The 144,179-nt window shown below is 38.5% G+C and overlaps 7 protein-coding genes, 1 long non-coding RNA gene and 1 pseudogene across 16 annotated transcripts; 3 read left to right on the top strand and 6 right to left on the bottom strand.

The window, feature by feature from the left end:
* The first annotated feature begins 6,196 nt into the window (after positions 1 to 6,196).
* On the top strand, positions 6,197 to 16,890 carry LOC146460372 (uncharacterized). Its single transcript, XM_085088345.1, has 6 exons — positions 6,197 to 6,543; positions 7,944 to 8,270; positions 9,134 to 9,475; positions 9,800 to 9,850; positions 11,734 to 11,856; positions 15,069 to 16,890. Exons 2-6 carry the CDS (start codon positions 7,985 to 7,987, stop codon positions 15,506 to 15,508), a joined length of 1,242 nt encoding a protein of 413 aa, XP_084944471.1. The 5' UTR covers positions 6,197 to 6,543; positions 7,944 to 7,984; the 3' UTR covers positions 15,509 to 16,890.
* A 4,090-nt stretch (positions 16,891 to 20,980) lies between these two features.
* LOC146460371 (uncharacterized) lies at positions 20,981 to 28,515 on the bottom strand. 3 transcript variants are annotated; one of them, XM_085088338.1, is made up of 7 exons: positions 28,374 to 28,515; positions 27,376 to 27,618; positions 25,680 to 26,003; positions 24,782 to 25,123; positions 24,172 to 24,213; positions 22,023 to 22,145; positions 20,981 to 21,689 (listed from the first exon to the last, which is right to left on the bottom strand). In XM_085088338.1, exons 1-7 carry the CDS (start codon positions 28,462 to 28,464, stop codon positions 21,241 to 21,243), a joined length of 1,614 nt encoding a protein of 537 aa, XP_084944464.1. In that variant the 5' UTR covers positions 28,465 to 28,515; the 3' UTR covers positions 20,981 to 21,240. The 3 variants fall into 3 exon arrangements, with proteins under 3 accessions (XP_084944464.1, XP_084944463.1, XP_084944462.1); XM_085088337.1 differs by having other exon boundaries at positions 24,172 to 24,219; positions 25,680 to 26,000; XM_085088336.1 differs by having other exon boundaries at positions 20,982 to 21,689; positions 24,172 to 24,219.
* Positions 28,516 to 31,495: 2,980 nt separating this feature from the next.
* Positions 31,496 to 34,136, top strand: LOC146460370 (uncharacterized; annotated as a pseudogene). Its single transcript, XR_014857672.1, has 5 exons — positions 31,496 to 31,621; positions 32,186 to 32,506; positions 33,345 to 33,497; positions 33,568 to 33,575; positions 33,855 to 34,136. The product of XR_014857672.1 is annotated as an uncharacterized LOC146460370 (transcript).
* A 951-nt stretch (positions 34,137 to 35,087) lies between these two features.
* Positions 35,088 to 36,792, bottom strand: LOC146460369 (uncharacterized). Its single transcript, XM_085088283.1, has one exon. It carries the CDS (start codon positions 36,501 to 36,503, stop codon positions 35,730 to 35,732), a length of 774 nt encoding a protein of 257 aa, XP_084944409.1. The 5' UTR covers positions 36,504 to 36,792; the 3' UTR covers positions 35,088 to 35,729.
* Positions 36,657 to 38,723, bottom strand: LOC146460368 (uncharacterized). Its single transcript, XM_085088284.1, has one exon. The coding sequence runs from the start codon at positions 37,466 to 37,468 to the stop codon at positions 36,857 to 36,859; it is 612 nt and encodes a 203-aa protein (XP_084944410.1). The 5' UTR covers positions 37,469 to 38,723; the 3' UTR covers positions 36,657 to 36,856.
* Positions 38,724 to 77,251: 38,528 nt separating this feature from the next.
* LOC146460367 (uncharacterized) lies at positions 77,252 to 84,870 on the bottom strand. Of its 3 annotated transcripts, none has more exons than XM_085088340.1 (7): positions 84,582 to 84,870; positions 83,581 to 83,823; positions 81,746 to 82,063; positions 80,816 to 81,157; positions 80,153 to 80,200; positions 78,337 to 78,459; positions 77,252 to 78,010 (listed from the first exon to the last, which is right to left on the bottom strand). In XM_085088340.1, the coding sequence occupies exons 1-7, from the start codon at positions 84,670 to 84,672 to the stop codon at positions 77,562 to 77,564; spliced, it is 1,614 nt and encodes a 537-aa protein (XP_084944466.1). In that variant the 5' UTR covers positions 84,673 to 84,870; the 3' UTR covers positions 77,252 to 77,561. The 3 variants fall into 3 exon arrangements, with proteins under 3 accessions (XP_084944466.1, XP_084944468.1, XP_084944465.1); XM_085088342.1 differs by having other exon boundaries at positions 80,153 to 80,194; positions 81,746 to 82,066; positions 84,582 to 84,867; XM_085088339.1 differs by having other exon boundaries at positions 77,253 to 78,010; positions 81,746 to 82,066; positions 84,582 to 84,867.
* An 8,926-nt stretch (positions 84,871 to 93,796) lies between these two features.
* LOC146460365 (uncharacterized) lies at positions 93,797 to 127,710 on the top strand. Of its 3 annotated transcripts, XM_085088261.1 has the most exons (6): positions 93,797 to 93,907; positions 98,490 to 98,583; positions 113,759 to 114,010; positions 115,622 to 115,936; positions 124,758 to 125,099; positions 127,100 to 127,710. In XM_085088261.1, the coding sequence occupies exons 1-6, from the start codon at positions 93,812 to 93,814 to the stop codon at positions 127,519 to 127,521; spliced, it is 1,521 nt and encodes a 506-aa protein (XP_084944387.1). In that variant the 5' UTR covers positions 93,797 to 93,811; the 3' UTR covers positions 127,522 to 127,710. The 3 variants fall into 3 exon arrangements, with proteins under 3 accessions (XP_084944387.1, XP_084944389.1, XP_084944388.1); XM_085088263.1 differs by lacking the exons at positions 93,797 to 93,907; positions 98,490 to 98,583 and adding an exon at positions 104,367 to 104,513; XM_085088262.1 differs by lacking the exons at positions 93,797 to 93,907; positions 98,490 to 98,583 and adding an exon at positions 109,444 to 109,583.
* LOC146460366 (uncharacterized) lies at positions 119,146 to 120,310 on the bottom strand. Its single transcript, XM_085088264.1, has one exon. It carries the CDS (start codon positions 120,294 to 120,296, stop codon positions 119,442 to 119,444), a length of 855 nt encoding a protein of 284 aa, XP_084944390.1. The 5' UTR covers positions 120,297 to 120,310; the 3' UTR covers positions 119,146 to 119,441.
* Positions 127,711 to 134,024: 6,314 nt separating the features above from the next.
* Positions 134,025 to 138,839, bottom strand: LOC146460364 (uncharacterized). 2 transcript variants are annotated; one of them, XR_014857669.1, is made up of 4 exons: positions 138,541 to 138,839; positions 136,671 to 136,780; positions 135,240 to 135,349; positions 134,025 to 134,240 (listed from the first exon to the last, which is right to left on the bottom strand). It is a non-coding gene; the product is annotated as an uncharacterized LOC146460364 (long non-coding RNA). The 2 variants fall into 2 exon arrangements; XR_014857668.1 differs by lacking the exon at positions 136,671 to 136,780 and having other exon boundaries at positions 138,541 to 138,805.
* Positions 138,840 to 144,179: the final 5,340 nt, after the last annotated feature.

Raw genomic sequence — 144,179 nt, 5'->3', positions numbered from 1 at the left:
CCTGGCGCATGCGAATGGTAATTAGGTTAGGTCAATGACGAATGTTGTAGTTATTTTTGTTGTACTTAGAGTATTTCAGTTTCAAATTACAGTTTACAAACTATCAGACAATCAGCTTTTTAACTGTAGCCACGGGTGTGATGCAGCAACGGACGTTTCAATAATAGATTCTGCATGATCATCAATAACGACGATTTGTCGCTGCAATAAATCATCATTCTTCATCAGTAATATCATTGTTTCATGTCCAAAGCTTATGCATCAACATTCATTTTTATTCCGAAGTTGGCTCACTGTAACATTGATTATTGCATATTGTGTCACTCAAAATTTTATCATAACATTTTGTATACCGGAATAAGCATGGTCTGGCCGGCTGAAATATTTTTAAAAAGAAAACAATATATGTTGTTTCAGCTGCGTAGAATTGGACTAAACGTTCCGCCTCAGAATTGGGCTGTAGGAATAGAGGGTAAGGAGGGAAGCTAGGTTTTAGCTCTTAGTCGAGTGTTAGCCTGCTCGGGGTGCACATATTCCATCAAAAAAGCCATATTTCTTTATCGGAGAGATGTCTTTGAAATGACGCTGGCAAATGCTTAAATTAACGTTAAAACCTTCTGATTCTGTGCTTCTTTCTGTTGTTGGATGGGGATACCAGCTTACACTTTAATTTTTTATTCAAACTGTTCGAAGTTGAAAGATCAGGTGCCAAGAGATCGCATACTGTTTTACCAAGTGTGTCGTAGACAAAGAAACGGTGACGGCGCCAACGAAAACGGAACTTAAAATAAAATTACTTTCGCATTTTCTGAATAAATTACTACTAGCTAATTTCTTATAATATGAGGTGGCTTAAGTATCCAGGAGATAACGCCGTAGCCGGGGGCGACTTAAAGTTCAGAGAGAGAAATTAAAATTGATAATCATGCATTCACGTTCTCCATAAAACCTTGAATGTGGTCATTTCACGGTGTTGTTTTGCAGAGGACGGCAAGAAATGTCCAAAAGCGTATAACGCACCTGCAGAGCCAGTGTTTTGAAAATAAAACTATTGTTTTCTGACTCTGCCGTTGTCGTCGTCGCTGCTTAAGGTGCACTACTTTCAGATCGTCCTCATTCGTTTAACTTGCTTGTGCAATTTAGCCACCTATCCAGTAACAGAACAGGTGGAAACGGCGTTCAAGTTGAAACAAAGTATCAAAAATTTATTCGCCGTCATCGCGCTCACGTTCCTCACAAAACCTTGAATTTGGTCAATTCACGTTGTTGTTCGACTGAATGCGGCGAAGAAATGTACCAAAAAATTATAACGCACGTACAAGGCATTTTTTTTTACTCAGTTATAAATGCCATTATTTTGGACGTTCTCGTTGCCGTTGCTATAGTAATTTCTTAAACTCCCATTCTTTGCCAACCTAAATGCTCTTAACTCTCACGTGACCAAGCAAACAGGTCGTAAGAATAAAAAGAAAAATCACCAAAGATGGCAGCGTCGATTTGAAAAGTGATTCACCCAGCTATGTCTCTTGATATTTAGGTTTAAAGGTTTCATAAGAGTTAATTCGTTTATCTCCTTCCTTATATGGTAATGATGCTAAGAGGAAAAATAATAAAGAAACCACGCGCCAAACTTAAGCCTTGATAACTTCAAATTGTTGATTATCATGAGCATTTGTTCAAAATAACATTCCCCAAATGAGCTATTCTTTTCTTCCCCCGTTCGCACACCAGCGCGAGAGTACGGTCGTGAATGGCTCATGCGTACCCAAGCCGGTCGTGTGTTATTTACATTAGCATAAAAGAAGAAAAGGAAAGAGAAATAAGAAAAGGGTTATACGAATTCACTCTATTCTCCACGTTAGGCGGAAGATAACATGACACCCACACAAATTGCTGTTATGACAAGTTTCGAGTTGGCCGACATCAGTGGGTTCGATTATGCTTCATTCTGTCTGTCTGGCGTCAAGAAAGAAATACAAAAGATTTTACCATAAAATGAAAGTAATTATAAAATGCACGACAACAGTTCTATTTTAGTTCTATTTTACACTATTTATTAGTAACCTAGTTTAGGGATCTCAGAACAAAACAATTAAGTGTAATCGATGGAAACAATATTGCCAACATATGTTTCCTGTTGAAGAGACGTGATTGGACCAACTGGGGTCGGAAAATTTTACGTAGGCGAAGTTACAAGGAAAATATATACATAAAAAGGATGGCTTAAAGATATTAAGAAAGGTGGTGGAATCACTAAAGATCGACTTCAATCGATAACACTAGATCATAGACATGAAGAAAGATCATCTACAGAAAGACTTCATACTCTGCGTCATGAAATTCTTTTTGCTTTGTGTTTCAGGGTCAAGCCTGATGGTCAAAGGTATGTGAAATGAGTGACTCTGTGTCCTTCATGTGAGGTATTTGTCGGTTGTCTAAAGGACGGTTTATGAATTTTCCGGTGTTGAGGCACCCTCAGGATTATCTATTAGCAGTATGCAAATTAATACCAATGGAAATTTCAAAGACATCACACGCAACTTCGCACATGTAAAATCATGACCCAGTTCTGGAACCACAGTTCCTTCCACAGTGACTCACTGAAACGATTTCACTGTCAGTATCAGTCTCCGCGGATCGTTCCACTTGTACGGCTTCTCTTTATGCTTTCCATGATTAACTTACCAACCGTCAACGAGTGAGGAGACACTTCAGATTTAACAAAATTATACAGAGTAGCAGTCTCTGCAAGATAATTAGTAAAAGATTATCAGCTTTCGGTAGCCTCTCTGCTACCTTTGACGAATAACAATGATGTGTAAAAAGTGAAACATTACGAAATTTATTATAGTGAATAGTAGGCAAAATTAACAACTGAAAAACGTGTTAAAGGAATGGCATGAGGTTTTACCCTCCACGATCGTTTTGTCTGTGTGCCAAGATTCAAGAGTCTTCGTTATACAGATAGTTCCTTTATCGATAATTATGAATCCTGGTTAAGGTTTTTCTATTTTATAAAGCTTGGGATTTGTTTTCGTGGTTCCGTTTTTACGCATCATCTTTTACCAACCAGGAAAAATTAACACTAGAAATTTACTAAATTGTTGGTAAATAAGTTTGCTTCTTTACCACTAACACCTTTAGAAAGCTACAAGTCAGAGCTAATTTTTTTTCGCTAATTTTATTTGCTCCTCAGTTTCCAGACCTAAAGCGCTAAAAGAAACGTGTCCGCGTTTCGCCATATTTAACGCAGTGAAAAGTTACAGAACATCTTCAAAATGGGATCAAAATATGTGGAGTGATCGTACATAAAATCGCTCTCGGCGAAAAAATATTTTGAAAAATTCGCAGATATGTTTTTGTTGTTTATATGTTAAACTAGCTACTGTCCAAATTTGAAGGCAAACGAACAAATTCTCTTTGAGTTTTGGCTCCTTAAAGTGTCCCCTTCAAGTGAAAAAATTGATTAGAGAAAAAAGAACTAAAAATTCGATAATTCATTTTATTCGAAATTCTTGGTATAGTTTGATAGCCAGTTCTAAAAACATTAATTTGATGTAGGAGTTTAGGTATCTACAGTTTAAACTGGACGCTCTGCATCGCTTGGACGCGAGACACTCGAGTTAAGGTATACGGTAACCTTAATTCTAGCATTTTATGTAACCAGAAATACGAGTCGTGTTTCAAACAACAATTCGCAAATTTTACTCTGGAACTGAGGACTTATAATTATTATTTTTATTCTAAAGGGTCTTGATAGTAGCAGGCAAGTCAAAAGTTTAAAGAAGACGACAAAACCTTTAAGTTTACAAGACATGTTTCGACAGGGACTTCTGCCATCTTCTAATAAGTAGACAAAAATGTTAATTATGATAAACAGAACATGAAGTTGAAACGTGACTTTGTGAGAATTTTAAGGATAATTACACCATATAAATCTTAAATTGTTGTTATAATTCTCACATTGTCACGTTTCATGTTCATTTTGTTGTCACCGTTTATCATTATTAGCATATGCCTACTTATTATAAATTCAACTTCCAACGCTTTGTACATTAACTGACTGAAGACGACAGAAGTCTCTGTCGAAACATGTTTTGTAAACTTAAAGGTTTTATCGTTTTTTTAAACTATTTTTATTCTAAATGAAACGGGATTCGAACCCATGACTTCTGCGATACCAGTGTAGGGCCCTGCCAATTGAGCTATCAAGCCAATTGGGAGCTGGTCATATTCAATTTGTGAATTAGTGATATAACCGTAGAATCGGTATCGCAGAGATCATGGGTTCGAATCATGTTCAAGCCTGAATTTTTTTCAGGCTTTCTTTTGACAACTTCTTAAGTTGCGTCAATAACTGTGACGATCATTCATTTATACATTCTTTCTTCCGCAGTTCATATGAATCGATTTTCATATATTCACTTAACTGAAATGATCATTCACTTGTTCAACCTTTCTCCCGCAGTTCATATGAATCGATTTTCATATATTCACTTAACTGAAATGATCATTCACTTGTTCAACCTTTCTCCCGCAGTTCATATGAATCGATTTTCAGATATTCACTTAACTGAAATGATCATTCACTTGTTCAACCTTTCTCCCGCAGTTCATATCAATGGATTTTCAGATATTCACTTAACTGAAATGATCATTCACTTGTTCAATCTTTCTTCCGCAGTTCATATGAATGGATTTTCAGATATTCATTTAACTGAAATGATCATTCACTTGTTCAACCTTTCTCCCGCAGTTCATATGAATGGATTTTCAGATATTCACTTAACTGAAATGATCATTCACTTATTCATTCTTTCTTCCGCAGTTCATATGAATCGATTTTCATATATTCACTTAACTGAAATGATCATTCACTTATTCATTCTTCCTTCCGCAGTTCATATGAATGGATTTTCATATATTCACTTTCATCTCATCATCTCTACGGGTATATCACGTATTCACAAAATGACCAGCTCCCAGTTGGCTTGATAGCTCAGTTGGTAGAGCACTGCACCGGTATTGCAGAGGTCATGGGTTCGAATGCCGTTCAAGCCCGAATTTTTTTTCAGGCTTTCTTTTCGCAACTGCTTAAGTTGCGTATGTAACTGCGATGATCATTCCGTTATTCAAAATTTGGTTTGCAAGGAAAACAACTAAAGAACTTGTAACGAAAGACCTGCAAAGATAAATACAGTCGAACCTCCACTAACGGCCACCTCTCCACAACGGCCACCTCTCTACAACGGCCACTTTTTTTTGTCCCGGCGGACAGTCCATACATTACCTCTTGTTTAAACCTCTCTACAACGGCAACGGCCACTAAAGTGCGTCCCCGACTGCCAAAATAACCTCTTGACAACGGCTAGTACAGCTCTTTTTTGTAAAAACAAAACCTTTTTTTAATAAGTTGTGTAGTAATCGACATTTGTCTCCGGAACATTACGTTTCTGTATCCATTTTAATGATATACGTATTTTGATTGTGTTCCATTTATATGCTGCAGTAAGCATAAATTGTCTACAATAATACAGCAAATGTTGCGAACCTTGCTTGTTTTGTCTTGTTAACATTTTGATTCAAAACATACACCTTATGCAAAAATGGCTGACATTTTAATATTCTTTAGTCTGTATTCAAATTAGCCTCACAAGCCTCGTTCAAGGTAAAATATTCTTTTGATTTTTGAACTCAAGAACGAGGTTAGTAAGGCACATTTGAATGCAAACAAAAGAATAATAAAATGTCAGCATTTTTGCGTAGGGTCTATTATTAACGTTTTATTGTGTATTTCATCTGTATATATTATTTAAGATTGGATTGCCATTATAGGCCACAGTAAGCATGAACTTGGCAAAATAAACATGTTGTACTTCCCGAAAAAAGGTATCATATTACACCCCTACCTCCCCATAACGGCCACCTCTCCACAACGGCCACTTTCTTCTGTCCCCAAGGTGGCCGTTGTGGAGTCAGGTTCAACTGCAGACATACTCGCAAATGTTGCTCTGAAAGTGAGGTCTTTTCTGCTTCTTCTGCTTCTTCTTCATTTGTTTTCCCAATAAAAAAATTCAACGTGTAAGTGACGTGAGAAGGCGGCTACAAGTTTTTGTATCGCCAATATTGGCCAATACGGGTCACCAGCTACTTTCTGTCCGGCTAGTTTGCTTGCAACAAGCAAAACTCAGAATTTGTCACAACTTTTGTAGACAAAATAATTTTAGCGGACTGTTACTATTGGAATCTTTATCTTTAGTTTTAAATTTGAAACAATTTTTTCCCTTCTTTTGATCGCAGATGCCTCATCCGCGGGAAGCCTGGGCTGTGAAATAAGAGCGGCTGCCAGTTGTTCCTTCGCACGTGATGGTCAATATGCCAATCAGACGGTAATACCAGATTCCTACGTGACTCTCAACTGCTCGATCAGAAATAATGGAACAACAACTGGCAAGACATGGGAACAAGTGAACAAAACGATTAACCCCAAATATGGTCTGATTTTAAAGCAAGGGAATTCAACAACCCGTATACACTTCACACGTAAGTTAATCTACTCTCTAGTTTCCCTCAATATAAGAACACATGAAATTATAAATCCCTTAAGTAACAGGTATGGCAAGACTTATGTTTAGCCCAAATTGCATTAATAAGGGTGGAGGCGCAAAGTTGTAGTGGTTAGCGCGCCGGAGTTTTGATCGGACGGTCGGGAGATCCGAGGGTCGTTGTGCCATTGCTGTGTTGTTTCCTTAGACAAGAAACTTTGCTCCACACTCTCTTCACCCAGGTGTGTAAATGGGTACCAGTGACAAACTGCTGGGGGTAACCCTGCGATGGACTAGCATCCCATCCAGGGGAGAATAGCAATATTCCTAGTTGCTTAACGCAACATAAACTAGGCTAAGCTCCGGGCGTGAGGGCCACTTAGGCGTGTAGTGCGACTTAATTACTTTACCCTACCATGCATTAACAATACGTTCTTCTTCTTCCATACTGCATCTCATAAAGAGAACAGCAGTCATGAATAAGAACATGAAGAACTTAAGTCAGATAATTAAACAAATGCATAATAACCAGCCAGATAGGCACTGGATTTATAGTTATTTGGCACGTTCACGTTTAAACGAGTCCTGTACTCATCCGTGTAATGTGGATAAGTAAAATACCTACCTATACTTAAGAATTGGTTCATGCTTAGCGTGCGTATATCGAGTTATGGATGCACGCGGGAAGTTTGGAGAGCACGAAAGAAGCGTACGCCGAGAGCAACTCTAACTTCTTGAGTGCTCTCCAAACTTTCCAAGTGCATCCACAACTCGATATACGCACAGCTAAAGGCATGAGCCAATTATTTTTATAACATAGTGAAAATAAAGTAAATCATTCTTGGAAAACAGGTTTTGTTCCAGATTAATTACCAAATTCTCTAAGCGTGCTGTACAAAAACACAAAGGTGAAAGTGGTTCTCCCAAGTATCGGTTTAATCTTAGCGTTTCATTAAACTTCGACAAGCCCTTATAAATATACATTTCTTTATGGTGTTGTCTCTCTGTAAAAAGCTTTTTATAACATAGCGCGCGCATGCTTCTCCATCTGACTTGCACACGTCATCGGATGGACGTACGTGCACGACCGTGCGTATGTTGACTGAGAAATGTACCATGATGAAGCCAATAGGAATTAGATTAGGAAGCTCGCGCGCTATGTCATAACTACCTATTGTAGATGAGGACATCTTGCCACAACTATTTGTTGGAGAAATGTGACAATAACCTTACGGAAACGACGATATGTTTGTTTTACTGGTTGACTTCCGATTAATTTAGTATCTCCTGAGCAGACTGAGGGCATTAATTAGCAAGCGCTTTCAAAGGCGACCAGGTCGGCTTGTAACACTGGAAAATGGTCAATCGACTACACCTATAATCTGCTTCTTCTCGTAGATACACTACAACGAACTTTCACATCGACTTCCCCAAGGATTATGTCGACAAACAGTCACGACTTCTTGTTGAAGTGCTCTTTCAAGGGATGGCCTCCCCCTCGTGTATTTTGGTTCAAGGATGGCAAACAAATGATCAATGGCTCTCAAGGTTTTTACCACATAGAAAAGAGCCTGTCTCAATGTGATCACGCTACGTTAGAAACTACCCTTCATTTTCCACCAGCCCGCGAGGAATACGAAGGATATTACACCTGTAATGCTGAAAATAGCTTCAATGGATGGTCGAGTAACCGGCACTCCGACCGGTTACAGGTGATATATGAATGTAAGTAACCTGGTTTATTTTTTCCTCTGTACATAAAATCTGAAGTAAGTAGTTAAACTCGTGCAAAGGAATGCCATTCTGGAGTCCAGGATTTGTTTTAGTGTCGTCAACAGGACGCATTACTCATAAAGAGTCTCAAAATTAACATAACATTTGCATATTAAGACTTTTTTCGTGAACGCATATTCGAAAGCCTATGCACGCCTTTAAAGTTCTAGGACCCTGGTGTCAGATCCAAGAAGACCGCCTAAGTTAACATGTATCCTACTTTTCTTCACAAGTATCTATTGTTGGACTTACAACAGCCTATTATAAAGGGGGAGGTTCATGGGGTTTTAAACTCTTTTGTTAAAAAATGTTGAAATAAGACCTTCACTTCGCTACTTAATAATTCTAGACCAACGAGGGGAAAGTAATCAACTCAATTTTTGAAAGGAACAACTCGTGATCTGTTCCAACATATTCTCGAAACAAAAGTGCGAGAACTTGCAAAAGCGCAAATCGATAGTTTTATTCGCACGGAAGGTAACAATTTATAACAAAACTAGACAATTTCTGTTGACAAACAAACATTATTGGGTTTCGAAATGTCATCAAATTCGCGTGATAGTCCCCTAGGAGGGCTTCGGGAATCTGGTGTTTGACCTCGTAGAAGTTAGCCTCGTAGATTGTTGGATAGGGCGTGATTATTTAAATCGAAACAGGACAACAATGATTGACCTACTTATATTTTATATAAAGGGATCAATTAAATGTTTAAATTATTGTAGTGGTACAGCATTTATTTTTATTGTTTTTGTGTTTATTTAACGAATGCTTTTCTCAAACTCAAAACAGTAATAATTGAAATTATGTAATTACAGGCCCACTGGATTACAGCCCAACTACTGGTCATGAGTCTTCAAAGATTCACGCCACAGTCTTTACCAACACCACCCTAAAGTGCTTTGTTGACTCACAATGCAATCTAAGATGGTATTTCAACAACAAATCACTGCCATTAAAATCCGCTGGGAAGTATGAAGAAAGGGAATTAAAAAGTCACAGCAAATGTAAGATAGCTTTCAGCCTCACCATTCTGAACGTTACGGATTATGACGAGGGGACCTACAGCTGTCACATGTTCGGCTGTAAAGAGAAAGGAGAATGGAAAATCACTTCAGCGTCTATTGAGTTACATGTGTATCCTCGAGCTCGGCAAAATGGTGAGAAACTCTTTTTCAGTTCCATTTTAGGCAACAGTGAGTTGTTTCAGTCGGTCGCTCGGTTGCGTGGCTGAATGATTGACTGACCGGCGGAAACACTGACTGACTCACTCTGTCAAGACTGTCACCAAATGTCTTTAACTCAATGGCAAGTATACATTTAATGAGCCTGTGCACTGTAACTTCAAGAAGCGCCTGATATATCAGTTCAAAACTGTCCAGCTTGAAGTATAAAGCAATTCAAAAGTAATTTTCATACGTGGGACGATAAAAAATGTACTTCTAATTCGAATTACTTTCTAACGTACAACTTTTACTTTTCAGTAACTTCAGAGGTTCCAACAACAGCTCCGCCAAATCATTCGGCAAACTCAGGTCAGTGCTTTAACCCTGCCGTGGAGCTACTCCTCGCTAGTTTTAATGTGGTTGGTGTCTCTCGTTCAGTTCTTTACTTCAGACGGATAGACCTTATCTTTCATCCCTCGTTTTCAAACCTGGCTTTTTAAATCCATGCTATTTCAGACGTAAAAGAATGACGTTTGCGTATCCAAAGGCCGGTAAAACAGGCTTTTAACATATGTCACGTGATATTTCTTGGAATTATTTTATTTTTAATTTGAAGGTGAAGACCGAAAGCCTTCATCTATGTTCCTTTACATAATGTAACAACTATTTCCAATATCAGAGCAAAACGGATGAAAACCCAGAACTTTTGGGGCGGTAACATAACAACAGAGAATTTGAAGATTATAAAATCGACTCTGTTAAGGACGGTGCCTACTATTGTTACTGCGCATACGTTCTGCGCATCTCGAGATACACGGGTTTCCTATGGGTGGTGCCTGCTAATACAGGAATATTTTTGCGCGGTTTAAAACTATGCGGAGAAAGCAGAACTTGGCAAACGCTTTTGGTATCTCGAAAGAAAATTGGGGGTAGCCATGCATTTTTCAGAGATAATTAAGCTTCAATCTAGGAAAAACTCCCATACATTGCCTTATATTTTGGCGCTTTTTGGAGATATTATTGCTTAATTATCTCTGAAAAATGGGTGGCTTCCCCCAATTTTCGTTTTGGATTCCAATAGCCCTTGCTAAGATCTGCTTTTCCCGCATAGTCATAAACCGCACAAAAATACTTCGATATTACTAGGCACCGTCCTTAAGAGAGTTTTAACTAACTCTCTTAACAGCGTCGATTTTGTAATCTTTAAATTCCCATTAATTAACTACGCTGCGCAGTATTTCAAACTTTATAACATAACAACAGAGTTTGGACCTTCGTTTCACAGGAACAAAGTTCTGCAACAAAAAATCCATAACCATTGCAACTTAGTAGCTTTACGCTTCCAATAATACTAAATAGATTTTCAGATTCAAACCATAAAAATGGACGTTGAAGAACACGAAATTAATGGAAAAAGTGTCATTGCAAAAGTGTATTTTGACCCCAAAAACAAGAATTGTAACCAGTAGAAGACAACGCCGTTTTAGCCCGTGATTCCCATTTAAAATTTGAGTTTAGGTTTTACTGTTTTTAAATGAAATTCTGTTTAAAATACTACAGAAAATAACTCTAATTTCTTATATATTACTTTCACGAAATAGACTGGGAATCGTAATACTATAGGCCATTTCGGAGCCTTGTAAGCAAGGCTCGGTACAGACCTTTTTATATGAAAATCCGTTTTCAGTTTCACATGTATAAAAGCTTATTTTCACAATAAAAAATATACACGAAGCCTCGCTTTCATAATGAGGTACAAAGCCACTCGAAAATGGCACATTTCGCAAGCCTTCATCGTTTTGATTTCAGGGAAAAATCGGGAAAATATAAAGGGACATTGGAAGTTAATTCTATGCGGAAACGACAAAGACAACAAGAATAAAATAATCTAAGGAATATATATTTTTAAGTTGTTTCCTACATTCGTCAATCGCTCTTCGGGCAGTCTATATTTTCGTCGCCAACAAAGACCCGTAAGTTTCAAACCAAAATATCGGCTAAAAAAATTGATATAGTTTCCTAATTACTTTAATTCCTTCCCTCTGACTTTTCGCCGGTGTACGAATCTGTTTGTCGCGTTGTATTACATTTGTTCAAGATCTTTTTCTCAGTGGTTTGTACATGTGGTGTTTACGCGAAACCAAAGCCTATATGTTTTATCCATTATCTAAAAAATCGCGGGAATAAGTCAGAATAAAGAACCCTATTATCACAGGATGAGAAATCTCAAGATTTTTCTTAATTTTCCGCAGGAGCCAGACTAAGAAGGTGGATCTCGCCCGTTACTATTCTGTCAGCAGGGGGTGTCTTTATTCTGATCATGTTAGTCGTGCTTCGCTGCGTCAAGAAAAGGTGGACATACAGGAAGTTTAAACGTAAGTAAAAACGTTTCGTTCAAAGATGTGCGAGTAAGAGGGTCGCAATTCCAGATTCTAGAGAGTGATTCACAACGGTGGCCACCAGCTGGCGACTACTCGCTAACTTAAACCACCTAAGCCCTAGCCTCCTGTTGAGCTGACGCCGTGTTCAAGTTTACCAGAGACTGGCCAGATCTTTTAATTAACCATGGTTAGAAGATGACGAATTTTGGTAGTCTTCGCACATTCTGCGAAACTTTTAGAGGTTTTCTTACTTAATGAGACCCTTTGATTCACTTTCAATAAATGTTAAAGTGCCTATGAAGTAAAAATTTTTTTGCGTTTTTTTTTTTTTTAAGTTTACTATGTCTTAATTACGAAATTATAAACGAAATGCACTAGAAAAAACAATAAGGTGCTTTTTTAGTCGTACAAAGTAGCCCAAAATGGCAAAAATAGTGTCCCGGGGACTATGAACTAGTTTAGCGTTTGATGACGTAGGAAATGCCTCAGAGATTTGTTTACAACACATCTCGCCTTGTTGTTACACGGAATCACCCAATATTTTTATCGCGAAAATTTCGTGTTCAAGGTTTATCCCCCAAATATCGGATATCTGAAAGAGTCAAGCGATTCAGGCAAAATGGAAGTTGCTGCAATCGTTCGACCCGATGCGGATCATACTGGTGTCGAACAGCTCAAGAATAAGACGAGGACGAAGATCAAGATGGCCTTACTGCTACCGTTCTGCGTGCTCGATTCGAAGGCGACGTTTCGATGAATGATTGTTTAGTACTTGGATATATTTTGCCGAAATGAAAAGGCGAAGAATTACGTAGTTTGCTGGAAATTGTCTCTCCAAACTCGATTTTGTTCGATTTGAGAATGCGATAGAGCACAGATGCTACAAATGGAAATTGCAAAGGCCGGTCAAAAACTCACTTTTGATCGAAGTAATAGTAAAAACGTCAGATAAGGCGCTTTAACTCACAAAGCATGATGAATTTTCTGCGATGACCATTAGGATGGTCCTTACGCAAGATCTTGACGACCCGGCTAAGCGACTCCCGCTGTGTGTCTGTTGTGTTGACAAACACCTTTGTAGTTTTGCTTTCTTGTATAAAAGATTCTTCCCTTTTGATCAAAATGACTGTGGTGTGGCCGCTCGTGATCGTGATTGGAAATGCTCAAATATACTGAATGAAGTTTTCTTACTGTTCGTTAGGATTAGTTTTCGATATGCATGACAATGTGTATGCCACAATTCCCGGGTACAATTGTAGCTCTGTGGCATTTGTTTAGTTTTATCGGCTCGAATAAAGCAAGATTTCTGGGAGCGGTAAATTAATGTTATCTGCCAAGACTGAGGATCCGTGGATTTCTCTACCCGTGATTTTATGCTTATGCTATTTAACTACAGTAAGATTGCAGGATGTTTGTCTATCACATATATGAGAATGTAATGTATCCACACACAGCTGATCATCGTTGTCTTTCGCTTTCGAGAGCTATGGCTTGAATCTTTCCTGTGAATAGGCTCTTTTACAGTTGTGTGCTTAGTGACCTGGTCTTATATTGGAAGCGAGGCTGAGGGTGACCCTGTTTTGATACAGACCTCACTGCTTTTGATGTGTAAATGCAAACTAGTTAGCATAAGAACAGCATGATCTACATATGAAAAGCAGTGAGGTTTGTATCAAAACAAGGTCGCTTACAATCCAAGGCCAGGTCACTTAGTACAGAACTGTAAAATGGCCTATTCGGGCAAACCGAATTTATTTCTGCCGTAAAGTTTCTTCTCTCGGGAAGTAATGTATGCTTCTTCTCGGCATGCCAGTTTTTTTTTCGCGCAGTTTGTCATATTGGAGTCATCAGCCGCATAGTAAGTCGCCGAGATCGAGGAAACTCCCTTCGCCGCCATGACACTTGTGTGTTCCAAAGTATTTTCTAGTCACAACCTTGTAATACGATCGTTTTGGCCGCGCGCAACATGGAGACACTTTCCGGCGCTAAATTCGAACCTTTCAGGGATCATAATTGCGGATTGAGAAGGTTTTGTTCAGTAAAACCAACATATTCAGACCGAGAAATTCGTAAACTAACAAACCGTGACAAAAAATTTTAAATTCATAGACACTTTAACCTTGCTATAGTGGAAGACTTAGTAAAACTAAGTCGCCGCTAACCCTTCTGATGAATAAACTAGTATTTGAAATTTACACTGATTTTTATACGGCCAAAAAATTAGCTCCTAGTTGCCCTAAAGAGAGATATACTACAGGCTGTTATATTAGAGCAAGCAAAGAAAAACTGAAAATACTGATTATTATGGAAAATATGGGTTGCAGAGAAGGCAGAGCGTGCCGGAGGAGCGGTGTCTCTAAGGGGAACCTGTGTTGGAGTATAATATAGGGTGGACCAGAAGAGGGGTGCCCTTAAGGAAGGACAATAGATGGTACCATCTTCGAGAGGTACCATTTCCAATGGTTACCATAGAACGTATTGTGGGGCAAAGTACAGTTGAGGTTGCACTTCACTGCCTCAAAAAAATAATAATTAATTAATTAATTATTATTGACCCAGCACACATTTAATAATTAAAGGTAACATATAGCGAACTAACCAGGATTTAAAACAACGAAGGACAAGAGTAAATATCAAAATAACAAACGAACTAAGTATTTCATATTTCCATACAGGATGAAAATATTTGTACCATGGCATGTGAAAGATAAGATATGACACATATGACAAAATTGTGGGGAACAACCCTTGTAAAAGAGTATACGGGTTCATAACCAATGGGTTTAAGAGGGGATTGAGAAAAAGTTAGGGAGGGAAAACGAACGCTAAGGTCATGTGTTAGCAGGGGTGGAAAATCTCTGCGAACTTTGTCATAACACTTAACAATACAAATAGGATTACTACACACAAGACAGACGATTGAACGATAGTAAGACTATTGCACAATACTTCTTATGACGACAGACACAGCCAGACCATGACTTAAAAGTGAATTAGAAGGCTCGTTAAACCCAGTTTAACTATTTAAAAAAAAAAGCTTTCCATTAGTTTTTTAAGGGAGATGTTCAAAATCTACATAAACGTTACAATACAGCACGAACAATTTATTAACGTGGAGATTGCTATGCACAGAAGAATTAAACAGGCTTCAGTAGTAATAACTGAATTCATTATTTATTAATTTGGTGTTTTGTTTATCCTTGCAGGTTTGCAAGAAGAGGAAATTACAAACAACAAACTGTTTATCAGTTACAGCTCAAAAGACTTTACGTGGGTCAGTGAAAATATGATCTCTCTCCTCGACGAACACTCGATACCATATAGCATTCACATCCGGGACTTTGAGCTGGGAAAGCCAATCGTCCAAAACATGGCGGACAGCGTGTACGGCAGCCGCCAAGTGCTGATTGTTATGTCTGACAACTACCTGGCCAGCAACTTCTGTCGGGAAGAGCTGCATATGGCCATCCAGAGGGGGGTAGACAGGGGAGATTCGTCACTGATTCTTGTGTTGATCAACAAGTTCAACAAAAGGCGATTGCCTGGCGCTTTAAGAAATCATATTTTGCTGGATTTTGAGAAACAAGCAAGGAAGCAAAACTGGGAGGAGAAATTGCTGTGCGCAGTGAAGGGTGAAAAGCTGTAGGTCCGCGTATTTGACAGAGTCCCGTTGTACCTTGCAGTTATTAGTTATTGTCATTAACCCATTTTCAAACCGTGATTCCACTCATTTTACGGACTCTGCCCAACCATCAGGGTGGTATCGCACTTATATAGGAAAACAACAATATTTGGGCAGAGAACCAATCAAAAGCTGATAACGTGATCACCTGGGACCAACACAAACAAAAAAAAAACCGTCATACTGTAATTAATTTACAAAACATTGTCAAGTTTTAAATTTGAATAATAAATAATAATGAAACTAAAGCAATAACTTAAGTAGTATGCTAAAATAGCGAAATAAGATGTAGCAATTACTGCGCATATTTTGCATATTTGTCAAGTTTCTTGTGCAGTTGGATGCTAAACTAAAAGGAGAATAATCGAAGGCCGCTCGGAGAGGAGTATTTAGAGATAAATAGGAATACTAGCAAAGTATTTGATCACTTTTAAACTCGCGCTGGAGGAAGTCATTGTACTCTTTATGAAAGTACTTCTAAATAACCGAAAACAGGGTGCAAGTTCTATTTCCCAGCTTTGTGCTCCATTGCCACTAATTAAAGCGGAACCCCGCACTCCATTTTTAGTTGAAGTTTTGAGCGGCATCAAATAGATGGTTCTACACTGGTTTGTTCTTTTAGCATTTGTACACAAATTTCCACAAAGTCCACACAGGTAGCAAATTCCGCTTTCTTTGGCAACAGACGATGGACAATTATGGGCGCGTTAGTTTATTAAACTTATTGTTCTGTTTTAGTATCATCGCTCAGAAAATTTGCGCAAAATTTTAACAGTTAACCCGAGCAAAAGTTACATTTGCGAGAAGCAAGAAAGGTTATTCTTCTGGGAAAATATTTAACAGCGTTTTTAATGCCTCCTCGCTTGTTATACAACTGCAGAAGTCAGTTCATCATCAACAACAATATTGATAAACATGTAATTAAAAAAATAATCGGTTGTCTGACGATGAATTAAGTCAGATAAGTTGTGGATCGCGACGTTTCCACCGCTTACCACTAATCTTCACCATACAAGCACAAATTAAGGACAAATCCACTAAACCACTTACCTTGCTCAATACTAATGATACATTCCTTGTTCAATATGATTCATTATCCCTATTATTTTCGTTCTTATTTTATATTCCTTTCGTTTCGTTTTTCTATTTCTTCTATATTTCTGTTCTTTTTAATTTTAACTAAATAGTTCGTTTATTAGCCTATTAGGGGCACAGTATTTGTTTTTACTCTGAGGTGCTCCCCTACTCTCTTCCTCATTACGTCTTTTTTTTTAAAGCTAATTGTAATTTATTTAATATTAATTTTTGGTAACTATTTAATGCTTGTGTGCTAGTTATAAGGAGTGGAGAAACAAATAAATGAAAAATACAAGCACTTGACAACTGATTGTAACATTAGCTTCTTTGGTCTTGGACTAGTGAAAGCGTCCTCCACGAAGCGCTTCCAGACCTATGGCCTGTGCAATGCGGTTGCTATTGCCTGTTCTTCAATCATCTCCATGTAGAGGTTAGCAATAACAGCCGAAACCGGGGTTATGGTGATTGTGTGGGGGTTGTACTCCTCGAATTTTTGGTAGTGGTGTGCGCTCTGTTCTGCAAACCTTCACCCTATAATTTTGGACTAAAAGATTTCATTTTCCGGCACCCCTTTCCAGACATGGCCTCTCTATATATATATAGCTGTTTCGACAAAGGTTGTCCAAAAAAAGCGCAAAAGCGTACGCGACAATGCCGAAAGGTAGTCTGAGAAATACCCAATAAATTTCATGATAAAAGCTCAGAATCCATAATGCCTTGACTGATTGCGAAGACTTGAGATGGTGGGCAATATGTGTCAGTCAGCTTTTATTGAAATTTATTGAGTATTTCCTGGTCTACCTTTCGGCATTGTCGCGTACGCTTTTACGCTCTTTTAAAACAACCTTTGTCCAAACAGCTGTATATAGCTCAGTAATGCGTAAACCCGATCTCATTACTTGACCAAAGTGTATTGTTAAAGCGGCTTCGATCTCACTGATCTGAATGCTTGGTTCTAATAAACTTTACTTTGGAAACAAAATCTTTACCAAGTACCCGTAAGCTAGACCATGCAACCGGGATGAAAAAAAAAAAAAGAAATAAAAAAGAAATTAAAGTAAACACGCGGTAGCTTAGGAGAGAGCGGAAACATATTACAAAGATCTTATTAACGGGGGGCTGGTTTTTAGGCAAAAAAAGACCCTCAACAATTGATGACACGAAACCTAAGCGCGCTACGTCTTTGTTAATCAGCCACACAGGATAATGACAGAAGAGGATTAGAAAGATGAACTTATTCATCGTGTGTTTGCCAAGTGAAAAACAACAATAACAAAAAAAAAAAAGGGAAAAAAAAAGGACCGAACTTTGGTCGGATGATTCGAAGGATACATAAAGATACGGGAATACGACAGTTTTTAACTGTGACAACGTAAAGTAATTACAACCTCATTTGGGGGACTAAATGATGATTCATTTTTACGAATTTTTATGAATTGTGTACGAATTGGGATAACTGAGTGGCGAGGCTGGAAAGAATGACCATCAATTTGAAAAGAAGCAAAACAAAAAGCAAAAAACAACAACAACAACAACAACAACAAAGGCCTGTAGTTGTGTTTGAAATCAACGCAGTTCTCAGCATTCCCTTTCTGTTAAGTAAATGTTTGCAGCCTAATAAAACTAGCTTTTGGTGCCACCGGTCTTTATAGCGCCAAGGTATCTGAATTTTTGAGCAATGGGTAAACTTTATTTATAAGGATCGAGACATGAAACCTGAAATGTATCCAATGCCTGCCTATTTTTGTAAACGACTTTATTGCCTGAAATACAAACATTATGTACATACAAATGTATACTATTGAAACACAAATGATACATATTTATTTAATTGCACCAATAATGTGCTTGTTACAAATACGTACCATCAAGCTATCAAGGCCTTAGGTTTTCTAATCCTTTGAAAGCTGATATACTTGGCACATGTATTTATTTTTTTTAAAAAGTTAAGTGTTTTTAGTTTTCTCTTTTTATGCGTCGCTTTACGTATGTATACTTTTAAAAAGTAAGAAGGCTAACAAACTCATAATCCCTGTGGTTTCCTGTAAGCCTACTCGCCACCATTTTAATGTATGATGTAATCATATGTCTCACTAACTAACTAACTAACTAACTAACTAACTAACTAGCAACTAGCTAACTAACCAACGAACTAACTAACTAAATAACTAATTAATATAACAAACTAACTAACTAACTGATCCTTGGGCAAGGACTGCTTTGCGTAATTTACAAGTTCCAAAGACTTAAGTAATAACAAATCTATACGAAGTAGTTATAATAATACTGCTACTAATGATGATGATGATGACTAGTAATATTGCAACTGATGACAAACATAAGTAATGTCAACTGCCCGTATGGCTGAAAAACTCCTGACAAATATTACTCAAAATCTAGATTTTACTAAAGGAGTCTGCAGTACGAAAATCCGGGACACCTTACGCTTGATGAAAGGATTGGGAGAAGAGACTAACTAGTAAGAAGCTAAATAACCAACTAGCCACTAGTTGCTTACTTACTCAATAAATAATGCTTAGAACGACTCGATGTGTGGGTTAAAAATGGCTAATATTCTCCCTTTGGGCGCTATTGCGCAAAGGGTTTAATTGTATACGTCACACGACACACCTTTTGTCTATTCTTTGCTGCTTACAGTAATAGGTTTCAGTTTTGTTAGAGCTCTCTTAGCGCCACCAGTGTTTTGAGTCAAGTGGTGTTGTTTTTGCTTCCAATGGGTCGACCCAAACGTTGTTCCGGTTGTAACCTTCCGCAAGCGGAGCACACGTTCGGAAAATTTAGTAAAAAGTGTTCCGGGCGGGTGCAAGATGAAGTTGTCGAGTTATCAGTTGAGGGTGACATCGCCCGCCAAGAACAGGACGCTTCTTCGACCGATTCAAACATTCAAGCTACTTTGAATTCTTTGCTCGGCGCGGTCAAAAAGTTAAATGCTGGTTTAGATGAAGTTAAAACAGATAACAAGAACCTCCGAGCCTTGGTAGAAAAGAAAAAGGCGGCCGATGGAACCAGCGTGTCCGCGCCCACGCTTTTTGCTGATGGCGATGATGTTGCTCAGGTCTCAAAGCCTGTTTCTGCCGTAACTTTGCTTGAATTACGGGCTATGGCCCATCTCTCCCGGAAAGCTGATCGTCACGTTGCCCAGCTGGGTTTGGCTGACTCCAGCGCGTCCAGTAGTAATTCCGATGGTGAAGACAGCGAGATACAAAGTCCACTTCGTAGGATGGACAAGATGTCACACGCGCACGCGGGTTAGTCTCTCAAGTCCGAGAAAGAAGCTAAGATAACAAGCACTGTCCTGTATCCTCAGTCATGGCCACATTATTATCTCAGCATTACTCACGGTCGCCGCGACGTCAAATATCAAGAGCTTTCGCTCGCAGAATTCGTTGCCGTTTATTGGCCAGATCCTCTTATCCCCAAATTTATCGGAGGTGGAACGTTCCTCACATCTCAAACATCTGGTTTCATTAATGTATTTTTCCCAGCTTTACGACTGACAGGCTGTGTTAAGTTTCCACGGCGCGGTTTTGTTAGAGATCGAACGTGGATTACTCAAATGGAAGGATTCGTTTCTACATTTAGAAAGTCGTACTTTGTATGGTCATCTTAAGGCAACCAAGCCGCCCATGCACGTGAGCGCTTCTTCTTCCGCTACTGTTTCCGTTCTGTTTTCTCGAGATTATCAGAGAAGCACGTGCTCTTTTCAACAAGATCCTTACGCTTGATGAAAGGATTGGGAGAAGAGACTAACTAGTAAGAAGCTAAATAGCTAACTAACCACTAATTGCTAACTTACTCAATAAATAAAGCTTAGAACGACTCGACGTGTGGGTTAAAAATGGCTAATAAATAACTTATGTAGCTGCGAAAAGAAAGCCTGAAAAAATTTCAGGCTTGAACGGGATTCGAACCCATGACCTCTGCTATGCCGGTGCAGTGCTCTAACAACTGAGCTATCAAGCCAACCGGGATTTGGTCATTTTGTGAATTTGTGTCATACCCATCGACGTGAAGTGATGGAAGTGGAATGTATGAAGTAAATATATTTGCGGGTGAAATAATGAATAAGTGAGAGACGATTTCAGTTATGTACGCAACTTAGGTCGTTGCGGAAAGAAAGCCTGAAAAACATATAGCCTTGAACGGTATTAGAAATCAAATTACGTTCATCAATTTCAAATTTCGTTCAAGCCTGAATTTTTTCAAGCTTTCTTTTCGCAGCCCCGCGTACATTACTGCGATGGTCATTCACTTATTCATTCTTTCATCCACAGATCAATATAATTATGTATTTTATATATTCCAGTTTCAGTTCCAGAACTTTTTCATACTTTTTTTTCCAAAAAAAGGTAAAGGTGGCACATAATACAACATTTTCATGTTTAGAATGAATGAACAAAATCTGATGTAAAATTATTTCCGTAAACGTTTCTCGTTCATTATGAAATAAATTTTCACCTGTGATTTCAGTTTTTCCCATAAAATACTGAATTAAGCAGTCGGTGTTGGGGCACCTAGAAAAGGGTCAGGGGGAGGGGTTGGGGGAATTTCTACTCTCTCGAATCACCTGGCCTGGAGCCGTTTCACCGTTCATAACTCTACACGCTAACAGTCATGTCTCCAGATACAGCGTGCAACAATTTCTTCTCCCAGTTTTGCTTTTGTTTGTATTTCTCAAAATCCAGTAAAATTTGCTTTCTCAAAGCGACAGGCAATCTTCTTTTCTTGAACTTGTCGATCATCACAAGAATCAGAGACGAATCTCCCGTGTCCACTCCTCTCTGGTAGGCCATGTGCAGCTCTTCCCGACAGAAGTTGCTTGCCAGGTAGTTGTCAGACAAAACAATAAGCACTTGACGGCTGCCGTACACGCTGTCCGCCATGTTTTGGACGATTGGCTTTCCCAGCTCAAAGTCCCGGCTGTGAATACTGTATGGTATCGCGTGTTTGTCGAGGAGAGAGATCAGATTTTCAATGACCCATGCAAAGTCCTTTGAGCTGTAACTGATAAACAGTTTGTCGTTTGCAACTTCGTCTTCTTGAAAACCTGTAGTGAGAAACAAATCACATATTGACTTACGAACTAAGTTAAGAAAGGACACCTTTATTTATACTCAAATGTTTTGTGCCAAAGCCCATGCCCTTTTCTCACCAACCCTCAAGTGACTAAGTGGTTAATTAAGACTGGGTTAAATTGTGGCCCAGGTAACTGTCCGCTGCTTAATGCTTGTTTCTTTTTCCAGAACTCTGCATGCTGCTCTTTCAGCAGATGACCCGCTAGGAAGAGTCGACAAATTCTTGTCACAAATAAGTGAAATTAGTATCGTTTTTTTCCTCTTTACTCCTTGATATTTGAGTTAAATGTTTCAGTGTAACTTACTCTTAATGTTCTTCGAGGACCACTTTTTCTTGACGTAGCGAAGAGTGACTAACGTGGTCATAACGAAGGCACCCCCTGCTGACAAAATAATAATTGGCAAGATCCACTGCCTTCCGCTGCCTCCTGTGGAAAATTAATAAAATCGTGGAACATGAAAGTGAGTGAATTGTAACTTCGTCTGTCCCGTTCCGTCATCCGTATCAATCTCATCCCGAACCCTTTTTGGCATGATGCGAGTCAGTTTCTGTCGTAATATTTTCTGTATTTCTTTCTGATAGGCTAGTACATCCTGCCTCCCTCAATTGTACTTTTAGCCCAAATTGCATCTTATCGCAACTTCCTATAAAACTTGCATTGGATGGCCAAACAGACTCGGACGAAAACGCAATTTAGACTAAAACAATTAACAAACGGTCTTACACATGCACCCAATATGCGCCAAAGTAAGACAATTTGCATCTAGCTGCGTTCCAATAGCTACATCAACTTTCGTGCAAGTTTCACCAGCGCTAGATCAAACTGAACGCATGTCGGAAAGCTATTGCAATTAGACGCAGTTCAAAGTGCAAATTGTCGCAAGCTTCAAATGCGGAATTACCGAATTCAACCTGCACCAATCATTCTCTCCTATTTGACGTTTGATTGACACATTTTGTAGTTGTGTTCATTTGTTACGGATGTGGTTTTGAAATTGGTAAGAGGCCCTCGCGTCTTGTAAATTGCTCTGTAGTTATTATCATTATTACACAATTCGCATTCCCACGGATCATTCGAATGATTGCAGACCGGAGAGGGCTCCACTCAGCTTTGCTACTATTATTGGCTAAGTTAAATTACTTTGGTTATGGTTTCATTACTGCAAGAGTTTGTTTGTGGAAGTAGCTGGTGTCCGTCCCTTAGCAACTAAAAACCTGGTGGGTGCAGTGGCACTCCCTTAAAAAGCTATGTAGATGTGTGTTCCCCCCCCCCCCCCCCCCCAAATGGTGTGCGTTTTGAGCTGTTTTAGCCTCATATTGGTGTAGGTGTTAAGAGCGGTTGTCAGTAACTTTGGAGAATCCGGCGACAGAAGGGAAAATTCAAATTTCTTTTTATTTTCCCCCAAAAGACCCTTTTGGTGAACTATTTTCAAAAATTATATTCAAAAGTTCCAGCGAATTTTATTTTGACAAAAATTGGGAAAGTTCGAAATCGGCCAAAACGTGGCCGATGGCCCGATTGAAATTATGCAAACTAGTACATTTTCAAAACTCTCGCTCAAGACAAGGCAGCGTTTTCTCGAGTTGACACTTTCACAATCGTTTTTACATCCCTTGTGCTTGCTTCCAAACTATATTTTATCTCCACCTGAACATTCTTTCATTTAAAGTTGCCCACGTAAAGAATACAATGTTTGCTATTCCTTAGATAGAGTGATTTTTGCCACATTTCAGATGACCATATCATCAAGGGTATACAAACATACTGGTAATGAAATAACTAAACTAACTAAACTAACGGGCAATTTTTCTTATTTATCTAGTTAAAATGTTTAGTTTGGCCCGTGAAAAGCAAGCGCGCTAGGTCGAGATGTGTAGAATGCACTTTGACACAATTCGCCATTTCAGTACTTCATGTTCCTCCTGTTACTTTGCACTTATCAATACACTTCACGGAAGCTTTTAGATAAAAACCAAGGTCAACTCGAGAAAACGCTGCCTTGTCTTGAGCGAGAGTTTGAAAATGTACTAATTTGCATAATTTCAATTGGGCCATCGGCCACGTTTTGGCCGATTTCGAACTCTCCCAATTTTTGTCAAAATAAAAATTCGCTGGAACTTTTGAATATTATTTTTGAAAAAAGTTCACCAAAAGGGTCTTTTGGGGCAAATAAAAAGAAATTCTAATTTTCCCTTCTGTCGCCGGATTCTCGAAAGTTACTGACAATGGCTCTTAAAGTAAGCACAATAACATATATGGGCAAATTTATCTCTCCATCTTCAAATTAAATCGGCGATATTTTAAAACTTAACATTCGACGTAATAAAGCCTGAATTGCCACTTTAGATATGCAAACGCAATTCCTCTTGGTCTGAAAAAGAATATAGATTTAAGAATCCAGGTCTGAAAACAGGTATGGATTAAGAAAGCACAAGAGGGTTAAAGGACTGACCTGAGTTTGATGAATGGCTTGTCCGGGGTGTAGTTGGAAACGCTGTTGCTTAAAAGCAAAATTTGTACGTTAGAAAATAATTTGAATTGGAAGCGCATATGAACATTACTATTGAATTAGCTTGGACTGTCTTGTACTTTATGTGAAACAGTTTTGAACTTATATCTCCTCCTTCAGGCAATCCTTCAAGCAAGTGGCTTATTTTTCGTGTAATTCCAATTGAGTACCACATTTGATGACAGTCACTGGGTGAGCCACTTTGTGTTTCCGCCGGTCAACTAATATATTTGGTGAACCAACGGAATGAACGACCTACCATGCAATCGACTGACCGACCGACCCAACCAACCAACCAACCGACCAACCAACGAATCAACAAACAACAACCGACCAACTAAATGACTGACCGACCAATCAACCAACTAACCAACCAATCAATCAATCAACTAACCAACCAACCAGCCAACCAATCAACCAACCGACCAACCAACTGACCAATCAACCAACCAACTAACCAACCACCAACCAACAAACCAACAAACCGACCAACCGATTGAACAATCAACTAACCATCTATTGCCTAAAATGGATCTGAAAAGTACTTTCTTACCAATTTGTGGTTCGTACACCTTTAACTCAATGGACGCTGAAGTGTTTTCCCATTCGTCCCATTCACAGAACATTTGACAACTATACGTCCCCTTGTCATTATCTGTGACATTCATAATGGTCAGGATGAAAGCTTCTTTGCATTTGGTGCTTGTTTCCTTTAAGTCCACTGTATACTTCTCACTGGATTTCAATGGTACCGACTTGTTATTGAAATGCCATTCAAGATAGCAGTCATAATCATAATCTAATTGTCCGTCAACCAAGCAGATAAGGGTGCTGTTGGTAAAGGTTGTCGTGTGAATCGTTGAAGACTCAGTAGCTGGAAAGTAATTCTTTGGGCCTGTGGGTAAAAAACATTTGAAAGATTGCTGAAAGAGGTTGTAATTTAGTAATAGAAAAGCGTACCATAAAGCTATGTAAGCTACAAAACAGTTGAAAACGGAGAAGTTTACTTTACTTCGATATAAACTTTTTTAAAAGCTAAGTTAGCTAATTTTAAAGTGGCAGTTATATTACTCAATATATATAGCACATCGAGAAAATAAAATTAAAAGAAGGGGTAGCCAAACTTGTTTCACACTGCAGAGCTACTACGAGCAGTCATAAAATGACGTAAACCTGAAAGAGAGACATCCATTACTGTCAAAATAGAAAGGTATTTCTACCAGTGAAAAAAAAATGGGGAGTAACGATGCTCTTTTAGAAGGAAACTACCAATAATTTCTCCGATGAAAGGTTCTATACGTCCGTGCACGTTGATAATGCAAAAAGTTAGGAGCTTATTTGACCAGTATCGACAGTAATTTCTCGTTTGCTTTGGTTTTGCTTTATAATGGTCTGTCTGTCTGTCTGTCTGTCTGTCTGTCTGACCGCAAGAAACAAACCAAATTACTTACATTTATATGTCACCCGAATTGTGGAGGACTGATTACTCGACCAGCCGGGAATGTTATTCTCTGCAATGCAGGTATATAATCCTTCGAATTCTTCACGGCCCGATGGAATATGAAGAGTACTTTGTAAAGTAACCAGATCAAGATTCGAAAGCTTCTTCTTCTCTGAGTGGTAAAAACCTTCAGATCCATTTATGATTGGTTTGCGGTCCTTGTACCAAATTACACGAGGAAGAGGCCAGCCCCTGAAGATGCATTTCAAATCTCTTGTTCCGCTCCTGCGAATGCGCCTTGGCGAGGTCGTGCTGAAAATTAACTGTAGCTCTCCTAGAAAAAGAAGCAGACTTTAAGTTATAATTATGAACGCATGTAACTTAATCTTAGTATTTTGTCCCTTGAAAATACATTGCAAAAGGCTCGTTTTATCTTTCTCTATTATCCGGAGAGTTTCTGAAAAAAAAACTGTAGTGCACCTAAGAGAAGAAACATTAAAGTGCATAAAATTGTGCAATAAGGAAATCTCGATCAGTTCATAAACGTTGCGTGGAAAAAATCACTCCAAGAACCAATGGACCATGCCCCTGCCTGCGCAGGTCTTGGCTAATCATTGCTGTTAACGTTTAAGAATTTCCGGCCTGTACTAGGTGGGTAGTGTAATAGTTAGAGCGTTGGGTGTCATATCTTAAGGTCTGTGCTCGAGACCTAGCCTCTGCTGTCATATTGTTTAGACAAGGAACCTCCCTCACATTGTCTGCCTACACCCAGGGAGGCTTCTGGCAAGATACTACTGGGGGCAACCTCGTGAGTGAACTGCCATCCCATCCATTGCAGATAATTTACTCATAGTTGCTTCAGGCAACAAAAACTGGTGGTGCTTACCATTTACACAAACCACCCGAATGGAAATTTTCGGCATAAATACGAAATGATTTAGCTTGTCTCAACAGAAGATGGATGACATGCATAATGTATGAACATCAGCTTTAAATCCCAAAAGGAGTAATAAAAATGCATCACTTTGACCAGAAGCCCAAAATTTCAGAAGTACTCCAAATGGAATGATGGGTGCCAACTGGAACTTCCGGGTTTTCCATGTAAATGAAGATGATAAGTCTATCCCATCGTCCCGCCCAGGTTTTCTACAGGCACCCATCGTATCGCATCTGGTCGAATCATTTTAATATTAAATATTAGGCAATGCCGTCAGTTTCCTCAGGGCAAATTAATTGACAGGAGCTCAGTTGTTCAAAAGCCGCTTGACCTTAATGCACGATTAATATTTCAACTTTCTGGTCCTTTTTTTCTTTCAAAGCTAAAGCAATGAAATGTCTAAGTCAAAATTGGAGTCAAGCCTCTTTTGAAAAGCTCTGTATTTATTCCTATTTAGACTTGAATCAAAGTATAAAGTAGCCCTGGGTAAGCCTCATCGTGATTTTATAAATTGGCCCAAAAGTCGACGAGTAAAAACATGCAGCCATGCATTCTTGGGTTTTGGAACTATTTGGAAACATTTCGGTAACAAGTAGCTACGGGAAGCCTTCTTCTCACTACCTCTGTTCTCAATTATATATAACTTTATTCATGATAACTCTTTGGTATCAAAGCGGTAAGACGCATAATTAATATATGGACTGCTTAAAAAAATCTCACGTCTTTCATGGTTACATTTATACTGGCAAACAAGAGAGGATATACTTACGCGCGAAGTATATACGAGTTGTTGAATTCCCCTGCTGTAAGACCAGGAGGGCGTTTGAGGTTGGCATTTCATTCACTTGTTTCCATGTCTTTCCCAGTGTTGTCCCTCCATTTTTGATCGAGCAGTTGAGAGTTATGTTGGAGTCTGGGTTAACTGTCATCTGATTGGTGTATAGACAGACACCTGACTGCGAGCAAGGTGCAACTCTAATTGCACACCCCAGGCTTCCGGCAAATGTGAAACCTGTGAAGTCCGAAAGAAGAAAAAGATGTGAATTGTCTGAAGGATTTTCTTAATATCTTTCAATTCCGCTATTAAATGGCGCTGTAAAAAGGATATTTAGGCGGAAGTTATTGTGGATAAATTGTCATAATAATTTGTTTGAATGTAGGTGAGCCGGCCAGAACGCAGGCAGCTGATGTTCGTATAATGGCATTGTAGCTATATGGTCACAGACTCACATGTCATATTATAACTCCTGTTGAGTACTGGAGGATGCAAACGCGTTTAAATAAAAGGCGAATTACAATAACAACAAAGACCTCGCGGTTTCAATTTAAAGCTTTTGTCTTAAACACGACTTGACAGTGTAGACACAACAAACGAACTGCAGCCAGGTGCTCAAATTACTTGGATTAAAGCAAGAAAAATGGGGAAATATAAATTATGAAAACTCAGTTTTAGAGTAAGATTAATAGTTTGTAAATTACCCTGCGAAGCATAAACTAAGAGAACATGTAGGTGTTGAACGGTCAGAAATGCTGACCGAGTATTCGTTGAGAAACGGTAGTTTAGCTTCACACTTGCGATTTAACGTACGCTGATGACCCGCAAAATTAAAATTATACAATAATATTGTTGTGCTTACTTCTAATAGGAAAAAACTGCTCTTTAACCATACGAGACGGATAATTTTATTGAATAGAGGTAGCTAAATGCTAGAATTTTATAAATTGCCACTAAAATTTCCATAGCCATGGCCATTGGCATTGACAAACCTGTGAGACTGCTCAGACTTGACAAAGAACAAAGTAAAAAGAATTTCATGACCCAGAATTTGAAGTCTTTTTGCAGGTGATCCGTCTTCATGCCTGTGTTCACGGTTTCATGTTGATCATTCGTGATCCCATCAACTTTCTCAATATTTGTAAGCCATCAGCTTCATGTATTTTTCATAAGTCGTCCTACGTTATCGTTTTCCAATTCCAATTGGTCCAATTTATCACAGAAACTGCCAACGCGGTTTTTACTTCACAAAATTAAATGGATTAGAGTTTTGTTATGATAATGGTTAGTGGCTCCGTAAACGAGGCTGACGCATGGACACTTCACGCTTTGTTTAAAATTCATACTTGCTTTTAATTTATTGAAAACGAAAATGGCATAAAAAAAACCCGCGCACAAAGCTGGTCAACTCGAAATTTCTGATAATAAGAATGAGGGCGTCATGAATTGTCCTTTGCTCAACGTCGAGCAAGCAAAAAGGTGGTTTCCTATTTTGGTTTATTAAGAATATTTGTGGCACAAATAACTCCTTATGACGCAGGTTAGGAGACAGTTTACCTTTCTTGGCAAGAATAACTCGGCTGGGTACTTATCCTTCAACTTCGAATGTCAATAGAAATTAAAGTTTTTTTTTAAAGTATACTGTTCGTATTCAAATCGAGACAACGAACACAACAACATATTAAGCTTCAACAACAACTTCCAAAGCTGCTCAGCACGAGAGCAAGTTTTCACGTCAGAAAATAAGCCCAGTCAAGGAGATCTGCTGTTTATTGTTTTTGTTGTTTATTGTTTATTCACAGGAGTAAGTTTGTCTATGTACAGTTTTTTTTTTTTTTTTACAGCCGGACTTCCTTATTCAACAACTGTTTTTCAGATTTCAGGCAAGAATAATTGTGACCTCTCACGCGAAAACGTACATTAACGGCTTGCCGTTTTCGAACGGATAACCGTTCGCAAGCCGTTTCTCATCCGTTCAGAAAGAATTTGCATCCGTTCGAACGGCTTGGGCGATCCGTTCAAAACGGAAGTCAAGCCGTTCGAACGGCTGCGTCATCCGTTCACAAAAATTGCCCAACCGTTCGAACGGCTAGTGTACCCGTTCAGAAAAATTTGCATCCGTTCGAGCGGTTTGGTCATCCGTTCACAGAAATCGTCCATCCGTTCGAACGGTTTGCGCCATCCGTTCAGAAAAATTGTCTATCCGTTCAAACGGCTGTGGCACCCGTTCAGAAAAATTTGAATCCGTTCAAACGACTTGGTCATCCGTTCAAAAAAATTATCCACCCGTTCAAAACTTCAGTTAGTTGCACCGTTCATTCAAACGCCTTGGCTGTTTAAATGGCCTTATGCAATGCCTTGTGGCCGGTCGTTTGCGAAACGAAGACACAAAATGGTAGTTTGCGAAATCTTGCTCTAGCCGTGCTTCGTTGCTTTCTTGCCGTAACGTGTCACCAAGCGCGAAATTCAGAACCCACTGAAAAACGTCTCACAGAGCGACGCGACAATACTGTCTTGTGTAAACAACTGTTTCACTCGCTTGCCGCAATTGTTGAGTCGAAAACGTGTTCCTCTGATCCCAGGTAAACTACTAAGAAACAATTGATGGAAGTGGCGATTCAACTCGTTTAATGACCCGTTGCCAAAATCACGGGGAACAGTCTACCAAACGAAGCGAAAAGGGTTTTACCAGTAACGCTTTCTGATCTTTCGGTTACCGATGCGAATGAAATTTGAGTCACTTGCAAACTCGTTGCCTAGCACGTGACCAACATCTACTCGGTCAAGCATCTGATGATTTATTTTTCGTGAACCAAAACTCTCGTCATTTTTTAAAAGGCCTTAGATTTTTTTGCAAAGAACAGTGTAGAACCATGGCATAGTTCTATGAAGCGACGGTTTGTTGCTAGTTGGCCAGCACGGGTGAGAATCACGAGAAGCGTGACATCTCGAGCGACGTGACGCTACACAATTAATTAGTTTCAAAACGGTCTGCTATGATGCAAGCTTTACTTCCATTCATAATTCGATATTCAAAAATACTTACCGCTGCCGATTTATTCATCTTGATTTGAGCTTTTTAACATTGTTTCTATTCACGTTCTTCATTTGTGATGACCATAGCAAGTTTTTATTTAAAAGCATCAAAGCGTTCAATCGCTCTTTTTTTGTTGTTTGTCTAGAGCAAGTTTGTTTATATTCTGCGTAGCGAAAAAAACTCACCCGTTCATGACCTGTTAAAACAACCATAATAAAATTATTGTAGAATTTCTGCAACTTGTTCGAACGCCTGTCACCAATCTAAGGCCCTGCCAAAGGTAATCCTCCGGCAAAGTGTCTAAATGACCGGCATTCGATATTCGATAACAATTATTTTGTCAATGCAGACCGACGCCTGTTAGTAACGTTTTTGAATCAGATCGACTGACACCTGTAAATAAAAATTTGTCCTGTTGTTTTTTTCGTTTCAATGAGCACTTTCATATTAATTTTTATGGAATAATAGTTAATGACGCTGCTAGGAAAAAATCACAAGTTCACACTTGAAGGGCCATTGATATTGTAATTTATGACTTGCGACCTGGTAGTTAACACCTTCGTAGGCTGTTGATATGCTAAGCTTAAAAACAATTACTCTCCATTTATCCAATGAAGATACTAGAATTTGGATCCGCTCGCCTTGGTGTTAGATATAAAAGAGATCTTTTACCAAAAGTTGTCACATTTGTGCTAGCTACCGTCAGTAACAGATCCAATCTTCCAAGTTTTATATTTTACGCGCGTGATGTCTGTCAGACAATTGTGCAAAGAAATGTGCAAACGTCCTTCGAAAGCATTGTTTCTTTTTCCAAAAGAACGTAAAACTGGGATCGCGCCAACGCGATTAATTGTCGAAAAAGACCTTCATTACACAGAGGGAATGCTGGTTCACGTGAAGTGGGAAGGGAAGAAAGTAGAGGCGGAGATCCTTGCTTTGAACGGTAAGTTTCAATTCTAGATATTGAGGTCTACGTTTTGTACTTTTGTTGTGTTCGAGAGAGAATACTTGACAGCATTTGAAAGTAAATATCCTCACTGATACTTATCGATTCTACAATTCTAAACACATTTATAGATGATGAGAAAGTACTGGTCCAAAAAGACTTTGAGTGGCTTGCCCGATATTGTGGAAGAGTCAGGAGAGCCATTGGAGATCGATGAATGTTCAGAACCGCCAAAGAAAAAAGTGGCACGTAAGAAGGTAATAGCGTATTTTATGTTAAGTTTATTCCTGTATTGTTACGTCAAATCGAATTAGAACAAAATGAGAGGACACTCAATTTATCGGCGACTGAAGTAAGGATTTAACATGCTGATTCAACATGCTTACACGTGTTAGCTAAAGTAAAAAGCTCAGAACAAGTGAAGAGAACTAAAATGGTCCGAATCGAAATTTAACTTTAAGTTTATTGAATTCGTTGCATGTACATAGGAAAACTAGAGCTTTCATTCCGGTATTCATTCCGGTTTGACATAAACGCGGTATGACTGTTAAGGTGGATTTCCACTGTCGCGTAAATTTTACGTGCGTACAGACGTGAATCTAGCTGGCTTTACGTACGTAAATAGAATAAGAAGCGATGTATGAGCCGCATGCGTAAACGTTAAAAGTTAAACAGCACTCAACTTTTAGAGAGAGATATTAACACATTTCAATGAACTCAAAGAACTCTCTTTGCTGCAAAGTTAAACTGCAAAGCCCTTTCGAGGCTTTTAAACCTTTGAGGTTGTTAACTGTGAAATTATTTGATTTTCCTTGCTTTAGTCCATTGAAGTGCAAAGTACCAGTGGAGCCAGTGGAGACAAACAAAGCGATCATCCATACGATCAGTTTTTGGCCGGCCAAAAGAAGCGGGAGGTGGAATGGAAGTCAAACCGAGAGGCAAAGAAGGCCAAGTCCACAACAGCCACAACAACCAGCGCCGTCGATCGTCTTCAAGAAGACCCGGCCGTCACTTTACTTCGGCAGCAGCTTTCGGCCAAAACGGAGGAATGCCGTCGCCTGATAGATAGATTGGACGCCATCGAAGAGGTCAATGCAAAAATTCTAAGGAGCCAAACGCAGATGCAGGAAAATTTTGTTAAGGTAATACTGTTCTTAAAAGTCGTAGTTATAGTGGCAACCTGCGATCAAGCGCTTATCGCTAACTTACACCATAGTAAGTACGTGTCAAAAAAACAGCGTCTGATCGCTCGCTACGTATCATTGCATAACTTGAGGTCTTCTTGTTAATTCTGTAATAGAGTTGTGCTGTTTAATTTGTAACGTTCTAAAAGCTTCTCGCGCACAAAATAACGGCTGATGAAGGCGGTATCGTCACGTTATTATAAAAAACCCAAGCTGATCCGGCTTAAAATAAAGTCATCTTTTAACAGTTTTTTAACATTTCTCACCCGGGGGGGGGGGGGGGGGGGACTCCCATATGGAACAGACGGGGATGCTCGTCGGAAATTTTGAATTTAACCCCTAAAGGAGACCATCTGGACGTGGCTCAAGCTTTTTGTGACCCCTAAAGGAGACCAATCTGGGCGTGGCTTAAGCAAATTTTGACCCCTAATGTGGTAAACAAAACAAGTTAATAAGAAAATTTGACTTTTGTTTCTCTTCGCGTAATTCTGTGTTTCTTCACGGAACCCTAAACGAGACCTTGGTGGCTTAAAATATTGGCGTTTTGGCCAGAACACCCTAAGCGAGACCAAAATCCAAAATTTACACCCCTAAGCGGGACGACGAGCATTCCCGTCTGTTTCATATGGGAGTCCGACCACCCCCACCCCCCCTCCCGGGATTTCTCATCTAGTCTCATCGCGCCCTTATCTACAGTGATATCTAGTTACCGACCGAAAAGCAACTAGATATCACACCGACCAGGTGAAAGAGGAGCTCTGAAAGCTAACTGCTTTGTTTTACTCATATCATACAGATGCTGGAGAAAGTGCAGGCCTCCGTATTAGGTATTGAAGACAAGCTGATGGCGAATATACAGGGCGTGTCTGGAATGACCACTGAAGTTTCGCAACTTGAAGTGCGGCTCAGCTTTTTGGAGGGACAAGCATTAAATCAGTATACATGCACGGTAAGAAGTTAATGCTATATCCATTTATAGATCCCGTAAAGATGCTTTGGCTATCTCCTGTCCGTTTAAGGTTACCCGGTACCTTCAGAGGTGTCTTCAGAGGTGTCTCGCGTCCAAGCGATGTAGCGCGTCCGGTTTAAACTGTAGATACCTGAACCCTTATATCACATTTTAAAAAGCTTATAGAGCTGGCTATCGAACTAAACCAAGAATTTTGAAATAAAATGAATTGCCAAATTTTTAGCGCTGTTTTCTCGAATCAATTTTTTCACTTGGAGGAGCCACTTCAAAGAGCTAAAACTCAAAAGGAATTTGTTCGTCTGCCTTCAAATTTGGACAATAGCTAGTTTAACATAGTTTAACATCTTTCTTCAGTAAGGAAGAACTAGCGACAAGTAACACAGATGGCACCCATGAGAAACACTGCCTTGACAGCAACAAACTGAAATCACTTAAAGTATTGGTGTTTAGTAAGTTTCCCGTGAACACAATGCAATGGAAGAAAAAGATAAAGCATGGAGATGCATTAAAGGAAAAATTAATTCAAAGTGCCGTGCCACCCGCAAGCCGAGTTACTGCGGTTCGTTCATTATAACTTTTATGTAAACTAGAAACTGTAGACTCGGAAAAAAATGCTTTTTTTAAAATCCTTTTGTATGCCTACCTGTTCATTTATTAAAGTAGTTGTTTGTTCAAAACTGAGTATAGTAATTTGATGGCGGTATTATCTCTCCGTGTAAACTCAGTCCTGTCATTGTCGCCGGCGAAGAGGTTTATCCTTTGCTCTCACGCTTTTTTGTTGCACTACTCATTTATCTTCTAGACTCTTGTCATTGAAAGACTATTATTTTCTCGTGCCTCATTATTAATTTTCCTCAGACAAAAGATGCAAAACTGAACGCTTAATATTTTAACGCGAGTCAAGCTGTAAAACAACGTATTGACTGACAAGTTGTTTACACGTGCTTTTGGTTGATGTCTGGGACTCGGGGACACGTCTATGTATCCCTTGGGGTTTGCCAGCGGTAACTTTCAATAGTCACCAACAATTAGACAAACTTACATTCGTCCGGTAGTGTACTTGTCAGTAAAATTATTTTGAAATGCGCTGATCAAAACTTAATGTATATTCTTTGCTCGCCCCACCAAAACATCAACAGCTTGCGCTTGTGATTTTTGAGTTTATGTATGCGATTTGTTTATGACGTAACCTGCTCGCAGGCTATTTATGACGTAGCAAATCTGGCCACTGGAATATGCAAATTCGGACAGTTACTTTAATGCTGCTCGCAAACATGAGTTTGTAATGCCAGTTTGCTACTCGATTTAATTTTATCTAAAAACAGAATCGCTGGTGAAACATGGGTTTGAAACCAATATAAGGATGTAAGGCGTGGACCGAGAAACGACAATTCGTTTTAAACTGTCTATTGGGAAAAGAGATGCACTAACCGGTAATTTTTTCTTTAATTTTTTTTCTTCTATTTTTTTTCTAGGCGACAAAACGCCAACAGCTCACGCTTGTAATTTGTTTTTCAGCGCAACTCTTTGCGATTACTTGGACAGTTTTTTTTTATGCCGCTTGCAAACGTTGTTTTGTAATTGCTTCTAATTCAGTTTTTTCATTTGTAGCTCGATTTAATTTGATTAGAATCGATGGTAAAACATTTGTTTGGATGCGGTATTAAGAAGCCTGAACCGAGAAACAGGAATGCTATTTGGCAGCGAAAAAAAGATCTTAGCGGAGCGATAAATAGACGCTGTTTTGAATCGCTTAAGGCCCGGTCAAACGGTCGTGATAGTTGATATGATAGTTTCAACTATCACGCACGTTTGAACTATTATTCACTATCATTAGATTTCACCAAGTATCATGCAGTTTGGACGTGTTGAAATTCGACGTGATAGTTCATAATAATAATAATAATAGATAGAGCGAAAAGGCTCTTCGCTGGACTAAGAAAAAGACGGGCTGCTACTAGTCTACGAAAAACCGAAATAGAAATAAAGCTTTTCGCGCGCGTTTTGATCGAGGTTCGCGTATATTATTTGGGCATATTGGGTAAACGTTGTAAACTCAGTGCTGGTCATGACTTTTATTGCATGTGGTGGCTCCTAAAGGAGCCGTTTTCTGTGCTACCTGCTGAGTGCAATGTCGAACGCTCGACCTGCAGGATTTTTCCCTGCGAGGTGCAAGGCAGGGCGGGAGTTCTTAAAAGAACTGTTTTGTTTTCAAGGCGCCGGGGCAACCAGATCTTCCATTCCAGGCTTGCAGAACTGACGGATCTCTCGGTACAGATACTGCTTTCGTTCTTGGGATAATCCTTGGGGATTGACCTTGGCTGGAAGCACGGCGGGTGGCAGAATGGCGGAGTTCTTCAGGAGTTGCAGAGATTGTTCAGGAGATGAGCTGTACAGTTTAAAATAAAGTTTCCCAGGTTCTTCTTTAGAAAATCTGAAATGGTGGAACTTTTTGATGTTTGGAACCTTGACGAAGTATTGTTCCAAGAACGCTGACCAATTATAAACCGGCACAATGACCTTCCCATCGTGTGTCCCAACAAGCTGGGCTTTGTTTGCTCCAACAGTGCTGGACGACTCAACCATCTGGGCAAGTTCGTAGAGAGAAGAAACGTAACTAACTTTGTATGATCTCTTGATGATTCCAAAGCAACGATCGGGACCAAACTTTGTGTGACCGGCAATTAAAAAAGAATAGCAGATTGAGTCATGAAGTTGATGTATTGTTCTCCATGCCAGGTACCAAAGGAAGAAATTGCTCTTATTCTGTCCGGAACAGTTGTCAGCATGAAGTTTAACATGAGTTTCGCCAAGACCATGGTTGTGTAAGTAATGATGAACGAAGCTTATTGTAGTGTTTGCCCCTTTACCAACGTCACTTGCTTCGTCAATTAAATAGTTAACTTGGCGAGGGATCGCTTCGCACATGACGCCGAAAATTCCGCATTTCCGTGGCGTTTTAAAGTAGATCGGGCCTGGCTGCATCGGGTTACTGGGGATGTGAACCTGCTGGGCAAAGTCAAATGAGTAGTGGATGGTTGCGTCAAGGGAACGTGCGTTGTGTAGATCATCCAACTCGATTGCCTCTTCATATTGCTCAAAGTTGGTTTTAGCCTCCGCACAAGCGTTCCTGTAGAAATCTCTCTCTGACTGTACACAGTCTAAATGTTCTTGCTGTGCCAAGACGCACTCGGACTTCTCCCGATCTGGAAGGTTCGCAGAACGCACGAGTTTCGATGTGTTTTGCTGGCAAGGCACAAGTCTGTCATAGGCTTGGCGACGACAACACTAGGATGAAACTGTTCCCATAATTTTAAAAATTTGGTGTAGCAAACAGCTTATTTTCCCGTTTCATCACATGTTCCTTTAAACGCGCGCCACACGCTCATTTTGGTGTCTGACGACGAGAGCTGACGGATGTCATCTTTTTTGAATCCTGGGATTCTGCCGGGTAGGAGGACAGCATTTTCTTCAGCGTAGTTGGTAAGGACGTTCTTGACGTCCTCGGTAACTGTTTGTGGCAACGTGTTGTGAGGTAGCCTCTTGCGGTTTCCATGTACCCTTTGACAGATTCCGTGTTCTTCATAGTGTTCTTTTAATCTGCGAAACCTTGAGTAGCTTATGCCATAAGTGTTTAAGAACATTTCTTTACAGATCGGACGGTTCAGGTAAAGAAAATTGCAGCGCGCACTTCGCTTTCTTTTTTCCCCAATGACATCGATCATAGTGAACGCTTGGATGTTCGCCAGTATGACGAGGTCGAGCTCTTCATGTGATAACTCCAGGCAGTTGTTTAGATTACACAGCACTACTTCTTTCTGAAATTGCTGAGAACAGTGGCCACCTTTCACACCCTGAGAACAACCGCATCCTTCTTCTAGAAACTTCTTAACTTTTTCTACGATTTCCTCGCTGTCAAGTAAGTTATCAGCTAACTCGCATTCCGCCATGGTCTTTCCTTAGAGTTTGATAATTGCGAATACGAGTAGCACGCGAGTTTACAGTGTAGTTGTCACGACAACGCGCCCACATGTCCAAGTGATTGATACGGATTGGCTGTTGTAATCATGCTGCGTTACCTGTCACGGCTGTTTAGAACTCTATGCAAATTTTGGCCAGTTTTCGCAGAGCATCTCAGAGTTATGCTTGAATGAGCAGCAACAATGTATCCTTGCAGTTTCTTTGATTTTAAAAACTGTTTGAAAGTCTAAAAAAGTCAGTGTGGGTTAGCATTGTGATAACAAGTGACGCTGCCAAAAGTAGAAGGAAAAAAAACTTGAATAGCAGTGTTAAAAGAGTATGTATTTTAATTTTAGTAAACAATGGACTGGGTGGCATGTTTTCGGCAATCAACCACGACCGTCGGGCGACGCGTTGACGAGTAATCTTTGCATTTGGCGGTATTTTAAAGGGCATTTTTTGCTGTAAAGGTGAGCATTTAGCGAGCGGTTTGCGTAGCAAAAGTAATAAGCATTAATCTTTGGTCTGTTTTGTTCGCAGTCAGTCATTAACAATCCGTTTGAAACAATATAGTTTACATAATTATTGCTAAAACATGAGCCATTCTACAGTTAATGGTAAATATCCGTTAGTTCCATTCGCAGCCGGTCATGACAATCCCTTCTCCCGTGCATGATCATCCGTTCGAAATTTTACTCGAGCCGTTTAGCTGTTCAGGACCATCCGTTCGAAATAATATTAAATTTTTACTCGTTCCGTTCAGCCGTTCAGGTCTACCGTTCGCAATTTTTTTTAGCCGTTCAGCCGTGATTACCATCCGTACGAAACTTTTGACGAGCCGTTAAGCCGTTCAGGACCATCCGTTCGAAATTTTACTGCTGCCGTTCAGCCGTTCACGACTACCGTTCGAAATTTTTTTTAGCCGTTCAGACGTGATTACCATCCGTTCGAAATTTTTCGCTAGCCGTTCAGCCGTCATACCAATCCGTTCGGAATAAATTATCCGCCGTTCAGCCGTTCGGTTTTATCCGTTTCAAACGGCTTCGTGGGCCGTTTCTTACCCGTTCGACAGCCGTGCGTTTCACCCGTTGAACGGAAAGCCGTTAGTGTACGTTTTCGCGTGAGAGGTCACATATACGTTATAAAACATAACCACACATACATAGACACGGAACAAAACTATTAGTGAGGGCAACAGAGCACAATAAATTTGCAAAGTCAAACTTAATATTGGGAAACTGAAGTAGAATTTCAAAAGAGTTGGTGAAAGATTATGAAGAATTTAACTAAAACAGCGAAAACAGATCTAAATCTTTAAAAGATAAAAGAAAAACCGTGACCAGGATTCTCAATCATCGACAAAGGAGCTATCCTAACATGAAAGACGCTTAAATCTTGGTACACAGGTTAAACGATTGCGACTGATAACAACTCATTTCCGCTTCCAAAACAGTATACAATTCTTTTAAACAAACATTAATTCTGACACTTTTAAACAAACATTGGCATTCTTGTGAACATTCTTTTAACTTGTATTTCCTGTATATTTTTTTTACGTCTCACTTTACGCACATCATTTTTATCTGTCGAAGGTAGCAGACAAGCTAGCGAAAGCTGATAATCTTTTTCAAATCATTTCTACCAGAGACAGCTACTCTATATATTTGTTAAATCTGAAGATGTCTCCTCACTCGCACTCTATCGATAAGTTAAACGTGGAAAGCATAAAGTGAAGCCGTGCAAGTAAAACGATCGCAAAACTGACAGTGCGATCGTTTGGGTGTTCACTTTGGAAGGAACTGTGGTTCTAGAACTGGTTCATGATTTCGCACTTGCGAAGTTGCGTTTGATGTCTTTGAAATTCCCAGTAGTGTTATTTTGCCTACTGAAAACGGATAAACCCTGAAGGTACATAAAGACTGGTAAACACTGGCAGATTCGTAAACCGACCTCTGTTCAACCGACAGCTGAAATACATCATATAACAGACACAGAGTCACTAGTTTGACATACCTGTGAGAATGAGACTTAACCAAAAACAAAACAAAAAGAATTTCGTGACGCACAGTTTGAAGTCTTTCCGCAGATGATCTTTCTTCATGTCTAGTATCGTCGACTTAAGCATATCTTTGAGTGATTTCGTCAGCTTTCTCGATATTTTTTAGCCATCCGTTTATGTATTTTCCTTGTAACTTCGCCTACGTAAAATTGTCAGACCCCAGTTGGTCCAATCATGTCTCTTCTACAGGAAGCATATGTTGTCAATATAGTTTCCATTCGGTTACACTAAATTGTTTTCTCCTGAGATCCCTAAACTAAGTTGAGAAGGACAGTTTACACTAGTAACATTTAAAATTACTGTCATTTTATGGTAAAACCTTTTGTATTTCTTTCTTGGCAGAAAAAAAGCGTAATCGGGCCCACTCACGTCGGTCAACTCGAAATTTCTGAAAACGGCAACTTGTGTGGGTGTCATGTTTTCTTCTACCTAACGTGGAGAATGAACCCTTTAAACCTAAATATCAACGTACATAGCTGGGTGACTTTCTTTCCAAATCGACGCTGCCATCTTTAGTGATCATTTCCTAGCTTCAATATCACGGCCTGTTTACTTGGTCACGTGAGAGTTAAGCACATTTAGGTTGGCAAAGAATGGGGCGTTTACGAAGTTACTATGAAAATGGCAACGCGCCCCACACGCGCGTTGTAATTTTTGGCACATTTCTTTGCCACATTCGGCCGAACAACAACGTGAAATTCAAGGTTTTGCGGAGAAAGTGAGCGGGATGATGGTAAAAGTTTTATTCTTTGTTTCAATTTGAACGCCGTTCCCACCTGTGCTGTTACTGGATAGGTAGCCAAATTATACAAGTTAAACGAATGGGGACGATCTGGAAGTAGTGCAAGTAAGGCGAACCTATTTTTAGAAAGTGACGTTTTCGTTGACGATTACAACAAGAACGTCAGAAAACAATCGTTTTAATTAGCAAAACACAAGCTCTGCAGGTGCATTATAAACTTTGGTACAACGTGAAATGACCACATCAAGGTTTCATGGAGAACGTGAACGCATGATTAAAGCCCACCCTTCGACGTCGTCTCCTGGATAGTTCGGCCACATCACACAAACTGATGAGTAGAAATTATTGCGAATTTATTTAGAAAACGCGAAAGTTAATTGTTAAGTTCCGTTTTCGTTGCAGTTTGGTGTGGGTAAAAGGAGAAATGTGTTTTCGGAATGGCATATTTATGTGAAATGCGAAGTGATTTAAACAAATAAATTAACCTAAGAATGCGTCCTATTTTTCGCGCTCATTTTTAAGAGCACCTTCTTTGCAGCCTGCGTGCAGACGCTTCCTGTTTCCTTTGTTAGTGCAAGAATGGAAATAGGAGACGCCTGCACGCAAGCTAGGTTTTTTTTATGTTGCAGACTCTAGTAGAATATTAAACACCCAGACAACAGATCGAGGATTAAAAAATGTACGTGTGGCTTTCAGATGGAATATATTTACCCGCGAAGGCTAACACCAAAGCCGTATTCGACTGAATGTTTGTTCCACACTCTTCGTTTCCGAGGCAGACGAACAAGAACTAATTATAAACTGAAAATAGCTTCCCTTCTTACCCTCTATTCTGACAGCCCAACAGGAACTTTAAGTCCAATTCTACGCCGCTGAAACAACGTATACTGTTTCCTTTGTACAATATTTCGGCCGGCCAGACTAGGCTTCTTCCTGTATAAGATTTTACTTAAAGTTATGATAAAATTTTGAGTGACGCAATATATTAATAATAATCAATGTTCCCATGAGCCAAAAAGGAATATCGATGCATGAGTTTTGGACATAAAACAATGATATTACTGAGGAAGAATGATACTCTATAGCAGCGGCAAATCGTTATTAATGGTGAGGGGAATCTGTAATTAAACCGTCCGTTGCCGCATCACACCCGCGCATCAATTAAAGCATTTGTCTAATAGTTTGTGAACTGCAACTTAAAACTCTAATACTCTTAATACAGGAAAAACAGCAACATAAGTCATTTATTTCCCGCCTACATAAGCCTAATTACTATTCGAATGCGTCAGGTGAACATCTGTTAACTTATGTTAACACAATTTACTTCGAATACTCTTCCCGATAAATGGAAATCTTTGTTTCAGCGTTAAAGGTAATTAGTTTCTTTCCTTCGATATCCTGAACGTTACTTGTTATCTTTTAACATAAAAAAACAACTCTTTTCCATTGTTCTTAATGAAACAGAGATCCTCTTTCACGTTTTCTCTTTCACCAGCTGTCAAGAGAGTTAATACTGTGGCCGCTCGGTTGAGGCAACTGTAATCCTCTCAAACTCGTATCCAAAATGTTCGGCCTCCTACGTCAGCGGACACCCGCAGTTCTGGGATCTTCTTAACTCACTGATCGTCGAGCAAAACATTTATAGCTTATTTTTATTTTTTGTGAGACGTCCACTTTTTTTTGACGTAACAATTAACGGCGAACATGGTCGCTACAAAGACAACTCCTACTGTTATAAAAATATAATAAAATGTAAGATCCACCTGCCACGGCCTCCACTTACGCAGAATCAAGAAAAGTAAAACGTTTAACATTTCATTTCATTTTATTTCACCCAAAAGACGTTATTTTCGAGCCCAAAAAAGAAAAGAAAGAAAAACAAACTGAAAAAAATAAAAATGGTTGCTCGATTTTGTGAAAATTAAAGCATTACGTTGCTTTAGTGTCTCTTTCCGCCGACGCTCTGTAATTAGTTGAGAAATTCGCGCCATTTTCTCAACCAATCAAGAGCTAAGAAAAAGTGTACTCCATGCATACGTTTTCCCGCGCTAGACATTCTTTTCATGCATTTTCCTTGAGTTCTCATTGGTTTATCGTGTTGTTTACGCTTGCTTAATTCCAATGGTACCTTTTGTTTTGGTTTAACCATGCACACTCGATAGAATCTATGAAGGCATATCCAGTTTATATAATAATTCAGGTTAATACTAGTCTTAAATCTCTGTTTTTGTGACTTTAGAATTAAAGTGTATATAACGGATTATTTTTTTTTTTTTTTTTTTTCATTTGTTTGATCGAATCGGAAACTTTTTTCATGTAAGACTGAATGTCAAAAAATCTATACTCATACATTGTCTGTAATGACAATTACGAGAATAAAATAAAGGTGAAAAACATGTTTGGGGAAAAATTCAATGGTTTTAGACTTGAAATGAAATCTTTGAAATTGTATTGTCTCCTTAAAGTGTATATAACAGATTTCCTTGATCGAATCTTCATGTTGTTCTCCTCGTATGAGGCGGACAAATACGTGTCATTTCACTTCCGGTTGGGTACAAAACCGCGCAAGGCGGGACACTGGGGATAGTGGACCTGTGACGTCAATACAAGAACACCGCTTTCGCGGGTTTCAGTGTTTTTGTTGTACGAAGGAAGGAAATATGGTGCTGTGGTGTGTTGTGTACGGCTGTAGCAACAAGAAAGACCAAAACAATTTCAAAGATTTCATTTCAAGTCTAAAAACCATTAGAATTTTTCCTTAAAAATGTTTTTCACATTTATTTTCTAGTTGTAATTGTCATTACAGAGAATGTATGAGTGTAGATTTTTTGACATTCAGTCTTACATAAAAATCGGTTCCCATTACCCATGAGGATCAAAGTAGCACGTTGCTTTTTTAATGGTTCATAATTATAGTGTCTGAAATTCATCATTTAATGACCAAGCCCCAGTGTGTATATCAAAGGGAAGTCTTTTACTGCAGATCTGGAAGACTGACATGAATTTTCGAAAAGATAAGATGGTTCATAACCACTCCCTGCAATCCTTTTTGCACTTTACGGAAAGTTGTAAAGAAATACCGGAAGATCACCGAGCTTGTTTTTTAGTTAAAACCACTCAAAGCTAAAATTAGGAGGTGTCTTTAGTGGGTCATACTGCAGTTATAGCTACCTACGAGACAATGACCAAGACTTGTTTTCCAATGACCGACATTTGTTTCATATCAGTATTGTTGTATCAAGCGAAAAAAGGTGTCCGGTGATATTGATCTGTAAAAAGTAAAACTGACGGAAAGTGCTGAAAACCGGTGCTTGCCAATTCAATTATCAGACATTCAGACCATTAGGGACAGTTTGTTGCCCCGCGCCCCTCCGTAACCCCCTTGTGGGAATCACTTGACGTTATCGATCAACCATGTCCTTTGGCAGTTTGTCCTTTGCGGTGTTGCGAAGTTTGTTCGCTTTCATGACTTGATTTTGGAAAATTAGGTCTGAAGATGCCCATATATATGTAAGTTATCGTTTTGACCGCTTATTTGAGCTCTGTTTTTAAGAAATTCGGTATTTGTTTAAGCCCGAATTGCGAGCTCTTGCATTTTGTATTTTCAGCTGTACCGAAAGAACGAATCGACGAATCGAATGAATCGAATCAATGAATCTACATGTGACGTGAGTAAATGAATTGAACGGTTGGAATCGAAAGTAGCGTTTCGAGTAACAGAATAAACATCTTCAGTGGCTATAATTGTCTTGTGGTTTTTCCAACATCGAAAGTACAGATATTTGGTGGAGTATTGCATGTGCATATTTGGAGGTAAATCGAGTGTATAATTTAGGTTTGTGGTCTGGCTGTTTGTTGTGTTTGGTTTGAGTTTTGCTAGCGAAATGTACCGTAGACGGAACATTAGACTTATTAACGATATCATGAAGATAACTGAGCTAGAAAACATTCCCGGCATGGCGATTTTTGTGGACTTTAAAAAAGCTTTTGACACCGTCGACTGGAACTTGCTTTTTAAGACCTTGGAGGCTTTAAATTTCGGCCCTCAATTACTACAGTGGATCCGAACCTTTTACACTGACTGTTCTAGCTGTGTAGCAAATACTGGTTATGCCTCTGTCTTCTTTAAACTACTAAGAGGTGTTTTCCAAGGGTGCCCACTTTCTGGCTCTTTATTTGTGCTGTGCGCTGAAATTCTTGCTAATGCAGTAAGGTCTAATGCAAATATTCAAGGAATATTAAAAAAATAAGGCTGAGTTGCTGTATTGGCGTTTTTTATGTTACATCAGACCGTATGAGGTGTGTCACCCGCCGTTCTGATGGATAAAAAATTAAAGGCTGAGTTGTTGTACTAGAGTTATTTTTTTTATGTTACACGAAACCATGACATTTGCATTTAATTATTTTTACGAGTTTGCTTCATAGTCACCTCCTTCCTTACTTTACCAGCTATATAGTTTGGTGTCTTTTATTGCTTTTTTGTAAATACTGACCTTACTGATAAATTAACAGCATTTTATATAGTGCCCTCATTATGGTTTTGGTCTGGTGTGAAAACAGATTTACATTGGACATTTCGATCACAAAGTGAATTTGTCGTGCCCCCTGTTCTGAAAGTGAGTATGGATTGTTCCATTTTATCGTAAGTTTAGGAGTGGAATTTTGAGGGCCGCTCTCCTACACTATGAATGTTATGACGCCTACCCGCGGAACAATTACCTGGAGGATGTACACTGCAAGATCATGTTAGTCGTGTTTAGTCGTGCTTGACTATTCAAAATTGTGATTGTCTGGCCAAATGCTCTTCTGTGATAACTTACGTCGTCTTGGCGGAGCGAGCCTTACCTTGGTTCTGTCTCTTGATTTTCCTCCGGTTTCAAAGCCTACCATTTCGCATAATTAACACGCACCAATTCCTTAGCAGAGGAATACGTCTCTCATTTTTTTGTCTTGGCATTTGTCTGGCCTCCCTTTCATTAGCGGCCCTTAGCAATCGCCTCCTTTTGTTCCTCGCTTTGCGTATCTAACAAACTTTCACGCGACTTTCGTGGCATGATCGATCACAATTTCGGAAAGGCGCGCTTTCCTCTCGTTCCCGCTAAACCGTACCGTAATCACGGTTCCAGATACTTGTATATGTGCCTGCGTTTCCACACAGTGATACTTATTATCCAAATTCGAATAGACAGCGGTTTATCGCAAAACAATACAAAACATAAGCTGGTAAAGCTTTGTTCCGGAAGTGAATGTACAACTGGTAGATCAAAAGGATGGCGATTAGTTTGCGAGCTTTGTGCACATGCACAGGATGCAGAGGAGTCACATCTGATGAAATTCGGGCTAATATTTATTCACCATGCAATTGCAGCGAAATTTGCGAAAATCGATCTTGTTGATTCATTACAAAACAAAGTACGTGGACAAACAAAGCGTCATACGATCTTGGTATTTTGCCGACGCGTACCTTTTATATCATTATAGGTACAGATATTTTTTGATCAGCATGATCAATTGAGCGCTTCAATTGCACGGTACCTTTCATTAAACGGTACGTACATGAGCACCGGCATGCCCAGACTTATTTTGTTCGAATTTATTCTCGCCATCTTCTTATATGAGGAGTAATGCGGTAATTTTGTATCGAGTTACGATATTCAAAAACACTGTCCAGATCGCAAAGAAAGAAGTGAGAATAACATGAGCCGTTCATTCTATGACATATTGAATGAGATTACAGACGCCTCAGAGAACCACAAAGATTAAATCGCTGCGTGAAGTCGTACTTACAGTAGGCTTCGTCTGCGTCCCCTCATGAACGATGTACAAGGTGATAGGGGGAGCTACCCTGTCCTGGAATGAACTAACTGAAGTGCTCCTTGATGTAGAGACTCAAGTCAACCGTCGGTTGACTTTGATGACGTTGATGACGATGTAGAGTCACCGATCCAGACACCAGCCAGCTTTATGTTCCAGCGAACCAACCAGCTTCCTGAGGAACAGACCTGGAGAATTGAGGACACGAATTTGCGGCAACAAGCTAAATTCTTGCAGACTTGCAAAACTCACATGTGAAACTGATGGCAGTGTGAATACCTGAGAGCCTTGAGAAAGCGCCATAACCTTGGCCACAAGACAGCTAACTTCCAAGTCAAAGTTGGCGACACAGTTTTAGTGCGATCTGACACCAAGAATCGAGGAAAGTGGCCACTAGCTAGACTGCAAGCAGTCCCTTTCTGGATAGTCGAGGTCGCGCGGAATAGCCGAGGGCGAAAAAACTGGAGCGAACGAGCGGAGGGGGGGCTTGGGGAGTCTCCCCAGTCTCTTCTCGTTTATTTCTCCTCGCACCAGTCTCGCTGCGCTCGACTGACCAGAAAGGGACTGCTTGCAGTCTAGCCACTAGCTGTTGTCCAGCATACCTATCCAGGACGTGACGGCCACCTCCGTGCAGTGCAGCTGAGAACAGGTAAAGGAGTCATAGAGCGTCCTGTTCAGCACCTCTACCCCCTAGAGTTGAAGTGTGAGCCCACAGTGCAAGCAGGAGCAGAACAGCAGTTGAACCCTGACGCGGCAAATTTCAGACCGAGTAGAGCCGCTGCGACTGCGCTAGCTGCGGGAATCAAGGAGATTGCGCATGATGAAGAACAGTGTAAAACCAAGTGTCCTTTTGTGTGTGTTCAGAGTAGCTCTTAAACGCCTGTTGTATAGGTGAATACTGAAATGTGAACCAGAAGATATTAAACGAGGAGTGGTACAATCGACTCTACTGATTGTCTTAGTTATAAGTTCGGGAAGAAACCCTAGTACTATAGACGGGGCTAAGTTCTCAACAATTAAGGTTTCCCTCCAACTTGCTGGGATCGCATTACACAAGCCGAAATAGCGCAGGAAATTTGTTTTAATCATGTACTTCCTCGTAAACTCCGGAAAAGACGTGAATTTCTCTTATTCATTTCCAACGAGTCACCCTCGCGAGGACGCGAGGGTGACGAGTCGGCAGCATTATAAAGCTGATGCGCGAGTTAGTTTTGGTACAGGCAGAAGAAATCTCGAATGAAAATGTAAGCATAAGGTAATGTAAGGGCGCTCTCCATTCGACGAAATTTTTGAAAATTTCGGGTGGGAATCGAATGGAACAGGATCTTTTCCGGAAAAGATTTTCAAAAATTTAGGACAACCTTTTCAGTGTTCCCGAAAAGTGGAAATTTCGGTATTTTCGAAAATTCTCGTGTTCCATTCAAAAGTTTTCAGTCGGACTGTTTGAACACATACGATAAACGGCGTCAAGAAGCCTGAGGCAAAAACTGACCATGTGATGACCGAGTATAAGCCCGTGCCATTCGTGACCGAAATTTCCGAAAATTCAAACCGAAAATTTTTGGTGAATGGAAAGCGCCCTAAGAGTGACATCATCGGTGATTGTTTTAGAGCTAGCCAATGGCATCACGATATGAATTTTTTTATCTAAACCAATCACATCAGGAGTATCATGATCGGTGAGTGCTAGTACCCAGCTTCTTATTACACCCGCCCGAACTTAAATTTAATAATCAATATGGCGGCCGAAGTGGCGAATTTAGTTGCCTTTGCTCTGTTCAAGAGATTTGGATAAGAATATCAATGTTTCTACGTCTTACTGTGTCAGGATGGTGTACAAAAATAGCAAGGATCTTATTAAGCGCTAGCAAACTTTGCAGACGTTTTCACGTTTAGGAGCAATCGAATTTTTCCTACGCGCCATCTTATTTTTCGATCCTGTGCGACTGTGTGGAAATGTTCCGCTCAGTTTTGTTGCTCTGTTGGTGGACGGCGGAAGTTCCGACCGCTCTATCAATAGAGGAGCTAAGAGAATTCAAATCTTTATATATACTCGCACACTTTTTAAACTGTTTGTAGTGTGTTTTGTTTTTTGAGGAGGGAGCAATTTTCTTAAAGTAACCTTTAATCTATAATCATGGTAATATTCAAATTGCGAGCTAATATGGACAAAAGTATGCCAGTGTCGTTAATATGTGAATTCATGTGGTCGGTAACATAATATGCACAATGAAGATATCGTTCCAAACTGGTACACCGCGGACCAAAACGAATCCTTAACTATAAGGGTTTAAAAATTATTTAGATTTCATCATTTTATAGTCAAATAGAGTGTTGTTGTTTTTTTTGTTGATGTTTAGGTTCTGTTTGATGGACTGATGCACATTGGAGATGTTTGAATACAGGAGAAATATTTCAAGTCAATTGCAACTTAGCTTTGTCTCATTCTTCTATTTTCTTTTAAATACCGTACTTGTGGCTAATTAATTCAATAAATTGAATTGAAAAGCTCATTTTATTGTAAAATTCTGTTATTCCTGGGTTGATAGCTATTCTTGTACACATTTAAGTTGTTTATTTTTGTTTTTGTATAAACTCAAACAGGTAATGCAAGGGCGGCAGATGTTTCACCTCTAATCTACCTCACAAGTTTAGTTCTTATAGACATTCTAAACAACAAAGAATAGCATGAGAGTTTTACAATGCTTTATTAAACAATGATTCGGTTTAAAAAATGTTTTGTAGTCTGGTTACTTCTTAATTTTCATTCGGCACGCAACTGTGAGTTTTTACTCGTTGGCACTCTACCGGCAGGTATTACTAGTTTAATATATCTGACAAGTTCATGACACCAGCGTTGTACCATTCTTTATAAAAGACAGATTTTTCGCCAATTGTAACGAAGTGATTGTTCCACAAGATCTCTTCTTTTATTTCTTTTCTCGTCTTGGGAATATGGATAACAATTTCTTTTTAGGCACCTAATACGTCTTTATAGAATTGTGGTAGGAGCTGAAGATCAGGTAAGAAATTACATTTAAATAACAAGGAACCCCCAACCGCCTGTAAAGGCTTAATAGCATCGTTTTCCCGGACTGTGTGTCAGGTGTTAAAAACCGTTTCACCCAGCCCGCTTTCAAAGATTTCTTTATAATTTGGAAGTCAGGCATACTGAGTCCCCCGTGTTTAATTTTACCGACCGTTGTCGACCGTTTGATTTTTGGTGGTTTATGATTCCATATGAAGATTGATGATAACTTGTTCACCTCATCGACAAAACGATTGGGCATGCTAAGGCCCGGTTCATACGTCGAACTTTACAGGAGCCGAGCCTAATACCTATTAAGATCGACCCAAATAATTAAGTTCGGCAGTTGATTCAGACGTCAAACCTAACTGAAGTTGAACTTAAATTAAAGCTAAAGTGAGAAAGTAGACTTTCGTGATCAGCGGCTGTTGTTTTTTTTTTTAACAAGATTCAAAATGGCGGGAAAGATGACTTCTGACATGGAAGAGCTTGTTTGATAAAATGGAGTTGGGGGTGGTCAATTGTTTATTTTATTACTAGTTTTTTCTTGATATTTCTTATAATTCTTTATAGTTAACGTTATTTTATTTTTATATAAAATTTTTAAATTCATGTAAAGTGCTTTTGATCATTTTAATGTTAAAGGCGCTATCAATTGGTTCTCTGCCCAGCTATTGTTGTTTTCCTATATAACTGCGATACCACCCGGATGGTTGGGTAGAATCCGTAAAGTGAGTGGATAACTTTATCCAGTGTACTCTTTGATAAATTCAATCATTGCTATTAACCCATCCATGAACGTTGAAGTAATTTGAACGCCTATATAGAACCCCGTAAATCTCTCCTTCCATGAAATAGTCCATGAACTCGGCGGCTTAAACAGTAAAAATGACCAAGCTCGCGCTTTTCATGTGTTTTCAAACGTTCAAACGGCATCCTCATGAATCTAGTGCCCTGGCCCCAGTTGTTCAAAGGCCGGATAACTTTATCCGCTGGACAAGGCACTATTCGGGGTCTAAAATATACTTCACGTTAAACGTTGTCCAAGGTTTTCGTACACTCCTAAACTAGACTGTGGTTAGAGTGTGCATATTCGCTTGTACACGATGAAATACTGAAATCTTTGCACAGATTGAAACCGTCGGATAGTGACTTATCCACTGGATAAAGTTATCCGGCCTTTGAATAACTGGGGCCTGATCGGTACTCTTTTCAAGGGATGATATTTATATCTAGCGCGCTAATTATTTCTTTCTTAACTTATAAAAATCTATTTTCAAACGTGCGATATTTCACCTTTTGTTGAACGAATGTTGGGCGAATGTTCAAAGCGTTTAAACGGGCCTTAAGACTACCCTTTGATATACATGGTGGGGGTTGGTCATAAAACAAAAAAACAATTTGTACAATTAATTATAACGTCAAGAAATAGTGGACATCACACAAGAATAAAAATAAGCTTCAAACGTTTCGCCCAACTATCAGTGAGTAAAGAAGATTACAGAACTGCGTAGAAGCCCGATCGAGTTTGGATACGAGTTTGAAAAGGTTACAGCTGCTTAAAGCGGGCGGCCACCGAAAAAAATAAAAAAACAAACAAAAAACGTGAAAGTGGAACTCCGTTTGATATGAAATACGAGAAAGAATATTATTTTTTTCGATGTTAAAAATTACAAGTAGCGTTCAGGATATCGAAAGAATGGAAATAATTTACCTTCAGTACTGAAACAAAGATTTGAATTGGAAAATACTCGCAAAACTTCTTCCTGTATTGGGAAGAGTATTCGGAATGAATTATGTTATGAAGTTAACATATGCTCACCTGACAGCCCAGACGCATGCGAATAGTAATTAGGATAGATCAATGACGAATGTTGTTATTTTTGCTGTACCAAGAACGTCTAGCACGGGAAAATGTATGCGTGGACGGCAGGAGTTTTTCGTTTTCAGATTTTTAGTTCTTGATTGGTTGAGAAAATGGCGCGAATTTTTCAACCAATCACAGAGCGTAGGCGAAAAGAACCCCGTCCCCTCAAGCAACATAATTCTTAAATTTACACGAAATCGAGCAACTTGTTTTATTTTATTTTTTGTTTTTTGGGGGGGGAGGGGGGTGGGGGATTTGGAGAAATGAGCTCGAAAATATCGTCTATTGATGTTCTTTCTTCTCCTTTAATCACGAAAATCTTGACAATAACTTTCAATAAGTTTTAATAACTTTTAACTTTTAATAACTTTTAATAAGTTTGTTTCTAGTGGCAGCCGTAGTAGGTGGATCTTGTATTTGAATATACTTTTATAACAGTAGAAGTTGTCTTTGTACAATTAATTATTACGTCAAGAAATAGTGGACGTCACACAAGAATAAAAATAAGCTTCAAACGTTTCGCCCGACTATCAGTGAGTAAAGAAGATTCCTGAACTGCGTAGAAGCCCGATCGATTTTGGATACGAGTTTGAGAAGGTTACAGCTGCTTAAAGCGGGCGTCCACAGGAAAAAAAAACAAACAAACCTCTTCATGTATTGGGAAGAGTATTCGGAATGAATTATGTTATGTGAACATATGTTCACCTGGCGCATGCGAATGGTAATTAGGTTAGGTCAATGACGAATGTTGTAGTTAATTTTTGTTGTACTAAGAGTATTTCAGTTTCAAATTACAGTTTACAAACTATCAGACAATCAGCTTTTTAACTGTAGCGGCGGGTGTAATGCAGCAACAGACGTTTCAATAATAGATCCTGCATGATCACCAATAACGACGATTTGCCGCTGCTATAAATCATCATTCTTCATCAGCAATATGACCGTTTTATGTCCAAAACTTATGCATCAACATTAATTTTTATTCCGAAGTTGGCTCACTGTAACATTGATCATTGCATATTGTGTCACTCAAAATTTATCATAACATTTTTTATACCGGAATAAGCATGGTCTGGCCGGCTGAAATATTTTACAAAGAAAACAATATATGTTGTTTCAGCTGCGTAGAATTGGACTAAACGTTCTGGCTCAGAGTCGGCTGTAGGAATAGAGGGTAAGGAGGGAAGCTAGGTTTTAGCTCTAAGTCGAGTGTTAGCCTGCTCGGGGTGCACATATTCCATCAAAAAAGACATATTTCTTCATCGGAGAGATGTCTTTGAAATGATGCTGGCAAACGCTTAAATTAACGTTAAAACCTTCTGATTTTGTGCTTCTTTCTGTTGTTGGATGGGATACCAGCTTACACTTTAATTTTTTCTTCAAACTGTTCGAAGTTGAAAGATCAGGTGCCGAGAGATCGCATACTGTTCACCAAGTGTGTCATAGACAAAGAAACGGTGACGGCGCCAACGAAAACGGAACTTAAAATAAAATTACTTTCGCATTTTCTGAATAAATTACTACTAGCTAATTTCTTATAATATAATGTGGCTTAAGTATCCAGGAGATAACGCCGTAGCGGCGACTTAAAGTTAAGAGAGAGAAATGAAAATTATTGATCATGCATTCACGTTCTCCATAAAACCTTGAATGTGGTTATTTCAAGGTGTTGTTTTGCAGAGGATGGCAAAGAAATGTCCAAAAGCGTATAACACACCTGCAGAGCCAGTGTTTTGAAAATTAAAACTATTGTTTTTTGACGCTGCCGCTGTCGTCGTCACTGCTTAAGGTGCACTACTTACAGATCGTCCCCATTCGTTTAACTTGTGCAATTTAACCACCTATCCAGTAACAGAACAGGTGGAAACGGCGTTCAAGTTGAAACAAAGAATGAAACATTTATTCGCCGTCATCGCGCTCACGTTCGCCACAAAACCTTGAATTTGGTCATTTCACGTTGTTGTTCGACTAAATGCGGCGAAGAAATGTACCAAAAAATTATAACGCACGTGCATGGCATTTGTTTTTCTCATTTATAAATGCTATTATTTTGGACGTTCTCGTTGCCGTTGCTATAGTAACTTCTTAAACTCCCGTTCTTTGCCAACCTAAATGCTCTTAACTCTCACGTGACCAAGTAAACAGGTCGTAAGAATAAAAAGAAAAATCACCAAAGATGGCAGCGTCGATTTGAAAAGTGATTCACCCAGCTATGTCTCTTGATATTTAGGTTTAAAGGTTTCATAAGAGTTAATTCGTTTATCCCCTCCCTTATATGGTAATGATGCTAAGAGGAAAAATAATAAAGAAACCACGCACCAAACTCAAGCCGTGATAACTTCAAATTCCTGATTATCATGAACATTTGTTCAAAATAACAATCCCCAAATGAGCTATTCTTCTCTTTCCCTGTTCGCATACCAGCGTGAGAGTACGGTCGTGAATCGTTCATGCGTACCCAAGCCGGTCGTGTATCATTTACACTAGCATAAAAGAAGAAAAGGAAAGAGAAATACTATTCTATTCTCCACGTTAGGCGGAAGATAACATGACACCCACACAAATTACTGTTATGACAAGTTTCGAGTTTGCCGACATCAGTGGGTTCGATTATGCTTCATTCTGTTTGTCTGGCGTCAAGAAAGAAATACAAAAGATTTTGCCATAAAATTAAAGTAATTATAAAATGCACGACTACAGTTCTATTTTAGTTCTATTGTACACTATTTGTTAGTAACCTAGTTTAGGGATCTCAGAACAAAACAATTAAATGTAATCGATGGAAACAATATTGCCAACATATGTTTCCTGTTGAAGAGACGTGATTGGACCAACTGGGGTCGGAAAATTTTACGTACACGAAGTTACAAGGAAAATAAATACATAAAAAGGATGGCTTAAAGATATTAAGAAAGGTGGTGGAATCACTGAAGATCAACTTCAATCGATAATACTAGATCATAGACATGAAGAAAGATCATCTACAGAAAGACTTCATACTCTGCGTCATGAAATTCTTTTTGCTTTGTGTTTGGTCAAGTCTGATTGTCAAAGGTATGTGAAATGAGTGACTCTGTGTCCTTTATGTGAGGTATTTGTCGGTTGTCTAAAGGACGGTTTATGAATTAGCAGTATGCAAAATAATACCAATGGAAATTTCAAAGACATCACACGCAACTTCGCACATGTGAAAGCATGACCCAGATCTGGAACCACAGTTCCTTCAACAGTGACTCGCTGAAACGATCTCACTGCGGATCGTTCCACTTGTACGGCTTCTCTTTATGCTTTCCATAATTAACTTACCAACCGTCAACGAGAGAGGAAACACTTCAGATTTAACAAATACAGAGTAGCGGTCTCTGCAAGATAATTAGTAAAAGATTATCAGCTTTCGGTAGCCTCTCTGCTACCTTTGACGGATAACAATGATGTGTAAAAAGTGAAACATTACGAAATTTAAATATAGTGAATTAACAACTGAAAAAACGTGTTAAAGGAATTGCATGAGGTTTTGCCGGCCGCGATCGTTTTGTCTGTGTGCCAAGATTCAAGCGTCTTTCTTATACAGATAGTTCCTTTATCGATAATTATGAATCCTGGTTAAGGTTTTTCCTATTTTATAAAGCTTGGGATTTGTTTTCGTGGTTCCGTTTTTACGCATCATCTTTCACCAACCAGGAAAAATTAACACTATAAATTTACTAAATTGTTGGTAAATAAGTTTGCTTCTTTACCACTAACACCTTTAGAAAGCTACAAGTCAGAGCTAATTTTGTTTTTCGCTAATTTTATTAGCTCCTCAGTTTCCAGACCCAAAGTGCTAAAACAACGTGTCCGCGTTTCGCCATATTTAATCGCAGTGAAAAGTTACAGAACATCTTCGAAATGGGATTAAAAAATGAGGAGTGATCGTACAAAAATCGCTCTCGGAGAGAAAATATTTTGAAAAAAAATTCGCAGACATGTTTTTGTTGTTTATATGTTAAACTAGCTACCGTCCAAATTTGAAGGCAAACGAACAAATTCCCTTTGAGTTTTGGCTCCTTAAAGTGTCCCCTTCAAGTGAAAAAATTGATTGGAGAAAAAAGTACTTAAAATTCGATAATTCATTTTATTCGAAATTCTTGGTATAGTTTGATAGCCAGCTCTACAAACTTTAGTTTGATGTAGGAGTTTAGATATCTACAGTTTAAACTGGACGCTCTGCATCCCTTGGATGCGAGACACCCGAGTTAAGGTATACGGTAACCTTAATTCTAGCATTTTATGTAACCAGGAATACGAGTCGTGTTTCAAACAACAATTCGCAAATTTTACTCTGGAACTGAGGACTTATAATTATTATTTTTATTCTAAAGGGTCTTGATAGTAGCAGGCAAGTCAAAAGTTTAAAGAAAACGACAAAACCTTTAAGTTTACAAGACATGTTTCGACAGGGACTTCTGCCATCTTCTAATCAGTAGATAAAAATGCTAATGATGATAAACGGTGACAACAAAATGAACATGAAACGTGACTTTGAGAGAATTTTAAGGATAATTACACCATATAATTCTAAAATTGTCCTTATAATTCTCACATTGTCACGTTTCATGTTCATTTTGTTGTCACCGTTAATCATTATTAGCATTTGCCTACTTATTATAAATTCAACTTCCAACGCTTTGTACATTAACTAACTGAAGACGACAGAAGTCTCTGTTGAAACATGTTTTGTAAACTTAAAGGTTTTGTCGTTTTTTTTAAACTATTTTTATTCTAAATGAAACGGGATTCGAACCCATGACTTCTGCGATACCGGTGTAGGGCCCTACCAATTGAGTTATCAAGCCAACTGGGAGCTGGTCATATTCAATTTGTGAATTAGTGATATAACCGTAGAATCGGTATCACAGAGGTCATGGGTTCGAATCACGTTCAAGCCTGAAACTTTTTCAGGCTTACTTTTGACAACTGCTTAAGTTGCGTATATAACTGCGACGATCATTCACTGATTCATTCTTTCTTCCGCAGTTCATATGAATGGATTTTCATATATTCACTCAACTGAAATGATCATTTACTTATTCATTCTTTCTTCCGCAGTTCATATGAATGGATTTTCATATATTCTCTTAACTGAAATGATCATTCACGTATTCATTCTTTCTTCCGCAGTTCATATGAATGGATTTTCAAATATTAACTTTCATCTCATCATCTCTATGGGTATATCACGTATTCACAAAATGACCAGCTCCCAGTTGGCTTGATAGCTCAGTTGGTAGAGCACTGCACCGGTATTGCAGAGGTCATGGGTTCGAATGCCGTCCAAGCCCGAATTTTTTTTCAGGCTTTCTTTTCGCAACTGCTTAAAGTGCCTATGAACCGAAAATTGTTTTCATTTAGTTTTAAAGTTTACCTTTAAAAATACAGGTTTCCAAAGTTTGAGAACTGTAGACTTAAAAATGACGATTTTACAAGCCTTTAAAGTCGTGCTATTTTACTCTCAAAAATGGTATTTGAATCGCGCGGCCAAAATACCACGTGATATCAACCTCTGACGTCACTTTGTTGCCAAATTCGTTCCCGCAATATGGAGGAAAAGAGGCAGCGAGGGGGGTATTGCGTTGCTGGTACGCCAAACCAGCAAACCTGTCAAAACAGATCGTTTACCCCGGGTATACAAATGTACCAATTTCCGGCTGATCTGGCTGTGAGGGCCAAATGGGTCCAGTTTGTCCGTAGACATAGGCATGATTTCAAGAACCCAACGTCAAAATACACTTCACTCTGTTCGGCTCATTTCGAGGATTCGTGTTATGAACGCAGTTTATCCGTTCTAAGCAGCATGGAGGCCGCGGGGATGAAAGTAAAGTATTGCCTGAAAAAGGACGCGATCCCAACGAGGGATACTACTACTCCAGCAGGTCAAGAAGAACTTAGCGAGCGAAGTAAACGACGGGTGAGACAAGTTTCATGCTTCTGTTTTTACACCTCATGGTCATTGTTTCACGACCTTCTCTGCGATCGCCGTCTTCGATATTGTTGCGAGAAAGGTTTTTGTTTTGATGCATGATTCTGACTTAAATATTGTAAGCCCTGTTGGCCATCTTCGTCTAATTCTTTGTCGACTTCGATTTCCTCTCCCGTGTTCTCGTCGCCAGCGTCAACTTGGGCCAGAGGTTCGTCTTGATATGGCGTAATTTCGCTATAAATTACATCGTAGTCTTCATCGTTTCCCTCTTCGACAGCTTCGTCCTCGGGGTTACCGGACATATCTGAAAATTCGCTCATTTCTTAATCGCTAGACATGTTTCCTTCCAAGCTCGCTCACTTCCCAACAAGGCACTTTGACAACGCAAACAAACCCGTGGCAACAAAGTGACGTCACGGTTTTGTGAATTTAGAAAAATCTCGGCCCATTCCCCTGACCATTTCTTAGGGTAAAATAGCACGACTTTGAAGGCTTATAAAATCGTCATTTTTAAGCCTAGAGTTCTCAAACTTTGGAAACCTCCATTTTTTAAGGTAACCTTTAAAACTAAATAAAAACAATTTTCGGTTCATGGGCACTTTAAGTTGCGTATGTAACTGCGATGATCATTCCGTTATTCAAAATTTGGTTTGCAAGGAAAACAACTAAAGAACTTGTAACGAAAGACCTGCAAAGATAAATACAGTCCAACCTCCTCTAACGGCCATCTCTCCACAAAGGCCACCTCTCTACAACGGTCACTTTTTTTTGTCCCGGCGAACAGTCTATACTTTACCTCTTGTTTAAACCTCTCTACAACAGCCACCTCTCTACAGCGGCAACGGCCACTAAAGTGCGTCCCCAACTGCCAAAATAACCTCTCGACGACGGCCAGTACAGCTCTTTTTTTGTAAAAACAAAACTTTTTTATAAGTTGATGTAGTAATCGACATTTGTCCTCGGAACATTACGTTTCTGTATCCATTTTAATGATATACGTATTTTGATTGTGTTCCATTTATATGCTGCAGTAAGCATAAATTGTCTACAATAATACAGCAAATGATTCAAAACATACACCTTGTGCAAAAATGGCTGACATTTTAATATTCTTTTGTCTGTATTCAAATTAGCCTCACAAGCCTCGTTCAAGTAAAATACCTACCTATACTTAAGAATTGGTTCATGCTTAGCGTGCGTATATCGAGTTATGGATGCACGCGGGAAGTTTAAAGAGCACGAAAGAAGCTTACGCTGAGAGCAACTCTAACTTCTTGAGTGCTCTCCAAACTTTCCAAGTGCATCCATAACTCGATATACGCACAGCTAAAGGCATGAGCCAATTATTTTATAACATAGTGAAAATAAAGTAAATCATTCTTGGAAAACAAGTTTTGTTCCAGGTTAATTACCAAATTCTCTAAATGTGCTATACAAAAACACAAAGGTGAAAGTGGTTCTCCCGAGTATCGGTTTAATCTTAGCGTTTCATTAAACTTCGACAAGCCCTTATAAATATACATTTCTTTATGGCGTTGTCTCTCTGTAAAAAGCTTTTTATAACATAGCGCGCGCATGCTTCTCCATCTGACTTGCACACGTCATCGGATGGACGTACGTGCGTATGTTGACTGAGAAATGTACCATGATGAAGCCAATAGGAATAAGATTAGGAAGCTCACGCGCTATGTTATAACGACCTATTGTAGATGAGGACATCTTGCCACAACTATTTGTTGGATAAATGTATCAATAACCTTACGGAAACGACGATATGTTTGTTTTACTGGTTGACTTCCGATTAATTTAGTATCTCATGAGCAGACTGAGGGCATTAATTAGCAAGTGCTTTCAAAGGCGACCAGGTCGGCTTGTAAAGCTGGAATATGGTCAATCGACTACACCTATATTCTGCTTCTTCTCGTAGATACACTGGAGCGAACTTTCACATCGACTTCCCCAAGGATTATGTCAACAAACAGTCACGACTTCATGTTGAAGTGCTCTTTCAAGGGATGGCCTCCCCCTCGTGTAGTTTGGTTCAAGGATGGTAAACAAATTATCAATGGATCTCAAGGTTTTTACCACATAGAAAAGAGCCTGTCTCAATGTGATCACGCTACGTTAGAAACTACCCTTCATTTTCCACCAGCCCGCGAGGAATTCGAAGGATATTACGCCTGTAATGCTGAAAATAGCTTCAATGGATGGTCGAGTAACCGCCACTCCGACCGGCTGCAGGTGCTATATGAATGTAAGTGACCTGGTTGATTTCCTTCTATAAATAAAATCTTAAGTAAGGAGTTAAACTCGTACAAAGGAATGCCATTCTGGAGTCCAGGATTTGTTTTTTTAAGCAGTCTCGACGAGTCTGTAGACGACGACGAGCGTGACCGAATAGGGCCTGGGTTGAGGACGCCGTTCACGGTGGGAAAAACAAATGTTTAAGCAAGCTGGGTTGAGGACGCCGAACGGCGCGAAAAACAAAGAACAAATGTTTTTGCAAGCTCTCGACCTCGAAGCTCTGAAAGTTGTGAATGGTCTTGAGCGCAATACCATTAACGAAGACGAATTCCTTCTTCTATCGGAAGAAATTGAATCGAAGAATCCTGAGAACCGAGTGACAGTGTTCATGCTCTTTTAAGCTCGTTTTAAGCGTCATTTCTGCCCCAATTTGTACGCCTGGGCACCCAAGATAGAATGCTTCGGTAAAAATCTAATCTTAGTTTTACTGAAATAGTCCCTCTGGACAAATATTTACAGTCATTTCAACTAACGTTGTCGGTTCAAAGCATGAAGCTAAAAGACAAGACCGAAAGTTTAGGTGGGATTTTGATGAATAAATTCATGAAAATCAGTCATGCCTGGAGAAAACAATAGGTTGTAATTAGCAGGGCAATGACCTGCACGTACAGGAATGATTTTGATGAAATTAATCATAAAAAATAATCCCACAAAACATTGCGGTCTTGTCTTTTAGCTTTATTTTGATCCGACAACATTATTTGAAATAGCTGTATACAGTCATAAGCATTGAAGGCAAACAAAAACTCTTACGGATTCTTTCCCGCCGCCATCGAGCAATTTAGCTCTCAGTTGTCTAACTTGACGGATATATTTGCGTCCAGCTTTCGGTAAAAAGCAGAAAATAAGTTTCCTTTGAGCAAATTTTATTATAAGACATGATAAAATGGACACAAAGATGAGAAAAATCAATTTTAATACTTACGTTCACTCGAAGACGGCAAATCGGTTGTTTTGACATCCTCAACACCATATGGACGACATCTATGACATGCGCAGAAGCTGCTGCATGCGTTGGAAGATTTTCGGTCGTCGTCGTTTCGACTCGTCGTTGTGGTTGCCTAAGGTCCCTATTGTCAACAGGACGCATTACTCATAAAGTGTCTCAAAATTAACATAACATTTGCACATTAAGGCTTTTTCCGTGAACGCATATTCGAAAGCCTATGCACGCCTTTAAAGTGTTAGGGCCCTGGTGCCAGATCCAAGAAGACCGCCTAAGTTAAGATGTATCCTACGTTTCTTCACAAATTTCTATCATTGGACTAACAGCAGTCTATTATAAAGGGGGAGGTTCATGGAGTTTGACCTCTTTTGTTAAAAATGTTGAAATAAGACCTTCACTTCGCTACTTAATAATTCTAGACCAACAAGGGGAAAGTAATCAACTCAATTTTTGAAATGAACAACTCGTGATCTGTTCCAACATTTTTTCGAAACAAAAGTGCGAGAACTTGAAAAAGCACAAATCGACAGGTTTATTGCACTAGAGGTAATCAAAATTATTTATAACAAAACTAGACAATTTCTGTTGACAAACAAGCATTTTTAGGTTTTGAAATGTCATCAAATTGGCGTGATAGTCCCCTTTAACCTAGGAGGGCTTGGGGAATCTGGTGTTTAACCTCGTGGAAGTTAACCTCGTAGATTGTTGGATAAGGCGTGATTATTTAAATCGAAACAGGACAACAATGATTGACCTACTTATATTTTATATAAAGGAATCAATTAAAAGTTAAAATTATTTCAGTGGGACAGCATTTCTTTTTATTGTTTTTGTGTTTATTTATCGTATGCTTTTCTCGAACTCAAAACAGTAATAATTGAAATTATGTAATTACAGGCCCACTGGATTACAGCCCAACTATTGGTCATGAGTCTTCAAAGATTCACGCCACAGTCTTTACCAACACCACCTTAAAGTGTTTTGTTGACTCACAATGCAATCTAAGATGGTATTTCAACAACAAATCACTGCCATTAAAATCCGCTGGGAAGTATGAAAAAGTATTAAAAAGTCACAGTAAATGCAAGAATGCTTTCAGCCTCACCATTCTGAACGTTACGGATAATGACGAGGGGACCTACAGCTGTCACATGTTCGTCTGTAAAGAGAAAGGAGAATTGGAAAGCACCTCAGCGTCCATTGAGTTACATGTGTATCCTCGAGCTTGGCAAAATGGTGAGAAACTCTTTTTCACTTCCATTTTAGGCAACAATTAGTTGTTTCAGTCGGTCGCTCGGTTGCATGGATGAATGATTGACTGACCGACGGAAACACTGACTGACTCACTCTGTGACTGTCACCAAATGTCTTTAACTCAATGGCAAGTACGGTATACATTTAATGAGCCTGTGCACTGTAACTTTAAGAAGCGCCTGATATATCAGTTCAAAACTGTCCTGCTTGAAGTATAAAGAAATTCAAAAGTAATTTTCATACGTAGGACGATTAAAAAATGTACTTCTAATTCGAATTACTTTCTAACGTACGACCTTTACTTTTCAGTAAGTTCAGAGGTTCGAACAACAGCTCTGCCAAATCATTCGGCAAAATCAGGTCAGTGCTTTAACCCTACCGTGGAGCTACTCCTCGTAGTTTTAATGCATTTGGTTGGTGTCTCTCGTTCAGTTCTTTACGTATGACGGATATACCTTATCTTTCATCCCTCGTTTTCAAACCCACCCTTTTTCAGATCTAACCGACCAAAACGGAAACACTTAGTAACTTTAGTATTTAAATAATTGTTCGTGAAAAGCCCCATTGGGGAGGTAACAATAAAGTATGTATGTATGTATGTATGTATCTAAAAGAATGACGTTTGCGTATCCGAAAGCCGGTAAAACAGGCTTTTAACAAATGTCAAGTAGTATTTTTTTGTTTTCGAATTAGTTTCTTTTTAATTTGAAGGTGAAGAAACGAAAGCCTTCATCTATGTTATTTTACATAATGTAACAATTATATCCAATTTCAGAGCAAAACGGATAAAAACCCAGAACTTTTAGGGCGGTAACATAACAACAGGGAATTTAAAAATTATATAATCGACGCTGTTAAGAGAGTTTGAACCAGTTCTCTTAACAGCGTCGATTTTGTAATCTTTAAATTCTCATTAGTTAACTACGCTGCGCAGTATTTCAAACTTTATAACATAACAACAGAGTTTGGACCATAGTTTCTCAGGAACAAAGGTTCTGCAACAAGAGAACCATAACTATTGCAACTTAGTAACTTTACGTTGCCAATAATACTAAATAGATTTCCAGATTCAAACCATAAAAATGGACGTTGACAAAATGAGTCATTGCAAAAGTGTATTTTGACCCCTCGAAAAAACAAGAATTGTGACCAGTGGAAGACAACGCCGTTTTAGCCCATGATTCCCTTTTCAAATTTGAATTTAGGTTTTACTGTTTTTAACTCTAATTTCTCATATAATTTCACGAAATAGACAATATATATACATGAAGCCTCGCTTTTATAGTGAGGTTCAAAGCAACTCGGAAATGCCATATTTCGCAAGCCTTCATCGTTTCGATTCGACATTGGAAGCAAATTGTATGGGGAAACGACGGACACAACAAGAATAAAATAACATGAGGAATATATATATTTTTAAGTTGTTTCCTACATTCGCCAAAGACCCGTCAGTTTCAAACCAAAATATTGGCTAAAAAAATTGATATAGTTTCCTAAGTATTTTACTTCCTTCCTTCTGTCTTTTCGCCGCCGTACGAATCTGTTTGAAGTGTTGTATTACATTTGTTCAAGATCTTTTCTCAGTGGTTTGTACATGTGGTGTTTACGCGAAAATATAGCCTATATGTTTTATCCATTATCTAAAAAATCGCGGGAATAAGTCAGAATAAAGAACCCTATTATCACAGGATGAGAAATCTCAAGATTTTTCTTAATTATCCGCAGTAGCCAGACCAAGAAGGTGGATCTTGCCCGTTACTATTCTGTCAGCAGGGGGTGTCTTTATTCTGATCATGTTAGTCGTGCTTCGCTACGTCAAGAAAAAGTGGACATACAGGAAGTTTAAACTAAGTAAAACCGTTTCGTTCAAAGATGAGCGAGTAAGAGGGCCGCAACTCCAGATTCTAGGGAGTGATTCACAACGGTGGCCACCAGCTGGCGACTACTCGCTAACTTAAACCACCTAAGCCCCAGCCTAACCTGTTGAGCTGACGCCGTCTTCAAGTTTACCGGAGACTGACCAGATCTCTTAATTAACCATGGTTAGAAGATGACGAATTTTGGTAGTCTTCGCACATTCTGCGAAACTTTTAGAGATTTTCTTACTTAATGAGACCCTTTGATTCACTTTCAGTAATTGTTAACCTTGCTACAGTGGAAGACTTTGTAAAGCTAAGTCGCCGCCTACCCTTGTGATGAATAAACTAGTATTTGAAATTTACTCTGATTTTGATGCTTACGGCCAAAAAATTAGCTCCTAGTTGCCCTAAAGAGAGATATACTACAGACTGTTAGGGCAAGCAAAGAAAAACTGAAAACACTGATTATTGTGGAAAAACATGGGTTGCAGAGAAGGCAGAGCGTGACTCATGGAGGAGCGGTGTCTTTAAGGGGAATCTGTGTTGGAGTATAATATAGGGTGGACCAGAAGAGGGGTGCCCTTAAGGAAGGACAATAGATGGTACCATCTTCAAGAGGTACAATTTCCAATGGTTACCATAGAACGTATTGTGGAGCAAAGTACAGTTGAGGTTGCACTTCACTGCCTCAAAAAAAAAAAAATTATTATTGACCCAGCACACATTTAATAATTAAAGGTAACAAATAGTGAACTAACCAGGATTTAAAACAACGAAGGACAAGAGTAAATATCAAAATAACAAACGAACTAAGTATTTCATATTTCCATACAGGATGAAAATATTTGTACCATGGCAAGTGAAAGATAAGATATGACACATATGACAAAATTGTGTAGAACAAAAGATCCTTAATTATGAGGCCTTTCCACAGTGTATATAATGTATGTATATAGTGTATATATAATGATAGAATTGTAATTGTATTTCATTTTATTTTATTTTGTCTATTTACTCTTTCTTTCTAATATTTATTTTCTCGAAGATATTAGCTATTCAAAGCTACTCTATAAATTCGAGGATAAATAAAGTATATGTATGTATGTATGTATGTATGTATGTATGTATGTATGTATGTATGTATGTATGTATGTATGTATGTATGTATGTATGTATGTATGTATGTATGTATGTATGTATGTATGTATGTATGTATGTATGTATGTACAACCCTGGTAAAAGAGTATACGGGTTCATAACCAATGGGTTTAAGAGGGGATTGAGAAACAAAAAGTTAGGGAGGGAAAACGAACGCTAAGGTAATGTGTTAGCAGGGGTGGAAAATCTCTGCGAACTTTGTTATACCACTTAACAATACAAATAGGATTACTACACACAAGACAGACGACTGAACGATAGTAAAACTATTGCACAATACTTCTTATGACGACAGGCACAGCCAGACCATGACTTAAAAGTGAATTAGAAGGCTCATTAAACCCAGTTTAAACATTTTTTAAAAAAGCTTTCCATTAGTTTCATTAAGGGAGATGTTCAAAATCTACATTACATTACATTACATAACAGTACAACGCTAACAATTTATTAACGTCGAGATTGCTATGCACAGAAGAAATCAAACAGGCTTCAATAGTTATTACTGAATTCATTATTTATTAATTTGGCGATTTGTTTATCCTTGCAGGTTTGCAAGAATAGGAAATTACAAACAACAAACTGTTTATCAGTTACAGCTCAAAAGACTTTACGTGGGTCAGTTAAAATCTGATCTCTCTCCTCGACGAACACTCGATACCATACAGCATTCACATCCGGGACTTTGAGCTGGGAAAGCCAATCATCCAAAACATGGCGGACAGCGTGTACGGCAGTCGTCAAGTGCTGATTGTTATGTCTGACAACTACCTGGCAAGCAACTTCTGTCGAGAAGACCTGCATATGGCCGTAGACAGGGGAGATTCGTCACTGATTCTTGTGTTGATCAACAAGTTCAACAAAAGGCGATTGCCTGGCGCTTTAAGAAATCATATTTTGCTGGATTTTGAGAAACAAGCAAGGAAGCAAAACTGGGAGGAGAAATTGCTGTGCGCAGTGAAGGGTGAAAAGCTGTAGGTCCGCGTATTTGACAGAGTCCCGTTGTACCTTGCAGTTATTAGTTATTGTCATTAACCCATTTTCAAACCGTGATTCCACTCATTTTTCGGACTCCACCCAACCATCAGGGTGGTATCGCACTTATATAGGAAAACAACAATATTTGGGCAGAGAACAAATCAAAAGCTGATAACGTGATCACCTGGGACCAACACAAACAAAAAAAACAACCCGTCATACTGTAATTAATTTACAAAACATTGTCAAGTTTTAAATTTGAATAATAAATAATAATGGAACTAAAGCAATAACTTAAGTAGTATGCTAAAATAACGAAATAAGATGTAGCAATTATTGCGCATATTTTGCAGATTTGTCAAGTTTCATGTGCAGTTGGATGCTTAACTAAAAGGAGAATAATCGAAGGCCGCTCGGAGAGGAGTATTTAGAGATAAATAGGAATACTAGCAAAGTATTTGATCACTTTTAAACTCGCGCTGGAGGAAGTCATTGTACTCTTTATGAAAGTACTTCTAAATAACCGAAAACAGGGTGCAAATTCTATTTCCCAGCTTTGTGCTCCATTGCCACTAATTAAAGCGGAACCCCGCACTCCATTTTTAGTTGAAGTTTTCAGCGGCATCAAATAGATGGTTCTACACTGGTTTGTTCTTTAGCATTTGTACACAAATTTCGACAAATTCCACACAGGTAGCAAATTCCGCTTTCTTTGGCAACAGACGATGGACAATTATGGGCGCGTTAGTTTATTAAACTTATTGTTCTGTTTTAGTATCATCGCTCAGAAAATTTGCGCAAAATTTTAACAGTTAACCCGAGCAAAAGTTACATTTGCGAGAAGCAAGATAGATTATTCCTCTGGGAAAATATTTAACAGCGTTTTTAATGCCTCCTCGCTTGTTATACAACTGCAGAAGTCAGTTCATCATCAACAACAATATTGATAAACATGTAATTAAAAAAATAATCGGTTGTCTGACGATGAATTAAGTCAGATAAGTTGTGGATCGCGACGTTTCCACCGCTTACCACTAATCTTCACCATACAAGCACAAATTAAGGACAAATCCACTAAACAACTTACCTTGCTCAATACTAATGATACATTCCTTGCTCAATATGATACATTATCCCTATTATTTTCGTTCTCATTTTATATTCCTTTCGTTTCGTTTTTCTATTTCTTCTATTTTTCTGTTCTTTTTAATTTTAACTAAATAGTTCGTTTATTAGCCTATTAGGGGCACAGTATTTGTTTTTACTCTGAGGTGCTCCCCTACTCTCTTCCTCATTACGTCAATTTTTTTAAGTTAACTGTAATTTATTTAATATTAAATTTTTGTAACTTTTTAATGCTTGTGTGCTAGTTATAAGGAATGGAGAAACAAATAAATGAAAAATACAAGCACTTGACAACTTGACAACTGACTGTAACATTAGCTGCTGTGGTCTTGGACTAGTGAAAGCGTCCTCTACGTAGCGCTTCCAGACCTATGGCCTGTACGATGCGGTTGCTATTGCCTGTTCTTCAATCATCTCCATGTAGAGGTTATGACAGCCGAAACCTGGGGTATGGTGGGGGTGAGAAGGTTGTACCCCCCGAATTTTTGGTAATGGTGTGCGCTCTGTTCTGCTAGCCCTCACCCTATAATTTTGGACGAAAAGATTTCATTTCCCGGTACCCCTTTCCAGACATAGCCTCTCTCTATATATACATAACTTATGTAATGCGTAAACCCGATATCATTACACGACCAAACTGTATTGTTAAAGCAGCTTCGATCTCACTGATCTGAATACTTGATTCTAATAAACTTTACTTTGGAAACAAAATCTTTACAAAGTACCTGTAAGACCATGCAACCGAGATGGAAAAAAAAAAAAGAAAGAAAACATACGGTAACTTAGGAGAGAGCGGAAACACATTACAAAGATCTTATTAACGGAAGGGCGTGTTTTTATGCATAAAAAGACCCTCAGCGATTGATGACACGAAACCTAAGCGCACTACGTCTTTGTTAATCAGCCACACAGGATAATGACAGAGGAGGATAAGAAAGATGAACTTATTCATCGTGTGTTTGTCAAGCGAAAAACAACAACAACAAAAAAATAAAGAAGAAAAGAAAAAAAAAAGGACCGAACTTTGGTCGGACGATTCGAAGGATACATAAAAATAAGAGATACGGGAATACGAAAGGGAAGCTTTTTAACTGTGACAACGTAAAGTGATTACAACCTCATTTGGGGGACTAAATGATGATTGATTTTTAGGAATTTTTTATGAATTGTGTACGAATTGGGATAATTTGGCGAAGCCGGAAAGAATGACCATCAATATGAAAAGAAGCAAAACAAAAAGCAAACAACAAACAGGAACAACAACAACAACAAAGGCCTGTAGATGTGTTTGAAATCAACGCAGTTCTCAGCATTCCCTTTCTGTTGAGTAAATGTTTGCAGCCTAATATAACTAGCTTTTGGTTCCACGGGTCTTAATAGCGCCAAGGTGTCTCAATTGTTGAGCTAATGAGTAAACTTTATTTATAAGGATCAGAGATATGAAAGCTGACATGTATCCAATGCCTGCCTATTTTTACAAACGACTTTATTGCCTGAAATACAAACATTATGTACATACAAATATATACTGTTGAAACACAAATGATACATATTTATTTCATTGCACCAATAATGACCTAATGTGCTTGTTACAAATACGTACTATCAAGCTATCAAGGCCTTAGGTTTTATAATCCTTTGAACGCTGACATACTCGTCACTGATATTTATTTTTAAAAAAGTCAAGTGTTTTTAGTTTTCTCTTTTTTATGCGTCGCTTTACGTATGTATACTTTTAAAAGGTAAGAAGGCTAACAAACTCATAAACCCTGTGGTTTCCTGTAAGCCTACTCGCCACCATTTTAATGTATGTTTTCTTACAATTTCCATTCTGATGTAATCACATGTGTAACTAACTAACTAACTAACTAACTAGTAACTAACTAACTAACTAACTAACTAACTAACTAACTAACTGACTGATCCTTGGTCAAGGACTGCTTTGCGTAATTTACAAGTTCCATAGACTAGAGTAATATTACAAAGCTATACGAAGTAGTTATAATAATACTGCCACTAATAATAATGATGATGATCATGATCATGATCATGATGATGATGATGATGATGATGATGATGATGACGAGTAATATTTCAACTGATGATAAACATAAGTCCATGAGCCAAGTTCTGAAAAGTGGCTAGAAATTGATTTTCGTTGCACCCCCCATGGGACATGGTGTTTTTGGTATCAAATTAAAGCTTGCAACCTGTATTTTACAAATCTGCTTGTTGCCAATTATGTAACCTGTGCTTAAGCAAGATATGTGACTATTTCCATAGGGGGGTGGGCTGGGGGATATTGCTTCCTGCAAATTCCACACAACATAAAATGATTCATAATTCTGCTGAAACTCAACCAATTTTATTCAAATTTTCTGTGTATACATTTTACACCATTCCCAACAATGTTTGATATTTGTCATGCATTTTCATGTTTCCATGGTAACGGTTGCCATGGAGATCATTGAAGAAATGCAGATTTCTACTTTTCGGATCAACTGATATTCAAAACTTCGATGAATTAGCAGATATCTACAAATTTCAGTGAAAACATTCCCATTATGCCGAGAATAGACTCTCTTGAATGGAGAAACTTTCATTATTATCCTTTTGACAAGATTTAAAGGTATGCAGGGCACCCATAGTTAAGACGTATGGGGTAGTAAGGAAGGATTATTTTGCTAAAGCTATGGAAATTCATATCCTGCCAACCACTGGTCAATATCTCACCAAATATGCATCAGTTATGCACCACATTTAGAATATCAACTTGGACACCTCAGAATTAGCTGACTTGTTGTCATGGTAACGGTTGCTAGGGATGTCTAAATACCTCACGAAGCTGCTTTTAAGGCATATTTCTTAAAGGAAAACTACTCAGAACATTAAATAACCACTTCCAAGTTGCTAAAGATCTCACATTTAAGTCAACATGTAATATTATTTAGTCATAAAACAATCTTTATCCAAGCAATGCTTGTGAACTTAAATTCGTTCAGCACTAAATTGCATTAATTGCGTAAGCAAGAATAACAGTCACAGCAGTGTGTAAAAAAAAACTAGGGCTGAACCACATGAATTTCAAAAACGCTAAACGAATGTTAATACTCATGCACATCTTCCTCATTGTCCTCATCTTTATCTTTGTCTTCATCTTCCTGTTCCAAAGAACGCTTTGCACAGAAGGGACCAAGTTGTCAATCATTTAGTTGCCATCCTTGGCCATTTGGATTTTGATCTTCAAAAGACCTTTGTACGGAATTCATCTACAGATAGGCTAGATTGTTAGCACACTTTATGTGTTGTTTAAGAGCTTCTTTTGTAGGGGGAAGCTGATAAGCCTGCATATTCGTGCTTTTGCAGAACATCATATCTGATCTCACTTATTCCTTCTTTGCCATGGTCACTGTACAATGGATGTACACGAAATGCTCTACCTTTGCAATCCCTTCACCTCCTGGTGGCACTTCTTCACCGATATCCTCAAGTTTGTCTCTCACGTCTTGTTTTTCCATCACCATCGCCTTTCTTCTTTCCTTTCCCATGCCAACGAAGGTTGTCACTTGGCACACTGATGAGGTGAGATCTGCATTGTGTTCCACTGATCGATCATATGCATGCTGAGATAATTATTTGTCTGATGGAAACACGCTAGAACTTCGATATCAGTATCTGATGAGCTTATGGCAACTGATGTGTGCCTACAGGACGAGGCATGATACGCATGCAAAAACAATTAAGTGTCAGCGTCTTCTGGGCTCCTCCAGAGCTGCAAGGCTACACTGGGCACAATCTTTTCAGCAACAACTTCAATTTTCGTACAGTTGTTTGCATAAGAAACATGGAGGATACATGCTCCAGCCTCCTCGTCATACGTGCTAGTTGACAACTCATGTATGAGAAAGTGCATTAGCCTGGTTTGGTTAGTCCCATTTGACATAAACGTCTTCTACTGGCGAGGGCAGGGCTGCTGGCGACTGCTTATGGCAAGAAGGACTTACATGTCTCTACCTCGTTTACTTCTTTCAGTGTTCTTAATTGACAAATCAGAATGCTGATCAGCAAGGAAGTCCATCCTTGTTGCCGTCCAAGTAAGCGCCAAGATTCCTGTTAGAAGCATCCCTGACAGGTCTACAAAGCGATCGGGCACACTTTAGTGTTATCATTTGCAGCATTGTCATGGCATCCATGATGACAGCAGTTGTCTTAGGCGGTATCCTTGTCAAGCACTCTACTCCATCTTTTAGACGTTTCGAGAATACTGCCTGGTTAGTTTTAGCCAGCAAACCATCTCACGTTGCCAGAGACCATGGAGTGAAGAAAATCTGCGAGCCAGCGAGCCAAAGTGTGAGCCATGTGAGTCATGTGAGCCGTGCGATCCATGCGAGTCACAGTACAAATGTTAAGAATTTTTATTTGTTATATTTACCTTCACATGAGAACAAGAACAAGAGCAGTTGGGTATTTTTAAAGGGAAAGTGTATGTAAGTGTATGCACAACTGTCACCCTCACTAATTTGCCATCAGATGAACCGAATGCTCCATGTTCAAGCTACCTCCTCTTCTCTTATGCTATATCCACGGGCTTTAATCCTTACGTTTTAGCTTACTTCGCCACTCGACATGCTATCATTGCCATCACCTTTTTGTTCTAAAGACTCTAGAACCCTCTCTGCGCCATGGGAAACCGTTCACAAACACTTCACAACCGACGCCAAATGTTTTGATTCGAAAGAATAGTGACTCGCAGAATACATCGGGGAAAGGGAGGGGGAGCTAAGGTCCCCTCCCCTTCGCCGATTACTTAACTCGGCGCCTCACAGTGTACGGCCCGAGTATAAAGAACGCGAAGAATTTGATAACGCGACCAAAAACTTAACTCGTGCCACCTGAGTACAAAAAGCGAGACCGAGAACTTAACTCGTGGCCCAAAGTCTTATCTCTAGGCCCACTGCGACCCCCCCCCCCCCCCCCCCAAAAAAAAAAAAGAATAAATTTGATAACGCGACCGAAAACTTAACTCGTGCCGCCATACGGCCCGAGTAAGAAATTCGCCCAAAATGTTCTCATGCGAATGTAAATAAAACAAATAAAAATTCTTAACATTTGTACTGTGGCTCGCATGACTCCCATGACTCACATGACTCGCATAGCTCGCACGGTGGCTCGCAACGCTCGCTGGCTCGCAGATTTTGCAGACCCGAGACCATGGGGAGAGACCAAGTTCCTGTTTTAGTATCTCATCATCATCATCATCATCATACTCCAGGCTATCTTCAGCAACGTACCCCGACAGCAACATACCTGTCGGTATGTCGGTACATCGTCAAATGGTTTGAATGGGTCGCACCAGTTTCGCACAACTTCCATCACTTTCCTAACATCTGCCTCTTCTCATTGCATGTAGGTACAGCCAGTTTCCTTATGCACTTTATCCTGATCTCTATTCATGAATACCATCACTCTGCACTTGTCTGAGCCATCAATATCCATCTTTGAGCTGCACCTTTCCATATTAATACTGAATCCTATTATACCACCCTTCGTCTTTGTGTTTCTGTTGAGGGCCTGCTCAATAGTTTGGTCAACTGGTAGCTGAGAGAAACCATGGGATGTCGACCTCTGAACGACAAAATTTCAATCTGCCAGTAGCTGAAGTGCCTCAGGGTGTGTATCTTAAAGTAGACCGGTAAGTAGTGGGCAAGGTAGGTGTGGTCATAGGCAAAAAAACCATTGGACAGAATCTAGGTGGAGTTTCCAGTTGCCTTCCGCCTTGCTAACACAAAAGAAATTCGTCAGCGTTGGTGCTATTTCTTCCATTGGACCATAAAGAAGGAAGAGCCTCAGGAACTCTGGATTTGACTGTAGCTTATCAAACGTCTCTGTATCAAATGCTCTGCGGATCTCCCTCAAGGAACTTACGGGCATAGTTGATGGGCTCATCATGCTTCTGGTGCCACGTGTCAAACCCCGGCCCTATCACTGCAACCGATCCATTGCTTCAAAGACGATCTAAATCAAAGCACAAAGATTTTTTTATTATTCACTCAGTGAATCATAGAAAATTCTTCTATGCAAAAAAAGTGACGAGGGGATGGGTGTCAATGGGATCAGAACTTCTCGCACCTTGTACTCCCACTTTCTCTCCTGTCTGTTGTGGTTCCCATCATAATATACTTGTTCTTTTGCAAACTAGTGCACAATGTTGCAATTTTTGTTGCTATTTTTCCGGCTGGTGCAACCTTGAGAATCCCTCTTTTCGTTCTCTCTTCTCCCACATCCCTTATATTTCCCACACCCATAGGCTTGAAAAAAGCTATTTTCTTACCTTATGTGTATGCACAGCCTCGGTGTAATGTCTTCCTTCTAGTAAACCAGCTACAGAACCAGAGCCGACAATATACCACTTCGAACGGGCATATTAGCAAGACCAACATCCCCAAACCGTTTGCCAATGGCTGCTACGGAGGCGCAGATTGTGTGGAAGGAGCCCAGCCGAACTACCAGACATCTAAACTGCTCCTCCAAATGACTTCAAGTGGTTTTGCGAAAATTGCTTGATCAAGGATTAGTTTAAAAGAAGGTTGTGTATTTTCAAATGAAATACAGTCATTAAGTACTGATATATAACGTTTGAAAATATATAAACTTTTAAATGTGTTCTTATTTCAAAAATGGGTTAAGAATTAAATTCAGTAACTAGAAATGGAAGATAGTATGAGTCACAACTTGCCAAACTGAACTAAGATAACTCGTTGTAAAATGGCCGTAGACGTTTTTCCAGTTGTTGTTGATAAAATTTGCCATAACAGACTTGAGAACTCGATATACATTCAAAAGAGATATTGATGACATTTGCAAATTCACTGTTGCTAATTAAGCAAGATTCTTTTATAACGAAAGAAAATTACATGTGGAACTGTTCACTGAAACATGAGATCTTTATCAAATTGCAAGTGGTTGTGCGCCTTCCATGCACTGAGGCCTGTGCAAAGCGTTTTTTGGAACAGAAAGTTGAAGACTTTGAGAGGAAGATGTCCATAAGTATTAACATTTGTTTAGCTTTTTTGAAATTCATGTGGTTCAGCCCTAGTTTCTTTAACATAATGCTGTGACGGTTATTCTTGCTTACAGCAATTGATGCAATTTAGTGCTGAATGATTAAGTTCACAAGCATTGTATGGATAATGACATTTACAAGTTCCTGGTTGCTAAGCTAGATTGTTTTATGACGAAAAAATCTTACGTGTCAGGATTGTTTACTGAACTGTGAGATATTTGGCAAGTTGGAAGTGGTTATTTAATGTTCTGAGTAGTTTTCCTTTAAGAAATATGCATTGAAAGCAACTTCATGAGGTATTTAGACATCCCTAGCAACCGTTACCATGACAACAAGTCAGCTAATTCTGAGGTGTCCAAGTTAATATTCTAAGTGTGGTGCATAACTGATGCATATTTGGTGAGATATTGACCAGTCGTTGGCAGGATATGATTTTCCATAGTTTCAGCAAAGTCATCCTTCCTTACTACCCCATACGTCTTAACTATGGGTGCCCTGCATACCTTTAAATCCTGTCGAAAAGATAATAATGAAAGCTTCTCCATTCAAGAGAGTCTATTCTCGGCATAATGGGAATGTTTTCACTGAAATTTGTAGATATCTGTTAATTCACCGAAGTTTTGATAATGAATTGGCCAGAAAAGTAAAAATCTGCATTTCTTCAATGATCTCCGTGGCAACCGTTTCCGTGGAAACATGAAAATGCATGGCACATATTAAAAATTGTTGGGAATGGTGTAAATTGTATACACAGAAAATTTGAATGAAATTGGTTGAGTTTCAGCAGAATTATGAATCATTTTATGTTGTGTGGAATTCGCAGGGAGCAATATCCCCCAGCCCACCCCCCTATGGAAATAGTCACATATCTTGCTTAAGCACAAGTTACGTAATTGGCAACAAGTAAATTTGTAAAATACAGGCCGCAAGCTTTAATTTGATACCAAAGTCACTATGTCCCGTGGGGGGTGCAACGAAAATCATTTTTTTAGGCCTTGGCTCATGGAATGTCAACTGCTCCTACGGCTGAAAAACTCCTGACAAATATTTTTAAAAATCTAGATTTTACTAAAGGAGTCTGCAGTAGGAAAAACCGGGAAACCTTACGCTTGATGAAAGGATTGGGAGAAGAGACTAACTAGTAAGAAGCTAAATAACAAACTAACTGATTAATTGTTAACTTACTCAATAGATAAAGCTAAGAACGACTCGACGTGTGGGTTAAAAATGGCTAATAAATAACTTACGTAGCTACGAAAAGAAAGCCTGAAAAAAGTTCAGGCTTGAACGGGATTCGAACCCATGACCTCTGCGATGCCGGTGCAGTGCTCTAACAACTGAGCTATCAAGCCAACTGGGATTTGGTCATTTTGTGAATTTGTGTCATACCCGTCAACGTGAAGTGATGGAAGTGGAATGTATGAAGTACATATATTTGCGGGTGAAATAATGAATAAGTGAGAGACGATTTCAGTTATGTATGCAACTTAGGTCTTTGCGGAAAGAAAGCCTGAAATACATATAGCTTTGAACGGTATTAGAAATCAAATTTCGTTCAACAATTTCAAATTTCGTTCAAGCTTGAATTTTTTCAAGCTTTCCTTTCGCAACCGCTCTTACGGTGCGTACATTACTGCGATGGCTATTCACATTCACATTCATTTTTTCATCCGCAGATCAATATAATTATTTATTATATGGCCGTGTCTCAAAAGGACTGGAAACCATCAAATTCAAGAACCTGATTGGCTAAAATTGATATTGACGGCGGTCTAGATTTTCCATCTAGACCGGAATCTAGACCGATCTTATTGTAACATTTGTCCTCAAAAAGTTACAAACAAAAAAAAATTGGCTTGTTCCTGTTAATACAGTACTAAATGGAAGAACCAGTAGCCCTGAACGTGGAAGCAGGTAAAGAGAATGAGCAAACGTTGGCAAATTTGAGTCCAGCCGAGAAAGCTACGAGCAAAGATGAAGACAAAATTGCGAAGTTTTTTGCAAGCGCAAAAATCCAAAAACACTCAATACAAGACTAGGAGCATGGAAGAAATTTTGTGAGTCAATGAAAGAGTCTAGAGCAATTTAAAACATACCTGCCAATGAGCTCGACCTTCTTTTGTCTAAATTTTTTATCTCCGTTCGTAAACAAGATGGCACCGAGTACGAACTGTGTACATTGAGCGGTTCCCAGCGAAGTTTTCAACGCCACTTGCATGAAAAAGGAAGTCTGATCATTATTCTTAAGGATAACGAGTTCTCCAAGTCCAGAGAGGTTCTTGCTGACAAACGAAAGAACCTGGTTCGCCAAGGAAAAGGAAACCGTCTAAATGCCACAAGAGAGCTAACTGAAGCTGAAGAAGATGCACTTTTTGAAAATGACTAGTTCGGTGTTCAGGATCCTAAATCATTACAAAGGGCTTTGTGGTGGTTTCTTTCCCTCCATTTCGGCTGGAGGGCTCGAGATGAGAGCCGTAAGCTGTGTTGGGGTGAGGTAGGCTTGGCCAATGATCCAGAAACCGATTCTGAAGACCTTGTGTGGAAGTCAGAAAGAGGCAGCAAAACATGCACCGGGCAAGATGGTGGCCATCAAAGAGCCTTTGAACCGAAAGCGTATGCAAGCAAACACAAGTCAAGATGCCCAGTTGAATTTTACAAAGTGTTTCGAAGCCATCGTTCCGAAGCCATGTTAGATCCAAATGCTCCTTTTTATCTCGCCCTAAATCACTGACGAAAATCAAATGACAAAGTATGGTATCTGGATAGGCCTCTCGGAAAGAATGAAATTGGCAAGTTCCTCAAAGACCCCTTTGCTTCAGCCGAACTCGATGAAACAAACAAGAAGAAGGTTTCTAATCACTCCGTTAGGAAGACCAGTGTTGGACGACTCCTCGAAGCAGACGTTCAGCCAAATTTCGTTGCACAGTTAAGCGGTCATAAATATTTGAAAAGCCTCGACAGCTACCATTCAGCATCTCTCAAGCGACAGCGAGAAATGTCTACTGTCCTGAATCGTGGACCAGATACATCCGCTCACTTCGAAGAAAACCAAGTCAGTGCCTCCACTACAACTCAGCAAAATGTCTTCACAGTCCAACAAATCCAACCTCAGGCAATTTTTGCCGGAGCACGTATTGACAAGTTTGAAGGCTGCACATTTAACATTAACGTTTTCTGTGGTGATCAGTCAAAGATCGCAAGGCTGAATGAGAACTGATCGCTGAGCGATCGCGGCACAGACAGGCATTAAAATTTGTTGCACTTTTGGTCGCATTTTAGAAAATTTCCGTTAAGCCTGTAGGAAAACAACGGTTATTTTGTCTTCATTCATTGACGAAGTTTGTACAAAGCTGTACTTTGAACAGTTATTTTTGTCCCGTTTGGACTGGAGACTAGTGACAGAAGTAAGCCAGCTAAATGCTTGAGCCCGCGCAGGGGAACAAATATACTTTTTTCCTTTTGATTTCCTGGTTGGCCATATAATAAACCCCTTATTAACCGAGCTAGGTCGGTCTGTATGGGAGAATCTTGACCTCGGTCGCTGGTACAGACCTCACTGCGTTCGGTCTGTGCTGGCGACCGAGGTCAAGATTCTCCCATACAGACCGACCGCTCAGTTAATAAGAACTAAGTATTTTATATATTCCAGTTCCAGAACGTTTTCGTACTTTTTCCAAAAGAAGGTAGAGGTGGCACATAATATAGCATTTTCATGTTAAGAATGAATGAACAAAATCTGATGAAAAATTATTTCCGTAAACGTTTCTCGTTCATTATGAAATAAATTTCACCTGTGATTTCAGTTTTCCCCATAAAATACTGAATAAAGCAGTCGGTGTTGGAACACCTAGAAAAGGGTTATGGGGAGGGGTTGGGGGAATTTGTACTCTCTCGAATCACCTGGCGTGGAGCCTTTCACCGTTCATAACTCTACACGCTAACAGTCTTGTCTCCAGATACAGCGTGCAACAATTTCTCCTCCCAGTTTTGCTTCTGTTTGTACTTCTCAAAATCCAGCAAAATCTGTTTTCTCAAAGCGACAGGCAATCTTCTTTTCTTGAACTTGTCGATCATCACAAGAATCAGAGACGAATCTCCCGTGTCCACTCCTCTCTGGATGGCCATATGCAGCTCTTCCCGACAGAAGTTGCTTGCCAGGTAGTTGTCAGACAAAACAATAAGCACTTGACGGCTGCCGTACACGCTGTCTGCCATGTTTTGGACGATTGGCTTTCCCAGCTCAAAGTCCCGGCTGTGAATACTGTATGGTATCGCGTGTTTGTCGAGGAGAGAGATCAGATTTTCAATGACCCATGCAAAGTCCTTTGAGCTGTAACTGATAAACAGTTTGTCGTTTGCAACTTCGTCTTCTGGAAAACCTGTAGTGAGAAACAAATCACATATTGACTAATGAACTAAGTTAAGATAGGACACCTTTATTTATACTCGAATGTTTTGTGGGAAAGGCCATGCCCTTTTCTCACCAACCCTCAAGTGACCAAGGGGTTAATTAAGACTGGGTTAAACTGTGGCCCAGGTAACTGTCCGCTGCTTGTTTCTTTTTCCAGAACTCTGCATGCTGCTCTTTCAGCAGATGACGCGCTAGGAAGAGTCGTCAAATTCTTGTCACAAATAAGTGAAATTACTATCGTTTTTTTCCTCTTTACTCCTTGATATTTGAGTTAAATGTTTCAGAGTAACTTACTCTTAATGTTCTTCGAGGTCCACTTTTTCTTGACGTAGCGAAGAATGACTAACGTGGTCATAACGAAAGCACCCCCTGCTGACAAAATAATAATTGGCAAGATCCACTGCCTTCCGCTGCCTCCTGTGGAAAATTAATAAAATCGTGGAACATGAAAGTGAGTGAATTGTAACTTCGTCTGTCCCGTTCCGTCATCCGTATCAATCTCATCCCGAACCCTCTTTGGCATGATGCGAGTCAGTTTCTGTCGTAATATTTTCTGTATTTCCTTCTGATAGGCTAGTATATCGTGCTGCCCTCAATTGTAATTTTAGCCCAAATTGCATCTTATCGCAACTTCCTTTGAAAACTTGCATTGGATGGCCAAACAGACTCGGACGAAAACGCAATGTAGACTAAAACAACTAACAAACGGTCTTACACATGCACTCAATATGCGCCAAAGTAAGACAATTTGCATCTAGCTGCGTTCCAATAGCTACATCGACTTTCGCGCAAGTTTCACCAGCGCTAGATCAAACTGAACGCATGTCGGAAAGCTATTGCAATTAGCGCAGTTCAAAGTGGAAATTGTCTCAAGTTTCAAATGCGGTTTTACCGAATTCAACCTGCACCAATCATTCTCTCCTAGTTGACGTTTGATTGACATATTTTGTAGTTGTGTTCATTTGTTACGGATGTGATTTTGAAATTGGTAAGAGGCCCTCGCGTCTTGTAAATTGCTCTGTAGTTATTATCATTATTACACAATTCGCATTCCCACGGATCATTCGAATGATTGCAGACCAGAGAGGGCTCCACTCAGCTTTGTTACTATTATTGGCTAAGTTAAACTACTTTGGTTATCGTTTCATTACTGCAACAATTTGTTTGTGGAAGTACCTGGAATCCGTCCCTTAGCAACTAAAAAACCTGGTGGGTGCAGTGGCACTCCCTTAAAAAGCTATGTAGATGTGTGTCCCCCCCCCCCCCCCCCAAATGGTGTGCGTTTTGAGCTCTTTTAGCCTCATATTGGTGTAGGTGTTAAGAGCGGTTGTCAGTAACTTTGGAGAATCCGGCAACAGAAGGGAAAATTCGAATTTCTTTTTATTTGCCCCAAAAGACCCTTTTGGTGAACTATTTTCAAAAAAAATTGCCCGTTCAAAAAAGTTGTTTCATTACCAGTATGTTTGTATACCCTTGATGATATGGTCATCTGAAATATGGCAAAAATCAATCTATTTAAGGAATAGCAAACATTGTATTCTTTACGTGGGCAACTTTAAATGAAAGAATGTTCAGGTGGAGATAAAATATAGTTTGGAAGCAAGCACAAGGGATGTAAAAACGATTGTGAAAGTGTCAACTCGAGAAAACGCTGCCTTGTCTTGAGCGAGAGTTTTGAAAATGTACTAATTTGCATAATTTCAATTGGGCCATCGGCCACGTTTTGGCCGATTTCGAACTTTCCCAATTTTTGTCAAAATAAAAATTCGCTGGAACTTTTGAATATTATTTTTGAAAATAGTTCACCAAAAGGCTCTTTTGGGGCAAATAAAAAGAAATTCGAATTTTCGCTTCTGTCGCCGGATTCTCGAAAGTTACTGACAATGGCTCTTAAAGTAAGCACAATAACATATATGGGCAAATTTATCTATCCATCTTCAAATCAAATCGGCGACATTTTAAAACTTAACATTCGACGTAATAAAGCCTGAATTGCCACTTTAGATATGCAAACGCAATTCCTCCAGGTCTGAAAAAGAATATAGATTTAAGAATCCAGGTGTGAAAACATGTATGGATTAAGAAAGCACAAGAGGGTTAAAGCACTGACCTGAGTTTGATAAATGACTTGTCCGGGGTGTAGTTGGAAACGCTGTTGCTTAAAAGCAAAATTTGTACTTTAGAAAATAATTCGAATTGGAAGCGCATATGAACACTACTATTGAATTAGCTTGGACTGTCTTGTACTTTATGTGAAACAGTTTTGAACTTATATCTCCTCCTTCAGGCAATCCTTCAAGCAAGTGGCTTATTTTTCGTGTAATTCCGATTGAGTACCACATTTGACGACAGTCACTGGGTGAGCCACTCTGTGTTTCCGCCGGTCAACTAATATATTTGGTGAACCAACGGAAAGAACGACCTACCATGCAATCGACTGACCGACCGACCCAACCAACCAACCAATCGACCAACCAACGAATCAACAAACAACAACCGACCAACTAAATGACTGACCGACCAACCAAACAACTAACCAACCAACAAAGAAACTACCCGACCAAGCAACCAACCAATAGAATGAAAGACAAAACAATCAACCAACCAACAAAACAATCAATCAACCAACTACCCAACCAACCAGCCAACCAATCAACCAACCGACCAACCAACTGACCAATCAACCAACCAACTAACCAACAAACCGACCAACCGATTGAACAATCAACTAACCATCTATTGCCTAAACTGGATCTGAAAAGTACTTTCTTACCAATTTGTGGTTCGTACACCTTTAACTCAATGGACGCTGAAGTGTTTTTCCATTCGTCCCATTCACAGAACATTTGACAACTATACGTCCCCTTGTCATTATCTGTGACATTCATAATGGTCAGGATGAAAGCTTCTTTGCATTTGGTACTTGTTTCCTTTAAGTCCACTGTATACTTCTTACTGGATTTCAATGGTACCGACTTGTTATTGAAATGCCATTCAAGATAGCAGTCATAATCATAATCTAATTGTCCGTCAACCATGCAGATAAGGGTTCTGTTGGTTAAAGTTGCCGTGTAAATTGTTGAAGACTCAGTAGCTGGAAAGTAATTATTTGGGCCTGTGGGAAGAAAAATTTGAAATATTGCTGAAAGAGGTTGTAATTTAGTAATAGAAAAGCGTATCATAAAGCTATGTAAGCTACAAAACAGTTGAAAACGGAGAAGTTTCCTTTACTTCGATATAAACTTTTTGAAAGGCTAAGTTAGCTAGATTTAAAGTGGCAGTTACATTACTCAATATATATAGCACATCAAGAAAATAAAATAAAAGAAGGGGTAACCAAACTTGTTTCACACTGCAGAGATTTCTAGCTACTACAAGCAGTCATAAAATGACGTAAACCTGAAAGAGAGACATCCATTACTGTCAAAATAGAAAGGTATTTCTACCAGTTAAAAAACAAAAAAAATGGGGAGTCACGATGCTCTTTTAGAAGGAAACTACCAATATTTTCTCCGATGAAATGTTCTATACGTCCGTGCACGTTGAAAATGCAAAAAGTTAGGAGCTTATTTGACCAGTGTCGACAGTAATTTCTCGTTTGCTTTGGTTTTGCTTTACAATGGTCTGTCTGTCTGTCTGTCTGTCTGTCTGTCTGTCTGTCTGTCTGTCTGTCTGACCGCAAGAAACAAACTAAATTACTTACATTTATATGTCACCCGAATTGTGGAGGACTGATTACTCGACCAGCCGGGAATGTTATTCTCTGCAATGCAGGTATATAATCCTTCGAATTCTTCACGGCCCGATGGAATATGAAGAGTACTTTGTAAAGTAACCAGATCAAGATTCGAAAGCTTCTTCTCTGAGTGGTAAAAACCTTCAGATCCATTTATGATTGGTTTGCGGTCCTTGTACCAAATTACACGAGGAAGAGGCCAGCCCTTGAAGATGCATTTCAAATCTCTTGTTCCGCTCCTGTGAATGTGCCTTGGCGAGGTCGTGCTGAAAATTAACTGTAGCTCTCCTAGAAAAAGAAGCAGACTTTAAGTTATAATTATGAACGCATGTAACTTAATCTTAGTATTTTGTCCCTTGAAAATACATTGCAAAAGACTCGTTTTATCTTTCTCTTTTATCCGGAGAGTTTCTGAAAAAAAAAATAACTGTAGTGCACCTAAGAGAAGAAACATTGAAGTGCATAAAATTGAGCAATAAGGAAATCTCGATCAGTTCATAAACGTCACTCCAAGAACCAATGGACCATGCTCTGGCCTGCGCAGGTCTTGGCTAATCATTGCTGTTAACGTTTAAGAATTTCCGGCCTGTACTAGGTGGGTAGTGTAATAGTTAGAGCGTTGGACGTCATATCTTAAGGTCTGTGCTCGAGACCTAGCCTCTGCTGTCATATTGTTTAGACAAGGAACCTCTCTCACATTGTCTGCCTTCACCCAGGGAGGCTTCTGGCAAGATACTACTGGGGGCAACCTCTTGAGTGAACTGCCATCCCATCCATTGCAGATAATTTACTCATAGTTGCTTCAGGCAACAAAAACTGGTGGTGCTTACCATTTACACAAACCACCCGAATGGAAATTTTCGGCATAAATACGAAATGATTTAGCTTGTCTCAACAGAAGATGGATGACATGCATAATGTATGAACAACAGCTTTAAATCCCAAAAGGAGTAATAAAAATGCATCACTTTGACCAGAAGCCCAAAATTTCAGAAGTACTCCAAATGGAATGATGGGTGCCATTTGATTTTCCAACTGGAACTTCCGGGTTTTCCATGTAAATGGTAGGCACCCTGGTTTTATCCACGGTTACGCAGTTCAACTCAGTGCCACATATGAATTTAACTTAGTCATCTTCACAGATCGGAAGGCCCAAAATATGTACTGCCGGGACGTACCTTAACCCGGTTTTTGAGGATGATAAGTCTATCCCATCGTCTGGTCCTTAGACCCGCCCAGGTTTTCTACAGGCACCCATCGTATCGCATCTGGTCGAACCATTTTCATATTAAATATTAGGCAATGCCGTCAGTTTCCTCAGAGCAAATTAATTGACACGAGCTCAGTTGTTCAAAAGCCGCTTGACCTTAATGCACGATTAATATTTCATCTTTCTGGTCCTTTTTTTCTTTCAAAGCTAAAGCAATGAAATGTCTAAGTCAAAATTGGAGTCAGGCCTCTTTTGAAAAGCTCTGTATTTATTCCTATTTAGACTTGAATCAAAGTATAAAGTAGCCCTGGGTAAGCCTCATCGTGATTTTATAAATTGGCCCAAAAGTCGACGAGTAAAAACATGCAGCCATGCATTCTTGGGTTTTGGAACTATTTGGAAACATTTTGGTAACAAGTAGCTACGGGAAGCCTTTCTCACTACCTCTGTTATTAATTATATATAACTTTATTCATGATAACTCTTTGGTATCAAAGCGGTAAGACGCATAATTAATATATGGACTGCTTAAAAAAATCTCACGTCTTTCATGGTTACATTTATACTGGCAAACAAGAGAGGATATACTTACGTGCGAAGTATATACGAGTTGTTGAATTCCCCTGCTGTAAGACCAGGAGGGCGTTTGAGGTTAGCATTTCATTCACTTGTTTCCATGTCTTTCCCAGTGTTGTCCCTCCATTTTTGATCGAGCAGTTGAGAGTTATGTTGGAGTCTGGGTTAACTGTCATCTGATTGGTGTATTGACAGACACCTGACTGCGAGCAAGGTGCAACTCTAATTGCACACCCCAGGTTTCCGGCAAATGTGAAACCTGTGAAGAACGAAAGAAGAAAAAGATGTACATTGTCTGAAGGATTTTCTTAATACCTTTCAATTCCGCTATTAAATGGCGCTGTAAAAAGGATATTTACGCGGAAGTTATTGTGGATAAATTGTCATAATAATTTGTTTGAATGTAGGTGAACCGGCCAGAACGCAGGCAGCTGACGTTCGTATAATGGCATTGTAGCTATATGGTCACAGACTCACATGTCATACATATTATAACTCCTGTTGAGTACTGGAGGATGCAAAAGCATTTAAATAAAAGGCGAATTACAATAACAACAAAGACCTCGCGGTTTCAATTTAAAGCTTTTGTCTTAAACACGACTTGACAGTGTAGACACAACAAACGAACTGCAGCCAGGTGCCCAAATTACTTGGATTAAAACAAGAAAAATGGGGAACCAAAATTATGAAAACTCAGTTTTAGAGTAAAATAAGTAGTTTGTAAATTACCCTGCGAAGCGTAAACTAAGAGAACATGTAGATGTTGAACGGTCAGAAATGCTGACCGAGTATTCGTTGAAGAACGGTAGTTTAGCTTCACACTTGCGATTTAACGTACGCTGATGACCCGCAAAATTAAAATTATACAATAATATTGTTGTGCTTACTTCTGATAGGAAAAAACTGCTCTTAAACCACACGAGACGGATAATTTTATTGAATAGAGGTAGCTAAATGCTAGAACTTTATAAATTGCCACTAAAATTGCCATAACCATGGCCATTGGCATTGACATACCTGTGAGACTGCTCAGACTTGACAAAGAACAAAGTAAAAAGAATTTCATGACCCAGAATTTGAAGTCTTTTTGCAGGTGATCCGTCTTCATGCCTGTGTTCACGGTTTCATGTTGATCATTCGTGATCCCATTAACTTTCTCAATATTTGTAAGCCATCAACTTCATGTATTTTTCATAAGTCGTCCTACGTTATCGTTTTCCAATTCCAATTGGTCCAATTTATCACAGAAACTGCCAACGCGGTTTTTACTTCACAAAATGGATTAGAGTTTTGTTATGATAATGGTTAGTGGCTCCGTAAACGAGGCTGACGCATGGACACTTCACGCTTTGTTTAAAATTCATACTTGCTTTTAATTTATTGAAAACGAAAATGGCATAATTAAAACCCGCGCACAAAGCTGGTCAACTCGAAATTTCTGATAATAAGAATGAGGGCGTCATGAATTGTCCTTTGCTCAACGTCGAGCAAGCAAAAAGGTGGTTTCCTATTTTGGTTTATTAAGAATATTTGTGGCACAAATAACTCTTTATGACGCAGGTTAGGAGACAGTTTACCTTTCTTGGCAAGAATAACTCGGCTGGGTACTTATCCTTCAACTTCGAATGTCAATAGAAATTAAAGTTTTTTTAAAGTATACTGTTCGTATTCAAATCGAGACAACGAACACAACAATATATTAAGCTTCAACAAAAACTTCCAAAGCTGCTCAGCACGAGAGCAAGTTTTCACGTCAGAAATAAGCCCAGTCAAGGAGATCTGCTGTTTATTGTTTATTCACAGGAGTAAGTCTGTCTATGTACAGTTTTTTTTTTTTTTTTTCACAGCCGGACTTCCTTATTCAACAACTGTTTTTCAGATTTCAGGCAAGAATAATTGTCAAGGAAAACCTTGACAAATGTTGTTAGATTGTTAATTTCACACAAGGGAAAAATAAAACTCTTCGTATAAATAAAAAACTTGTGTTGGAAATCCTGTTGGGTTGAACACTTCAGTTTCAACCAAATATCTCCTGCACCTGTTTTATTTCTTCAAAGGGTGTTTTGCCAATCATTCAACAAGCAAACTTTTGAACAGAAAACGCGAGACATTAAACTTAATACACCGACGCAAATTTATCAAGGAAAGCTTTCTCGTGTGCTAGTACCAGCTTGTACTTTCAAGTAGTACATCATTAACTTTATTTTTCTCTGCTATGATCGGTGGTTATGACCTCTTAAACCCTTCACCTGTCTGGAGGCTAAAACGGCGGCATCATTTGCAATGCCTTATTCCATATTTAAAATGAGTAGGCGACATATTTAACAAGATTTCGTTCTTCTTAGACCTTTCAGTTACTCGAAAACAAGAGTGCATCAACTTCAGTTTGGCGAAAACATTATCCCAGGTGATAGCTAGTTTTGGGTGAAGAACAAATTAATTATTTATGTTAAGCCGTGTGGTCAAATTTAAATAGCATCAATATCTGTTCTTTAAGCGAAATCTTTCAGACGTTTCCAATAGGCCTATTTTGCATTCTTAACGTCATTTTTGACACGAACTTCCGAAAGCAAAAGGAGTTCACCTTCACGCTTTTCGAAAGTTTGAGGTGACATTCAACAAATCAGGCGGGGCTTGGTTTCCCGCCACGGAAAGACTTTTACACCGGAGCAAACCACTGGCGCTCTTGGTTTTCAGAAATATTAACCTGTCCTTAATATTTAAAAAGCGTCACAGTGCATTGTTAATATTGCCCACGGATGGCGGCTCTTACATAGAATATCACTTACTGTTGGGCCGACCGAAAGGCAAAGTAATCGATGATAATGCCATGTTGTGTCAGTAAACGGGCGAAGAAGTCTTCGATAGCTGACCTTCATCGGTTTCATGACGATTGAGTTTTTTTGATTCTGTATTTGAAGTCCTTTGAAGAGCACGTGAATGTAGTACAGTTAACGTTTTAAAACGTTCAATCAATTCTGGTTTGTCAAGGGAAAAATTATCAAAATGGAACCAGCTTTATTTGGTATTCGAATCACAAAACAAGCGAGCTTCTTTTCTACCGGAGACATTGTAAATGTTTACATTCAATTAATCATAATTTGCATCGAATCCATAGTTGTAGAGTTAAATTCTAACCTTTTGTAGTTTTTGTCGTGTCTTCAGGAGAACAACTACCGAATATTGCATAAAACAATTTAACATTTCGCCTCCATCGCAGTTTAAGTTAAATAAATATTATATAGTATACAGGATGTTTGTCCCATGAACCTAGTTTAATGGCCTAAGCTCCTACGAGTCTCCTATAGTTCATTACAGGTAGAGCATCCGAACTAGTAATCAGAAGATCTTAGGTTCGACTCCTGTGCCTGGGTCACTTTGAATAATACATCATTCCGAGTAAATTTCACTTCGTCAAATACTGTGAAAGTAACTCATATCAAAGAAAAGTAATGATCATTAGCTTTCATTTGAATGGCCACATTCGATCTAAATCATCAATCGATGCATGACTTGAAACAGCCTTGTATGGGAAAGTGCTGTCATTTTTGAGGGCCACAAGTTTATTAGCTTTTAGTTGTTAAGTGCTACGTTCATCAAATGAAGGTTTTGTTACAATTGTTCAATTTTTAAATGCGGAATGTTGAATTTGCCCGCCTGTCGGGCATCTTTTTAGCAAATTGCAAATTTCACTGCGTGAAGTATTAAAAAAAAATTTTCGCCCAATAATATTAATTCGCTTTTATTTGAATAGGTACACTGTAAATATTGACAAATTTAAAACTTAGAACTGCCTTCTAGAGGAAGAGCTACTGAGACGCTTTCATCTGAAATTGCAAAGTGCTTATGGATTTGCTTTGTAGAGCATCTGAGCGTTTTAAAAACTGTCATCGCACTTTATAGGAGTTCACTTCAGGTTCCGTGTGATTGATACTGGATTAAAATGTGTGAACTTGACTTGGCTGGAGAAGAATCTATTGAAAATGTTCTAAAGCGGAAAGAAAGAGCTTTGAGAACAAAGTCAAAATGTCTCGATTAGCGGCTTGAGAATAAGACCAGATTACATCTAGAAAGCTGCATTGCTAGGAACCGTGCAAGAATACTGTTATCGTTAACAAAAAGTTATCGATGACAAAACATCTCGCGGTGTGGCAAGTTATGGAATACAAATGGTGGAAAATAAAGTCGCTGATATCAAAGTTGTTTTCCTTTTCAATGCAGTTTTTTATCGACAACTCACTTTCTCCCGTCTGTGAAAAATTCATCAATTAATTGAGTCTTTTTTTGCAGCGACGTAGGTCGTGGCCGACATTTTCTGCACGATGTACACATGCGCATTACAAGCCAAGTTTCCAGGCTCCCTCAAGACATACAGACTAATTATCGACAAGTAAACTCTTCACCTGCCATACGGAGCTTGAGCCCGCAGTACGAGCGGCAGTCAAAACTGGTTATCCTACGTCATTAGCAAGTGACACTTCACTGTGGACTAAATGACAATACTATCGAATTTGTTGTTTATCGCCGCTCCAGCCGCACTAGAGTTCTCGAAAATGGCCTATTTCTCCAACCTAAAGCAAACGGGAAACCACTAGATACCTTTCCCCAGCATTCTGGAACTTTGCACACAGCCACTTAGCTTCACTTAGGGAATAACACCTCACAGCGTTAAAAAGAAGGAGAGCGAAAAACCTTGACAACCGCGGCCATCCGACGCGGGCAGTGCTTTTTAAATGAGGTACTCCTTAAACAGTTTGCGCTATTCTATGCGTTTACATATAAAATATAGCACTAAATAAATTAATAAATATGTATACAAGTAAACAGAATAAAGTTATTTACACGACTGTATACGCATGATTTTTTTTTTTAAATTTAGTTTGCGGCTTTATGATGTATCCGCGAAAAAATTTCAATTTCTATTTTTCATTTGGTTGTAATGGCAGATAGCATGCATTACTCACTTTTTTCGAATCACCGCCCCGAGCTTGTTGTGAGTTATCAGCGAGTAAGCCGTCATTTTCTTTTTCAGCTGAGACAACAGACATTTCCAGGCCAGATTTGGGAACTGAGTTCGCACAACATGTACCTCTAATATTTGCTAAAATATTATAAATATCTACCTCTTGCTCTGAGTTTCAAGTTCAGATTCAAAAATCCAACCAAGAAGAACAAGGTAGTGAACTGGCCCGCAGGTAGGGAGTGCTAATCTAGGCGGGCCAGACTTTCAAATCACTCTATTGCTAGTTAGTAGTTAATTAGTAGCTAGTTGTTAAAATTTCACCTATTTACATTTAGACATTTACCTATAAATTTAGACGTGATTCCTGTTCTTGTTATTCAGATTTATGAAGATAATCCAAACCCTGATTCAAAACAGTATAAAGTTTAAGCCCTAAATTCGCATTAGTTCCCTTATTATTATTGAAACTTTACACACCTGTCAGACAAGTAGACTTCATAGAACTGCAGATTGTTCAAAAATCAAGAATAATAAATTTAAAAATTCTAAATCCCATCAATTATTATATGTTCCTCTTGACCCAGAGTTTTTGAACGGTTTTTGTTGTTACTCATTATTAAAGCCAACACTAAAGAAAACCAAATTATGTTAACTGATATTAGTATAAGTGTTCAGCAATAATTATTGTTATCAATCTTACATGTCCAGACAACTCTTGGCACTTCATTATAATAACAATAATAATAATCTTTTATTAGGAAGCTTCCGGTCACTTAAAATGGTTTTCAGAAAGGTCCTTGATGGGATTTTGCAAGGATATATCCTTCAGTACTTATCCACAAAAGCTACTTAGAGGAGCTATGACAACTAACACATTCATCTCATAGCCAGTATTCCCATCAACCTCATTCTAGGCCTCCCAACTGATTGTGGCTTTCTCCACATGCTCCTGTTTACCATCCCTCATCTAATAAAATATACTGTAGATGTTATCAATCACATGGGATCTATTTATGTTTTGCCATTTACTGTGTTGCATCTACTGTTTCGAGTCTCTTTGTAATTGCCAAAGTCATTCTTCTCAATTTTCATTGAATTGCCACGGAAGCCAAAGTCATTCTTCTCAATTTTCATTGAATTGCCACGGAAGCCAACAAAATATACAGAAAAAAAACAACAACAACAACGTACAAAAGAAGGAGGGGTATGGCAGGGAGAAGTAACAGGGCTGGGTCCCAATTGACAACTGCTCCATATAACTAAGAAAGAGAAAAAACACCCTGAAAACAAAGTCAACAAGAACCAAGAAAAAATAACAATAATAAAAAAATTAATAGGTTATTCAGGGCATTTTTTCATTATTCAATCGGTTAATAAAAATTGAATTTTCACAGGCGTGCATTTCCTTCTAATATTTTGTCTGGCTTTTTACTTTGGCTGTTTCTTTGTTACCCTATCTAAACTCGCCCTACATTGTACCTTCCACCTCTTGCTCATGGCCTTGGCACACTAACTTGATAAAAGTGTCTGATGTTTGGCATCCATAAATTCTTACTCTAGCTCAAATGTGTGTGGGGGGGGCTCTATTTCCCTCCTTTCAATCTCATGTTTGGGGTTCCACCAATTGCAAACATTTTATTTTAAATGCAATGGGATACCAAGAGCACTTGCTCAGTTCTGTTTTCTCCGAATAGTTTTAAACTGCGCAAAAATATTCCTGTATTAGAGAGCACTACCCATAGGAAACCCGGGTATCTCGGTGCCTACTATTGTTTGCGCGGTAACAATAGTAGGGCACCCTGTCTAAGGGGTGATGGATCTGGCTGGCAATACATTTACCAATGTTATTCAATTTATATAATTTCTTTATTTATAACCTGATTTAATGGCACAAATCGGTAAATAAAAAGTAAAAAATATCTAAAATAGCCATAAGAATAATCCGTAAAATTTTAGGGTAAAAGCACCTCATACTGAGACAGATCACCAATTACCAAAACAAAAAATGTAGGGACAATAAATGACAATAAAACTAGCCATAAAGTTAGTAAGTTAATTAATGAAATTATTTAAATTATAATGAAATCACATATGTTGGTCGGTGAGCGAAGAGTCCAGTCCACAGTTGATCGATATAGCCTTCTTATTCCGTTCCGAGCTTACAGACACTGACAATAGCCACTTTTTGAGCTTTAAAATACAAGTGCTGCAGAAGGATTGCAAGCAGAGGACGTTGAAAACTCTCAAAGATTTATACTCGTTGTTACCTAGCAGAGAAACAGGTCGGGAATTTGTATCCCTAAACACTACAATTCCTTCCCGGCGAGATCAGTCTCTCAGAAATGTAAGAACAATTTGAAAAGGATATTTCACAACCAGAATGTAAACAAAAGCTGTCCATAAATTGTACGACGCGTCCAGTCGGCCAAAGCGTCGTAGTCTTCACTGTGACCCTCACGCGGCGAAGATCACTATATACTGGTCATTCAACCGAAAACAAAACGACGCAGTAAAACGATCAATACTTATAGTCGCCGTGCTACGTCGTGAACTTGGTAAAATCAAAAAGGACGAAACAGAAAACAACACTTCAGGCCATGCTAAATATTTTCCTTGCGCTTTCAATAAACACTTCATGTAATTTCTCTTGCTTGGCACAACCAATCACAGAGCGCAGATATCAATGACGTATGAAAACTCAGTTTTGACCCGTTGCTGAAATCTGATTGGTTGATTTAAATTTCAGACGCGCGGACCGTATGGCAGGCATGTGTGGAAACGCATTTCCGAACACCAATTCCTATCGATTGAATTAAAAGTTGTCTCTTGAAAATAGCCGTCAATGACAATTGTCCTCGTCTATGCAGGCCTTTAGAAGAGTCCTCGAGACATGAAGAGAATTGGCCAGACCTTTGCGACCATTGGTTACTGCTGTAACTATCCCTCAAGGGAAGTTTCCAGTTGACCATCAAAAGTGAGTTTCTATGTGTTTGTATGTACATACATACATGCTTAATTGAACCTCCCCAATAACAATGTAAAAGGAATGTGCTGTTATGTTGAAAGCCTGATGAATAAGTGATAGCTCTCCTGTTGGTAGAGCTCAGATTCACTGAAACTAGAATTTGATCATGACATTGAAGACATGGCGGTTTAAGAAAATAAAGCGAGTGGGATTTTTTTTATAATTCGTTTGCGTATTACCTTTTATTTCTCAGAATCTGTGATCGTGGAACGGACAGTAATAAATGAAATTTTACGTGGTTAAACGCCTTCAGTATACCAGACAAATTACCGTACTGAATTGGAGCTATATATTACCGGATTAAAGTAGTCATATTTCATTTTGCAGCTAGTTACTTATTCTATTCGACAATGACATCAATGAGAATTTAAATGAAAGTAAAATATAAAATAAACAATCCAACTGCTAAAAGTAATTTAGTATTTTTCTTCTAAATTTGCTTAAAATGTATTTTTAAATTCTATATATATATATTATTTTATTTTTGCTAAAAAGTTGTTTAAAGTTAGGCAGTACGCCAGTTCTTATTTTTATTCCACTTCGTAGTTTGCCGCGTTGTGGCGAACAAAGGCGTGAAATGACCAAATTCAAGTTTCATCCCAAAATCTAAACACCCGACGGTCAATTTTCTTACGAATCCTACACCCGACGTTTTTTCGAAACAAGTTTCAATAATCGCGCAGGCCGTGCGAGAATCGTGAAATTCTACTTTTCGTGTGTCATTTTCGCTGAGACTTTCGCCGTGATCCCTAATTGAGGTGTACATTCAGGAGGCGTTGAACGGAAGGCTACCAGCTGTGTGATTTTTGTAAATTTCGCCAAGCGTAAAAGTAAAATAAAACTGGAAGAGATGAAAACGAAGTTAAAGGCTAATAAATCTTCGCTGCCGAAAACAATTAAGCGAGCCGACAGAAATTTAAAGTGGCAAAGTGCTGTAAGTTCTTATTAAGAATCCTTCCTTATTGAAAATTTTCAATCAGTTGACGCACGTAGAAGCATTTTATAATCTATTTTTAAACGCGCAGCTTTTTAGTCATAAAAAAAATTACAGACTGTGGCGTCTCATATAATTCTCATATTTCCAAACTATTAGAAGCGGTAAAGTGTTACTGTTATTAAGTTGTTAAGAATCCTTTTTTATGAAATTTTTTCACGCACATAGGAACATTTCAGAATCTATTTTTAAATGCGAAGCTTTCAAGTCATAAAAAACTCCAGATGGCGTTCTCCAATAATTTGTTGTCTCTTTCCAAAAGACCAGAAGCCGCAAGGCAGTTAAGAATCCTCCTCTAATGCAATTACTCCACGCACAAAGCTTTTTAGTCATCAAAACACTGCAGAGGGCGTTCTCGTATTCAACAAGCAAACAGTTTCTTAAACTTCAGAAACATACAAACTTGTCAAGATTACGTGATTTTAATTTCGTTTATGAATTAATCTGTCACCCTTCGCCCTGCCAACGTTTGGTTGAGTATTTAATATGATAATATTCCCACCACCCGCCACCAACACTAATAGGAAAAGAGAGCGTAGAAAGTTAAAAATACGAATAATAGTTTCATTAATTTACCTCTGCTGTCTCATTTTAAAACCATTTCACTCCTCAAGTAAACCACAAGTGATTGGCCATCTTTCTGAGCGACAGTATTAGGAAGGGAAATACGCCAGCCGCAAACTTAAGGAAATCATCTTCCCCAAGTGAGGAGATGAAAGGTGCGTGCGGGTGGGTTGGGTGGACGTATTTCACGCGTATGAAAATATCAGTCTAATGCTGAACTCGACCGAAAACCACACTTAGAAACCACAAATGCCATTTTCTGGCAGTTTTCTTGGTATAGTCAAAACTATTGTTTAAAAGATGGCAACCAAAATTTCCGGCTTTCATGTCGAGGCAAGTAATGAAAATTTGCCAGAAAGCCCATAAATTTTCCGGGCTCTTGATTTTCCCTAAAATAAACCCGCTGAAGGCTGTTTGCAGACGAGAAAGTTAGTTTGACAAGTTTTGACAAGGTTGCTTGACAATTCTTTATTAATGTTTGCGTGAACAAGTTTCTCATAATGAGTTATCCTCCGCTTTTTCTCAACCAAGTAAAACCGAACTTATCAGTGCCACATTCTCCGCGGCTGTCGAAGCGGAATACCCAAAGGGATAAAGAGAGCCATCAGGCTACATTTCCAGCGGAGTCAGCCATTTCTGAAAAATGCACTTACATCTGCGTGAAGTTGTAATGATAAATCGGTACAACTATCAACTTATGTATGCCCTTGGGAGGTTTGCTACGCGGTCAAGAAGCTAGAACATCTATTGGCTATCGCCCCAAGCAACACTCACCCTTCTTTGTTGCCTTGCAAGCGGTAAGGTTACCATTTCTTAAGTGTTGTTACTCAAGTGTTCTCGATGAAGAAGTGGTTTATGCTGAGTATTAAACATTTTCTTTCGAAAGAGGGTTTCCTTCGTAACGCCAACACAGCAGTTTGGGAACAGAACAAATTTCAGGGGCACCCAACGACAGTTTTCCCTCAAATCCTTTGAAACGCAATTTTAGGCTATCTGGGGTGCCTTTAAAGCTCTGTAGCTTCATTTCAGGCCACGCTATAATATTTTTATCTGTTCGGTCATTCTAGGGGAACTTGAGTCTTTTCGAAATTACAAGGGCATTTTTGTCCATTTCTCGAAAACCTTAGGTCTTATTTCCTTTCCGAAAGTCTTTGCTGACCATTCTTCGAAACCAAATTTTTATCAATCCGAAAACACTAGGCCTTAAATTTTCCATATCACGAACGTTCGAGGTGGAAATTTCCTTTACAAATTGTAGGGGATTAAGGGCCTTCCGAACAGATAATTTGCCTAAACGATCTGTTGGGTGCCCCTGAAATTTCACTTGACCAAGCCGGTATTTTGAAAATCATTGTTTCAGTTCGTGTATGAGCAGTTTTTCGTGGTAAGTTATTGTTTGCTAGTTCAGTTTTCGCAGAAGACAAAGTTCGTTGAGACGTTCTCAAGCAATACGTGACGACTGGAGCAAAACGTTTCGCAGTGCAAGCGAGCAACTTTTCATTGACAAGTATCCTCGTGCCCGTATTCGTGATTCAGACATTCGACAAGTATGTTTGAAGAAGGGAAAATGAAAAAAAAAAACCGACGAGATAGCCACGAAGCCACGTTTACGAATTCCAACCGGTTAATTCCGTACCGCAATACCCTAAACCTCCATTTCTCCATCTTTAAAGTCGATTGGTAAAACTTGATTAGTATAACTTGCCAATATATTTTGCTTTATAGGTTTAGTTTACGTTTGCTAATTAACTTGCTTTGATTCTCAACGCTGGAACCACTCTATCAAATCCAAGCTAAGTTTACTTTAATAAGAAGGTTTGTTACACAGGCAAAATTGGTCAATTTTTTAGGTCTACGATCTTCTCATCTCAAATACTTTATGATATTAATTTTGAGGCCAGAAACCGTTAACAGGCAAATTACCGGCACTGATGAGTCATAATTTCTTTGATTTCTACTGGCGTGTTACATAGAGGACCAAGCCAAATCAGGCTAAAGGTGAAACAAAAAGAGAAACAACAGAGAGAGAATGTGTCACAAAGTTAAATAGGCTCTCCAAGTGTACACGAGAAGCTGAGATCAAAAAGAACGTTTTATGTTTACTTCACCGTTTTTTACAGCTCACAGTGCATAAAATGAATAGACGTGTCTGTGGTAATCGTATGTTTCTTTTGAGTTGCGGTATTGTGGGCTTACCATACTAGGGAAGTTTGAGTTACCACTGGATCATACGCCAAAGATAATAAAACGAAGTTTGTAATCCTAACAGTATGTAGAATGTTGTCACATGAACCAGTTTAATGGCCTTGACCCAGGCAATTCTCCTGTAGCTCAGTGGTAGAGCATCTCGTCTCAGGTTTAACTCCTGTTGTGAGAACTCGAATTTTCTTTTTCCGAGTAGGGTTGTCCATATAAGCTCTATGTTTCACACTACAGTAAAAACCCGCGTGTAAGAACCTAGAATTTTTGGGTTCAGGCTGAATGGGTTCTTATATTTTGGGGTAGTTTTTCCGAAGTCAGGCTGATTAGGTTCTTAGTAGGTTCTTATTTGTAGGATTTGTCATAGTGATACCATTCAGAGAGCTACTGTCATTTGTATTTTAAACAGCAAATATGCTAATCCTTGTTTTTTAAACAATAATAAATTAAGTACCATAGGCTACCATATTTCACAGTTGTATTTGATAATCATGTAAATGTTAAACAGCAAAAAGACCTATCTTGTTTGCTTAATTATTCCATGCTGTAAAGAACAAAACATTTTGGGCTGACAGAATTTACAGTGAATGTTCACATAAATTTAAATAAAAAAACAAAAGCTCGTCATGTTCTAAAAAAGAAACAAAAATCAATGAAACATTGTCAATAGAAATATATAAATAAAAACAGCAAAAATCCAGTATTTTGGCAATAAAATGAGTTTTTTTTTTTTTTCTTTTTTTGTATAAGAACCTATTTTTCTTTGCCAGGCTAAATAGGTTCTTATATATTTGGGTATTAAAATGCCCAATTTCAGCCTGTAGGCTCTTAAATCACTAGGTTCTTATACGTGGGTTTTTACTGTATTATGCAAATTCTTTATGCCCAAAAAATGTCACTATTATGCTCAAATAACATCACTATCAGTTGCTCCATAAATCTAGTTTTTTATTGTGATTTTCCTCGCTCAATTATTGAGACGACTCATCCGAGAAGGCAGCTGACAATGTCGCAGAACTGAACTGCTGGAGGCCATGTTTTTACAAATTTCTAACCAAGGCCTGGTCTTAAAACGTGGTATCTGGGCCAGTGTCTTGTGTGGGAATTCTATGGTTTTGGCAAAGTTTTAATATAACACAAAGAGTCAAAGAAACTTCGCACTATTATTCCAGCACAATGCTCGATTCTTTTGCCTCGCGATCACTACTATACTTTGATCAAACTGATTATGCCAGCATAATGTGGATAACCCCATTTCCGAGTATGCTTGTGTCACTGACAAAAAAAAAGCATCTATCAAAGTTTTTTTTTTCTAAGGATGGCCAACCGGACATTTGCCGCACTTCCGCTTCTTAATGCGATTCATCTTTAATAACAGATTTCCTGAGAGATGATCTAGTTGAAGCCTTGCCGACAGGAAACGAATGTTAGTTCAGATATTTGTTGAGGTTTTCTGAAGGAATAATCTTTGCCTAGTCATGTTTCTTCGTTTACTACAATCCTGGCCAATTAGTTTCGGGACACTTGACGTTTTTTTACAAGTTTTGTTGTGAAATTCACAACTACCGATAGTTTAAGGTTCCAAAAAGAATCTTAGAAACTTATCCCCCCCCCCCCCTAAACAATGTTGAAGTTGATAAAATGTACAAGATTTTCGTGCCGTGTCTGAAGTTGATAAAATGTACAAGATTTTCGTGCCATGTCTGACTCCTGACTCTCAACATTGTTTAGGGGGGTGAGGGGAAAAAATAATTTTTATGTTTTAAAGTAAAAAAAAAAAGGCCAAGTGTCCCGAAAGTTTTATCCAGGATTGTAGGCCTTAGTTTTGATTCACAACAACGGCTGGCGCTAATCGATTCTAACCAACTAAGCAGCGAGCTAATTATATATATTTTTTCATTTTGTAAAATACAGCAAGATAAACAATACAGTAAAACCTCTCCTTACGGACACCTCTCTATTACTGACAGTTTCCGATGTCGCGACAAAATTCTCACATGTTTTCTGAAAATCATCCTACGCAATTCTTGACGGCAGGGGACAAAGAAAATAATGAGAGATTACTGCGCCTGCTGTATCATCAGACTTCGATTACACTCTTTTTTTTTATAAGAACCTTTTTCATAAGAACGTTGAGACTCGAGATAAACAAAAATTTAAGAACATACTAAGAACATTACCCAGGCTGAGAGTTTGTTGCACTCGCTACACATGATGATTTAGAACTGCATTTTCGCCGAAACATCTGATAACGGTTAATGTCACGAACCTCTGTGGTCGATACCTTTCGATTTCGTAAAGCCAAATTTACCGAGAGTTCACGTTTGCTGTCCCGACATCTTCAGTGTACTCAGCACTAAGAGTACATGTAAGCCGAGCAACAGAGCATGTCACAAGCAACTTGGCACCACATTTTGGGGGGCACATATTGCTCTTTGGAAGGTGTCTTGGTCACGTCCGCGTAGATTCATTGAAATACTATAACAGGTAACTTAAGAACATCTTATTATTGCCAAAAAATAAGAAGGTTCAGCCTAAGCCTTAAAATTAGACGTTCTTATTGAAAAAATAATAAATAAAAAAAAAGATTGTATGTAAGGTTGCAATGCAGCATCGATAATTGCATAGATTTTTAATCTATTTTTCTCTTTTATTCTTTACTTGTCCTAATTTGTCGAGAAAATATTGTGCTCAGACTGTACGGGCCTGCTGTTTGTATAAGAGACACGTTTCATTTCACATGCAGGATCTGGATCATTCTACCAGCGCTAGTGTTTTTTTTTATGTTTTGACGAAAGTGGGAGACAAGAGAGGTTATTTCCTGTTTGTTTTCAACCGATTTCCAATCCACAATTCGGAAAATTTAACTTGAAAGGTTTTAAAAAGGAATTAATAAATATCAACTGAACAAGAAGAAAAAACATTGAAACAACAGGAACAACAAGAATGATTAACAACTAAGGGCCAGGCAATTAAAACTAAACCTGAGGCTAAGTTGTGGCCAGTGTCGTTTGACACAAACATCCTACACAATGACACAACGAGCGTTGAGCACGTGCCTCATGATGAACTACGTGTACAAATTGAAACCAAAAACTACCGCCTGTTTGGACTTGCATCATTCTAGGCTTCCATCACGGCAAGTCTCATTACACAGTCCTACTCTTCGTCACTAAACAGGGAATTTCAGGCATTATGAAGAGAGCTTTCATTGCCGCGACTGTCGCTGCCATTGTGGTGCTACATTTCTTTGTCCAAGTACAAGGAAGTGATGGTAAGTAATTTCCAGACCATATCAGGGAGCACAGTTTATTGCATGTTTTTGTTACCTTGTAGGATCCTTAATAGCAGCTTAATTTTTGGCACTAAACCAATAAATTAAAATTTATCTTATTCTGTAAGCAATGATGTTTGTAATAAAAAAAATGAGAAAAAGAAGGATAGGTGAGACCAGGGAGCAAATTAACGAATGCGAACATAGAAATGAAGGTCTTCAAAACTGATGAACGTTTTCAGATAGGATTTTAGGGTCTTCTCGACAGACGCCGATTTTTATTGGACTTCACTGAGGTTGTATTTAAACCGAAACAACTTCCCGTGGCCAATTTAAAAGTATCTATAAAGTAAGAAAACAGTTTCTGAACGAAACTTTGATAAGAACATCTGTAGAACTCGAGTTAACATAGATATCGCTCGCCATACTTTTTATACCGACCCAGACAAATTTTAGGCACGCTCCTCAGTTTGTTGTCTTTTAATCTTCAATCAAGATTAAACCGCCAAAAAGCAGCAATGGGCGGTCATTATTGCTTGAAAAATTCATGAGGCCGGCAACATCATGATGATCTGCCGGTACGACGGTTTGACATGAGGATTTCGCATTAACAGCCTTCTGACAGGAAATCGTTTTCATTTACTGGAACACGCAAACAAAAAAAAATACTTGTAAGGATTATAAACGACTGTAAATGTCTCAGTTCCAAGTTATGTGTCTTTCTTATACAAGAAGTATTAACGCTTATATCACTAGGAAAGGCTGGGTCAGACAAACAAATCATACTGACAAAGTAAAGGGCCAGACTCTCAGTTTTCTACGTTCCTGCAATGATGAGTGACACATTGTATCTTGCACGCATTCACATCCCAGATTGGAGAGCTTCCTTGCAGGCTAGGGAAGTCTACACAACTCTTACCCACATCTTTGCGGCCGTTCATCTCGACATTTCGATTAATTTAGCTTCTTATACATAGCACACAGCAAGAAATCACAAATTTACACAACCATAATGATCGCAATCTTTACGAGGATCTTCACATTTGCGTAAAGTCCGGCTTTATAAAAGATTGTGGTATGCGATAGCGCGTAAAGATTTTAGAGACTCATTAGACATCCTAAATTTAAGTATCTTTACGCAATGTTTAAAGATATGTGAATTTGGAAATTAATGCTGTGAGTTTGTAGCCGGCTAACACAATGATTCAAATGATTTAGAGAATTTTCTTGATAATAAGCCCTCTCATTATCTTTTCCGTCTGGTCTGGTCCGTGAAATAAGCTGCACCGTTATGCATGCGCAGTGAACGAGTGATCGCAATGTGTGGAAAATGTCACTCGCTCGTTCCATCAGCACTCGTTGGGCTGTAAACTTTCAGCAAATATAGCATACTCTTACGGCTCGTTTAAGTTTTCCTCCTTCTTGAATTAAGATGCACGGTTTGGAGTTCGACTGATTAAAAGAACACTCGACCAGCAAAAAAGGGGGATATTGAGGATTTTAAGAATCTCAGTTCGATGAACTACACAAATTTTCGAACGATGAGACCGAATTGCTGGCTCCACATGAATTTTTGACTAATCGAATGGAGAACACTACATAACGGTTAAAATGTTGTTTTCAATAAGGTTAATACTGTAAAATATATCTCTCTCAGTCTCTCTTAGTTCTGTATTCACGAGTTGGCTCATAGTAGCCTTTGATTGTATTGCCGGGCCCGACCATTTGTTCTTGCTGCAAGATGTTGTGTTTGTTATATGTTTTCAAATGTTTTCCTTTTTTTAATATTAAAAAGGTCTAAAAAGTCTCTAAAAGATATATGCAAGGTCCAAAAGATGGCTAACAGCTGCGTTTTTGCCATCGCTTCGCACTGCATTATTACTGTTAAAAGTTTCTTTCTTTCTTTATTGACAATTGTCTATAATTAGTTACACGTTTGGTCTTAGGTTATAAGGAGGGGCCTAATGCCAAACTCCTTTCATCTTTTATGGAGTACCGGTTGCTGTACAAAGACAAATTTAAAATATAGAAAAACAGCGTAACGTAACGTAATCTAGTGTGAAAGTGCAATGTTCATAATTCTTATAGCGTCCAGCAGAATGGTTCGTTGTATAGTACTTAAGACTGTTTGTCTTTCTTTCTTTCTTTCCTTCTTTCTTCCTTTTTTTTCTTTCTTTCTTGTTAGCTTGCTGTCTTTCTTTATTTCTGTTGAGAATAGTCTCATTAGCTAGTGAATGTGTTTCAGAATTTGCAAAAAGCAAAGTTTCGATCCTCTTTTAATTCTGAATCCGTAATTAGCCTGGACTGGCGCAGGTTAGGAGTTACTTTAGGCAATTGCAACGTCATGTCCAGTTCTCTGAGAGAATGACAAAGCATTCAGTTTGGCATGATTTCAGTTTTCGTTTGTTTATTTATTCCCACTGCGCAGATAGGAAATATTGGATTTCTGTTGACCACCCAAAGTTTGCCAATTTTAAACTGTGGTTTTCGTTTCCTTTCCTTTTGAAGCTCTGTGCTCGCGTGCGACACAGCATGAACTTTTGAGTATTTCTGTCTTTGGTAGAATTCAGCATAATTTGCAACCTTTTTGTACTGCCCGTCCCGGTCATTTGTTCATGCTGCAAGATGTCGTACTTTATTTAGCGTTGTGACGCTAAATTCAAACACTATTACAATATGTTACTTATGTTGGAGGTCAAGTTTGAAAGATTTTTTCTCGAGGAGCGGAAATAACTGAGACCGCTGCCAAAATTAGGTCTGATTCCCTGACAGGTTAAGATAACCCCTGGGGGTGGGGGAACTCCCTTATATGTGCTATATAGGTATGTGCGGCCCTAAAGGATATGGTTTTTCAGCCGCTTTGTTCATAAATTTTAGCCATTTTGCGGCCATTTTGGTTATAAATAGGGTATCAATTTTTGCACTCTAGTCTTGAATTTATTCTTTTTTTAGAAGAAGCTAGTTCTTGATCTTGATGTTTACGGCAACTGTGTACGTGCCGCAACGGCTGCGCTTCTCACGCGCTGGGCTCCAGGTGTTTTTGAACTGAAGTTGACCAGACACTATCAGGTCATAAATAGGGCATCAAACTTTTGGTCGGGTGATAAATAGGGTAGAGAAAATCGCAGAGAAAATGTTTTTGTTCGGTACCGCAACAATACACATTGATGAAACAGGAAGGAGACTAGGCGACCGATTTCGCGAACATCTTCGAGACGTTGAAAGATAAGGCACGGATGCTTCTACAAGTAAACCAGTCGCTCGACTCTTTAGTCTACCTAACCACTTTTACAAACACATGCCAGTCTGTGACAGTTCTCTTTATCATGGTAACACAGAAACCCACAAAACTTTAGAACAAACATTAATTTTCCAAGTTAGCATTCTCAATCCCCACGGAATCAACGAACGCTTTTCATTCGACTGATTTATTCTTGTTTTCCACGTTACCATGCGCTCGCCAGGAGAGTAGCTCGACTGCTCACTATATAAACACGTACAACCCACAATTACTCGATTCGCTCTGACGAAGGGTTAACGCTTGAAACGTCAGCACTCGAATCTCTTTACGGTGGCCAATTTGCCTTTAGTTATCAACTCTGCTAATAAATCAAACAATCCCTTCTACTCCCCACAGGCGCAGCACCGCATTTTTTTAGAAACTTATCCTCACAAAGGAAATGATATCCCACTTTGTCGAAGCAGGAATTCACTGACTTCCTCAGGGAAAGTTCTCAAGTCAGTGAAGACGAACTCGCCTGACGGACTTCCCGTTAAACAAACAATGTTTTTGTTGATCAGTTCATTTTAATTCTGATATTAAAAACGAAGCTCAAGTTAGCAAAGTCAATTTGATTAGTGACACTGTGAACTATATGGTAAAACTCCGAATCGTATCCTTTTACCTTTTTTTAAACATGTAGAAGTTTTATTGATCTGATGAATGTTGCCATGTCACTTTGAGGCGAGTTTATCAGACAGCCCGGTGAGTTTCTTTGTTCAAGAAATGGTACAGTAATGAAACCCTTGCTTTACGAACATCCGTCAGGTTCATTCTGCTATATCTTTATCACGGAGAGCTTTGTTAAGCCAGACACTTGAGGTTTGCTCTAAAATTACCAGGGGCAATTGAGTTTTTAAATCATGGCTAAGTTTTAAAATCTTGTCAAATGATATATACCTTCTGATATCACTCTGGTTCTGAAAGAAACTTGCCTACTTTTGTTCATCGTTATTAGTATTTTTCCTGTGTTTTGGAGATATAAAAATACAATGTTTTTTCTCCTTAGAGATAGATAGATAGATAGATTTACGAAATAACATCATGATCATTCGCAAGAATCCGGTCAACACGGACATCCTTATGGACAGTTCATTAGCCCCCTACGAAGTTCCTTTTTGCCTGTATCTGGTGACAGTTAGTTGAATAGTAAAACGAATATCAAAAATACGCAAAATATGCAAAATATGCGATTTAAAAACAAGTTAAGTGCCTTTGAACCTCATAATGAAAGCGGAAATGGCCTAAACTGACTTGTTTTGCAGTCGCTCGCTGAATATCCAGGAAAAAAATATGCGAAAAATCAGCCATTTAATGATGAAGTAAATCTTAAAAAATATATATTTCTTAATAAGGTGACTTGTTTTTGTTTTCGTCCTGAATGTCATAAATGTTTCATTGTCTAGCATGCATTTATGACCTTGAGTTACGCCAAAGTGCTACTCGAGAGAACGTCATGTTTATTTGGGGATTGTGTAATGAGGAATAAAGTAACTCTACTGAGCTGTTTCATTTTTTCTCCTAAGTGAAAACCCTCTTTTTTTACTGATCACTGCACCGATAATGAAACGTTAAAACGATACGAGTTCGAGTTCTCAGAATAGCATTTGCTTGTCGTTCAAATCAAGATTTTCCATAATTGTTACAATGTTTTCAGAAAAGATGATAGAATATGTGATTCACTTCAAAAAAGTAGGCGAACGGGCAGCAGTTTATTCTATGACTGGTGCGATGGGGGGGGTGGGGGGGGTGCTTCTTATTGCCATAGGGGTCACTGATCGGATACGGGCGTTGCGCTTAATTGGATTAATTCTGCTCGTAAATTGGTATCAGTTCTGCCTGCTGTCAATCCTTATAGAAAAATGGCGCATTTTGCTCAAAGTGCTGCTCGGAAACGATATTCTTCTCGGTACAATATTACTAAGCCTAGCAAAGTTGTAGCCACCTTTGCTGTATCTGCTGTGTTCGCCAACATGGGCAATACCCCTTGGTTCGGAGTGAGACAGGCGCATGCTACGAGATGCACATTACAAAGCTTGGAAAATTTGATTTTTTAAAAAAATTATTTATTATATCTCGTGTTACTGCCTTTTCCGTATTCTGCTCAGGGTTTGCTAAAATATGCGGTATTCTGCCGGCAGAATGCTCAAAGCCGCGGGTGACGGATTATGTTCGAAATTCTGCCGGCAGAATTTATCCAAGCCTTTTACAGCCTCTCCGCATTCCATCGTTATTTTTCGTACATTTGTCTAGAAACCCTTCCAGTTTTGTGTAAACCAAGTTTAATCTAAACACAATGAAGTCTAGAAACATATTGCAACAATCCAGCAAAAAAAAAATAAATAATAATAATAATGATAATAACGGATAAAATGACTCTCAACTATAGTCAGAATGCACCAGGTCCTCCCCCGGGGGGTCCGTCCCGGCCGTCTAACCAAAAATAGGCCTAATAAGAACACGTGAGCGTCAGCTGATGCCCACAAGTATAATATTCTTCCGGACCAACTTCCCTCCTGTCTAAGCACAGTGCATTAACGCTTGCTCATGGAAAAGTGAATACATGTATCAGGCATGATGGAGAGAGTTTTCATTGCCGCGACCGCCTTTCTTTTCCTAAACTTCTGTGTGCAAGTACACGGCAGCGGTGGTAAGTTACTTTCAAAACCTTAACAGCGAGCACAGTTGATTGGATGTTTTTTTGGCTGCGTTTTAGGTTTTTCCTAAAAATATCTCTTCGATATTTCAAGTAGTTCTCTGAAGAACTCCGTAATACGTTTGTGGCAAAAATCCCTTCAATCTTTGAGAAATTTGTAAAATTCTTGCACTTTAAGAATGTTTGTAAAAGAGAAGGATGAAATGGGGACCGGGGTAGAAATTACAGAAAGATATTGGAAAAATTTGAAGGCATAGGAAAACTAGCCTGCTCCGCAGGCGGCGCAAGCTAGGGAAAACTGATAGTTTGAAGACAATTATTTATCAAGAGGTTATCTCAACAAAGGTATAATTTTGACGTAACCATTAAAAACCTGGCTGCTAGTGAGATTTTAGTTAAACCCATGGAACGCTTCTATGGGCCAGCTTTGAAGTAGTTAAATTAAAAATAAGGAAACTGCCTATCAGGAAAACATGCCTAGAGAGTTTCCTTTCACAGAAGGAAAAAGAAAAGACCTTATTCCAAAATGGCTACCATTTTAATAATTTTTGATATTTAAATCCGTCCCGTTCTTACCTTGCTCTTAAGCTCAAAACTCGACTGCATATTTTACTTTGAACGAGGCAAGAAGGGCTAATTGGAATGCGAACAAAAGAATAGAAAAAATGAAGCCATTTTGGAATGATGTTTACTGTCGGTAATAAAAACCGCGACGTTTCCGGCTTTGAGAGGAACACGAATCGCTCAGATAGACGTTTTCATACCATGACAGATAAAGCAAATTCTTTTTTTTAAGAGATTTTCCAAAGTTTGTTTTAAAAGACTATCAAAACAATTTCATTCATGTAAGCAACTTTGTACTTGTTAAAAGCAGGCTAAAAAATAACACATACTATAGCGTGTTACACAAAAGAAAGCTTAGTTCTATTGCTTTTATAGGCGTGGACGCTTTTGAAAATTTGTCACATCCTTCAGAATGTTTTGATGAACGTTTTTAGTCTCTATTTTTCTTACTCCCCGACAAAACAACAAAGGAATGGATCATAACTAAATAACCGTGTGTTCTATAATTCTAAAAACAATAATTAAAGAAAAGAAAGGAACAATAGGACGCGCATTTCAAAACCCAACAGACCTATTGACAGCAGTTCGATCCCAGCCGGCCGGATGTCGGCAGAAACGCTTCTGCTTTTGAAATTTGAAAATTTCAAAGGGACAACACAGTATAGTGGTAAATTAAATTTGCCTTCTTTCAGTGCCGCTTTTATTTTTTGATATGACGCCAGAGTGAATAAAAGAGTTTTCGATTCAAAGCTTTCAGGGTACTTCGTTGTACGTCTGGCCGGATTCTATTGAAATCGCTTGTCTGTAGGCAAGATGACCTAAAGCCGAAATTATTGCTATGCAAGCCGCGTGCGCATGTGTGTGGTATGTTTTCGTAAAACGTACTTTTTCCAGCAAATTAGACGCACTGTGCTAAAAAAGAAATAGAAAAAAAATAAACGACGTCCTTGCTACGCTAGCTTAACCTCATTATCAAGTCACTGACTTGTCTGGCGTCACTCGTTGAAATGGAGTAAAATGCGAAAAATCAGCCATTTAATGATGAAGTAAATCTTAAAAAAAAATTTTCTTTATAAGGTGACTTGTTTTTGTTTTCGTCCTGAATGTCATAAATGTTTCATTGTCTACCAGTTGTGACCTTGAGTTATGCCAAAGTGCTACTCGAAAGAACGTCATGTTTATTTAGGGATTGTGTGATGAGGAATAAGAAAGATTATAATTCTGCTGAGCTGTTTCAAATCAATATTTTCCATAATTGTTACAATGTTTTCATATGTAATTCACTTAAAAACAAAGTAGACCAACGGACAGCAGTTTATTCTATGACTCGTGGATGGTGTGTGTGTGGGGGGGGGGGGGGGGAGGGGGTGCTTCTTATTGCCATAGGGGTCGCTGATCGGATAGGGCCGTTGCGCTAAATTGGATAAATTCTGCTCGTAAGTTGGTATCCGTTCTGCCTGTTGTCAATCCTTATAGAAAAATGGTGCATTTTGCTCAAAGTGCTGCTGGGAAACGATATCCTTCACGGTACAATGTTACTAAGCCTAGCGAAGTTGTGGCCACCTTTTCTGTATCTGCTGTGTTCGCCAACATGCCTAATACCCTTTGGTTCGGAGTTTATTTATTATATCTCTCGTGTTACTAACTTTTCCGTATTCTGGTCAGCGTTTGCTAAAATATGCGGTATTCTGCTGGCAGAATGCTCAAAGCCGCGGGTGACGAATGATGTTCGAAATTGGCGGAATTTATCCAAGAATCTTACAGCATCTCCGCGTTCCATCGATATTTTTCGTACATTATTGTCCTAAATTTGTGTGTCCAAGTACAAGGCAGCGGCGGTAAGTTATAATCAAACCTTAACAGGGAGCACAGTTGATTGGATGTTGTTTTGCTGCGTCTTAGGTTTTTGCTAAAATATCTCTTCGATATTTCAAGTAGTCCTCTGACTCCTTAATATCTTTGTGGCAAGAATTCCTTCAATCTTTGAGAAATTTGTAAAATTCTTCCACTGTAAGAATGTTTGTAAAAGAGAAGGATGAAATAGGGACCAGGATAGAAATTACAGACAGATATTGGAAAGATTTGAAGGCATTATAAAACTAGCCTGCGCCGCAGCGGCGCAAGCTAGGGAAAACTGATAGTTTGAAGACAATTATTTATTCAGAGGTAATCTCAACAACGGCATTTTCACGTAACCAACAAAAACCTGGCTAAAAGCGAGATTTCAGGTAAACCCATGGAACGCTTCTATGGGCCAAATTTGAAGTAGTTAAAAATAACGAAACTGCTTTTCAGGGAAACATGCCTACAGTGTTTCCTTTCACAGAAGGAAAAAGAACAGACCTTATTCCAAAATGGCTACCATTTAATATTTTTTGATATTTAAATCCATCCTTCTTACCTCTTTCTCTGAGCTAAAAAATCAACTGCATATTTTACTTTGAACGGGGCAAGAAGGGCTAATTGGAATACGAACAAAAGAATAGAAAAATGAAGCCATTTTGGAATGATGTTTATTGTCAGTAATAAAAACTGCGACGTTTCCGTTGAGAGGAACACGAATCCTTCAGATAGAAGTTTTCATACCATGACAGATCAAGCAAATTCTTTTTAGTTAAGAGATTTTCCAAAAGTTTGTTTTAAAAGAATATCAAAACAATTTCATTCATGTAAGCAACTTTGTATTTGTTAAAAGCAAATTCTTTTTATTGAAGAGATTTTCTAGAGTTTGTTTTAAAAGACTATCAAAAACATTTCATTTATGTAAGCAACTTTGTACTTGTTAAAAGCAGGCTAAAAAATAACACATACTATCGCGTGTTACACAAAAGAAAGCTTAATTCTATTGCTTTTATGGGCGTGGGCACTTTTTAAAATTTGTCACATCCTTCAGAATCTTTTGATGAATGTTTTTGGTCTCTATTTTTCTTACCCCCCGACAAAATAACGAAGGAATGTAATCGTATCTAAATAACTATTTGTTTTATAATTCTAAAAATAATAATTAAAGAAAAGAAAGGAACAATAGGACGCACATTTCAAAACCCGACAGACATGTTGGCAGCAATTTGATCCCAGCCGGCCGGATGCCGGCAGAAACACGCTTCCCTTTTTTGCGCACTTTGCTAAAATAGAAATAAAAAAATAAACGACGAGGTTGCGACCCTAGCTTAACCTCATTAGCGAGTCACTGACTTGTCCTGGCGTCGCTCGTTAAATAAAAAAATTGGAATAAAATGCGAAAAATCAGCCATTTTATGATGAAGTAAATCTTAAAAAATGTTTCTTAATAAGATGACTTGTTTTTGTTTTCGTCCGTGAATGTCATAAATGTGTCATTGTCTACCAGTTATGACCTTGAGTTATGCCATGCCGCGCCAAAGTGCTACTCGAACGAACGTCATGTTTATTTGGGGATTGTGTGATCAGGAATAAGTAAGATTATAATTCTGCTGAGCTGTTTCATTTTTTCCCCTAAAAAAAACCTCTTTTTTACTGATCAGTGCACTGATAATCAAACGTTGCAACGATACGAGTTGACATTGTCAGAATGACACTTGCTTGTCGTTCAAATCAATATTTTCCATAATTGTTACAATTGTTTTCAGATAAGATAGAAGAATATGAAACAGTTCATTCTATGACTCGTGCGATGAGCGGGGGGGGGGGGGGGGGGAAGGAAATTGGTCCTTATTATTGGCAGAGGGGTCGCTGATCGGATAGGGGCATTACGCTTAATTGGATAAATTCTGCTCGTAAATTGGTATCAGTTCTGCCTGCTGTCAATGCTTATAGAAAAATGGCGCATTTTGCTTAAAGTGCTGCTCGGGAACGATATCCTTCACGGTACAATGTTACTAAGCCTAGCGAAGTTGTGGCCACCTTTGCTGTATCTGCTGTGTTCGCCAACATGCCTAATACTCTTTGGTTCGGAGTTTATTTATTATATCTCTCGTGTTACTACCTTTTCCGTATTCTGGTCAGCGTTTGCTAAAATATGCGGTATTCTGCTGGCAGAATGCTCAAAGCCGCGGGTGACGAATGATGTTCGAAATTGGCGGAATTTATCCAAGAATTTTACAGCATCTCCGCGTTCCATCGATATTTTTCGTACATTTCTGTAGAAACCTTTCCAGTTTTAATTCAAACACAATAGAGTCTAGAAACACATTACAACAACTCCAGCAAAATAAAATAATAATAACAAAAAAAAACCTAAAATGGCTCTCAAATAAAGTCATAATGCACCAGGTCCTCCCCCGGGGGGTCCGTCCCGGCCGTCTAACCAAAAATAGGCCTAATTATGACGCGTGAGCGTCAGCTGATGCCCACAAGTAAAATATTCTTCCAGACAAACTTCCCTCCTGTCTAAGCACAGTGCATTAAAGCTTGGTCATAGAAAACGGTGAATATCAGGTATGATGGAGAGAGTTGTACTCGTCACTGTCGTGACCGCCATTATTGTCCTAAATTTCTGTGTGCAAGTACAAGGCAGCGGCGGTAAGTTATTATCAAACCTTAACAGGGAGCACAGTTGATTGGATGTTTGTTTTTGCTGCGTTTAAGGGTTTTCCTAAAATATCTCTTCGATATTTCAAGTAATCCTCTGAGAATTTCTTAATTTCTTTGTGGCAAAAATTCCTTCAATTTGTAAAATTCTGGCACCGTAAGAATGTTTGTGAAAGAGAAGGATGAAATGGGGAACGGGAGAGAACAGTACAGAAAGATGTTGGAAAGATTTGAAGGCATAGGAAAACTAGCCTGCGCCGCAGAAGGACTACGGTGCAAGCTAGGGAAAATTGAAGGTTTGAAGACAATTATTTACCCAGAGGTTATCTCAACAAGGCGGTATTTTGACGTAACCAATAAAAAACCTGGCGGCTAGCGAGATTTTAGTTAAACCCATGCCAGAGAGCTTCTATGGGCCAACTTTGAAGTAGTTAAATTAAACTGCCTTTCAGGGAAACATGCCTACAGTGTTTCCTTTCACAGAAGGAAAAAGAACAGACCTAATATTCCAAAATGGCTACCATTTTAATATATATTTAAATCCGTCCTTAATCCTTCTTACCCCGTTCTTAAGCTCAAAAATCAAATTAATATTTCACCTTGAACGAGGCAAGAAGGACTAATTGGAATACGAACAAAAGAATAGAAAAATTAAGCCATTTTGGAATAATGTTTATTATCAGTAATAACAAGATGCCTGCTATACTGGCATTACGCGTGATGCTGGGGCTGATTCATTTATTTCAACGGTATGTTTCGCCGATTGATAAAACTATCCTTGCTAATGGAATAGTTTGAGTCACGACGATCACGTTACGTTGCTTCCCTTGTGTTACGCGACTTAGACTTTCACCGGAAGTTTTTGAAATTCTATTACGATAACGTAAGCTTCTCAATGACCTCTTTTCAGTCTCGCGTCGTGGTCTAAGACTGTCAAACAAAGCACGATTCTTTCGCCATGAACTCACCAATTTCCACCGTTTTTAATGTCGAGTGCTTCTTAGAAGTTATTCTTTCGATTTGCCGCTTCAAAGTGGTGAAATTGCTGTTTGAAAACGGTACACTTGAGTCCAGAATATGTTATAAACAATATGGTGCAACAATTTAATGCAGTTTTAATGAAGATATCAAATGATGTGTTGACGTCACCCAGGTAAGGGTGAGTGGGTCCCCTCCCTAGCGATATAAGCGACAAGAATGGATTTTGATTGGCCTGCTGTTGTTGAAGACAATCAGAACAATACATCCCGAGTAGGAGAGGGGAGAGTTTAATGAATAAATTAATGTACCGATTTGTAACTACGACGAAGAAAAAAAAAAAAAAAAGAAATCGACCCGTTTTTAGACACGGTATGCCCCTTCAGGGCATCCCGCGTAAAAACTGCGATGTTTCCGGCTTTGGGAGGAACGCGAATCGCTTAGATAGACGTTTTCATACCATGACAGATAAAGCAAGTTCTTTTTAGTTAAGAGATTTTCCAAAGTTTGTTTTAAAAGACTATCAAAACAATTTCATTCATGTAAGCAACAATTACTTTGTATTTGTTAAAAACAGGCTAAAAAATAACACATACTATAGCGAGTTACACACAAGAAAGCTTAATTCTATTGCTTTATGGGCGTGGACGCTTTTGAAAATTTGTCACATCCTTCAGAATGTTTTGATGAATGCTTTTAGTCTCTAGTTTTCTTACTCCCCGACAAAATAACAAAGGAATGGAATCATAACTAAATAACCATGTGTTTGTTAATGCTAAAAATAATAATTAAAGAAAAGAAAGGAACAATAGGACGCGCATTTCAAAACCCGACAGACCTGTTGGCAGCAGTTCGGTCTCAGCCGGCCGGAAGGAATATGACGCCAGAGTAAATAAGAGAGTTCTCGATTCAAAGCTTCAGGGTATATCGTTGTACGTCTGGATTCTATTGAAATCGCTTGTCTGTAGGCAAGATGACCTAAAGCCGAAATTATTGCTATGCAAGCCGCGTGCGCTTGTGTGTGGTATGTTTTCGTAAAACGTACTTCTTTCAGCAAATTAGGCGCACTTTGCCAAAAAAAAAAAAAAACGAAAAAAAAACGACAACGTTGCGACACTAGCTTAACCTCATTATCAAGTCATAAAATGCGTAAACCTTTGTTGAAATATGTAAATACTATAAAGAACAAGATCATCAAAAAGTTGCAAAATTATTAGTGAAGTAAAAAAGTTACACAAAAAGTTTAGCACGTTTGGAATCGGTCTGGATATTTAAATTACGCTTGAGATTCCTGATGAAAAGCGATTGAAAACTAAACAACCAAATTTACTCTGGTACTTTCTCAAATTCTAAATTGGCCCTCTTTCAAAAGGTTGTTGCTATTGTGAGCTTCTAAGAAGTGTCGACTGATTGCCGAATTTTTGTGATCAGCAATGCGTTGATGAAGACGGCGGGCTGTGTACCCCCCGACCGATAATTTGCATCGCACAGATCACATGAATAATGTTATACAACGCACTGCTGATTCACACATGACTCAAATGAAGAACGTAATTTAGTATTAGGTTTAAATTTTACCAACTTTTGCCCTCAATTTTCTGCCTTTCCTGTCCATCCTGTGCAACCAGAAGAAAACCAAAAACGTTAGGAATGTGAAATTTAGCCCAAGAGCGTTTTAAGGTGTATCTCGTTTTTCTGTTAAAATAACTGTTATGATGAAAGAAGAATTGAAGGAGACGGAATTTAACTCGCTTTTAATCGCTTTCAGTAGGAAGATTAAAGAAACCGCCGCGACCTGACTAATGATGGGCGGAAGCGACGGTAACCTTTGCGCTTGGGGAGAAACGCACTCTCACGTACAAACTTTAAACAGAAATTGACCCCCTGGGATTCATTTATAGGCCTTCTGTCACGACGATTTTGCTGTATTTTAGTCAAAACAGCTCAAATATTCGACAAAGAACCTGTCTGCTAACATGAAATTGCTCTTAGAGCACCAGGAAGAAAATATCAAGGGATTTTTCAGAGGTGAAAATTAACTAAAATCAGTTTTTAGCGACTTCTCTAGAATACACAGGAAGAACTTGAAAAAAATTGGCCAATTTCTTCAAGTTGCAATCCATTTTCATCCTAGCTATCCACAGCCAAAGATAATATATACTAGCTTCTGTGAACTAGAAGGGTTATTGTGAACACAACTGAATCATTCAGTTTTAACCATTCTGGTGATTCAAATATGCTCTTTGGCCATTCCGGCAAAATGACACCAAAATAGGTGTGTCAATACCCGTTTAAAGATTGTAGCCTCGGATTATTGCCGTTTTACTTTTTCAAAATCCTACTATACAGAACACTGCCTGCAGCATGAGACGAACAGTTTTACAGGATATCCCAATGAAACGTTTCGTTTCCCATTGCCCGACCGATCCAATTTAGACTACAAGTAAACCATTATTTTCAGCTCAGGGCTGAGTAAAGGCGAGCGAAGTACGTGAGCGCGCGCAAAGCATGTGCGGGAAACAATTTTCTCGCGCGCTCGCGTGGCAAGTCACTTGCTTTACTATCCCTAAGAAAAATAAGGCTCTGCTCATAGTCTAGGCCCAATTCCTTTAAAGTAGAACACCAGGATGTAAACAAATAATTAACATCAAACAAAAGTACTTTCAGTCGTCAAAACTAAGAACGCGCAATATTATTCATTGTGCAAAATGTAGGGTATTTTACTTACCAAAATAAAAAAAAAAACTTCACCAAAGTAAATTATTGCTAATCAGTTAATGTTTAGTTGAAGTTTTGGCTCCTGACCAGTCAATTGAATGGACACATCTTAGGTTTTTATCCACAGGATCAAAAATTAAACTACCTTGTACAGTTTAATAAACATCACAATAGGAAAGTAATGCTCAGTAGCTGTCATTTGAATGGTCATACTTTAGTATGTTATCCACAGACTCAAAAGTTAGAATCACCTTATAGAGTTAAACAGCGCCACAGGAAAGAATTATTCAGTCTAGTCCTTCACTGACTGATCACACTTTACGATCTTATCCTCAGACTCAAAAGTGAAACCTCATATAGCCATTTTATGCCTCAAGTTTTAATTGTGGTGAGTGAAACATTAAACACAAAGGTGGCCTTTACATTCACTTTGATGCGTTTAAAGATTTTTCTCTTTTTCTGCGTCACAGGTGCCTCATCAACGAGCGACCTAGAATGTGAAATAAGGGCTTCCTGTTCCCTGTCACGTGACTGCCGTTACTCCAATCAGATGACAGTTGCCCCAGACTCCAAAGTGAATATAAACTGCTCGATCGGAAATGGCGAAACTACACTTGGCATGACATGGCAACAAGTGAAGGAAAGAGTAACAGCCAATGCTGGCCTTGTTTTACAGCAAAACAGGAATTCAACATGTCAATGCACCCGTATACACTTCACAAGTAAGTTACCTATTTCATTCACCTAGATATCTACGGCGCGATACTCAAACGCGTGAGAACTTAACGGAATTAATTCTAGGCCACAACGAGCTTATCCTTATATCGCGAACCGAAATTTGCTAAGGAGCACTGGTGACAAGGCTGGGTGAGATCACTTTCCAATTTCAATTCGAAGATGAGTTTGAACTCGTGAAAACCATCTCAGGGTATTTTAAGAACTCCCCTCAAACCGTGATTGTAAGATGAAAGATGAAAGCAGGATGAAAGTATACAACGACGATGACGAGTGAAAAATTATATGTTTACGCCTAGAAGAAAGTCAAATTAATCTTGCTGTCAGTCAATGACTGATTAAATCTGATTTCCGGCTTTCTACCAGTCACGTTTAGCTATCAGGGCAGCCTCGTTCCAGGATGTTATTAGGTCTGCATATAATTAAGGAATAGAGCTCAAACAAACTATTTTAAACGCACACGCACACCAAGGATCACAATAGTTTACGCTTGCCTGTTGTCATTGTGCTTGCGTCTCTAGCGAAAACCAGGCTTTTGAAATTTAACAATGGATTAAATATCCACTAGTGGGTATTCCGTGCTTGAAGTTGTGCTTGTGTTGGTTTTTGCACGCCACAGGAATCTTAGCTTGGGGCTTACACTTACATTCGATTGCGCATGACGCTAATGAATTCGAGACTTGACAGGGAAAATAGACAATATTCGTAAAAATACTAAAAGGTAAGGAGTAAAGTGCCCCGAACAATTATGGCACAAGAAATGTGAGCTTTACTGCCCCGCTCGAGAGGTTATTCATAATAATTTGTTGATGGTTAAAATTCATCGTTCCTTGTAATCTGGACCTGCCAACTGCAGGGCTTGAAAGGTTATATCCCTAATATACTGATTATTTAGAACACTTTTGATGGTTTGAAGTCTTTGTCCTTTCTCCCGTGTGTACAAGCTAAAGGTATATGAAAACGAGTTGCAATGCATGGCTCCTTCCTACCTTATTCAGTCTTACTAATTTTTCACGCACTTAATTTCGCGAGTATCAATTTTCGCGATTACAAGAAAAATTCGAGTAAAAGTGTACTGAATTTCACGATTTTGTCCGTGTTTTTATTTTATTTTAAAAACCCTGAGCCGAGGGCACGTGTCACAAAGAATAAGGAAATATTGGAAAGATACAAATGTCTGCTTCAATCTGGCTACAAGGAGCCTGCAAATGGAAACTTAGATGATTGTACTAAAGAGGTTTTGGCCGAATTACCAACTGCAGAAAACAGTGAATCGGAGGAAGAGTGCTAGTCGAAAACAACTACCGGAAAGATGTTTTAAATTTCAAGCACAGATAGTTACAGCTTTAATTAAGAACAAGAGAGGCTGTTCCTGAAGAACAATCCACCACAAGGCCCAGTTAACTCAGAACATTAAAAAATTAAAATTCTTACTTCTTTGTTTATATGATACGGTATTAAATTTAACGTAATCTTTTTTTGCGTATTAAATTTGGCGGTGTTTTTTTTTTTTTTTTTTAACGCAAAATGCGCGAAAATTACTAAGATTAAGGTACATGCGTTCACAATTGTAACTTAAAGTCTACTTCTTTTTCTAGGAGAGCTACAGTTAATATTTAGCACGACCTCGCCAAGGCACATTTACATGAACGAAACAAGAGATTTGAAATGCGTTTTCAGGGGCTGGCCTCTTCCTCGTGTAATTTGGTACAGGGACCGCAAACCAATCATCAATGGATCTGAAGGTTTTTACATCACACAGAGGCTATCAGAAATTGATCAGGAGACTTTTCATGTTCTTCACATCCCACCAGGCCGAGAAGAATATGAAGGATTTTATTCTTGCGTTGCAGAAAATGGCATTTCTGGCTGGTCGAGCAAACAGTCCTCCCTGATTCAGGTGATATATGCATGTAAGTGATCGGGTTTTTTTCTTGCTTGAAGAACCGGAAGTAATTGCCAACGTAGGGATTTCGCGCAGAGGCCAAAACCAAAGGAGGCATCCTTGTAGCTTGCGCGTAAAAATAATAACATAATACTTACAGTTGAAATATACAGTTCGTTTACCGGATGAGATCTCGACTTTCTCTTGAAGTTGCAGCATCAAGTAGGGGAAAGAGTAGGGGGCGTAGTTCCCGGTGTTGTGGTCTGGTCTTTGTGCGTATATTCCGTATATCCCGGGTCCGCAGTAATTGGCCTTAGCTGTTGCGGTATCCCTGTCCATATTGGACAAAGCTAAATAAATCAATAAAATAAATAAATAAATAAATAAATAAATATAATAAATAAATAAAGTAGATGCCCAAACAGATTATAAATTGATAATGATGACGCAGCATCACCAGGGATAATCAACAAATGCCAGCAAGGGTTCCACCTATAAGACTGTATCATTACCCGGTCGTAAATCGGGATCAATTTAAGAATTTGTTCTCGCCGAAAGTTTAGACAGCACGAGAGAAGTGTAAGAATTCAGTTTCCAGAGGCGTAGCCGAGAGTAACTCTAGCTTCTTGAGTGCCCTCCAAACTTCCCAAGTGCATCCATAAATCGATATACGCACAGCTAAAAGCACGAACCAATTCTTTTATAACTTAGTAACAACAACGTATTGCGCGGAAAATTCTCTCAAGGTGCTGTGTGGGAAAACAAAGATTCTTATTGGTTGTACAAACACGCCACAATGGTATGGAAAGAAAATGTTTCATCTGAAATTGTCAAGCTTTGTTAATGAAAATTTGCTTCTTTGGATTACTTTAAAGTCAATGAAAATGTAGACAAACGAGTCTTCAAGCCCATAGAATGTTTAAGTACTCAAAAGTTCAAATTAAAAATAAAGGCTTGAACTAGGTTCGATTCATCACGATGTTTACGTCGTGCCCGGTACAGTTTGAGAAGACTCAATTTCAAGAAAAAAGATCGGTTAACTAGTTCTTTACTATTTTCATCCATTTCTGGGGAAATTCTGTAAAAACTACGCGATATTCGAAATTCATCGCGAAACGTTAAGAGCGATTTTGACAATAATTATAAATACAAAACGATGGCTACTGGCTCCTTCTGCGAGTAGCATACTACGGCACACTACTTTTCCACAAATTTTTTCTCGGGCGCCTGCCAATAATGATTTAAATTGCAATTTAACCCTTTTATACTTGAATCATTATTCATTGGCCTCTTTCTTGTATGCACACATACAGTTTCCTCGATTTCCTAGAATTTCAGTTAAACCTCTGAGAACATTTCAAGGCAACAGAACCAAGAAATTGGCAGTTTTATCGGCTGACAGATGGTAAACTTTTAGACTGTTCACATTCCCCCTATTTTTCCGTGGGATTTTCGAGCTGAGACTGGTACGCTTCGATGGAACTGCCGCCGTCTTGGTTTGTAAAAGCTAACGCGATCGGGGGAGAGTGTCTAAACGCCCAACTAACACCGACTCCCGCTCCCCTCGGTAGTCAAGACACTCTCCCCAGATCGCGCTCGCTTTTACAAACCAAGATGGCGGCAGTTCCATCGAAGCGTACGAGTCTCGAGAATCCCATGGAAAAATAGGGGGACTGTGATCAGTCTAGTAAATTTTAGGAAAGTTGATTTCGAAGCCAGTTTATCTAAAAGAATGAACATTGTTGAGATGAAGCCGTATTTTTTTTTTTTTTTTTTTTTTTTTTTTACATTTTAAATCGCTGCAAGTGAGCAATTTATCACGTGCAGTGAAAATTAACTGATACCTGTTATTTTCCCTTGATCTGGCTCGGAAATCGATTTAAATAAACTTTACCTTCTCTTAGCGAGGTAAAATTCTTAGTTTGTTGCCGGGTTACCTTGGAATCTTGTCAAAATTCGAAATAAATTTCAACGGCTTTTCTTTGATTGACGTCCACCAAAACGTAACTTTATCCGACTCTTTTGAAGACGGTAGGTCGCGTGCAAACCATGCATGCTAAAATTCTTTGTAATCGGTGAGTTCTCTTTTTAAAGGGGAAGTACCATGGAGTTTTTGGTATCTTTTGTTAAAAATGATGAAATAAGACCTTCAATCAGCTGCCAAATAATTTTACAATGATGAGAGGAAAGAAATCAACTCAATCGGCTTGAAAGGAACAACTTGTGATTTCAGTTCTAGCGTATTTTTGAAACGAAAATGCGAGAACTTGAAAAACATTAGCCTAAAATTTTTCAAGTTTCAATCCATATCATGGTTGATTATTCCCTTTATTCTCCTGACTTAAATGTTTATTCAAGCAGCGACGTTGTAAGGAGAAATTGGACTTTGGTCACTACTGGGGCTTAAAGGGTAAATTGTGCCTATTCGAACGTATATTTCTCACATTTTCACTTATCAGTCGCTGGTAAGTCTTCGAGCACATTGAGAAGGCAAGAAGAAACAAATGCTAAGCGCTATTGTTCAATCAGTTTTTAATCATTATCTTTCGGACTTCAGATCGTCGGTGCAGTTTCAAGCTTAAAAGTCAGACAAAAATGTCACCGAAATGTTAAAGAGTGTTGAAATGACGTATAACGGCACAAAAGCAGCACACTGAATATGTATGATTACCAGTCACTTCCTTTTAAATTCACTGTCTAAATAAGGCAGCTACTGTCAGTCCGGCTGAACAAGGCAGAGCCATAAGGGGCAAATGCTGGAAACATTGAAAACAATCAAACGACTGTTGAATTGTCATTTACATCTTTAATTGCGTGATGTATAGCAAATTCACGTTCAGGCTCATCCCGGTTTTAAATTCTTCAATTCTAGGTTAAAATTCAGAAATTTTTTTCAGCTATGCATACAGTTACTCATAGCACTCTTCCGTCATTTATTCTGTGGAGCCTTGCGTTTTTTCCCTAACAGGAAGTCATCTTTCCTCGTGGGTCGCGTATACAAAACAAAATGATTAAGAAAAGAAAAAGAAACAAAACAAACCAAACGTAACAAAATGTATATATATTCGTTACAAGTAACAGTGATGGATCATTCCAAATTTTAAAATTTTGAATTTGTTAAAATATGTCAATACTCATCGTGCGTTTCATATTTGATTTGGTAGTTTTAAAAGGTGTCTCGGGAAATACACGTACAGAAAGTAGGATCTCTTTAGGCTATGTATCTAGCAGGCTCTGTCAGGCAAGGTGGCACCAAATTTATTTTATTTTAAGCATCGCGTTGATTTGTAACAATTAATGTTGACAATGTTAATCAGTTCTTCATAGCTCCATAGAAATAATTAGGCATTTTGTCCGAATCATTAAATCAGTTCTACCTACTTCATTTCGAGTTTTCAAACTCTAATTTACACTTAACTTATAAGCAATCAATGGTTTTGCATTTTAACTCGTTTATATCATATAATCAAATATTTCATCAGACTGTTTGTGGCCAAAAAACTTTCGATAGTGCCTTCATCATTAACTCTTTCCTACAGAGTTTGCTTTATTTCCTCAAGTTGTACCAGGTTGGCAATCTTCCTTGCGAAGTCAACGGCCGCCAAAACAACCAAGGCTATCTTTGCTATCAGCGCTACTCCCTCTGTGGCAAGAGCCGCAATGATCATGGCGCTCACCTTGGCTGCAGTCAACGCCCAGTCATACCATTTCATCTCTCTGCAAAGACTCTTGATGATCGTCCACAGGATTCCAGCTGTATAGCTGTCCTTGATGAGGATGAAGATGGCTTTAGCTTTTGCCATTGCATTACCTCCAGCCGATCTCCAGGAGGAGATGAACGTCTGGATCGCTCTCTGCAACTGTGAAGAATGTTCGATTGCGTTAACGGTGTCTTCAATTGTGGCTTTCATGGTGTTTTCGCTCACTGATAGCTTTACACCCACCGCTTGCAAGATGAGAAGTACAGCTTCAACCACAATACTGGCTTCCTGTTGGATGCTTGCTGATTTGATGTCAGCAACTGTGGCAAGCACTTTTCCAGGAAAGAACTCTTTACCTCCCCTAGTTGACTGTACCCAATATTTTCCATCTGCCTTCTTAGTTATTTCCATGCGAAATGTTGGGATGCTAAGCGCTTCTTCTATCAGCTTGATCCGATCCTCGGGCAGGTACTTAGCAAGCCGTTTACGGATGTCTCGATCAGGTTGAGAAGCGAACTCCTGGGCGAGCGTTATCTCCTCTGTAGCTGAAGCTCTGGCGGCTTCAGTGATAGCAGCTTTCAGTTTAGGATCTGCACTCAGCTTCGAATTCTCTTCAGGTGCATTCTTTTCAATTTGCTCTAACGCCCCTTTCACTGCTTGTGATATTTTTTCATTATCTGTTGCCATTTTCCGGGATGAAACTACAAGCAAAGAAACAGAAAGATATGACTTAGTTGCATTATAACGCCTTGCACTTCATTACGGTATCATACATTTTGGGGTAATCTGCTAAAGCTAAACGAACAGCCTATGGGTGATGACCCGTAACTGAGAATGTCTTTTTTTCTTGAGTTTAAATTCGGAAAAAACGATCGCAAAGCGATGTAAAAATAGTGGAATTTAACTGTTCATTTACGACAGCTACGCTTCCTACTAAAGAGGCGACCCCCAAAAACAACGTTCTCGAACGTTTCTCGTATAAGCTGAAAATATTAGGCCAATTCTTCCCATTTCCCGTTTGTTCAGTCACCCATCTTGTAAACTCGTTCTTCGAATGTCTGAGATATCTATTTGGTATAACGTCTTACGCGATTAACCTTGTTGACTAAAAGTACGTTCGCTTATAACCCCCGGGGGGACTCTCATATGAAAGGGGCGAGGATGCTCGTCGGAAGTTTTGAATTAAGCCCCTAAAGGAGACCAATCTGGGCATGGCCCAAACTTTTTTGACCCCCTAACAGAGACCATTTTAAAACACAGACTTTTCGCGTGCACCCCTAAACGAGACTTTCACGGCTAAGTATAATGGCGTTTTACCCAGAACACCCTAAGCGAGACGACGAGCATTCCCGCCCCTTTCATATGAAAGTCCCCCCCCCCCCCCCCCCGGGGGCTTATAACATAAGTTATGGATCTTTTCTGTCCAAAAAAAAGGTGGAAATGTGTTCGTAATTTAGTATCGTATGCATCCTCAATGGAAAGCATTTTCAATAGCATAGATCACCATACTGTTGAATCGCTCAAATCCTATACTTACCAAATAGCACTCCTTTAATTTCTTGGCAGTTAACTTTGAGGGAAATGAATGAGGCATAGCTTTGATTTCTCGACTATTTATCTGGTCACGTTCGTCATCAATCACGAGGTGCTCAAGATTAAATCTCTAGATATCGAGATTTGATACCCATTGTTGATTTTGATGCATAAACAAATCGGCGGATTTTCCAAGAATTGGACAGTTCTGAATATTGACATACGGAAGTGTTTTGGATCCATCAGATGACCTGATTTTCTTGGAATTGAACACGCTTAGATATAATAGAATTAACAACGATAATATTAACAATAACTCAATGAGAATACTGAAATGCTATTGGAAACTGACAAACAATGCCATGGGGCGCAGATCGTTATAGCATTAGAAAAAGGGGACAAAATTCTTGTCTATTGGTGACGAATTTGCCCTTGATCTCAGTGAGCTTCCGTCATTTGGTCAAGACAATAACAAAACCACAAATAATTGTTTGCATGCAATCTCAAGTCACTTGGTTTTCTTGGAATTAAACTGATGTTATTTTTGTTAAGTGGCATTTTTTTCTATCTCCTAAACGTTTGTCTGTGCACGTTTGTTGTGATAGTCATGAGTTCAATCTATATAACGTGCTGTGCCAGATACGTTCTTTTTTTAATTGCGAGATACTCACGATTAAATCTCTGCATGTCGAGACTTGATAGCCATTGTTGATCTTGGTGCATAGACAAATCGGCTGATTTTCCAAGAATTGAACAGTTCTGGATATTGGCATAAAGAAGTGTTTTGGATCCGTCGGGTCACCTGATTTTCTTGAAATTGAACAGCTTAGGTATAATGGAAATAATGACGGTAATATTAACAATTACTTAATGAGGATACCAAATCTTATTGCAATCCATGCATTGGTTCACAGATCGTTGGCATTGGAAAAAGGGAACAAAACTCTTGTTTGTTGGTGAAGAACTTGCCTTTGATCTGAGCTTCCGTCATTCGATCAAGACAATATTAAGTAACCACAAGGAATTGTTTGGGTGCTATGTCAAGTCACCTGATCAGTGTTTGAATTAAGCTGATGATGTTATTTTTATTAAGTGGCATGTTTTTGATCTCCTAAACGTTTATCTGCACACGTTTGTGGTGATTACGAGACAGTCATGCGTTCAATCTTTTCGTTCTGTGCCAGGTGTTTTTTCTTTTTTTTTTTTCTTTTTTTCATCGCGTAAAAGTCATGAGTTCAATTCCTACATGTTGAGTCGATACCACTGTGGCGTTTGATGAATTGTCAGGCCATCTCAGTTTCTTGGAGTGATAAATGTTCAGGCTTCGCTTGGCTGACAATTTAACAAATTTTTATTTGGAGGGTGGTACCGTTTCCAATATTCTTGAAACTCCATATGCAATTTGATAACGTTATCCTAATTGATCTGACAAACTCTTGTCATATAAAGTGAAGATTTTAGATATGGACATTTTAAAAGCCCTTTTTTCCAAGTCTTACTATACAGTGGTTCCAGACTCAAGGAATCACTGAGTGCAAAACTTAACGGAGAAATTTTGTGCCGACCACGCAAATTTTCGTGTCAGCTGATTTTGTGTTCTTTCCCAGATCAAAAACGGTGACCGGCCAACCAAAAAACTAAAATATATCTTCTTTGAGGACGTATATGTATGTCTTCAGTATCTGAGGATCATATTTCAGGACGCATGTATATGCCCTTGGAATTCAAAGGGATATAAGAAATTTTTAATACATTCATCCAAAACGTTGCGCATGTTAAGAATCTTAGCCTGCTCGTGTGATCGTATATGTAATATCTAACATGTCGATAAGTTATTTCTTCATCTTTAATTTTCTTTCGATTACGTCCATTTGCTTTTAGTCGTGGTCACCCTCAAAAGGCTAATTCTCTAGTAACCTAAAACGCCAAAAGAAAAATTATATGCAAAGAGATTTGCATACAAAGCGCTTAATGATCTGGCTCCAGAATACATATCTGAACTCTTTTGCCCATATCTACCATCACGCCCATTAAGATCTGCTGACCAAAGGCTCTTAGCTACTCCTCGCTATAACACCAAGACATATGGAGCGAGAGCCTTCTCTGTCTACGCTGCCAATGCTTGGAACTCCTTGCCGCTTCAAATAAAGAAGTCCGAGACATTGAACTCTTTTAAATCTTCAGTTAAGACATATTTATTTCGTAAATTTTATCAATTAGAGTAGGTTTTTTAATGTGACTATGAAGTTTCTTTTATATATATATGTGTTTTTCTCACATTTGTAATTGGCATTTTTATAGAGTTGTAAAGCATTGAGACTTAGTCTAATGCTTAATTGTATATTATTATTATTATTATTATTATTATTATTATTATTATTATTATTATTATTATTATTATTATTATTATTATTATTCAATTATTATTTATCACATACTCCCCTTTTTACCCTGTCGAGGATTTTAGCCATTTTAATCAAATATGCAGGTCCTGAGAATACAAGAAAATGATCGTCAAGATTGCACAGTGTCCCGATTCTTAAACAAATTCTCCAAATTAGTGCCATCACAAATAAACCAAATACAGCGAGGAGGATATGAATGCAAACATGTTCATAATGCAGCGGGATTAAAGGGGCACTGCCACGAAGATTTTGCTGTATTAGTCAAAACTGCTCAAACATTTGTCTAAGAACCTTTCCTCCAACGCAAATTACTCTTAGAGTCTGGGAAGAAGCTATTAAGCGATTCCTAGAAGAAAAAACTTACTGTAATCAGTCTTTTTAGTGATTTCTTTAAGACATACAAGAACAAATTTTTTTTCAAGTTGCAACCATTTCCATCTTAGCCATCTGCAGCCAAAGATAATTAATACTAGTTTCTGTTCACTTGTGGGGTTGTTGTTAACAAAACTGAAACATTTTAATGTTTCTACAAATACAAATATATTTTTTTGGCTATTCAATGTGGCACTAAAATAGATGACACTGCCCCTTTAAGAAAAATGGTATATTTTCGTTGTCAATCAGTCCGATTTTCCTTGTCTAATTTATTTTGAATACGCCAGAATTTTCGCTCCAGCTTGAATATTATGATAAACCAATTAGATCGCAACACTGAACAATAGAAGCGTTTGTAAACAATAACAAATGGGCACAAAGCCTTTTGGGTGAAAGTGGCCCCTCAACCTTTTTTCTTTTTTCTCGTAAAAACAACGCAAAAATCGTAGTTTCTCAAAGCAATGTCCCTGGCACTCGTTTTAGTTTTACTTGTGACTTTGACAGCTTGAACGAGATTCGAGCCCATTGCCTCTGAGATACCTGTACAGTGCTCAACCAACTGAGCTATTAAGCCAACTGGGAGTAGGTCATTTCCTGAATATGCAATACGTATACCCGTAGAGGTGAAGAGATATTCGCAAAATAGCCAGCTCTCAGTTGGTTAAACAGCTCAATTGGTAAAGCAATGCACAGCTATCGCAGAGGTCGTTGGCTGATTTTTCCAGGCTTTCTTTCCACAGCTGTTTAAGTTGTGTGCATCACTGCTATGGTCTCTAACTTGTTGCAAATTTCCGAACTGAAAAAATACAGGAACTAAATCTGCTTCTTTTCACAGGCCCATGGGATGACATACCAATCCCTAAACCTTCAAAGATTAACGCGACAGCCTTTACCAACACCACCCTAAAGTGCTTGGTTGACGGACAAGTAGATTATGAGTATGAGTGCCGCCTGAGATGGTATTTCAATAGCAAGTCGGCGCCACTGCAATCCAGTGAGAAGTATGAATTAAAAGTAAGGGAAACTCGAAGCAAATGCAAACAAGCTTTCACCCTCACCATTACGAACGTTACGGCTGATGACTCGGGCACGTATAGCTGTCACATGTCCTGTGAATGGGACGAATGGAAAAGCACTTCAGCAGCCGTCCATTTGGAAGTTTCACCTCAACCAGTGGGTAAGACACTCTGATCATTTTATCTGTGTCCCCTGAGATTTTCACAATTCTGAATATAATGGAACACAAATAAAATACAAACTGCGGTGATAGACATAATAAACTTGCGCATTTCTAATTATATAACCTGACGTTCCGTAGGCTAGTCAACATACATTTCAAAAGTGACCGTTAAAATTTTTTACAACTATGTATATAAAAGTAATAAGGGGTCTGGAACCGGGAAAATGGGAACATGGGAACCTACAATTGACCTTGCTCCCAATGTGTGGCTTCATAGCTCAGTTGGTAGAGCATCGCACCGGTAACGCGGAGGGCACGGGTTCGAATCCCGTTGAAGCCTGAATTTTTTTCAGGCTTCCAATTTCCAATTACATAAATTGGAAAATTCACTGCGATGATCACTTCTCACTTTCATCTATATCCGCAGTTCATATATGAATTATTTCATATACTTTACAAGAAAAACAATCTTAACAATGAATCTATAAAAGATACGGTTAATTAACAAAGTATCACCTTCTCACTGCTGACGTTGACATTAAAAGCTGGCTTAAGTTCCTGGATAAACAAAGTTTCTTTGATTTTACAGTGATAATCACTTTTGCCCGACGCTAAGAAATATCAAAATGATCGCACTTGATATCGTGTCCGGTGGTTTTGACATGGTCAGCAATGGCTGACGTGCCGTCATTTTAGCGAGGGCCTTGAAATGATGGAACACCTCATAACACCATCCAGCTTAATACGAATGCACCTCGCTGTTTTGACCATGTTTTTGGGGCGTACACAAGAACGCGGTCGTCATGTTGTCACATTGTAAACCTAGTTAACTCGATTGTTCAATCTTTTCGTGGTAAAGTGTTTTACAAATTTACCCCATTAACAATGCCTTTACACAAAGGCCTAATCTATACTTTTAATTTAGCTGAGACTAATTAAGCCGACGGTTTGTGCCTAGCCTTAGTTAGTAATCCACTTTACGGTGTCGAATTTGTGTGTAAAATGTTGACTTATTTCCATTGAGCTACTTATACTTTCCTAACAATTAATCATAAAACAAAAAGGCAGTGGGCAAGAAGACAAACCGTCCTAAAATGGTAAATATATTTGTCCTGAGGCATTCCTGACTACTAATTAAAAGCTGGCTGGCACCCTTGCAAACAAACGCCAATCTGAGATCTGGAAAGTAAGATGTAGGATCTGAATACGTGCATGGTAAAAGGCATATGTTTTCTTAATCTTTACACTGAGGTCTATGACGCAAGTTTAGGTTCTGGATACGTCCATGGCGCGAGGCATATGTTTCACTAATCTATGCAATGGATCTGTATATACCTTATTATAGGAAATTAACGCACGTGTTAATTAAGGTATCGGAAATTAATGCGACTTAAACTAACCCGAATGGAAGGGAAAATTACTTCCCAATAAAGGAACTTAAAGCGAAAGGGGTACTAAAATTTCAAAATGAGGGAAATTAACGCGATTGTTGAGACAACAGGAACAAATTTATTTTAACCCAAAGTGTAAAGATCCGAAATGAAAACAATGTTGACATAGTGTCCATGATACTGGCGGATCTCCACCCTTGCAAAGCCATGCTTTTTCCTTTCAGGGTGAAAACAATGGAAATTAAAGTCACGGAAATTAACGCGCCTCTTAATTAATGATCCGTGGAAATTAACATTAACAAAAATGACGCTCGACTTAAATTAAGGGGAATGTATAGGCAAGAAAAGGAAAGTATAATTCGGTTTTTATTACAAGGACATAATGTCAAACGTAACAGAAAAAAAATGCACTTAACTTAATAAGCTAACACTTTTAATGTGAAAAAATTTTACCACCTCATGATACCAACGTTAAGTGAGGGTTTTAATTAAATAACTGGTTGAGATTATTGTCACTTGCAATAAGACAGTATTTTTCTTGTGGAACGCGGTTCATATACATCAATATCGCATTTAACTTTTCCACGTTCCATTTTCTCAATACAGGTAAGCTTCCTGGTGCAGTGTTTATCAGTTTTAGCTCAAGTGACGTTGCCTGGGTTACTGAAAACCTGACCTCCGTTCTCAAGGAACACAAGATACGCTATCAGCTGGGAGGACCCATCGACCAAAACATGGCTGACAACGTGTACGACAGCAGCCTCCAAGTGTTTTTAGTTGTTTTGTCTGACAACTACCCGACAATGAATGTCTGTCGGAAAGGGGGGAAGACGAGCGTCTCAAGGAGGGTAGGAAGGGGAGATTTGCCGCTGATTATTGTTTATATAGACAAAATTAGGACAGGGCGTTTGATCGATCTCGCTTGTTTGGGTAAGAAAAATTTGCTAAAGTTTGAGGGGCACAAGGAAAAAGAGTGGGATAAAAAATTGCTGCAGGCAATAGTAGGAGCTAAAGTTGTTAGGCTTTGAAAGAGTACCTCCCAGACCGATTTTCAAACTAGTAATTTTCATTTTTGGGGTGAGCGCTTGCTAATTTGAACGTGTGCTTATTTTAATTCTAGTCGGGGTGAATTGTCTGTTTGTGTGTCTGAATGTGTGTGTGAAGATACATTTAAAGGCTTTTTATAAAAACAATAAAGACTTTTGCTTTGATAAAAAGTCAGGCCTCTTGTTTATATAATTTGAAATGACGTATTGTGTGTATACTCAGCTAAATTAGTGGCGCAGTGACACTAATTATAAGGCGCGAAGATCATTTGCGAGTTTGGAATTGGCGATTTTTTTCGAGACTTCTTGGGGGTTGGAAGTTTTCTTGTTAATTTGTTTTGAACTTTTAAAAATTGTTTGTCTTTAAAACGAGATTTCCCTGCCACGGTAAAAATCTTTAAAATGAACTTCGTTTCGAGCAGTTTGACTACCCTTCATACGTCGTCATTGTTTTCCTTTGTAACCACACCTTTTTCAGATATGCGCGTTGCTATGTTTTTAATGAGGTATAATGGAATTAAGTTATGAAAGCGGGAAGATACGCTTTTTTCCTAGTTTAAAATAATCATTCAGAATTGGCTTCCACGTTCCAAAATTTTGTTTAGAACTCTGAACTCATTCCATGCCGTTCACGTATCATTTCAATTTCTTCAGAATTTTCTCTGCCTAAATAGATCCATTTCTCTGGTCACAATCTTAGCACCTTCCCAATCTCTGTTTTTCGTGCATTCTACGCTGTATGAAAAGTGAAAGTTTCACAAATGCTATTAGTTACTCTTTTTGAGTGCAGAAATATTTCTGGAGGAAATTTATTCTAAGAGGAATGGACTTTTGTGGATTCCTTTTTGCAGCGTTTGACTTTTACAGGATCCGATTTTAGCCTAAAGGACTTCTTGTTCGTTTGTTTGTTTGTTTGTTTGTTTTTTATTTCTTGGCTTTTTTCGCACATCCCTTTACTAATATACCTGCATCATTTGAGTGATCATACTTTTAAAGTTTGTCGACGGAGTCCAAAATTAGAACTACGTTACATCATGTAGGGCATGAAAAAATACCTCTAGTTCGAGTTCTGAGTTAATCATTTAAATCATACACAAGCTCGTTCCCAGAGTCTCTCCACTTCACTTGCTTTGACGTTGGAATAAGTGCTATTCGAAATGGCAAACTGAAGACTGCTATAAAACATCTCGCGTAGTAATGGTGGTCCGAAACTACGATTTTCGAGTGCGTACGACAGCCTCATTTAGAAGAATAGGTTAAATTAGAGTACCCCTCCCTAACTTTCTTCATAAGACACCTGAGCAGACAAGACCAAAAAGGGTAGATCCTGAGAATGTCTATCCTCTTCCTGTCTCCTGGGAAACGAGGTTGAATCATGCAGTGTATTAACTTGAAGACTTTGTCCACCCACTCCCAAAGATAAAACTACCTTATCAGTATAGCGTGAAACGGTACCTCAGGAAAGTACCACGAATGATCTGAATTAGACCCACATCGCGTCATTGAGTAGTATACTAAAATTAACACCAAAAAACCTGCAGCTATGACCCTTATAGAGCTTGCCGTAAGAACATGATCTATTGGAGTCAAAGGTATTAAGTCACAATGCTCTCCCAAAATTCAAATTCACACTTTAGTCTTGAGATACGGTGCAAAAAATATGCAAACTATGCGTTACAGCTTCGAGCAAACGAAATAATTGACGAGAAATTGGGAATAAAATAGCCTCCCACGCAGACTTCCTTAGGGGTTCGTCACGCGTAACCCCTAAGGACTCTGCGTTGGAGGCTAGGAATAAAACGACCCAAACTATACGAAACCAAGACTGACACAGTTACAACGTTGGGTGAATTTCTGGAACAAAACTACAAACTTATTCAACTTTCTGTAACTGATAGTTTAAGGGCAGGAGCTAAATCCCCGGCTGAAACAAGAAAGGAATGTATCGAACTAACTCTTGCTATTATGGAATTGCCGAGACACATCCGCCGTGGTTCCAAACTAAACACTTTTATTATTTACTCTCGTTGCAACGGTCCTCTTGGACGTATTGAATGACATGTTTATATTCTTCTGTTTGTTGCTGTTTTTGTCGCCAGAAATGACGACAAACAGAAAACTATAACTACCTTAGCTTTTTCATTCAATACGTACAAGGTGTATGAAATGTGAGATAATGTAACCATTTTTTTTCTATCCGCCTCGATTAGCTTTCGTTATATGCTGGTAGTCTTCGCCTGTACAATTCGAAATAGAACTTTTTTAATAAAACGATGATGATGCGATGGTGTCCTTCCGATCTTCAAAGTACCACCGCTGTACTGTATTTAGAATAATTTTATGCTATCTTATTAGTTGGTTTTGTCATTTACAGCCTTGTGCCTTCTTGTAGGCTCTGCAGTTGACAGTCCTTCTAACTTGGCTCGTTACAATATAGTGATAGACATTTTAAACGTGAAGTCGGGTCAATATCATCGTACCCCACTATTGTAGACTCTCGCAATCATGGGCATCAAATGGCGGTCCCGAAGGTGTTTGCCACCGGCAAGAGTTGAGTATAAATATTTTACTCTTCCCTTTAAATTTTTGGGCCTTCGAACCACTTCCTTTATGATTTGGCCCTCTTATCCTATGTATCCAAAAGAAGCTAATGTTCTAGTCCCACTCAACTTTAATAAATGGATTTATTAGCCTCTTGCTTTGGGTCAAAAGTTGCTATATTTAGCTAAGAAGAAGTTTTTATATCTAAATTCAAATACTTTGTTCGTATATAAATTGCTTCCAGATCACAAAGTGAGATGAAATGTACTGAGTTTTCAAAGAAAGAATGAGCCACAACATTAAAATGACAACAGTATTAGCAATGTTGTATATTAATACAGATAAAACGGATTTTAAGTGCTTGACAATTGGGGCCCAGCTTTTTCAAGTTGGATTTCCATCTATGATCTTGGCCAGCTATATAGCTGAACATGGTCATTTTACACTGTTTAAATTAAGTGACGTCCTGTGGATTTTCAAAATATTACTAAATGTAGATGACACTGCCCCTTTATAAATGCTGACGCCTTTACCTTGTGTAGGGATGCTGCATTCAGCCAGATGGGAATGCATCAAAAACGCATAGAGGACTGTCAGAAAGCTCATAGTCTGGACCCAAATTATGGGTACTTTTCGTTAGATAAATGATCAATATAATTGGTTAATTGTCCAATTTAGTTAAGGGGGACCTCCGCTCTCACCAAAAATTGACGTTAAATAATTGAAAATACTGTCTAAATTTCACAGCTGAGTTAAAAAAGGTGGAGATCCAGTATCTGAGATTTATATATATTTAGCAAAGCCTAAAAGCGGAGCTCCACAATTCCTTTTTAATAGCATTTATATACATGCTACTCTGCTCATTTTATGAACGTAATAACGTTACAAATTCTTCATCCTGTCTTGAGTTATATATATCTTAAGTGCATATAAAGCAAACTTTTTACGCGTCAGCGGAAAATGTTTTGAACCATAAGCTGTTCTTGTTGATCGTACGAGATCACATTGCCGAATTCCGATGACGTTCGAGAGCATAAAACACTTGTGGATGAAAAAATTACGCTCTCTCTCAAATATTTCTCCTGTGGAAACTATTAATGCATTTGCGTAAAGTTTGAAATGCGTACAACAAAGAATATTTGGCTATCACGTAATGTTTCCACGCGTGCAATTTGGCCGCTCGGATAAAAATAAAATATTTGTTTCAAAATTTATTTCTTTGTAAATATTCCTCGTACAGAAATATTTATAGTCTCATAATAAACTTTACAAGAAAAAAAATAAAGGAAAAATAATGTTTGGTTATCAGTTATGGTTCGAAATATTTGGACGTTTACTTTAAAATTAGGGCTTACTGTTTACCACCCTGCTAGCAGAGCCTTTCTTTTGCTTGCTCGATTTTGGCGTTCCTCGGTAAAGAAAAAGACAAAAGGAGGCTCTGCTCGCAGGGTGACTGTTTACAAATATGCACTGCGAATGACGAGCACAAAATGTTCAAAACAATTAATGACTCTAGGAACATTTCTCCCAAAGAAATAACTCTAGTCTCTAACTAAAATTTAAGAAAAGAATACAGGAAAAATAGTGTTTGGTTGTAGCCCGAAATATTTCAGTGAGCGCTTAAAATTAGAGCGTGTTTACAAAACTTATGCGCTGTGAATTGCGAATGAATTACACAAGTCCAGCACAAAATGTTCAAAACAATTCATAACTCTGTGAATATTTCTCTTAAAGAAACAATTCTAGTCTCTAAGTAAACGTCAGCAAACGGAGGATACAGAAAAAATAATGTTTGGTTGTGGTCCGAAATATTTCAGTGAGCGCTTAAAATTAGAGCGTGTTTACAAAACTTGAATATGCGCTGAGAATACCGGTAGCGAATGAATTAGTGAAGTCCAACACAAAATTTTCAAAACAATTCATAACTCTGTGAATATTTTTCTTACAGAAATAATTCTAGTCTTGGTAAACGGAGAATACAGGAAAAAACAATGTTTGGTTGTGGTCCGAAATATTTAAACGTTTACTGCGTGTTTACAAATGTGCCCTGCGAATGAATTACACAAGTCCAACACAAAACATAACTCTGTGAACAGCTCTATGAATGTTCAAAATTAATTTATCCACGAATATTTGTCGTATGGCAACGATTTAAGTATTTGCGTATAATTTGAAGTATGTTAAATATGGAGAATTACCGACAGTTGCCTGCAAAAATGCATTTAATTTCTATGCAACTTGCGAGTTGCTTCCTCACCCAGCTCACCACATGTTTGTTTTCAACTGACATTTCGCCTGTTTGTTCGTCGCTCTCGGGGTTCAAATTTGCTTATTAGTCGCCTGCTTTCTCGACATATGTAGTTTGACAACATATTCAACGAATACAAGAAATCAGTGTTCTTCAAAATTCTCGTTTGTTTTCTGAAAGAAGTAAGCCATCCCACTTCCCGCCGAAAAAAACGCGGGTTGCCGCACAGGTTGAGTGTGGCATTTCACAATGGCTTACATAGAGGGGTGGACGTACGACGGACGCTCGGACAGTGACGTCATAACCAAAATTTTTCGCTTTTATGGGTATATACCAAAATCTCTTATCAATGGGGCTCCGGCGCGGGGAGCTCCGCTAAAAACTGAAATTGTTTGGTCGCCCATTTTCGTGTTTAAATTTCCTGCACACCACCAGATTGGAGTCAGTTTACACGTTCAAAGTTAGTTTAAGGTCTTGATCACTATTTCGTGAATTAAGCAGTGGAATTTATTGCGGCAAAAAATACTAACTTTGACTGTGCAAACTGGCTCCATCTGCGCTAAGTTATTTACGTAAGTGTCTCATATGTTGTTCTCACTCACTTATATTCAAACCACGAAGAGAAACAGTCGCTTTGCCTTGATAATTATGGTAGTATCATCAAAACTATACAGCATTAGCTTAAAATAAATTTTTTGCTGAAGTCCTTCAGTAAATGCCTATTCATATGATGATTTATTTGCATTTTATTAAAACTTGGACAAAGTAATATTGCAATGAATACTGCATGTGATTAGTTTTAATTACTCTTCTTAAAATCCGAAGCAGAATTGATGACTCTTTTTGTTCTCTAAACGCCCTTAAACAAGGTGAGGTATAGTTAAAGCCAATCCCCGATGTGTCAAAGGCATCGTGTGATGATATTGAAGAAGCTCACTGCATTTCAAAACAAGAATTCAGATTCTTGGTGAAAGTTAGTGCTTCCCATTTGATGTTCCAACGTACATTTTATGAACTAATATTAATTTAATTTTGGGAAATTGGACAATGGTCCAATATACTTAGAAAAAATATACTCATTATTATAATTTTTTTAAATCACCTTTTCTTTTCTTGAATTGTGTTTATAATCCAGTTGCCTTTTTACCAATTGCATACCACTGCCTACTTCAATCCTAAATTTCGTAAAGGTATTGCTAGATTGTTGCTGCCTGGAAGAGCCCCAAATCCGAATTTTCTTACATATGTCGGAAATCCGCCGGATTTGAAAAATATTATCCCATGCGTTGAAAACTCGTTTATACCTCGCTGCAAACTGACATTAAAGGTAGGTTTTACTTTTTAGAATGGCCACAATTTTATCATTTTGCTCGATATGGTTGGAATTTTATGTACATAGGCAGTTGAAGTTTTTTTTGGAATTGGAACTTTTAACTTGTAAATAGTTTGGAACATGTTGATGAAGATGTTGTTTTTTATTATTTTTATTATTATTATGACATTTGTTTTTTCTTTAAGAAAGTTTGTGCTTGAAAATTAGTCTCGAAATCGGAATGAATTATAAATAGGTTTTCATAGTTCTTTTTTCAACTTTTAACTTTTAAATAACAATTTGCTTGGTATATGTTAATAAAGAGATTATTATTATTATTATTATTAATTTTTTGTTGTAAGGAAGAATAACATAAAAAAACAATAAAGTTTCATCTTAACCCTTTATTTGGCTTCGTTAGCATTACACAGCCCGCGGTTTTTAGCGAATAGTTTTACAGCTAAATGAAGTGTCTCCACAAAATATTTCACTTGGCAAGCTCTAAGACGTGAATAACTTCAACTCAACTACTTTGTTGTTATTATTTATATGGCTGAGCTGCGAATCGTTGCACAACCGTCCACTGATCAGTATCAGCCCCTGAAAAAAAAATGACAAGTATTTCACATGGACAGGTGTAAGAACGGTGGTTATACGGAAAAACAGATTGTGTTTACTAAAAGTAGCGAAATACTCCAGAAGTAAGGTTTGGTCATTTTTTGATCTTGATTAAGGATAGGACTGATATTTTCTGACTTACAGTGTTGTTTTACGCTTCAACATTGCCAAGTAGAATTAACGTTTTAATTATTTTCTTGACGCATTATTGACGTATTTATAACACATTTCCGATGATTTCGCTTGAAACTGTCCAATAAAAACAAAGAAGTAAAAAGGAGGTCCAAAACGATGAGACAAATCGACAGCTCCACGTGGCTAACGTCTTGGCTTTGTACCAAAAATGACCCTAGTTAGCCTACATCGTACGCCCGAAACTGTTTCCTTTGAAATCAATAAAATGAAAACTATACGACCACGTAAGAGTTACGTTTGACAAGGTTAAGTTCGTGAAAGCATTTAATACATAAACTAAAACCCTTTCAGAACTTCTGTCCTGGCCAAGCTGGACCATTTCCCGATATAAATTTTCCATTTAGAAGTTAGATGGGTATGCTGTTAAGACGTTCTGCCTTAGCCAATTATATAAATAGGACAGTTTGATGGCATGAGGGTGTTGCATAGGCCGGAGCACTTTCTAGCCAGAAGTCAACGTGGGAAATTAAATTACTTCTCGGAAATCTTTCTTGATATTTTCTAGAACCCTCGCAGTTGAAGCAAAAATGATCGATGGCGTTCTAACCCTCTCCGGAAATGATCACAAATCTTTTTGTGCTTAATACAAATTTCCTCGTTCATAGATAACTCGCTTTTTTCAGGTAACATGCTTTCGAGCTTTCCACTTGTCGTGAAATATCCTCTTTTGTTAAAATCTGGATCATTGTATAATGCAATTCCGGCTATTTGATTGGCTTAGCGGCCATGGTATATTTGTTAAATATTCCATAGAAATAAGTCGTATGTTCATTTCATAATTCTCACCAGCAGCAGCACTTTTTAAACTGGTCATCGCATGAAAAATCACAATCGCCGTGGTGGCCTGGACAATCGTCGGACAAATTTACACATCCACAATCCCGGCCAGCACTGACCTTAAAATATAAATTTAGAGCAATTTTGATTGATTAATCGATTAATTAATTCTTTCATGTCCCCCTCCCCCTACTCTTTCTTCGTCTTCTAACCGTAGAACCTTGAGATTTGTTCTTGACTGTTGGTTCTCAACTCAGTTGTTTAAGGGAAACCTTATTCAACCCAGTTGTCTGTTTGTTTTGTTATCAAATAACATTGCTGAACATACAAGAAATTTCCAGTGCTCGGCCGCTCAGAATACATTGTCAATAGGCCTTTTTTGAGTTGCAGTGAACCTCATTATGAAAGCGAGATTAAGTGCAAAGCTTTTCATATGAAGATTAGTCTTGCTTGCATATGAATGGAAACTAACTTTCATAATAAAAACTTTGGACTTAGCCTCGCTTTCACAATGAGGCTCACTACAACTCGGAAATGGTCTATTCAGGCTAGGCATTGAATGTGTTGGAGAAGTACTGGGGTGCCAAGGTCGGGGTTTCATTAATGAATACCGAGTGCGTGAATTGATCCAGATATACAAAACAGTCCAACATAATATACGTCAATGGAGTGTTACCGAGAGCATGAACTGGGCAGGTAAAACAACAAACTAATTTGTGCAGTATGTGACGGTTGGACGGTGTCACAGTGGTCTATGATCAAGAGAGAGAGCGGTTTTGATCAGTGACTGAAGGTTATGTAAGTTGGAAACTGCTTTAAGCGGAAGTAAGACAATTTAAAGTGATTGTAGCTGAATGTGCACAGTAGAACCTGTAGGGATGGCAGCTAAAATAAGAAGCTGGGGAACAGAAGATACTGATGTCGTACCGTAGTTGATAATTACCGCGGCAGGAGAGAGAGACCGAAGAGAAGGGTTTTGCATGAGTCGGTAGGCATATGTGGGTTCATGACGTCATTTCAGATGAGATGATGTTCTCTAACTAGACATCAGACGTGTTGATGTTTGATGGGAGATTCCCAGTGCCTTGGAAAGAAGAGAATGAGGAGTCACACCAGGTATAATATGAAAGCTATGAGGGATTGTAGAGGAGAAGATGCAGGAAAAGTTCTACCATTTGCGGTGGGTTGTGAAGGTTTGGGTGGAAGATCAGTACAGAGATACTTGCTGGAGGCAGAAAATACTAAATCGAAATTGTTTCTGTGTGAGAGCAAAAGTGTAGAGAAGATGTATTCGCTATTGAATTTGACTTTCAGTCACTTACTCAAACAAGTATTTATCACATGTTATAGTTTGCTCCAAACAGCTAACTATTGGAATCTATAAAATTCGTGACGATAGCAGGTCTCTTTTGATAACTTATAAATGTGTTCGTCTCTTGCGTTTTTCCTTAACGTCGTTCTTCGGAGCCTTTTCACCATGCAAAGCATCCACAGCGATCACAAGAATGATCAGCAACATAAAAACCTGAAACTTCATATTCGTTCTTCACCTATGTAGGAATAAGTTAGAATAAAAGGTAACCTAAAGACTGGTGTGGTGTGTGTGGCATCATTAATTTTAAGCTCAAAATTAATGGTCTTAGTTTTGTTAAAACACTCAGTTAATGCTGCGTTGTCTATTGTCATGGATGACAATGCATGCCTGACAGACAAAACGTGAAAAAAGAAATGCTTATGTCTGAACGTTTTAAACTTTCTTCTAAAATGAACGGTGAAAACTTAATCAAACCTAGCTCTCTGACCCTGCTAAAACTAGCCAAAGTATCGCAGGCGATGGCAAAAAGATTCACGTGGTTTCTTCCTCTTGGTTTGTCGGAGCAAGATAAATATTAGACACATTGAAATGAAAGGAATTTAGTTACTTTTCAACACCAAATCTTGAAAAAAGTTGAAAATAATTTCAGTCATCTAAGTGCGGAGAAAATTACCAAACCTTATAACCACAAGATGTACAAATTTTACATATTAGAAAACGAAATAGCCTGAAAGGTGTTAACTGAATCTTTTTGTGTGGTGATCTTGATCGATGTCACAGCAAAATTAGTCATCAGAATTTGTTACGGTGGGAGTTAAGGCTTAGGTGATACTATTTTTATTTAGCTTTGCTGGGCGAAAGCAAATTTAAAAGATATAAAGTGCAAAAAAGAAATGGCTGGGGGACACTAAAGTTCAGTAAAATAGTTAAAATCTTTTCATTCTCCGACATCCCTCTTCAGCGAAAAGAAATTAACTTCCGCTGATTGAGGGCCAGCAAAACCAATTTCATCTGCCAAGGCATTGTTCTAATACGTCGTGAGTAAAAAATTACAAAAGAAATGTATTTCCTTTACTTAAATACTACTTGCAGAAAACTTTCAAAACGAAACAGGAAATTTTGTATTCTCTTTTAACATGTCAATTAATTTAGAACCTTTCTCGGGCTCGGGTTATGTCTAGGTTACCTGCACACAATTTCGTCAGTAACAATAAAAGCAATTTCTGGTAGAAAGAGGACATTCATTTCCGAAAAAACAAGGTTCGATAGTTGTTCATCGAGCTTCTTTTATCCTTTCGATCAATGCAACCGAAACATGTAGAGGAAACATGTGGAGAAAACTTTAACTTGACAAAGGGTTATTATCATGTTTATTCTATTAACCGCCCGCCTTCGAATACTGAGCACCAACATCGAATAAGCGCCCACCCTGAAAGCTAATAAGCGCCTATCCCACCCCCTCCTAACAAAAAATTAAATAAAGAAATAATAGTAAGAAGACGAAGAAGAAGAAGAAGAAGAAGAAGAAGAAGAAGAAGAAGAAGAAATTTCTGTACCAACCCAGCATTAATTAAGAGGAGCATCAGTTGTGTTCAAAAATTGGTTCTAGATAAGGTTTGTATTGTTCATGTTAGCTTTTGCGCTTTGTTTTCAGTTGTTAAAGCGAAATCACTTGGTATCCCTTGTCTTGTTATTCTAAAAATGTCCTTCCTTGCTGAAAATGCTGGGAAAATAATAGGTGTCCACCCTCGAATAAGCGCTCACCCTTGAATAAGCGCTCACCCCCGAATAAGCGCTCACCCCCGAATAAGCGCCCACCCTTGAATAAGCGCTCACCCTCGAATAAGCGCTCACCCTCGAATAAGCGCTCACCCTTGAATAAGCGCCCACCCTTGAATAAGCGCTCACCCCCGTCAGCAAAAAGTTAAATAAGCGCCCAGGGCGGTTAATCGAATAAATTCGAAGTTATTTTAAAAGTATGAAGATGAGTCTCACCTCCTGTAAAGGTTTTGCCTTCTTGATTCCAACGCGTTCACTCTGCAGTGTCTGCAAGAAGATAATTCAAAGCAAATATCACTTCTCTTTTATGCCCTCTAGTATCCATGGTACTCTAAATAGTTGGAAAAATGCTAAATGCACGAATTTTAAAGAAAGTTCAAGAAAAAATACCCAGATGTTCTTTTTACGATAAGAAAATAATTAATACATTCATGCAGAGTTCCTATTAGTAACTGTAATGTGCGGGCGCTCTTTGGAAGGAACTTTCAATGTATTCATAATACATTTATAAATGAGAAAGTACAATCATGCAGAGTTGTGTTGATTATATTGTAATCTGCCGGTCTACTTTAAGTGAAACTTTCTTCAATTATTATAAAAAAGATATTTACAATACATTCATGAATGAATTAGTCAGGGGCAAACAATGCATCGTTTCGATGGAATATCTGTTTTGAAAATTTGAGAGCTATTGCCTGCACTATATGGTATCCAGGAACCATGGAAACACCCATGATGTTATTTTTTATCATTTAGCGGGGGAAAGTTCGGTTTTGCCAGACAAATGTGAATAGATTATCTCAGCGGGCCATTTCCAGTGCGCACTTTCCTGTGAATCATAGCTAGAAGCAGACGCCAAGAAGTCTCAAACACTCTTCTATCATTATCCGTGATGACCGATGACAGGAATTTTGTTTTCATCAAAGTGCTGCTCGGAAAACACACGCACGTTATTGTTACTGTAAGCAAGCATATTTTTCTGTCGGAAATTGCTGTAGTAGAACAAATTTGGAGGTAACTTTTAGACAGTTGGAAAACCAGTGCGCACTTTCTTGTGAAACATAGCTAAAAGCAGATACCCAGAAGTCTCAAACACTCTTCTAAGATCGATATAATCATTATCACTGAAAACAGATGACAGGAATTTTGTTTTCATTCGAATAAAACAAAGTGCTGCTCGGAAAACTCACGCACAGTAGTGTTACTGTGAGCAAGCATATTTTTCTGTCGGAAGTTGCTAAAGTAGAACAAATTTGGAGCTAATTTTTAGACAGTTGCAGCACCCAATTTTGTAATGCTTGGATAAAAAAATAAAAGGTTCGTTTACTGTTCACACGCGTCCGCGGTCTCCTAGTAACCAAAGAAGTGTTGTCCCTTGAAAAAACTTTCATAAGAAAATCACGTGGTTGGATTTGATTTTTTACTAAAGCTCATTTAGGGTTTAAGAAATAGTTGTTTAAAGATGAATTTACCTTACATCTGACTGACGAATTAACAAAAACGTTCATTCATGAATGCATTCATGATTGGTTATCGATTCCTTCGTTATACATGAGAACATCAGTCATGTAAGGTTGCTATTGGTAATCTTAATGTCAGAGTGCTCTGTAAGTGGAACTTTCTTTTAAACCGAAGAAAATAATTAAAATCTGATTCACAGAAAATAATTTTATGGATCTTAGAATACTTTATGCAGGGGAAAGGGTTCCTATTTGGTTATTTGTCGTTATACAAACTAAAAAATTCATCTATATGACAGCCATTTTCATTCCATGTATATTTTTTAATAGCCCATAATAATCTACATCCGGTCTAGGTCCCACGCGGCCACGAATGCCTGGGACTTCACAACAATAACTAGAAAATGTCACAAATCAGGTCAGTTCGTCTCTCCACTACTTGGAACAATCTTTGCCAGAGCCCGCGGAAGGAACGCATTGGAATTGAAGCTCCCATGCATGAATTAATCAAGAAAGGTAATTGTGTGCGCAGAGACGTTTCAATCTTGTCCAAAAATATAAATGCGAAAAAAAAAAATAAAATATTTTTGGTCAAAGTAAAGGATGCTATGAATACCAGAGCAACATATTCTTCTAAGAGGATGCCTGCTTTGCACTCAGTCTCTTTGTGTAACTACTGTACAAGGAGACGCACTGGAATTGAAGTTGTAGAGGTTTTTTTGTTTGTTGTTATTTAACTTTTTCAAGTCATACAAAAACGGAACTTTCTACACCTCCGATCGATGATTTAAAACACGCCATTAATCCACATCCGTGTAGGCTTGCTTAACTGGCAGTTCTAATGTGTGGATATCTTCAATAGAACAAAAAGATTCTCTCATTTTAAGAAAGTATAATTTGTCTTTCTCTTAGAAGAGTGTACTCATTTGAGACGAAGGTACTTCTACATGGGTCTGAGAAGATAAAATTAGAATAGAGATGGAAGTTAACTGCCTTAATTAAACTATCTATTTGTACAGGGGCTGTAGAAAGGACCAATTGGAATTAAAATTGCAGAGATCATCCATTTGCTTTTGTCTTAAAAAATGCAACCTGAACATCTGATCAATTAACTATGGAAGATCAATATAATGTGTATCCTTAGAAGCTTGTTTGTCGTCATACAGCACTGTATAGGTATCCATTTCTAGCAGAAGATTCTTTCCCTTTTAAGGCGCCCGTTCCGATTAGATTAGCGAGTTGGTTCTTTTGAGTTTTGGCGTAATGACAGAAGCAAGTTTAAATGTTAAAAAAATATTATCTATTTGTTGAGCAAGTGAAAAATTTGAGAGTTGACGTAATATTTACAATCTCATTTTAACACGAAGAAAACGTCCTAAGCTTGAAATTCCATGCCTGGCTTTTTCCTAATTTATTAAATAAACCTCAGAGATCTGCAAGTTTTCAACATAACCTGGTGACCACACAACTCCCGACCCGATTATTCTGGTTTAAAGTCAGTTCTCTGAAAATGCTACTCCAAAGCATTTGGCGGAAGAGTGCAGCCAGACTATTTCTCATCTGAAAAGCTAATGCTACGCAAAGCTTCATTTAAGGAATCAGAGCAATCAGAAACCTATGGCACACATTATCAGCGCTATGTTCAAGAATTCTACGCTGTACGTTTGATAAAATGAAATAACATACTCATTCCACCTATCGTTCCACCTATAGTTCCATTTACTTTCGAAAGCACTTAGAAATAAAGAATTTTTAAAAGTCTATGAAAAACTCCTACCAATTTTCAGCACGGTATGTTTCCCGTTTGAGGAAAAATTAAGTTCGCTAAGTCGATACTTCCAACCATTCGCTTTTCAACTGTAATGAAAACCCTTGCGAGTGATAATACATTCACGATCTCTGACTTTGCTGTCATAATGATGTTCTCCCATTCTTCATGGCCATTGTCTCTCAAGAGATAACAATTCTCGCGATGGTGCATGAAATCTATTTTGTTATTAAACTAATAATGTTTAATTGCATTGTTGTAAAATGCCCTTTTAGAGAAGCCGGTAAATGACCTCGTTACTTTGAGCGGCACGCCGATTTCTGAAGAACGCCGGCATAAGCTGTGGAATTTAATTGATGTGTCAGGCCTAGAGATTGGAGTATCTAACAATCGTTTAATTTCCCCAAGAGGCAACTGAACTCTCCGTAAATAATGTGAAAACAAAGCTAGAACCTTGAATATATTATCATAAAGAAGAATTTTCAGCGCATGGTCAGACTCCTCTTCAAAAAGGAAACCTAAGATGCTAAAATCTGCTAACGGTTTTTTTTCGTTAGATGCTAGTATATTCCGTAATGTAAAGTTCTTCTGGAAAATAATGGGCCAAATACACGATAAGTTGGATGAATAAAATATATTCAATTTTACCTTATGCGCAACATTCCAGGCCGCTTCTTGTAGAAAGTATTCTATTGGCCGCAGGTTTTCAATTGTTCAGTGATTCTTTCAATAAAGTTTTCGGTAGTATATACCATGCCAATCACATAAGGGATTAGATCAAGTTGGTTGCACCTTCCGCCATTTGTGCGTCGGCTAGCACAATTTACGCATTGGTGTAGCAGTTTTGGAGTAAATTTAACTAGTACTTTGTGCTGTCAGTTTTATAGCTATGACTGTCATGAAACTTGAAGATGTAAAGCTTGATATCTCTGACGCTGTTTTGATGGAGTAAGAAAAACATTCAGTCATGGGATTTGAAATTATGAACAATTCAGTTTTGTAAAATGAAGTACTAACTCAGTGCTGATTGATATTTTAGTTGGCCAAGTAGCCTCCTTCACCAGATTGATGGTTTATGAAGTTGCATCTTACTGTTAATATTTTCGTAGAAGAATTAGTTTTGGATTACGTGACAAAATAACGAGGTGTATTGCGTGACGAACCATGTTTCACTCGTGTCATTGGGGACCTTAAGCAGAGACGACGACGCCGACGGAAACGGAACTTAAGAAATTACCTTCACGTCTTCTGAATAAATTCGCAATGATTTATACTCTCTCAGTTTGTGTAATGTGGCCGAACTATCGAGGAGCTAACGCCTTTAAAGTTCAGAAAGAGAAAGGAAAATTAATCATCATGCGTTCACGTTCTCCATAAAACCTTAAATCTGGTCATTTCACGTTGTTTTGCAGAAGACGGCAAAGAAATGTACCCAAAGTATATAATGCACGTGCAGAGCAAGCGTTTTGCTAATTAAAACTAGTGTTTTTATTGTTTTCTGTCGACGTCCTCGTTGCCGTCGTCGTCGCAACTTAAGGTTCCTAATTGATTTCGTAAGAACGGTGCCCACCTTTTGCAACTGCGCATAGGTTCTGCGCATCTCGATATGGTAAAAGCAACTGATTTCTTAAGTGCCGTACCTACTAATTCAAATTTATTTTTGCGCGATTTTTGACTATGTGGGGAAAGAAGATGTTAGAGGGATAGTAAATTCCAAAGAGAGATAAAATGCTATACATTGTTGTGTATTTTAAAGCTTTTTGGAATTATTAAACTATAAAAAATTGTGATAAAATATTTTTTAAAATCATTTTAAGATTAAAAAATTGCTGAAAAACGACGTTTCGACGTTAGCTAAACGTCATTGTCAAGTCAAAATATGTTCGTTAGTTGCAGTCTATAAATACTAAAAAAACAATAGCTGATTAAAAGCTGTAACGTGAGAAAAAAATTTAAAATATTAAACAAAAAGTTTCGCACGTTTAATTTTTTCGTTTTTCAGCAATTTTTTAATCTTAAAATGATTTTTTAAAAAAAATTTCATCGCAATTTTTTATAGTTAAATGCTTTTCTAAATCACTTCTTGTTCGTTTACAATTATTGTCGCTAAATTATCTCTGAAAAATGCGCGGTTGCCCCAATTTTCTTCTTCGATTTCAATAGCTTTCCCTAAGACCTCCTTTTTCTACATAATCATAAAACCGCGCAAAAATATCTCTGTGTTACAAGGCACCATCGTTAAGAAGACTTGCGAAAAACTGAGAAGTAATAGAGGAAACAAACATCCATGAACAGCTGGCCTGTGGTGCGTAAGCGAATTAAAATCGTCCTAGTAAGGATAACATTCGATTTTATAATTACAAGATGCAGGTTTCTTGGAACTTGCAACGTCATGTCTTTGCGAGTCGTCTTGCATAAAATGGTTACCTTGCAATGTTTAAACCGATTACCGAACGTGAAAGACCGTGACAATTGTGAACGTGCTAGCGACTCGTCATGAAGTTTTTTAGTAGCTTAAACTTTTGCACCGTAAGAATCCTGAATGAAAAAACAAAAAGAAAGAAAGAAAGAAAATACAGCCTAAAGGCACGTTAAACGGTTTCAACATTTGCTTCAACATGCGTTCA

Source organism: Pavona decussata, unplaced genomic scaffold (assembly GCF_977016875.1).
Source record: "Pavona decussata unplaced genomic scaffold, jaPavDecu1.1 SCAFFOLD_214, whole genome shotgun sequence".
In the NCBI taxonomy this organism is placed as follows: Eukaryota; Metazoa; Cnidaria; class Anthozoa; order Scleractinia; family Agariciidae; genus Pavona; species Pavona decussata.
This window is presented reverse-complemented; position numbering and strand designations above follow the sequence as displayed.

Excerpts from the sequence above, each read along its gene's own strand:
- LOC146460368 (XM_085088284.1), bottom strand. The coding sequence starts at position 37,468 with ATGGCGGAATGCGAGTTAGCTGATAACTTACTTGACAGCGAGGAAATC.
- LOC146460366 (XM_085088264.1), bottom strand. The coding sequence starts at position 120,296 with ATGGCAACAGATAATGAAAAAATATCACAAGCAGTGAAAGGGGCGTTA.
- LOC146460372 (XM_085088345.1), top strand. The coding sequence starts at position 7,985 with ATGTCGACAAACAGTCACGACTTCTTGTTGAAGTGCTCTTTCAAGGGA. Across the intron at positions 8,271-9,133 it reads GTTACAGGTGATATATGAAT|GCCCACTGGATTACAGCCCA; the intron begins GTAAGTAACCTG and ends ATGTAATTACAG. Across the intron at positions 9,476-9,799 it reads TCCTCGAGCTCGGCAAAATG|TAACTTCAGAGGTTCCAACA; the intron begins GTGAGAAACTCT and ends TTTACTTTTCAG.
- LOC146460371 (XM_085088336.1), bottom strand. The coding sequence starts at position 28,464 with ATGAAGACGGATCACCTGCAAAAAGACTTCAAATTCTGGGTCATGAAA. Across the intron at positions 26,004-27,375 it reads AACTCGTATATACTTCGCGC|GAGAGCTACAGTTAATTTTC; the intron begins GTAAGTATATCC and ends TTCTTTTTCTAG. Across the intron at positions 22,146-24,171 it reads AAGCCATTCATCAAACTCAG|GAGGCAGCGGAAGGCAGTGG; the intron begins GTCAGTCCTTTA and ends AATTTTCCACAG.
- LOC146460365 (XM_085088261.1), top strand. The coding sequence starts at position 93,812 with ATGCCCTTGGGAGGTTTGCTACGCGGTCAAGAAGCTAGAACATCTATT. Across the intron at positions 114,011-115,621 it reads CACCCGTATACACTTCACAA|GAGAGCTACAGTTAATATTT; the intron begins GTAAGTTACCTA and ends TTCTTTTTCTAG. Across the intron at positions 125,100-127,099 it reads AGTTTCACCTCAACCAGTGG|GTAAGCTTCCTGGTGCAGTG; the intron begins GTAAGACACTCT and ends TTCTCAATACAG.
- LOC146460369 (XM_085088283.1), bottom strand. The coding sequence starts at position 36,503 with ATGCAGCCAGGCCCGATCTACTTTAAAACGCCACGGAAATGCGGAATT.
- LOC146460367 (XM_085088339.1), bottom strand. The coding sequence starts at position 84,672 with ATGAAGACGGATCACCTGCAAAAAGACTTCAAATTCTGGGTCATGAAA. Across the intron at positions 81,158-81,745 it reads AATTCGGGTGACATATAAAT|GCCCAAATAATTACTTTCCA; the intron begins GTAAGTAATTTA and ends TTCTTCCCACAG. Across the intron at positions 78,011-78,336 it reads GACCTCGAAGAACATTAAGA|GTTTTCCAGAAGACGAAGTT; the intron begins GTAAGTTACTCT and ends TTCTCACTACAG.